The sequence below is a fragment of the Diabrotica undecimpunctata genome, unplaced genomic scaffold (assembly GCF_040954645.1).
Source record: "Diabrotica undecimpunctata isolate CICGRU unplaced genomic scaffold, icDiaUnde3 ctg00000621.1, whole genome shotgun sequence".
Lineage (NCBI taxonomy): Eukaryota > Metazoa > Arthropoda > Insecta > Coleoptera > Chrysomelidae > Diabrotica > Diabrotica undecimpunctata.
In genome coordinates this window covers 1-111946 of record NW_027311921.1, presented here as the reverse complement: position 1 = coordinate 111946, position 111946 = coordinate 1, and the positions used below count along the sequence as shown (strand labels likewise).

Sequence of the window (111946 nt, the reverse complement as noted above, 5' to 3'; positions counted from 1 at the left end):
CAACAGAATGTCGGAATGTTATATTTAGTATTATATTATGTTTATATTATGTTTATAGCCTACGGCACTATTTTCTCTATTTTTAGTCTATTCTACTTGTTCTTCGCATTGGTAATATGTTTAATATTAAACAATGGATTTATTGTACGTGTGGCATGAAATATATTTTTTTGTTATATTCTATTGATTTAAACTGTATCATATATTTGTTAAATGGTATTTTTAATAAGGCTTGACTAAGTAATTAATTTATAAAAGCACGTAAAATATAAGAAGGAGAGAGAGAGAGAAAGAGAAAGAGAGAGAGTCAAGCCACAGGTTTTAACGCTTCAAGGCATTATTTACTGGGTTCTTGTCAATAAAACGGTCAATTGGGTTTGGTGGTTACAATAGAATAATAATTCGTGCCTGATTCAAGAAAATTAAACACAAGAGCAATAAAATTCCTGTAGTTGGCTGTATACCATAAATATCTTGTATATAATCTAAGTCAAGATTGCCAGAAGAAATGATTTGACCGAACAAATCATTTCTATTATACTAAGTGACATAGAAATCAGAACACCCAGTTTAAATGATTTTATTTTAATAAAATTTTGTATAAGTACTTAAAAAAAGCATAATAAGTAAATGGTTATTGCAAAAATGATTGCATTGCTTTAAAGCCCTTTTACCTTTAATAATGTGTGGATGCACCCCGAAGTGTTACGCATTCTCCAACGCGCTTAGGCATGCTTCTGATCAGGTGGTCAATGTCTTCTTGTGGTATCTCATTCCAGGCAACCACCAACTCCTCTCGAAGTGCTTGTAGAGTCTGAGGAGGACGTTGTAAATTGAGTAATCTCCTACCCATCATATCCCACACGTGCTCAATTGGGGATAAGTCGGGAGATCTTGGTGGCCATGCTAACAATGTTGCATCATTATGTTGAAAGAAGTCTATTGTGACTCTTGCAACATGTGGTCGGGCATTATCTTGTTGGAAAGTTGGATTTGCCAGGGTGTCAAAAAAGGGTAAAAGGTGGGGTTCTAGAACTTCTTGGATATAACGCTGCGCGTTCATGTTACCTCTGATGAAGATTAAAGGTGACCTGGAACCATAAGCTATAGCACCCCAAACCATAACTCCAACAGTGTGATAAACATGTCTTTCAACAAAAAACTGTGGATTCCTCCGTTCACCACGTCGCCTTTTAACCCTCGCTCGACCATCGTGCATGCCTAAACAAAATCGAGACACGTCACCAAAGACAATACTGTTCCTGATTCCAGAGTGACCGTTCTCTGCACCACTGAAGGCGATTACGACGGTGTTCTGGAGTTAAAGGGAGGACCCAGTGTGGTCGGTATGAATGAAAACAGGCCAAAACTTCTCATTCGTCGGTAAACACTTCGCATACCAATAGGTCTCTCGTGTTCTGCAAACCATTCATTTGCAATGGAGCTGGTAGTGGAGAAACGATCTCTTAAGGCCAATAATCTTAGGCGACGATCTTCACGGTCTGTTGTTCTACGGCGGCGTCCAGTGCCCCTTGCTCTTTGCGTACGGCCTTCTTGAAGCCATGCCTGACAACACCTAACCACGGTGTCTACACTTCTTTGCACTCTAACTGCAACTTCCCGAAAAGAAAGTCCAGCTTCCCGAAGTCCCATTATACGGCCCCTATCAAACTCACTAAGTTGACGAAATCGTACAGGTCTCCGTACTCTAGGCATCGTAACCAATCGTAAAGAATGTTAAGAACCGCAATCCGCCAAATTTGGATTTTTACTGCGGCTGAAATATTCATTTTTAGATTGTTAGTGAATTTAAAAACAAAAAGTATAAAAACCGGAATCACCAACCTGATAATGCTAAAAACTTTATCACTTGTTTTTTTTCAGTAAGATAAATAAATTACACCAAATTTTATTGAAATAAAATCATTTAAACTGGGTGTTCGGATTTCTATGTCACTTAGTATATAAAACATTCGCTAATTTATTTTGTGCTGTCACAAATAAAGTTATTATTGCTAATATATAGCAATATGCAATATGAGCAATTTGAGCCAGCAATATTTCAAAACCTTCTTTATACATCCTCAGCCAATTTGTATATTCTGGTACGTCTTCGGCTGCTAATTCTTTTAATAAACTAGAGGAAGCACCATAATATCTCTTCGACTCAGCCATTTTCGCACCCAGCAACGTTTCTTTTTGTTTTTGTTCATTTTTTCTGCAAGTATTTCGGATAATTCGCCACATATTTTTATTATACAATTCCGCACTATTGCGGAATTCTTGTTTAACTACATGACACATGTAATTTCGCCTTTAACGTTCGACAGATTTATATGTTACAGGGAAGTTATTTGTTTCAGTACAAAAAATGTATGATTTAGCAATATGGCAACTTTTAATTAATCCTGTATAAATAATTCAACCAACGTACTTCTAGTTATTTATTAGTCTCCTCTTTAGTCGACTAATATACAAACCATCACATAATTCCTTAAATACATAGAGACCTATTGCCTTAGAACAACATAAAAAGCTCATTTAAATTCAGCTCCACACCACTCAGCAATAAACTTGAACTTCATATGCTTCCTCACCGACAGCACACATCAAGAAAATCACACAGAGTCCGCTTGCGTGAATTTCCCTTGACTCTGGTCGTGCACCCAGCAGCAACCTGTTGCTCTCGACACTTTTCCGCGCTTTCCCAACGTTTTCTCTCCGAGGCATTTCCTGTGAAAATCCCAGGACGAACGAGGTCGGGGAGAGAAGTTATTTAACGGGTTTAGAAGCTTTTTCTAGTACGAAAAAGTTATTTAAGGGTTGTGTAATTTTGTGGGGTGAAGATTAGTTGAAAGAGAACAGGGTTTTTGCGATCAACATGTATGGAATGTTGTTGGAGAGCGTCCAGCACTTCGTGCAGGTGAGTTTTTTAAAGTTTGCTTGAAAAATAATTTATCACGCGGAAGCAAAGAAAGTTATTTATAATCTACTGTTTTTTTTATTTTCACGACGAAACAATCTGTCAGTGCTTATAAAAATATATCAGATACTTATTTTTAAAATTTAGAATCGCTTTAATATGTTAATTTTTATATTATAGATAGTTATTTAAAAATATTCTCATATTTTTAGTTCTATTAAACTTGGCTTGACGAGAAACAAAAGCAATGGTGTTTTTTCTCTGGTAGCCTAACAGACCAATAAAGAAAAAAAGCGGAAAAAATCTTTTTGCTTCTTCTGATGTGTGAACCTTTTTTTATTTTTATTTTTTGTCGGTGCATTCTCGGTTTCATATTCGTATAAAATGCATGGTATACTGGAGGTATATAATCCAAAAGAGTTTGCAGATTTTTCCATTTTCAAGCTTAACTGGCGCTGAACTTATGTGAAGTTGCGTAAAAGTTGTCTTTTTTTGGATCATTTATAAGCTTATTAAGTCCTTCTAACGAAAAAATGTTTCCTTTGTCTTGTGAACTATAAATTTTTTGTAAGAACTTGCGATTACTTTTCTCCAGTGGTCGAGAATAAAAACTTCTTATTTTGTTTTTTTTTTCGATCAAGGCAAAATTCCTGTCATATTTTATATGAGTGTGACCTGGCTCAAGAAATTTGTGAGGTATCTCTTTAGCGTGGGTGAGTCTTTCACTAAATACGTAAATAACTTGCAAATATTTTTATTTTGGCCCCCACATGAATCACCGTTTGCCATTATTTTAGTAACAGTGAATGGTAGACATTTGAAAAAATGCACAAGGCACGAACCTATCTCCTGTTAACCTCTGCCATACGCAGTTTCATCCTATGTAGGAGAGCGTGGTCTATAGTCTTTGAATATTTAAAGCTGGGCATTCACGTTCCGACTTGCGGTCCCACTTGGTAACCAAATAGCGGTCCAACTTCAGTTCTAGTTTGTTTTCACGACGGTGTACATCGCTTAACCAAAAGATGTATCGAATAAACACTACGCAAAATATAATTAGGAGGATGAAAATGGCAGCATTGTGCTTGTTATCCTTATCATTTGAAAAAAAGAAAAAAAAAATTGTTGGATGAAGAAATTATTTGTTGATCGTATGAACTATTGTGACACGACATTACTCAATGTCATTGATGAAAATGATTACAAAAACTACCTCAGAATGGACCACTTTACTTTTTCGCTGTCGCTGGAAAAAGTTGGTCTACTCATTTCCAAAAAAGCTACCGCCATGCGTGAATGTGTCAGTACTGAACAACATCATCATCCAGCCTCAAGAGTCCACTGCTGAACATAGGCCTCTTCCTCATGTTTCCAACCCCGTCTCCCCGTCGACCGACGCTTCTCTTGTCTCCCCCTGGCCTCCATTTAAATAACCTCTTTGTCCATCGCCCATCTGTCATTCTGGCTATGTGTCCTGTCCATCTCCATTTTAGTCTGGCTATCTTCTCGATGATGTCAGTCACTCCGGTTCTTCTCCTGATGACTTCGTTGGTTATTCTGTCTCACAGAGTTATTCCTAACATGGACCGCTCCATTCTTCTCTGCGTGACTCTCAGTTTGGTAGCTGCTGCTTTTGTTAAGGTAAGTGTTTCTGCTTCGTACGTCAAGACTGGGAGGACGCACTGATCAAATACCTTTCTCTTTGGGCATGTGGGCAGCTCACTTTTAAAAGTTTCTCTCAGTTTTCCAAATGCTGCCCACCCAAGGCCGATTCTTCTCTTCAGTTCATGAGTCTGGTTATCCCTGCCAATCATAATTTCATGTCCCAGGTATTTATATCTATCTACGAGTTCTATTTCTTTCCCACCAATACTGATGTTCTGGTTGGGTACCAAATTGGTCATGATTTTTGTTTTCGAGATATTTATATTTAAACCTACACTTTCTGTAGCCACAACGAGTTCCTGTACCATCTCTCTTGCCATACCTAGATCTTCAGCTATTATAAGTATATCATCGGCGAAACGTAAGTTGTTTAGATATTCTCCATCTATTTTTATTCCCTTTGTCATCCAATCCAAATTCTTAAAAGCATGTTCTAGCACCGTATTAAAAAGTTTAGGTGACATTGAGTCTTCTTGTCTAACCCCCCGTTCTATTTTTATGCGATTACTGTTAATATGTAATCTGACAGTGGTTGTTGCCTGCAGGTATATTTTGTATAATAATTTAGTATATCTATAATCTAGCCTGCATTCTTTAAGCGCCTGTAATATTTTGCTTAGCTCAACTGTGTCAAAGGCTTTGTGAAAATCGATAAATATTAGAACTAGAGGTTTATTGTATTCCACTGCTTTCTCTATTAGGGTTTTTATACTTTGTAGATGGTCATTTGTTCCGTAACTTTTTCGGAATCTTGCCTGTTCTCTTGGTTGATAAGTCTCTAATTTTCTTTCCATTCTCTTAACTAGTATTCGCGTAAACAACTTATATATATGGCTGATGAGGCTAAGGAGTAGTACTGAACAACGCCCTGTAGCAACTTTACGCTTTCTGGCTACTGGAAGCTCATTTGAGGATCTGACGTTCAGCTGTAAAATGTCTCCAAAACTATTGGGAAAGGTGATACCAGAAACTTGAAAGTTATTTTCTATTATTTATTTGCGAACTAGGGATCTTTGCTCAGCAATGTAGAACAGACAGCACCAATTGAGATTTTGTTTAGAGCTGATGTTGTAAGCAAATTGTATACAGGAAAGAAATATCAGTTACGAAGTGATCTTGTAGTAAATTTACTATTTTAATTTTTAATAAGCCACAATATGAGTAAGAAATTAAATGTATTTGACGTTTGGACTTCCACTTCAAAAATCGTTATCAAAATATTCCGAAGTTAAAATCAAATCAATTTAATTTCTAAATAATATTCAGGCTTATTTCCAATAAAAATAGTAAATTTGCATAAGATGCCACAAGAAAATAACTTCAGAACAATATAAAGAAACAGTTACTTCTAATTTTAGTACAACTATGATTTAATTTTCGTTGTTTGTTAATAATTCTTCTGTAGCCAATCCGGAGTGTTGAAAATTGTACCTGTGTTGGATTGTCCGAAATAGATCTACAGAAAGGAAAATTATTTGCTCTAACAAAAAGTAGATGATGATGAAGAATGGTGTATTTTAATAGGGGTAATATTCGTGCAGTTGAAAGTTTATTTTCTATTAAATATTTGCGAACTAGGGATCTTTGCATAGAGTAATTCATAGAAATCTCATACGTAACAGGTGCCGAAGGTCAACTGACTGAGGAAATTTTCGATCCGACCTGTGATCCGACTTCCAACTTCACCATTCACGCTCCCACTTCGTCGCCAGTCGGAAGTTGGACCTTCAAGTCGTCCCTCTAGTCTAGATGTTCCGACTCGTACCATTAGTTGCCCAACTAAAGCAACCACTCCACTCACGGGCCGATTTCAGATCCAACTGCGGAACTAGTCGGACTAAAAATCGGAACGTGAATGGCCTGTTTTAGTCATTCAGGTGCATCTCTAATTTTTTTAAGGTTTGAACGTATAAAATCAATTCTTTGGGTATCCTTGATTATGTGTCAATTGAAGTTTTAGATAGAGTTAACAGAAAGGACTGCATAATCATTGACCCAGTAAGAACCATTTGTCCCAGTATGGACCAATATTGGTTCATAGTGGGACTCCTATTGGTTTATATCGGGACACATATGGTCCATACTGGCACTATTATAGTTGAAGCAGGAGATAAGTAGGTACTGATAAGGAATCAGTATTAAAAATATTAAAAAAAATTTTTGTAGCTATCAAAATTAACATTACAAAAAGCATTTAAAACATTTTATATGCAGAAATATCAAACTGGAACTGTAGCTGATTTGCTGAACGTTTCATTTAACCTATTGTGCTATGTTTTGGTAAAATTCTAACAATATTACCTTGTTTTATGGTGCTAATATCTTCTTTTTCGGGATATGAAAATGTATTACCCAATATTTTACGAAAGAAGGAGAGCACATTTTCACCGTTAATAACATCTTTAACACATCCAGTATATGACGAACAGTTTTCTTGGTAGAGTATTTCACAATAACAAAATCGCCAATATGAATATCTAGCTCTGGAATGATTTTTCCTCGTCATCACAATGTGCGTTTGATTCCATATCATCATCTGTTTCGGAATCTTCAGAGCTTGATTGTCCCATTTTATATCTTTTTTTAGGTAATAAATCGATACCATATATGTTCTTATTTTTTTTGTTTCTATTTTTTGCAATGCTCGAAATACTTGTTTTGTGACTTTCTGTTTCTTATTTTCTTTTAACTGTTTTTGAAGTTATACTTCCATACGCGCGTTTGACGTTTGTACGGAAATTTGTACGGGAGTGAATCGGCAAAATCATTACATATGTAAGATATAGGTAAGAGAGAGACAAAAGATATATTTTCTCTCTCTTTCTCTCTCGAGAAAAAAAATGTCCCTTTTGTAAATAAATATAATATTTATTAATATTATTATTATTTTATATTATTTTGGTAGATATATACATTTGGCCGAAGTCTTTTACAAATAAATATTTTTTTTTGGAAATTCTATGGTTTGTAATAACCTTTCCATTTTTGGAATACAATAAATAAATAAACACAAACACAAAATACAACCAAAAAACTGGCATCTTAATATTGTTCTTATCAAATAATGACATTGATTAGTCACCTTATTATTTAAGGTTACTGGTCGAATAAGTTGAAGCGCGGTATTTAGAACCAGAAGTCGCGAGTTCGATCCCAATGAGGGAATATATTTTTTTAATTATGTTCTGATTTTTATCACTTTGGTTTTAAAAATCAAAGAATGGAAAAATCATAATATCTTTTTTAATATTTTTTCGATAGTTTTATACATTATTTAATTTTCCAAACTATTTTATTTATCATTGAATATTTAGTACATATAGTAGTCATGGGCGTAGAGATGAAAGGGACAAATATAATGATTGTTATTTTAAATTTCTTTTATGTATATGTTTATATGTATGGAGATAAATCTCAAAAAAGGTCGATTTTAATTTTGAATTAACATTTTATGGCTTATATATGATACTAGTGACGTTATACACGTGTAAAGAAAGAGTTATTCTTTCACCGAGAGTTAATTTAATAAGATTTTCACAATTTAGTGGGGATTTTGAAACGGTGCCACAAACAATAAAAAAAATCCAGAGACCTAATGATTTATACAAGTGCTTTCAAATAATATTGTCATTTCTCCATGGTCCCATTTAAAAGTATCTTACAAAATGGCGCCAAGACGCTATTAATAAAACTGAGGTTTAGTTCAGTTACCCAAAAAATTTAGTAATTCAATTTTTAAGGTTCAGAAAAGAGTTGTTTGGATTATTTCGTTTTTTTTTTTGGAACGTTAGCATATTGAATAAATTCATTCATTTTCGCTAGAATATATTTTGAATATGTTGTAATTATCTCCACAATTTATGAGAACAAACTATATACTAAAATTTTTGACCCTTTTAATATTTATTATTAGGGACTGAATAGTTATTGTCTGTCTGTTCTTCTGCCTTTATGTGCCATAACTATAAAGGAAAAATCCTATAAACTTGATACTTGATACATAGCTTGGTCCAACGTCGAACCCTATTAAATTTCTTCTTCTTATTCTTATTCTTTATAAGCAATTCTGCTTGTTCAGTGGCGAATTAATACATCTATGGAAGGTTGCCAATCCGTCTTTTTCCCGGCCGTCCAATACTTCTGGTGACTTACCTCTTGCTATTTTGACGACACGGGTCTCCCCCATTCTGCTTATGGGGTTATTCCATTTTAATTTTTCGCTTATACACTGTACGGTACATTTTCTTCTAATGTCTTCGTTTCTCTTTCGATCTCTCAGCGTATTTCGTGTAACTCTTTTCAGTACTCTCACTCTCATCTCTGTCGTTTCCAGTAGCCTTTGTGTTGTGGCTGTGTCGGGTCTTGTTTCTGAGGCATATGTCGATATTGGTCTTACACTGACTTCATAAATTCTTGACTTCACCTCAGTGTTAATGTGTCTGTTTCGCCATATAGTGTTATTAATTCATCCTGTCAGTCTATTTGCTTTTTGTACTTGATTTCTCAATTCTTTGTACAAGACTCCATAGCTGCACAATGTAGCTTCACATTAATAGTAATGGTATTTTATTCCCATTACTTTTCATAAAAATATTGATTCAATACTTCATTTACTATACTCCTATTACAGCTCAAGTGTTTATATACAGCAAACGATGCACCATATACCTATATACCAAACTCTGTTTCTCTTTCTGCTCTCCCTTACCTATAGAATTACATATGTAATGATTGTGCAGATTGACTCCCATATAAATTTTTAACGGCGAACGCGTGTATAGAATTACAACTTCTACCGGCAGTATACTATTCTTCTATTTTATCTTTTATAGGAGTGTCTGTAAGTACTAGTGATTTCCTCTTCTTTCTTTTGATGGTATTTTTTGGAGCTGCTTTTAGATGAGGCCTAATGACTTTAAGTGTTATTAATATTGATGCTCCAGAATGAGAAGGTCCAGCTACTGTAAGTAAATCAGAAGGTTCAAAATAGGCAGTATTAATTTTATTTGAATCAACTGATATTTTTTCTAAGGGAAAAATATGAACTTTAGTGGACGACTTGGGCGGAGTGTTTTCTTCGCTTGTTACAGTATTTTCTTTGTCATCAGTTTTTGTTTTCTTTTTAGGAGCTGATTTAGGAGATGCAAAGGTTGTTGTGTTTGGTGTGTTATTAGAGTTTAAGTTTAGGGGGCTAGCGGTAACCAGTAATGAAGATGATTCAATACTTGTGTCAGTGGAATGAGTTCTTGTTATGCCAGTGTTAGAAGAGACAGATACTGGTGTTAGAGACTGTTCATTTGGGATTGTTATGTCAGTAGGTGGGTTATTTGAATAGATTTCTTCTTTTGCGGAGGATGAAAGAGGAGATATACTAGAAGGAAGATCAATTGGGATTTAGCTAGAAGTTGGATATGGAGAGGGGAGAGAGAGCAGGAGTCTGCAGTGTGTCCAGATTGCTAACATAAAAAGCATTCAAGTTTGTCCGAAGTAATAAAGATCCTATAATTTGTATTTTTATATGAGATTACAATTGAAGTATTTAACTCAAAGTATTCTTTATCTGGTATCACAAAGATAAAGCGTCGAAAACTGAAGATGTGAGCATATTCGTCTTCCAGTGAACTACAACGGATAAGCGAGATAGGGGAAGCAAGTTGTAATCCAAGTTCATTTTTAAGTGCTTGCTCTATGAGTGCATTCGGGATCGAAAGACACACGTTAGAAAGTGTTATTTCAGTGTTACACTATTTCTAACAGAAATAGTCGGATTATTTTTTAGAAGATTATCTACTACTGTTATAGAAGAAAGATAGATGCATATACGCTGGTTATAAATACGTGAAGCAAAGGGTATTTCTTTAGGGGTAACAATTTTGCCGATTGCCTTTATGTAATCAAATAGCACTACGTCTGGGATAGCGTTCATAACAATGGCTTGAGTTCTACTGAGACATGATGTTTCTGTTATAGATTTTTTCTGTGTGATTTTGGTTAGTGCAGCGAAGCTAGGTTGAGCTGTTTTTGATGATGATGCCATAATTTGATTTTAATATTTTGGATGCCAAAATATTAAATATGGCCAGAAACGACTGGCGTAATTTTATTTGTCGAAAGTATTTAAGTGATATCGACTTACCAATATTTACTTGATAAATAATCACATTAAACTAACAAGTTTTTATTAAAAATACTATAGATTTAAAATATTATTTACCACAATATTATTTAACAATTTATTTTAGTTGAATGTTAAATAATTTTCAATATCAAAAACAGCAATAAAATGCGATATTTCATTATACTTACAACCTGTGCGTAAATAGTTTCCTACAGGAAAACACGTGGAAAGCTAAAGGACAAATAGACAACATACATTACACACTTCTGGGCCTATGAAATTGCCCAGTCTCATAGAATTTTAAATACATTTATAAACATTAAGTACGATGGAAATACATATTGGGACGTATTAGTTCCAAGATTTAAATATCAAAATCGATTGATGAAAAACTTTTCAATCGATGTATAGATAAATTATAGTAAGACGTCTTTACTATTCTCACAGGAAATATATTTATCGAGTTAGACCCTAATTATTGAGTGGCAAACTTTCCTAATATCTCTGGCTAACTTTCCAAAAGGACATTTCTCCAAGTTTTAATTGTTTGTTCGAGTAAAAAATCGCTTTGACCTAAAAGTTCGACTCAAACTTTTATTCAACTAACAAGTGTAACTCTACTAACATTTCCAACGGTTATATATTTATGGATTTTTCATTTTATACGGATGATAAACTTTATTCATTAATTTTAAATCAAAAAAGGTGAAAAAGGGAAGAGATAAAGCAAGTGAAAAATGCTGAGTTTGATTAAGATATATTCAAGGGGATCTATTTGGAGCTCGAGCGTTTTTGACGATTTTTGATGCTAACGGTGGTTGATTAGGATAAAAAATCGACGACCCCGCTGGGAGACGTTGGAGGTAATCGGTAGCAAATCATTTAATCTAACAATTTTGCAATATGCATCAATTTGTGTGATACAAAAATTGTTCTATATCAATAACTGAATAAATGAAAAGAAACGAAAGGTCAGTGAAATTACACTAATGTTTGTATTTTGAGAACGACTTCCGAAGTGGAAATTAGAACGTCAATAAATTTATTTTAAATTTCAATTGTGAATTATTTTCATTAAAATAGTAATTGTTTTAAGATGCCACAAGAAAATAGCTCCAGAATAATATTAGTTACTTGATGTAACACGTTTACAGCTTTAACCCTTTATGGGCCGACTTTTTTTTGTTTATATTTAATGATAAATAATTTTTTTTAGGATATATTAGGACAAAAAATGGACAAATCAAAGGATTTTTATATTATATTTTTATAATTAGTACAAAAAAGGTGGTTCCATGTGGAACCACTAGGCCACAAACGAAAAACTTATTAGGTGTGAAATGGAATAAAACTATTTTTTTTTTCAGATAGACATAAACTTACTTGACTTGATGTAGTACTGTGCCATCTTGTACGACGGGGAGTTGCCTTGGTACTGCAGTGTGTACAATGTACTTTGGCTCCATGCTGAGGCATATGGGCTACTTTGTCAGTTCTTATTTCTAGAGGAACTTATTTTTTGAACCTGTAACTGGTGCTTGGTTTGTCCACGCTTCTTCTTCCAAATTTAGGCATTTGGGGGTCTGCTCCAATCAAACCTCTGGCCATAGCAATTTTAAATTCTTTTAAAGACATACTCTTACCAGTTGTTGACTGTTTGAAAATTATATATGAGTTTAGTAATGTTAGGTCAACAAAATGGAAAATAATTCTATGCCACCACTTTTTGGATTTTCTATCCAATTCGTAGCAACATACTAACATATCAGACTTATCTACATAGCCCATATATTTGGGGTAATCTTGTACTAATTGTTTGCAGTTAATTTCCAATGATGTCCCATCCTTTTCTTTCCTCTTCACAGTGACGTTTTCTTCAGATTTGTGAAAATTGCTTAGAAAATGAATGGGTTTTTGATCCATCCATTGCAAAGCTACCACGCCGTCTTCACTCATTCTCCAGTTTGAGTCACCCCTTTTCATTTTTTTATTTGTTTTAAGTTTAGTTGGAAAACCTTTTCTATCTTTTCGAGTTGTTCCACATGCGTAGATATTGCCTTTTACCAAGTCGCGTTGTAATGCAACAGAATTGAAATAGTTATCGAAATAAACTTCATAATTTTTTCCAACTAAAAATCTTGTAAGATCTTTTATTACTCGTGCCCCGAGCTGTTATTCCCTTACATCGTTTACTTTTTCGGTGTATATTTGGAATTGTAAAACATATCCTGACTGACCAGCACGTACCCATACCTTATATCCTCTTTTTATGGGCTTCATCGGCATATATTGGCGTAAACTACTTCGTCCCTTGAACCTTATCATCGATTCCGTCTATTGATTGTTGCCTGCTGGGATAAAATGAGCTTTTATAAGTGGTTGAAAGTTCCTCTAGCAATGGCCGCACTTTGTAGGTTTATCGTAGTTGCCATTAGCTTTCTTAGGTTGTAATGAGTTGTCATGTATATGAAGATGAGTAAGCAACCATCCAAATCTGTCACGCAACATACATGAAGAAATAAACTGATCCCTGATAACAAAATTTGTAGATCAAAAATCTCTATAACTGGGCAACTTTTTCACACCCATCAAAAGGTTTATTCCCAAAAAACACTTTATTTCTTCAAGTTTTGTGGGAGTATTGTTTTTTTTATTTTCTTGGACTACATATAAATTAGTTTGGGAAACCAGTGTATTTAACAGGTTCTCACTAAACAAATAAAGGAAGAAATCAAGAGGAGTCTCTATAGTATCAGGAACATTTGGTCCAACGTTTTCTGAGAAAGGAGTTGAGCGGCATTATTTGGGTCGGTGGTCCATTTTAACCCATCAAGAATAGCAACTGATACATCGTCTTCACCACAGTCACTGTCATGCGCAACATCTTCATTGTATGAAATATTGTTTTGTTCATCTAAAACAGCTGATTCCAAAGTCATGTCGAAATCTTCATCCTCGTTCTCATCAATATCGGATACATCAAATCCCTCCGATGGGATATCTGCTTTTCAAAAAAGACGTCTTTTCATTTTGGAATTCTGTAACAAAACATACCTATTAGTTACTGATCGGCCTAGTGGCACCTAATGGAACCACCAATCAAAATATCAAAATTCACTTAGTTATCTACGTAGTTCATAAAGAATCAATACCTTTTATAAGTAGAAAAATGTTTATTTACAACAACAAATAACCTCACTAACATTCACTTGTGAGCGAGCCAAATGTATTATGTACAATGTGCACAACTGTTCCTGGAATTTTGTTATCGCGTGGAAAGTGAAAGACACGACGTCTACATCGCATTCCGTCTGGTGGTCGCAGCGTACGATTACTTGGGCAGTAGGAAAAAATTTGTTTAAAGGTGGTTCCACCGTGGAGCCACTAAGCCTGAAAGGGTTAAAATCGTGATTTATGAAATTTCCTGTTTAGAAAGCTGTAAAACTCATAGCATATCAAATTTTTTTGTTAAGCTGCTAACAATATACAAGAACAGGTGTAATAACCTGCCTAATTTAATTTTAGTTGTTTAAAAACCATTTTGAAGACGATTTTGGGAGTGGAAGTCGAAACAATTCTGTGGCATTATCCCATATAAACTTTTTATTTATAAACTTTAGAACTATTTCGAAATAATATTTCTTTTAAAACCCTAACCTAATTGTTTAATTCACTAATTATCTCACGTTTCCTCTACTAAGTACCTAATTAAATTATTTTAACTTCTTTCATTATCTAGTGTGTGGTCACCCTTAATAGTTTAACTTTAAATCGAAAATAGGAATGGAATTTATCGTTGTCGTTTCGACAATGTGATTCGTTTATTTTGCGATTTTTTAGTGAAACGAATAGTTTTTAGAACCACTTTTTTTACCATCAATGACTACTTTCTAACATACACACTACACAGGCATCTATAATTTGAACTAAATGGATCCACACACACAAGGATATATAAACTATTTTTAAATTTAAAGTTGGAAGAATATTTAAGAGTTCGTGTAGTTTAAATGGAGTGTTTAAGACAGGAGAGTCAAATTTAAGAGATCGGGAAAGATATTGTACAGAAGGATTTGTTTTTTTGAGTACATTCTTGTTTTTAAATCGTTGATAGAAATTTTCGTCGATTACATTGACGATTTGTTGATCATCCGTTACTAAATTACTTTTATGTAAAAGAGCTGGAATTCTTGTGTGCGTATTTTTTCCCCGCATTTGAATAATTTTTTTCCAAACTTGAGAAGGGGCAGTATTATGAGTTAAGGTGGAAATGTAGATTTTCCATAAGTGTTTCTTACTTTGTTTTAAGATATACCTCGCCTTGGCTCCAAGTTTTTTAAAACAAATCAAGTTTTCGTCACTATTGCTTCGGCGGTACTTATGAAGAGCAGTTTTGTATTCTTTTACAGTTATTATACTTTTTCCTACGTAAATGTAAGTAGCGGATATAATACATTCATTAAAATTATCTACCTACATCATTATCTATGTTTCCAGAGAAGAAAATTTGTTCCATTTGCCGGTCTAATTCAGTTCTGAAACTTGCCCAGTCAGCATTAAAAATCTTTCACTTTATTACTGTTCCTGGTGATTTTTTTTATTATTTATTATGAGTATGGGAAAATGGTTACTATCATAGACCATCTAAAACATTCCATGTTAGAGAAGGATATATTTTGGAATCACATAGACTTGTCTGAGTGAGATTGTCACATCTCTGAGACTTGTCTCAGAGATGTGACTCGAATCACTAGTCAATCGCTGAGAAACTTTCTGTTGATATATTGAAATGAGTATTGGAACCATTATTAAGAAAACTTCTTCTTTGGGTTCCTTCTCCTATCGGAGGTTGGAAATCATCATCGCTATTTTAATTTTATTGGTCGCGCTTCTGAATAATTCTAATGAGCTGCAACCGAACCACTCTCTCAAATTTCTTAGCCAGGATATTTTGCGTCGTCCTGGGCTTCTCTTCCCTTGTATCTTACCCTAAGTAATAGGTACTTCTCGCCCCTCATTATATGACCCAGATATTGAATCTTTCTAATTTTAACAGTTTTTATGACTTCACATTCTTTCTTCATTCTTTGTAACACCTCTATATTAGTTACTTTTTCACTCCACGATATTCTGTTGATTCTCCTGTAGCAAAACATCTCAAAGGAGTTTAATTTTTTGATTTCAGACTGTTTTATTGTCCACGCTTCCATGCCGTATAGTAAAGTAGAAAAAACGTAACAACGTAGCATTCTTGTGCGGATCTCTAGATTAAGGTTACGGTTGCAAAGTAAGTTCTTCAATTTTATGAACGTGTTTCTTGCCATTTCTATTCTAGATCAGATTTCTTTTGTTTGATCTCCATCTTCGGTCAGCCACGTTCCTACATATTTATTTTATAAATAAACAAAAGAAAACAAGTGTCGGTAATGTTTCCTCTGCCGTACGTGGTTTGTGGACCCCATGTAATATTCTGGGCATTAAAGTCTCCGACAATTACAAATGGTGTTGGAAGTTAAAAAGTTAAGTCTACTAGTTCATCTTCAGTAGAATTGTAACTCGGCGGGAAATATATACTGCAAATAGTTATTCTTTTAGGGCACCATATTGTTAATGCGATTGCTTCTAGATTTGTAACTAAAGACAAATGTGTTGAATAGACGTATTTTTCGACAAAAATTGAGGTTCCTCCACTTGCTCTGAGGCATTCTGTTCTTACGTGATGATATTCTTTAAAACCTCTAGAATCAATATTATAATTTTGTTTGAAATTGGTTTGTTGTAGACATATTATAATTGGATTGGTGTCGCTGAAAAGTTGTTGGATTCTTTCTAAGCGACAAAAAAGTCAAAATTCCATTGAAAAAAAGTGAAAGTTATTAGTGTTTGGATTTTTCAGAATGTTGTGAATGTTCCGTTAGGTCATCATCGTCAGAAATATCAAGAGATGCTTGTAATACTAGGCTTTCTATGTCGTCTAATTCTGAAGGTAATTCCTTTTTGTGCTTCTTTAATATTCTTGTGAATTTATTTTTTAGTGATCTGGTGGTTAGATGTAGATAAATTGCATACGTGTCAGATAAAAGTGAATTAATGTCAGAAGTAATTTGATGGGCTTCTATTGTGAGGTAGAAAAGCTTTGGGGGTTGTTGGTATAAAGATCTTTGATTATTTGCTTTGATGCATCTGATATTTTGGATTTATCTGTGGGATCCGTTTTTGACTTCTTCTACGTGTGTTTTGTCTTTTTTTTCTATTAACTCTTAGGGAGGAGACATCAATGACGAGTTTTCAAGATAAGGATTAGATATTAGTCGGTCAGTAGAATGGGAGTCCAGTGTGCTGAGTGGGTTAGAAAGTACTCTTTTTGTCCTTGTATAGGTTCACCAGATAATTGTTCTAAAGTAGTAGCTGACGAGGTTTTTGTTACCGATGATTATTCACCGGCAGATTAAAGAACATGAGTGTTTTGACAATTTGTACAACTTGCAGCTGTATGGCCAGTTTGCTTATGAATAAAGCATTTCATTATATCAGGAGATAAAAATATTCGGTATGGTGTGGAATCGAATTCAATGACTAGTGAGATCTGAAGCTCATAATTTTCAGTAGGTAGAATTATCTATACTTGTCTTTGAAATGAGAGGATGTGGCTATATTCATCTTCTTGAATTCAAGCTTTTAAGAAAGAGACGGGAGAAACCAGTTTTAAATTAAGGTCGTTTAAAGCATTTTCTACGAGATCGTGATAAATGGGGGACTTCTTCTTCTTCTTCTTCTTCAGTGCCCTATCCGGTCCGGATGTTGGCGATAATCAAGGCTATCATGGTTTTGTTGACTGCTCTGCGAAACAGCTCCGCTGAGGTCATCCCAAACCATTGTCGGAGATTTTTCAACCACGAGATACGACGGCATCCCGGTCCTCTTCTGCCAAATACTTTACCCTGCATAACGAGTTGAAGAATTCGATATTTTTCTTCGTTCCGCATCACGTGGCACGTGGAATGGGGGACAGACATTCGAAATTATGATACGTTTTGCTGGATTAACTAATCTTATAATGGGTAGGTCTAGATTGTTTACTTTAATAATGGGATTGTGGGCAATAAGCTCATCAAGTTTAACTTTGCTTAAGTATATGCAGATCCGGTTGTTCGAAATTCTAGGTGCAAATATTATATTTTTAGGTCCAACAATATCACCAGAAATTTTTTTTTTGGTGAAAAATAATTGCTTGCTCCTTTTTAGGCTTGGATCTAGATTTCATAGCAGCAACGTAAAATGTAGGTGTTGAAGATTCGGTGTTACTGGATGTAGGCATTGCTGTGGTATTGACTGTAGATGTATTATTTATAATTTTACTGCTTTTGTAGTCAAAAGCAATGGAGCGATCAAGATTAATGTTTATATTTCTCTTGGAATGTCCGTAAATAACAAACTCCTATTGTAAAATGGGTTGCCTATATTGGTTTGCCAAAAGCCTAGAGCTCTTGGCATAATTAATGGCGTTATTAATAGTAGGTTGATATCAAAATATTAGACAATTGTTTATAAATATTGCAATACTTGCTTGTTGCTTGGAACACGTTGCATGCAGCAATGAAGAAAATATCACCAATCTGTACACAAATGTTTGTTTATTACTATTTACTGTAATTACATACTAATAAAACTGGTATTTGTGGTAACAAATTGCAAAAATCGACCCATTATAAAAATTGTTTACCCTTAAGATATGAAAAAGAATTTGCAAATTTGCTCAAGTTTAATCACTAATATAACACAAAGTCTTAGCTTAACAAAAGCCTACAAACTCCATTCTAAGTTCATTAGACTTAAAATTATCATGCCCTAATTCCGCTATCGAAAATTGGTTCATTGTCTGGAAGTACATTCGATTTAATTAACGGACTTTTGAAAATAATACAATTTTCATTAGTGCTCTCATTCAAGAATCCTTTTACGTGATTAACTAATGAAAATTTTCTGTGCGTTCAGCTTCTGAAACCTTTTTGGCGTTGCTTTTTTTCATTTGAATTTCTCCTGCGTTTATCTAAATTTGGCCTCAATTACGCTGGATTATATAGAAGTGAAAAAATTTATTTATATACATTACATATATATATATATATATATATATATATATATATTAATATATATATATATATATATATATATATATATTAATATATATATATATATATTAATATATATATATATATATATATATATATATATATATATATATATATATATATATATATATATATATATATATATATATATATATATATTTATATCAGTCCCTGCTCAATTTATTAAACTTCCTTAGCAAATTCTAGTTTTCTGTGTTTTATAATCAATTATAATTATAACTGTTACAGTCGGTTCACAATTTGTTGATAGCTCACTACAAGTTTAACCCTAATTAGAAAACTGAAATACAGAGAGGATAGGTAATACGATATAATAGTAAAAACCAACCTAAAACTGACGATTTAAATGAGAATAAGCCAAAACAATTAAAGGTTAAAATACGTTTATTGACGTTTCAATTTCCACTTCGGAAATCGTTCTCAAAATACAAACATTAGTAAATTAAACAAATTTTGTTTTTTGTTACTTAGTGAAAAATTCTTCTAATAATTTAATTTTATCTGACTCACCTATATTGACAATTCAGACATACATTATACATTTTAAAGTAGATGACTTTAAAATGATATTGCCAATATTGTTGAGTTGCGTTCCTGGGACGACTTTACTGATAAGATAGTTCATTCGATTACATTAAATCAACTTTAACTTGAGAATATCCGTCTGAAAAAATCATAACATGTAATTCGTCTTTAAAAAGACAAATACATGCCATGATGACAGTAAAATTCTCCTGTTAGTGATTCCATAGTAAATTATGAGGGAAAAACCAGGAAAAAACCTCATAATACTATCCCGACATAGTAAGTATTTGATCGTGCATTTAGTTTACCTTCAATAAACACCAAATTCCGATTTTATATGTTTGTTATTTAAAAAACATAAATGATGTATTCTCTATATGTTACTGACTTACCAATACTGGTATTTTCCTTTTAATAACTTCCTCTTTCAATATGGGTAACCAGATCCTACTACATTCTGCCGAGGAATTCGCGACACAATTGGTCTCATTTAGCATAATTAGAGCCGCTTCTTTGATTTTTATTTTATTTTTTATTAATTTTATTCCCATTTAAATAGTAATTAATTTAAAATGCCACAAGAAAATAACTTCAGAACAATACTAAAACTGACGGTTTAAGACGTTTTCGACTAACCCACATATCTGAAGGAATACAATACCTTATAATCCTATTACGGGAGTATTTTGAATGGTTAGAGATGAACGACCAGTGTCGTAGAGTATATGATTGAAACATTTATTTGAACTAAATAAATATATTTTTTAAATTGTACTTATGTAAATTGTATTTTTTAATAAAACTTATTTATTTTATTCAAAAATAAAAAGTTTCTTGCTATTTGTAAAAGATACATTTATTCAATTAAGGAAAAAGGCGCCAAATGTCGCCTGGCAAAATTTCCAATGTGTTTTAAATGTATCCATTATTTTCGAATCCGGAGAAAACTAATAAATATTTTTGAAAAATTTAAACGCAGAATGAAAGATTTCATTATTACTCAGGGCAGAAAGTCCCTGAAAACTTCTACAATGTTTATTTTAATATGTTATGTAACAGGGATGAAAATAAACGAGAAAATATAGTATAATTTTTAATTGAAAATATTGCATGCAAAAGAAACTTTTTATTTATTCTAAAAAATATTTCATTCTGCCTTTAAATTTTTCAAAAATGCTGTTTAGTTTTCTCAGGATTTGAAAAAAAAAATGGATACATTTAAAACACATTGAACATTTTGACAGGCGACATTTTGCGCCTTTCCCCTTTAATACCTTACGATTACAACTATTATTACTTACCTTATATAATTACGATTAGAAAACTATTCAAATTCAAAATAAATAGGATCAACTTCGGAATCCGAGTCATCTTGAGGGTTAATAATTAGCGGTTGTGTCTCTACGGTCGCATCAATTATGTTATCAAGATCCCACATTTTTTATTCTTCTTCTATTACATGCCTTACTGCATCTTTCCAGTTTTGTTCTGCAATATGTTGTAAAGACTCGTATAACAATTCACGTACAGCTTGTATTTTATATAACGTATTTTTTCTAGCCACATAACTTTTCATTTGTGCCCAAATGAGTTCAATTGGATTTATTTCGCAGTGGTAGGGTGGAAGTCTAAGGACTGTAATGCTTCGCCTTTCCGCCATTTTGTCAACTACGTATTCCTTGAACTTAGATTTGTGTTGCCGGACAATTTTTAGAAGTTCTGCTTTTACCATTCCATCTTCGTAAGGCAGATACTTATTCCGCAGCCAGTCAAGAATATCCTGTTTCTTCCACGCAGTCGTTGGAAGTCTTTCTACTAGTCGTGAATGATAAGGTGCATTATCTAATACTATAATTGAATTTGGTGGTATGTGTTCAATCATCTGCTCAAAATACTCTTCGAAAACATCAGCTGTCATCTCCTCGTGATAGTCTTTTGTGCTTTTGGACTGAAATTCCAACAAACCATGCTTAACAAATCCTTTTTCACTGCCAATGTGAGAAATTATTAATCTACTGCCTTTACCAGAAGGTGGGGAGATACCAGTAGACCAACCTTCCATAAAGGCTTGCCTGGAGCTTAATATATTTTTATCTAACCAAATTTCTTTTAGAGTATGACCTGAGTTTACCCACGTTTCATCCTGGTAGAAGATGGGCCTTCCTTCAGCCCGGAATTTTCGTATGGATCTTAGATAATTTCTTCTCCAACATATTATCTCCTCCCGGTCAATCAAAAGTGATTTTCGGTCTGATTTCTCCCACCGGAAATTTAATTCTTTTAAAACTTGCCACAATTTAGTTCGTCCGATATGAGGCAAATCCGGGTCGTCTCCAACTTCTTGTAAAATTTTGTTTAGGTTTGGTATTTCTTTTTTGAAAAAAAATCCATGAATTTTCCTTCGAATACCATTTTTGACAAATTCATCAATTTCAATAGGCTTTTTCCCTCTCTTTAAGTGTTCGTTTGTGTTTGGGTTAGCTATACCGTGTTTTTTTCTTTCTGATAGGAACCTATATAAAGTTGACTCTCCTACGCCAGTCATGTTGGCACAACTTTCGACTATGTTGCGAACAGTGTTTGTGGGATTCTGAGAAACCAGAGCATCGTGAACATTCAGGACAATAGTCTTCTCTCTTGGTGAATAGACAGACTTAATGACTGTACGCAACAGTACCGGTGTAAAACTTGATGATGTTGATGATGAAGCCATCACAAACAATCCAACAAAACGAGCACGAGCGAAAGGTACGTATATGTTCGTAGGTATATGGAATAAAAAATCACTCACGCACTGCATATAATTCGCAAAAGAAATATTCGAGACGCTAATTACTGCCGTAGACGCGGACACACCGACGAGCCGTAAATTACATGCGATCAAAAACGTACTAAACAAAAAAATTGTTTTCGTTCGTAATAATTTCACCCTTTTAAGTTAAGTTTCGAATATAAACTGAACAAACGAGGCACGTGGCCAAAGCATACCCATTATATTATTAAAAATCTGGTGAATTCCATCCTAATTATCTTGCAACGAATAGTACCTTCGGATATGTATTCCAGGTTTTCTAGTAAAGTGATTAAACGCGAAGATTAGTATTGAAATATCCAAAGAGATAAGGTATTCTTATTTACAAAATTGTTAATGGTTAAATTCTTATTTTTATTAATATAATATAATTACATAACATTAGCCGTGAAAGTTTTAATTGTTTTTTTGCTAAATATATTAGTATTAAAATATTATTAATGTTATATATATATATATATATATATATATATATATATATATAAGAGTATTAAAAAATATTATATTATTATTTAATGAATAAACACCTCAGGAACGCCTATGGTTTACGACCGTTTTATGAGTTTGAGGCACATTTCGTGCTCTCAACGATTTATGAACGGAGAATAGCTATAAATAAGAAACATAACAAATGATAATAGTATCCTTTTTGCAGATTTATTAAAAAAAACAACGTAAATTATTACAACATTTTACTATAACATTAATATTTTATTAAGCTACCGTTGGCTTTCAGCAGTGTATATTTTCCTGTGATTTCTTTTAAATTTTCGGTGTGATTCCATTGGAAAATGATTCTTTCTATTAACTGTACCTGTTGGCAATTATTTTCTTGGCTAACTTCTTTAGACCGTGGGATATTTAATTGTATTAATTACACATCCATTTTCATATTTTTCCCCTGGACGACTTCGGACAAACTAGGCTTTGTCATCCATAATTTGAAATGTTACTTCATCGCTGAAGCAAACCTGTGAATGTGAATAACAATTATAAAGTGCGAAAATAAAATGATTTGTAATAATTGACCTTACGCCAATGATCAATAGACCAAGCTAAGCGTTTTCTGAGCATTTGTGGTGTTAGTTTTGGCTTTTTAACAGGCCTGAGATATTTGAAGCCCATGTCATACAAATTTTGGCGTACGGTGACCACCGATACATAGTGGTGGTGGTAACTGAAGGTTTTTTGCCACACCCGCCCTTCCGAACTGACGTCACAAGTCGCTTCTCTTTGAGGGTTTTGTCTTAATCTTCCCACTGATGACTGGGATACACCACATTCTCGTGCTATCTTTCTCTGACTAAGTGCTATATTGTCTAATAGAGCAGTAATGGACGAGATTTTCTCAACACAAAGATCTTTAGATTTACCCATCAAAAAATTCCAATCTAAGATTAATCATCTTGTTTTATGATTAAGATTAAAAAAAATCAAAAGTAACAATATTATGTATTAATGTCAATGCTTACTAGTGCAAATTTTAAATAAACTGACCACAAATCTATGTTTTAATTAAAAAAACTCAAAATGTAAAACCATTAGTTACTCCACACTTTGACCACATTCTACTGTCATCTGTAAATTTTTGACAATTCTTGTCGCTGTACAACAAAAGCTTCATCAAATAAAGGAAAACGTATTACCTACAATAATCCATACAGGAAAAAAATGGCTTTATACCTAATGTTTTAGCCTTGTCATGCAAAAACATTAAGGATTCCCGTGTCGAATATCATGATGACACCACGTCAGAATTATTTGAAAACTGGTTTTCAACGAAGTTATTGCCAAATATAGCACCAAACAGTGTAATTTTGATGGACCATGCCAGCTACCACAGTCGTAGACCGAATAAAGTTCCATGTTCTAATGGCACCAAACTGAACTTCCTGGCATCCAGGAATATATGCTGGAAAATGATATATATTATAAAGATAATTATTCTAGAAAACAATTACTTGAAATTTTAAAATCATTTTCCATCAGAAAACAATATTATTGTGACAGTTTGGCGGAAGAAATGGGTCATACAGTATTAAGACTTCCTCCTTACTATTGTATGTTCAATCCTATTGAACACATATGGCATGAGCTAAAAGAATCAGTAAGGAGAAGTAATGTTTCGCTTACCCTAAATTCATCTGTGGTTCGTCTAATTGAATTAGAAATGGAGAAAATAACCAATGAAAGCTGAAAAAATACAGATAGGTGGCTCAAAGAAACAATTATTATAGATCTAGATAAAGATAGTGATAGTGAAACTGACTTGTCCATGTAATTTTTTTTAAATGTAAGTTTTTTTTGAATTGTATTTATAAATGATAAACTTTCTATATATACGTAATTTATATAAATATTTTTAAATTTAGTTGATAACGGTATCAAATCAGCTTTTAGACACACCTTAACTTTGAAAATAATTTTCTAAAATAGTTTTGCCTCTGTTCTTTTTGTACTCTATTTATAAATGATAAAGTTTTGTAAATATGTGAATGTCGTTTATGTAAATATTTTTGCAACTATTATAATTTTAGTAGACAATGATTAAAGACCGGCTTTTAAACGTACCTAACAATCGAATAAGTAATGCAAATCGAAAATAAAAGTACTACAAACCTGTCCAGAGGCGATTCCCCGCTCCTTTCTAACCAAGATATTTTGGTTAGAAAAAGGTTAACAGTAATTGTAGAGCCCATTCTTACATATGGAGCAGAATGTTGGCAAATGACAGTAAAAGGAAAGAAAAAAGTTGACACGGTTGAAATGGACTACCTAAGAAGAGCTTGCCGTATATCAAGAGTAGAACGTATACCTAATGCTGAAATTAGAAGAAAAACAGATAGAGTACATACAACTTCTGAAAGAATAGAAACTAGACAGTTAATATGGTATGGACACGTACAGAGGATGGACGACAACAGATGGCCAAAAAGAGCTATGGAATACAATCCAAGTAATAGAAGGAAACGAGGAAGACCAGCCAAGTCTTGGATACAAGGTGTTATGGAAACCATGAAAGATAGAGCCATTGATGAAGACACCTGGAGAGATAGAAAAAGATGGCGATCGAAATGCGGGAAGCGGCAGAAGCTGTAGGATCCCCGCTTATATATATATATATATATATATATATATATATATATATATATATATATATATATATATATATATATATATATATATATATATATAAAAGGTTAACAGAATATAAGGAATTTAAGGAGAATAATGAAGATTTGACGAAATTAATGGTCCAGAAATTAAAATTAAAATTGTCATATGTTGTGGTCATATTTTATGTTTGGTAAAAACGTATAAATTTTGAATCTTGTTTTATAATTTTAGCTAGAATACGGTGAAGATGTTTGGCAGAAGTTATTAATAGAAACAGACTATAAATTCACTGTATTTAATACACATCAAACCTATCCAGACAATATTATGTCTTCCTTGGCGACGGCTTTAGCAAAAGTCACTTCACTCTCTGTAGATGACACTATGATGTTTTTTGGACGATGTTTTGTACGATTTTTTAGCAATTACGGGTAATAGTTTAGCTTCAACATATTTTTTCAAGTGCAAAATAATTGTCGTTATATGTCATAATATTTCAAATTGAAACCTATTTTAAACCCAAATTGTGGTGACTTCCCAATAAATATTGAAAATAACATTAAAATATTTATTAATAGTAAAATACTAAGGAAGATATTTGGACCAATGCAATGCAGCGATGGTTCTTGGAGAATTAAAATGAACCACGAGCTGGATGAACTAATGCAGAGCGCAGATATTGTTAGATTTCTAAAGTCATAAAGACTAAACTGGCTTGGTCACCTAGAAACAATGCCAGATAATCGAGATGTAAAAGTAGTTCAGAGATGGAAGCCCCAAGGAAACAGAACAAGAGGAAGGTCCCGTAAAAGATGGATAGACGACGTAGAGAGGGATCTTAAAACCATGAACATCAGGCAGTGGCGAAGGAAAGTATCCGATAGGGCAGAATGGAAGAACATTGGTAAGCAGGCCAAGACTCACAAAGGGTTGTAGCGCCATAAGAAGAAGAAGAAGAACATTAAAATATTACAAGAAAGAAGCTTGAGGAGGATATTAAAGAGTTTTAACAATCCATGAAGGTCTGCTAATACATTCTGAATCAGTTCAGGTGCGCGCCAAGCTTACTGACTTCAATATTGGCTTTTTTCTTAAGTCGCTCAATGAAAATTCTTGTATTTTGTACTGTTATCTTTATTCTCTAAGTAATTTTTTAAAAGGTCGATGTCACTCATTGCCATTTTAGATCAGTACTATATCTCATTATGATTTATAAGCGGCCAAACTTCTGGAAATTTTATAAAAATTTTAGTTTTGTTATCAGCATTCCTCTTTTTCACATAACTTATCTATAATTTTATTGCATCGTTTTATGCTTCTACTTAACATTTAACATATATTTTAAGAGGAAAAACACTCTAAAAATTAAAAAATAAATAAATCAAAAGACGTTAGCTGTTAGTAGATATATTTAAAAAAATGGTACAATGATTATTATCAAGAAAATTATTATTTTGTGGGATAACCTTTGTTTTTTAGGGTAGACTCGATTCTGCGAGACATGGAGTTCACGAGACGAGCCAAATCTTCTGGAGTAATAACTCTGAACCATTTTTGAATAATGGCTTCTATCAGTTCTCTCTTGTTACTTGGGTTTCGCCTGATACTAACACTTTCAGCCTTGACCATAAATTTTCTATTGGATTTAGATCGGGCTATTTTCAGGCCAAGGCAGGACAGTAAAGTCATGGTTTCTTAATCATTCCATGGAAGTCTTAGCCGTATGACAAGGCACCCCATCCTGCTGGAAAATGCATTGTTGGGCATCCTATTCAAATCTCTGATAGTCGACAGCAGTTTGGCTTGCAGTATCTTTTCCTGATATTTTTTTTACACTATGATTGCCCTTTATTACTGCTAAACGTCCAACTCCATTAGTGGTCATACAAGCAAATACCATGACACTCAAAGCATGTTTTATAGTGCCCGTGGTACAGTGGGGCAAAAGGTCTTCCCCCGGTCACGTCGGCGGCGAACAAACTTCACTCCGTCACTCCCAATGATCGAGATTCTGGTTTCATCAATCCAAATTACCTTACTGTTTTTTTGTCCACACTCTGTGTGCCAAAGCCCAATCAATGCGTTTTTGCCTCTGTTTTTTGTTCAGGAACGGCTTCTTTCTTGGATTTCGTGCTTGCAATTAATTTTCACACAACTTTCTTCTGATAGTGCGGTCCGATATTTGTAAGCCAGTTGATTTGCCAATAGCATTAATTTCTTTTGCCGATCTGCGACGATCTTCTACAGAAAGTCGGCATATTCTATGCTCATCGCATTGACTAACTTTCGGTTTTCTGCCTGTTCTATTTGCTGATTTTGTCGTTTCAGTGTTATGATACCGTTTACAAACTTTCATTACACCTGATTTTGAGGCGCCACCACCACGTCTTTGACAAATCTCGAATTTTCGACGTTTCGCTTGAATCTGTTTCCATATTTTATTAAATAATTATGTTATTATATATAGAGTAAGAAATACATAAAATATTAAGCAGAAATATAAAACAATAAAAGAAAAATGTAATTTTACTGATAAACTATATAAATCACGATCATGAGACGAGTGGTACTGGAAAAACGATAATTTCTGCAAAGTTTCCAAAATTTTGGCCAATAGTGTAATTTTACGGGATGTAAACAGTTTACCCGTATGACGTAAAACGACGATTATTTTGCTTTTGCTATACTTGTGTTTACAATCTTCTCGTTTTAGAGATGACGTTACCATAAAGGCAACCGGAAGATATTTTACAGACTTTTTAAGCAGCATGGATAACATCCATGCTCAGTTTAGGGTGTCGTATCCGAAAATGAAGAGCTCCTCAATGTATTTGACTGATGTTGATAACGAAGGCTGTATTTTGGTATACCGTAGCACTAGAAAGGGATTTACGCAATATATACGAGGTAAAAAGACATTGTTCAAAACAAGAATATCGTTAGACAACCACAATTAAGTTTAATGTATATATATATATATATATATATATATATATATATATATATATATATATAAGTAAACGTTAAATATTGGGTTTGCAGCAATAAAAAATGAAACGTGTACTCTTGTAAATTTTTAATCCAAGCTTTCGGACATTGGTTATGTCGTTCATCAGGGAGCTACAAATGTGATGAATAGTTTGTTAACGTTGGTATAATTAATTAAAAAATTCACTACTTATAAACTTAATGAGGTTGTATCATCAATGATGTTATATAATGTTGATAAAATTTATCACAGTCTGTCATCTTTGTTCACAATAAAACTTATTTCTATATTTAAAATTAAAAAATTACTTTACATTCACAACACTTAATTATTATAAACTATAAACTATTTAAATCATTTCTGTAGGGCATACACAATTGTTATCTTATTTTATTATAAATTATTTTTTATTTTCAATAAGAGTATATTTTTTGTTTTATTTTATTAAAGAAATGAGCTTTTATTTTTATTTCAATAACAAAAAATTGTTCTTATTATTAAAAACCGATACAAATACACAGCTTTATAATGGTTAGTGTATTTTTATCGAGTTTATGTTATAAGAAATGAACCAAGTAAACGTAAGCAAAACAAAAATCGACAGACATAGATGCATATCCCATGCGTTGTTATGTGTTACTAAATAGTTTTCGTTTTCTCGTTTTGTGTCTAGGATTTTAAGTCTAAGGTGTCGGAGGGGATCGGAGAATTACAATTACTTCGTACGAGCCAATGTTGCCGATTTTAGCGCTTTATGTAGTTGTAATATCTAATCCAAAACTTAACTTACGCTATAATATATATATATATATATATATATATATATATATATATATATATATATATAATGGGCTGTTCATTTGTTCGATAAGTTTTGCTGTTGCTACTAGCCTAATATTTTTTGTTATGTTGGCACACCGTTTGGTTTTTTTATGATACGAAAGGAATTTTGTTTGTTGATTACTTACACACTGGTAAAACAATAAACTCTAAATATTATTGTAACCTTTAACACTAGCTGAATGAAAAAATCGTGAAAAAACATCTGGTTGCAGAAGAATAAAATCCTTTTTTATAAGGACAATGCATCGTGTCATATGAGCATTTTGGCAATGGCCAAAATCCATGAATTAAAGTTTGAATTGTGGAACATCCACCATATTCACCAGATTTGGTCCCAAGCGACTTCCATGTGTTTTAATACCTTAAAAAAATTTCACGCGTGCAGAAAGTTTTTCGTCAATTGATGCCCTTCCATAACGGCCGTGTAAGCGTATTTTGCAGCAATTTCTGAGCTGCATTCTAGTAACTATTTTAATAGCTTATGGTGTTATGTTTCCGCCGAGAACTTAATCTTGCACTTATAAAATAAAATTTGTTTTTTTATAATTACAGGTCAGCTATATCAAATAGCTACTGATTTTTTCAATTTAAGCCTAGAAACTCGGGTAATTGACACTGTGAATAAGGTAACATCAGATGGAAGGAATTTGACGATCGTTACGTTTCGTTTGGACTTCGACAATTCCCAGTATGTAAGTAAATAATTATATAGTAATTACATAATATATATGAGTTCAAGGCGCTGCCGGAAATCAGTGTTTATCTTTTATACTGAGTTGCCAGCTGAAGTCCGTTTGAAGAGGTTTACTCTCCGGACACTGGAACTCACTTAAGCATGGGTGTATGTTACCTGAAGTAAAATCTAATTAAAATATTAAACATCATATAATATTATCAACATCATGTACAATCTTTGGTAACACATTACATTTTAAAGGGTTTTTACCCAAATATTTTGGTGGCTCAGGCATGGTAACCTGTATTTTAACCTGATTAGCCTGAACAGTTGTTCCGAAAACGTTCGTGCTTTTAATGTTGCCATTTTAAGGGTTTTTATAAAATAAAATATACCCACATACAAAGACTAACCTCTTTTTGTTATACGTGGTATACAGCCAGCTACAGGAATTATTTTCCTTGTGGATTTTGTTTTGTATACGTATTTACGAAGTGTGACCAGTTCTTTAAGTATTTAATCACTGACAATGAAGCCAAATAAGTGGTGTTTTGTTCTTGGGTGTCTAAATACATCTAAAAACAATTCTGAGAAGATTTTTATTACAGTTCCAAACAATTTAACACCATATTTACTTAAAATTGTCAAACCACAGGTTTTTATATCTGTACCTCGGAGGGATACAACACTATGTCCATTTTTTCAATTTTGACACTTTTACAGATTAATAATTAACTTTTATAACTTTATTTAAAGGAATAGAGTACTAGGTCCTAAGCCATTTGCTGATAAAGAAAGTGACCTTTAAAAGAACACCAAGCCCATTTTTACTTAGAGGGATAAAACACCATATGGACTTAATGCTTTGTCCCTCTACGCATGTGAATTACCGTCGCGCATATCTCTATGATGAGAGGTAGACTGTTAGTGATCTAATAATAATACTTTTGCCATTTATGGTGTGTTTACAGTATTCTTATTACTAATAATAAGAACAATGAACCATAATTCTCGTAGGAGAAAGATTCTTGAAGTACCTACTAAAAAGTTCTGCGAATTCTTCTACTGCATTTACAGGTAAGCTACCTTTTTGCTCATTATTTTTAAATTATTAAAAAACATAACCTCAAAAGGGTAATGTAGTGATTTGATACCAACCTTAGACTAGCAATATTATTAAATCTTTTACAACCAATATTATACGCCTTGTTTAATTTCAGAATCAAATAATACACCAAGCAATGATGTTTTAAATGAAGAGCATATTATTAGAGATGCCTTGAGTGTTTGATAACGAAGATCAGTCTGATATAGACAAAAGTTCTGATAAACTATTCGTAGTGGAAATTAAATAAGATCTGCATTACTAAAATGGGCAGATACCGTCATTCCTGACAGTAACATAGAAGAAATCATACTATGGTCTTACAAATTTTACGGCCAGAATAAAAATGTTAGCATTAATACCTACTTGTTTAAAAAAGTAAAAATTATCATCCAGAAGTTTCTACTAAAGAGTAATACTCACATGGAGGCGGACACTGTCCATGCGCTGATAGAGCGAAAGAGAAAAAACTTAACATTTCTATTTACACGCCCTGGGACTGGCAGAAGTTAGTCAGACAAAACTCAATGAAATATACTGTACATAATATGGAACTAGAAGATTTGAAAAATTTAAGGTCTTTAATCCGCCTTTGATTAATAAAAAAGAGACATTAACAAACAACCAGTTCTTCTGTCAAACTGTGTTTAACTGCAAGTTAAACAAAACAGCATTGGAACTCTGTTTTTAAAAAGTAATTTTCATGACGAAAACCAGGAGATTGACCTTGTTAGATTTCGAAGGCGACACCTTACATTGTCAAAAGATTTGCAACTAGTATCACAAAGTCCAATACTTATATCACAACAAACGTATAACGATCTATTGGCATTACTGTCATATGTTCCTACAATAGTGACTATCCAGAAGGAGACTTATTTGAAAATGACTGAGTGGTTTGTACCTAAAATGCAATTGTGGTTAAATATATAGATATATTATTTGTATTTGTAAAGGTAAATAAAGCTTGAATATCTAGGCCACATATTGAGACACGATAAGTACCGTCTACTGCAATTGATTGTCCAGGGAAAAATAGACAGTAAGCGAGGGCCAGGCAGGAGAAGACACTCGTGGCTCCAAAATCTGAGGAAGTGGTTCGGGCTCACATCGGTCGAACTATTCAGAAGCGCCGCAAATAAGATCAGAATTGCCATGTTAATAGCCAACGTTCGCAACGGACAGGGCACTTGAAGAAGAAGAAAGGTAAATTGTATGGTTAAATAAATTTTGTCAGTAAAAGTCAAATAGGATTTTAGTTGTTATTGAATACCCCATACTAATTATTACAGTACAATAACTTTATTAGATGGATACAACAACATGTCAGTGGCGGCTTTTGGGGGTAGACAGGATAGGCCGAGCCTACCAAATAATTTTAAGAGCTTTAAAAATGAAAAACATATATTCAAAAATTATGTTAATGCATGTAAATAACTTTTAAATGAGACATATTGAGACATATTGAGACATAAATGAGACATATTGAGACACGATAAGTACCGTCTACTGCAATTGATTGTCCAGGGAAAAATAGACAGTAAGCGAGGGCCAGGCAGGAGAAGACACTCGTGGCTCCAAAATCTGAGGAAGTGGTTCGGGCTCACATCGGTCGAACTATTCAGAAGCGCCGCAAATAAGATCAGAATTGCCATGTTAATAGCCAACGTTCGCAACGGACAGGGCACTTGAAGAAGAAGAAAGGTAAATTGTATGGTTAAATAAATTTTGTCAGTAAAAGTCAAATAGGATTTTAGTTGTTATTGAATACCCCATACTAATTATTACAGTACAATAACTTTATTAGATGGATACAACAACATGTCAGTGGCGGCTTTTGGGGGTAGACAGGATAGGCCGAGCCTACCAAATAATTTTAAGAGCTTTAAAAATGAAAAACATATATTCAAAAATTATGTTAATGCATGTAAATAACTTTTAAATGTACTAAATCACTCAATACATTAGCGTCCGTTAAAACAACTATGTTAGTATATTACCACAGAAAGCATCGAATCGTATTCAAGCATTTTAAATATCATTAATAGGCCCGATCGGAACTGGCCGACACAGCTCACATAAGATCCCCGTACAAAAAGCGTTTGAAGTTAAGCAGCTTGCCGGACAATGATTTATATTGTCGTGTTTATGCTTGCTGTTTAGGCACCAGACGATCGGGCCTAGGCCGACCATCGTTGTCACTTGTAACGTAATTATCGAATTGTAATATAAATGTTCTTTTAAATTATGATAAAAAAATATGTAACATAATCTATAATTGTAACATATTTTTAAACAAACAACACAATTGCAAACAAGTGCACGGTTGTCCAAATAAATTTTAAAAAAATCGTAAAATTCGAAGAAAAAAAATCACATTTGCGTGATTTCTATATCGCCTGATTGTATGCAACTTATATATGTGAGATTGTTTTATAACTGATACATAAAAATGAGTTTTTATGACGCTTTACCAGGTTGCAGTAATAGTAATGTTGATAGTAAGTGTTTGGACATTGTTGTTTCAGTATTGGAATCGGTATTATCTAGAAGAACTGAAATTGCTAGAAAAAAAAATTATTATGCATGAAAGGCCTACTTTAACATTGCGTATTGACCAAAAAGATGGGAAAAAGGTGCGTACTTTTAATTGCTCTTGGTATGATGTCTACAAATGGTTGTCTGGAAGTATTCCGAAAAACAGATTATATTGTTGGCCGTGTTTGTTATTTTCTAATAAGAAATGTGTATAGAATTGTGAAGGATACTTTGATTTAAAAAATATGTCTGCCTCCTTAAAACAACATTCCAGTTACAAGGAACATTTAAGTAATTTCCTGTCCTTTAAGGATGTACAGAAGAGGGCGTTTTATGTTCTCGATTTGCTAGATGAAAAATCAAAAATCGCAAAAATTAAATACAACGCAGAAGTTAAAATGAACAGAGAAATCATTAAAAAATAGTTAGGGGGTGACCCCGTGACCCCCCTCTGAATCCGTCACTGATTACACATAGCTATATGTGATTTGCTGGCTTGGCCTACCCAAAATTTTACCACACCAGCCGCCACTGCAACATGTCCGTTAAAAAGTTTAAAAAACATAGGAACAAATTTGTTTTTAATTATAACAAATGTATTATGTAATAACAATAAACAGAATGTTCTATTAAAATATTGTTTCGATATCTCAATAAATAGCAGCAGCAATAACACTTTTTGGTGAAAAAAAGTTTAAAACTGCTCTACTTTAAAGTTTTAAAAATGAACATAGTGTTGATTCCTTCCGAGGTACAGATTTGCATTTATTTTTTTTTCTAACTTGCATAATAACTGCCTTTTCTAGTTTTTTCCTCTCTTTGTAGCAAACAACACTTATTTGGCCTTATTATCACTGTATAAATACTTAAAGAACTGGTCACACTTCGTAAATACGTATACAAAACAAGTTGTCGATACGACTGCTGACGTCACACACCGTAGCCTCGCTGCGAGGAGCCGTTTTTCTAGCCTCCATCAAAATTAAAATTAAGAATTGATTTATCTTAAAAACTATATATTTTTAAACAATTTCATGTTTACTATATTTTTATATATTTTATAATCTATTGAATTTAACTATATTTAAAAATTAGTGAACATCCCTATTAAATAAAAGTAGATTTGTAAACATTATTAAAGGATTGTCACGCCATCCAAAGTAACTATTATGCTATGAGCATAAATACAATAACAATAAAATCACACGCAATCAATGATTATTGCAGGATATGCCAATATACTCACCCTTTTAAGGCTCTAATTACCAAACAATGTGCCTCGACAGTGACCTTCAAACCAAACTAATGACTAGAACGTTGGAAACTGGCATTTGTCACTAATTAGCAAAGACACTGATGGATGGGTGTTGGTTTTTGTTTTGGGAGGGTTTTTCGGATAATCCTGAAGTATTGTGCTGGAATATGAACACTTTTATACAGTATACCTCGCATTAAACTTGGAGTGAAATATATGTATATAAAAACACGATGCAATAAAGAAAATATGATACTATATACTGTGATATTATCTCAAGGAAAAAAATGTACAGCTGGTTCCTAAAAAAACTGATACGACTCTCAATTTCTATTTGAACTGTCAAATAACTGTCAAAGTGTGTATACAAATTTTAAAGTTTCTCCACATTTTAAAGTTTAATTCCTACAGATATTAAGGTGATTGTGCTGAGGATTACAGATATTTATTTGGGAAGTACCTATACTTTGCTATTTACTATTTTGAGATACCAATATCAGACTTCGATTGAAGCGGTCTTATTTTGCTACACTCTGACAAATTAAAATTTAATCGATTTTAAAACCAAAGAAATAATTTATTGTGATTGTGTTTGTAGACATTCAAGTAAGTGATAACGATAAATTTGGTGTTTATTATCAATCAAATAATTACAATTCATATCTAAAACTAGCACAAAGTTAATTATGCCTAATACATCGTTTTGCGCTAATTGTTCAAAGCCAACTTCTACCTCGGATAGAAAGCTCCAGTGTGATGGCTGTAAGAAACCAATACACATTGCTTGTACGGATCTGTCGGTCGATGATCGAGTTCCGAGGCAAAAAGTACGTGGGATATGTATACTTTGCAATCCATGTACTTCAAACATTGGGAATATTACTGAAATCTAGAGTTTACTATTATAGTCGATTTTAAAGCGGACATTAAGAAGAAAATTGAAAACTTTGATATTAAATTATCTAAATTCAGCAATAAATTAAATCAACCTGATTCTATTACAACAACAGAATTTACCGACAGCATTGTCAATGAAGCAGCTGACCGCATATCTCGTTCCAAAAATTTTTTGGTTAGAGGCGTCCCTGAACCTACAGGGGACGCACAAAATAAAAAAGATCATGGTAAAAATAAAATAAATTTAGCCCTAGAAGTCATTGGATGTCAAGAAAGTCCTATTACATTTTATAGAGTCGGTAAACCAGATCAAAATAAACGTTATCCTCGCATGATAAAAGTGATAATGAATTCTGAACACCACACTCAAAAAATTCTTCGTAACAAAAATAAACTTTTGGAAAACAAATCTACTGAAACTTAGTCTGTTATTAATGACAAGACACCTATGCAGCAACTTCGTTTAAAGGAACTTCGCACTGAGCTTGAAACTTGTAAAAATAATGGAGAAAATGACCTTACGATTAAATATGTGAATGGCTGTCCAAAGATAATGAAATTTCGTTCATAATTCTTCTGCACCAAAATTTACGGATTGGCTTCTTATGTATACAAATCTAAACTCACTTATGTCCAAATTTAATGAATTTATAAGTACTGTTCAACTTTTAAAACCTCATATTATTCTCCTAACAGAAACGTGGCTTAATTCTTCTGTTTCCGACGCTCTTGTAAACATTGATAATTTCACTATATTTCGTAGAGATAGAGGTACTCGTCGTGGGGGAGGAGTATGCATCTATTTAGCAAATGAAATTACCAATACTTTTTCCATCAGTAATAAAACAATAGACGTACCCGGTATAGAAATTATCCACTTACTTATTACTAATAACTCTTTCATATTTAACCCCTTCGTGCCGGACCGTCATTCGGCAAGTCGGCTCCTATATACGGATTCGAGCGCTTACCGAATGGCTTCGCGCGCTGACCGTTATCGGTTAAAATACAGTATCACACTACAACTAATTATAGTTAATGTAAGGATAACATTAATTTTAGAAATAAAACTATTTTTATTAAATTATTATTTACTATTTTATTATTAAATGTTATCTATAAAATACCATTTTAAACAAAAATTATTAAAAATTATAGGGATTTGGGAAAAAAAAATAAACAACAAATTCTATTGAAATATTTCTATACCACGAGAACAATTTTATTTATCGTGGTACTGGTCAAAATGTTCTTTGGAACACAATGCTACATCACAGCCGGAACAAAAAAGAAACGTATATTTATTTTTATTTTTAACAATGTTATAACAAACAAAACACCTTCGCCTTTTTTGTTTATCTTTAGCAAGTCTAATCAAGTTATGTTCCACTTTCAATTTCTTCTGGGGTTTTGAAGTCTTCTTTCTATGCATATTATTGAAAGACTCGCGATATTCAGAATAATGTGGATTGTAATGAGACAATAATTCGTCGCACAATTTTTGTGTAAAATCCACAAAGGGAATTTGTTTATTTGAGGCGTTTTGGTAGATTACTCTAGCGTTCAACACCATTCTTTGAAGTAGGTGTACTCCTACTTTTTTGAACCAGGTGTAGTTCTTTCTGGCAGCATTATATGGCTCGATTTCTTGATCAATCATATCTACTGCACCCATGTTCATGTTATAATGCTCTATATGAGCAGGCTTTTTGTAAGACACTCTGCACTTTGTTGAAGTTTCATATCTTTGTTTTTCTTGGAAATCAACAGTAAGTTTTGTAGTCAAAACATAGACATCTCTTTTATCGCGAAATCTTACAACTAGCATATCCTTATTTCTTAAAAAACACGACTGATACTTATCTAGTGGAAGTCCTGAAATTTCTTGCGGCAGTCCTCGTCTTATATTTATAGTGCCTGTTACAAAAGTATTTTTTGATAATAAAAATTGAGCCAAGCGGACAGACAAATACCAGCTATCCAGGATTACTTCACGACCTTCTTCCAATAGATTTCGCATCAGGAAAACAACTATTCGCTCAGTCATTGATAATGATGCTGTGCCTGTTATATAAGATACATCATATATATCTTTCCCAATATACAGTCCGAAATTGAATGTATAACCTCTCATTTTTGGATCGCAGGGGCATAAGCAAAATAATTTTATTCCAAATCTGGACCTTTTTGTTTTAATATATTGCTTGAAATGCAACCGGCCTTTGTATAGCATGAGACATTCATCAATTGCGCATGTTTCACCTACGTCAATTAGAAGTGTGGTATTTTCACGTAACAGTGCGAAAAAAACAGCTAAACGCGTCAGTGGTCTTGATTTTTGTACAGAGCCTGGAGGACCGAATCTCAAAAACTTTAGAGTTGCGAAAAACCTACAAGAAACAAAAATAAACATCTATGGCATAAAAATAAAATCTACATTACTCACCTGTCTCTACTCATAATTTTTCCAGAAAACACCGGTGGTCCTCCTAATAGGAAGGATTTTCGCCAATAGTCATGCATTTTAGGTAAATGAGTTACCCCCATCAATAATAAAAAACAAATAAAAACATACATTTCTTCTACAGAAACATCCTTCCATATTAGACCATAAATTTTGCCAAACAAATTTTCATTTGCCTCAAAATATAGTTTAGCACGCTCGTTGGTCCAGTCACAAAGGCTTCTAACTATTTTAACTGAAACAAATGCTTCAAAACATTCTCTGGCGGATTTCTGAGAATCAATGTCTAAAGCAGGGTGAAAATCATCAGGCAGTTCAACACGATTCATTGGAGAATATCTTTGGTCGCAAAATGGATTTGAAATAACTTTCCACTCCCCGAATTGTACTGGTTCATCATCTTCCTCCTCGTCTGTAGTTGAATAATCACTTTCTGAACTTATATCATCTTCAGAACCTTCATAATCGAAATCTAGGTCGGATTGATCACTTTCAGAATCTCTGCTCTGAGACATTATAAACACCTACTTCGTTGACTACAAAAACTCAACTGATAACGTAAGTAGTACACAGCACATAACCTCACTTCCCAATAGTCAAACAGCCAGACAACCTGATCACCAATCAAACTAACTAAATCTAATCTCGTTCTAGACGTCACCCACTTTTGGGCGTGGTTTCCCCACCTCTAGATTTGAATAAAGTAATTCGGACAGAACAAAAATACCTTAAATATGATGCAGACGGTGGCATCGCCGTATATGCCGAACGCAAACTCATGATGCACCCGTGTGCATCACCGTACGGAGCGGACAGTCAAGCATGATGCACACGGGTGCATCACCGTATTGAAGGGGTTAATATAGTTTGCATATACCGACCTCCGGATACAGTACTTACTCAGGACAATATGCTTATTAACAAACTTGAGGAATTATCAACATAAACTGGCCCATTATTTCCAAAACTGATACTATCAATTCCCAAAATTTGTTTAAAAACTTTGTCATGAACTCAAATTTATTACAACTGATAACTGAACCTACAAGGTTTAAAGCGAACAATAATACTTCAATTTTAGACTTATTTTTCACAAATGACGATCAACTAATATCTACACTTGAAGTGTCCTCTCCTGTGGGTCTTTCTGACCACTTACTTATTACTGCTCACATTCAATTTAGTTTAATACCGCCTTGCAAAAATAATTTCGTAACGTATGCCACTACTGATTTCTTTAATGTAAATTCAGTTTTATCCCAGTTAAACTGGCAATCTATTTTTCTTAATCACTCTGATCCATCGTCAATGTGGGACTCTTTTCTTCATACTGCTATTACAACAATTTCTGATGATACAACCGAACGGCAGCTATACAGAAACCGACTAAAACCTTGGATTAACCCCTCAGCTACCCATTTAATTCAACATAAGCGAAAGCTTTGGCAAAGATATAAACTTACTGGATCCCTTGATGATTTTCTGTAATAGTAAAAAACTTTATCGGTACATTCGAACATCTTTATCTTCTAAAGTCTCCATACCGTTACTTCAAAAAGCTGACGGGTCTTTATGTTCTTCGAATAACGAATCTTCGGAATGTTTATCGTTATTCTTTTCTCAGGTTTTTACAAATGAACCTAACGATACCATTCCTCAAATAATGTGCCCACGTTTGTCTAAAACTCTTGACAATATATCTTTCACACCGGATGAAATTAAACATCATTTAAGGAAACTACGAAATAATTCATCACCTGGATTAGACGGACTCACCTCTTTTTTCCTCAAACAATTTGCAGAATCTGTAGCCATCCCTATATCTCTTATAATGAATGCTTCTTTTAATCAAGGTTCTCTCCCCTCGTCCTGGAAATTGGCTTCGGTTACTCCTATATTCAAGAAAGGAAATAAACTTGATTGCAATAATTATCATCCAATCAGCCTGGTTCCTATTGTCGGCAAGGTCATGGAATCGATTATTTCGGAAGCTATGTCTCAGTTTCTTCTTTAAGAGAATATCATCCCTCACCAACAGCATGGCTTTATCAAAGGTCATTCAACGATCACAAACTTACTTCATTGTGTAAATGATTGGTCATTATCTTTAAACAATCGGAATCCTGTCGATGTAGTCTACTTAGACTTCTCCAAAGCTTTTGACCGTGTTCCAAAACGTCGATTACTAGCTAAATTGGATCACTATGGTATCCGCGAAAAGTTGAACATTTGGATTGAAGATTTTCTATCCGACAGATACTTCAGGGTTCGTGTTGGGGAAGACCACTCACTAGATAAGCCAGTCAAGAGTGGAGTCCCACAAGGATCAGAACTTGGACCGCTACTATTTTGTGTCTACACTAGTGATCTTCCGCTCATCGTATCCAGTAAGGTTTCCATTTACGCTGATGACACGAAATTATATGTGAATCCAACTATTAACCAACATGTTTTTCAACAAGATCTTGACGCAATATTCAAATGGTCCTCAGAATGGTTACTTCCGCTTAACATTGAAAAATGCGTTGTTTTACATATCGGCAAAAATAACCCATCACTACCGTACTTTATTATTGGACATCCCTTAAACTCGGTAACCTCCCACAATGATCTCGGAGTGATAATTAATAGTGACTTAAATTGGTCTGATCACATAGTGTCGGTGTGTAAACGTGCAAACTCGAAACTGTTTTTGATCCGTAAATGTTTTACACGTATATCTCTAACTTCTGTTAGTAAACTTTACTCAATATACGTTAGACCTATTCTTGAGTTTGCCGGACCAGTGTGGAATCCAGATCTCATTCGCGATAAGATCCTACTTGAAAATGTTCAGCGTAAAGCCACAAGACTGGCATACGGTCGTGTAAGACCTAACTATGAAGATAGATTATCCATGGCTCATCTTACGACATTCGAGCAGCGACGTCTTCGAGGTGATCTAATTATGTCCTTCCGTATTTTAAAACATAATTTTGGGAACCTAAGCACCATACTCACTTTGAATCAAGATGAAAGATTAAAGAGGCCATCGATACAAATTAAAGAGGGAACAAACAACTGCAAGGTCCAGGGTGAACTTCTTGCCAAATAGAATCTTTAATATCTGGAACAATGTTAACATCTTTAAAAATAAATTTGATAGCGGTTTATTTTATTTATAGGATTGTGTTTTTTTTTTCGGATAGCATTATTTATTTATTTATTTATTGTCTCACAATTTAACTTTTGTATGATATACTTAATTGTTTATGTTTACTTAACTTTATAATTGGTATTAGTTTTATAAGGATGTTTTGTATATTACAAATAATAATAATAATAATAATAATAATAATAATAATAAATAAGAAATGCGCATAAACCATCTTACTAAGGACGAAAAAATGCGCACCTGGATGGGTAAACCTCTTCACGGGCGACATCCTAATGAGGTCAGTCAAGACCACGTCGACAATAAAGCGTCGAACTATTGGCTGACATCAGGAAAGTTGTTCCCTGAAACAGAAGGTTCATTACTCGCCATTCAGGATCAGGTTATACCAACAAAAAATTACCTGAAATATATCGTCAAAGACCCTCAGGTCCAAAATGACAAATGCCGATATGGATGTCAAGCTCAAGAAACCATCCAACACATTACCGGGGGTTGCCAGGCATTTGCTGCAACTGAATATAAGGAACGGCACGACTCAGTAGGAAAGATCCTTCATCAAGAGATAGCCATCAAACTGGGACTTCTCCAAACAAACCATCTCCCATATTATCAATACGTTCCTGAAAGTATACTTGAGAATGATAACTACAAGCTATACTGGGACCGCACTGTGCTCACAGACCAAACAGTGGCACATAATAGACCAGATCTCATACTAGTTAATAAACTAAAGAGACAAACAACACTAATTGATGTGGCGATACCCAACAACAATAATCTTCGTATTAAACAAAACGAAAAGATCGCCAAATACAGGGATCTGGAAATTCAAATACGAAGACAGTGGAGAATGGAAAGTACCCAGACAATACCTATTATTCTCTCTACTACTGGAGTTATTCCGAAGAACCTCCTAGAAAACATAAGAAAGCTAGGTCTGAATGAACACCTCTACAAGACCATGCAGAAAGCTGTACTTCTCTCAACATCCAGATGTGTACGAAAATTTTTGGGAGATACTCCAGCATACCAAGTCACCTAGGGCTCGATAACACGGAAAGAGTCCCACCAGAGCTCAATCCTTTTGATACAGTAGGTATCTGGGATGAGTGAATTTTCCCCTTAGAGGGAGTGAGAGCCGTATGGCTAAATCTGGATAATAATAATGGATGGATTGAACAAACGACGAACAACTGTCAACACTACAGTAATATTCCTTATGAACCTTTCACCACTGAAGAAGTCTCGAACATTATCAAAGAGCTTCATAACTGGAAATCTCCTGGACCAGACGGAGTTCAAAACTTCTGGCTAAAGAAGTTTTGGAGTGTTCATGAGCTTTTAACAGTATTTATTAATAATATTATTTCTAATTCACAGGAAATACCATCATTTCTTACTCAGGGAACCACTTATCTAATACCGAAGGATCAAAGTAATACCCAAGATCCAGCAAAGTACCGCCCAATTACTTGTCTTCCAACTTCGTACAAATTGGTCACATCCTGTGTGGCCCGGCGTATCTACCAACATTGTGCTCTGAACAATATCATAGAGCCTCAACAGAAAGGATGCGCTAAGGGCTCCATGGGCTGCAAAGAACAACTTATTATCGACTCAGTCATTTCTAACCAGGCATACACCAAAAAAAAGAAACCTTTTTACTGCCTTCATTGACTACAAGAAGGCTTTTGATTCAGTGCCGCATGAATGGCTTATAGATATATTGAAAATATAAAGTCGATGATAATCTCGTGACCTTTTTGAAGAATATAATGGCAGAGTGGAAGACTAAAATTCACCTTCAAATACCGGGTGAAATTAATATCGAAACTGAAAATATCCCTATTAACCGGGGGCTTTTCCAGGGGGACTCGTTGAGTCCACTTTGGTTCTGCCTAGCAATGAACCCACTATCTCAGCTGCTGAACTCTACTGACTCAGGTTTTAGCATCAAAAATAACAACACTGTTGTAGCGAAGCTTAATCATCTGTTGTATATGGATGATTTAAAATTAATGGCTTCCACTCGAAACCACCTAGATGAGATGCTAAAAACTGTAGAAAATTTCTCAAATGATATTAGTATGAATTTTGGACTAGACAAGTGCCGTATACTAAATATAGTCAGAGGAAAGATTCAGCCCGGAGGTTTCGATATGCAAGATGGCCAAAACATCGAGGCAATGGGTGAAAATGATATGTACAAATATCTCGAAGTAAAACAAGCGCGGAAAATTGACCATAAACAAATGAAAACTGAACTAACTTCAGAGTTCGTACGAAGAGTAAGACAACTAAATCGGTCATATCTTAATAGTAAAAATTTGTTTAAGGCATTAAATACGTACGCCTGTTCCGCGCTGAGCTACTCATTTGGTATTATAAAGTGGTCAAAAACAGATATAGAGGGTCTTCAGCGGAAAGTAAGAACACTTCTCACAAAGGCGCAAAAACATCACCCACGCAGTGCAGTAGAGAGAACAACATTACCGCGGTATCAAGGGGGAAGAGGACTTATGGATATAGGTGAGCAATTGGATAAACAAATTGCTAATTTAAGAACTTATTTTCAGGTACAGGCTGAGACATCTACTTTACATCGAGCAATTTGCGCAGTAGATGATACGACGCCGCTTAAACTGAGGGAACAAGAAATGCGCATAAACCACCTGACTAAACAAGACAAAATGCGCACCTGGATGAGTAAACCTCTGCATGGGCGACATCTCAATGAGATCAGCCAAGAATATGTCGACAATACAGCGTCGAACTATTGGTTGACATCAGGAAAGATGTTTCCCGAGACTGAGGGTTTCCTACTTGCCATTCAGGATCAGGTTATTCCAACTAAAAATTACCTGAAATATATTGTTAAAGATCCTCAAGTCCAAAATGACAAATGCCGATATGGATGCCAAGCCCAAGAAACCATCCAACATCTTACCGGTGGCTGCCAGGCATTTGTCGGTACTGATTATAAAGAACGCCATGACTCAGTAGGAAAGATTATCCACCAAGAACTAGCTGACAAACTGGGACTTCTCCAAACCGACCATCTTCCTTATTATCAATACGTCCCTGATAGAATGCTTGAAAATGACAACTACAAGCTATACTGGCACCGCACTGTGCTTACAGACCAACCAGTGGCCCATAATAGACCCGATCTCATACTAGTTAATAAAATTACTAGGCAAACAACACTTATTGATGTGGCGATACCCAACACCAATAATTTACGTGTTAAATACAACGAAAAGATCGCCAAGTACAGAGATCTAGAAATACAAATCAGGAGACAATGGAGAATGGAAAGTACCCAGACGATACCCATTATTCTTTCTACCACTGGAGTCATCCCGAAGAGCCTCCTAGAAAACATAAAAAAGCTGGGTCTAAACGAACATCTATATAAGATTATGCAGAAAGCTGTGTTACTTTCGACGTCCAGATGCGTACGAAAATTTTTGGGAGATACACCGACATACCAAGTCACCTAGGACTCGATAACATGGAAAGAGTCCCACCAGAGCTCAATCCTTTTGATACCGTAGGTATCTGGGATGAGTGAATTTTCCCCTTAGAGGGAGTGTGAGCCGTATGGCTAAATCTGGAATAATAATAACCTAACCTCTGGGAGTTTTTGTCAGTTCTTCTATCAGGCGCGGCCCCCTGCGAATGGGGGATGCTCTCTGGGTATTCTTAGAACCGATACCCAGAGGGTAGCAGGGATGCCTGCCGTGGAACAAAAACTGACACCTGGCAGTAGGTATAAAATGCACACCTCCTCAGGGTGTTGAGGAGGCGGGCCCCTGTCATACAATCAGCTACAGCCCAACAACAAGAAGAACCACAAATGAGCCAAACAACAACAAGAGCTCCACCCGCTGAAGGTGCTGCACTGGAACATCAGCCGGCGCTCACTCAAGCGGGACGACCGAGGCAGCGCATGAAATGGACTGTGTCCATAAACGAAAATATTTTGCGCTTTTATTATAAGGTGACAAACCTCGGTCAAGAAACGATCGGCTATCGACAACAACTGTATGCCGAATTTTGCAGGGAATACCCAGAAATTCAAGTATCTGAACAAAGAGTAGCAGACCAATACCGGGTAATTTTAAGAAACAATCTTATCCCAGAGACTAGACGAGACATTATCAGAAGCGAAATTGAACAGGAGATCCATAACCAAGAGCAAGATGCAGACCAAGTCCCTAATGAAGTCCCCAACGAGCAGATTCCTGAGCTTCTCGTACAAGAAACTCAACCTAATAATACACAGCAGGACAATAACGAGTTGCACGATAGTCTGGTAAACGAGATGGCACGCGCTGTACAAGAGTTTAGTGGAACAAACCCACTTAGCAGACCACCGCTACCAAAAATAAACTCTTCTAAGAAACTAGGAGCGCTGTTACAAATTGTGAATACTGAAGTCCTACCCAATTATATCACAGAGGCCCACACATTAGAATATTTGCATATGCTGATTTACTGTGCAGCAACAGCAATTGCTAATGTTATGGGCATTAAGATCAGAACACGACGGGGTACCAACATCGGAAGGACTGGTAACAGAATAGCACCCTGGGAAAAACGACTGCTGGGGAAGATTGAATTACTGCGTAGGGACATTGGACAAATCACAGAATACATAAGAGGAGTAAGAAGTAGAAAAATCATCAAAAGAGCTGAAGAAATATTGTTTAACACTCTAAGACACTCACGACATGATCCAGAAAACAACACACCTCAACAATGCCTGGACACATTAAAACAAAAACTATCTGTTTACTCAGGCCGCCTGAGGAGGTACAAGGTTAGTAACCACCGGAAATGCGACAACATACTTTTTGAGCAAGCAGAGAAGGCTTTCTATAGGAAACTTAATTCCACTGTAGAAAATGCAAATAATAAATCCTACCCAAGCCAAGAAGAAATTCATGAGTTTTGGGGAAACCAACTTTCGACGCCAGCTACTCATAATAACAATGCTGGATGGATTGAACAAACGACGAACAACTGTCAACACTACAGTAATATTCCTTATGAACCTTTCACCACTGAAGAAGTCTCGAACATTATCAAAGAGCTTCATAACTGGAAATCTCCTGGACCAGACGGAGTTCAAAACTTCTGGCTAAAGAAGTTTTGGAGTGTTCATGAGCTTTTAACAGTATTTATTAATAATATTATTTCTAATTCACAGGAAATACCATCATTTCTTACTCAGGGAACCACTTATCTAATACCGAAGGATCAAAGTAATACCCAAGATCCAGCAAAGTACCGCCCAATTACTTGTCTTCCAACTTTGTACAAATTGGTCACATCCTGTGTGGCCCGGCGTATCTACCAACATTGTGCTCTGAACAATATCATAGAGCCTCAACAGAAAGGATGCGCTAAGGGCTCCATGGGCTGCAAAGAACAACTTATTATCGACTCAGTCATTTCTAACCAGGCATACACCAAAAAAAGAAACCTGTTTACTGCCTTCATTGACTACAAGAAGGCTTTTGATTCAGTGCCGCATGAATGGCTGGTAGATATATTAAGAATATATAAAGTCGATGATAATCTCGTGACCTTTTTGAAGAATATAATGGCAGAGTGGAAGACTAAAATTCACCTTCAAATACCGGGTGAAATTAATATCGAAACTGAAAATATCCCTATTAACCGGGGGCTTTTCCAGGGGGACTCGTTGAGTCCACTTTGGTTCTGCCTAGCAATGAACCCACTATCTCAGCTGCTGAACTCTACTGACTCAGGTTTTAGCATCAAAAATAACAACACTGTTGTAGCGAAGCTTAATCATCTGTTGTATATGGATGATTTAAAATTAATGGCTTCCACTCGAAACCACCTAGATGAGATGCTAAAAACTGTAGAAAATTTCTCAAATGATATCAGTATGAATTTTGGACTAGACAAGTGCCGTATACTAAATATAGTCAGAGGAAAGATTCAGCCCGGAGGTTTCGATATGCAAGATGGCCAAAACATCGAGGCAATGGGTGAAAATGATATGTACAAATATCTCGGAGTAAAACAAGCGCGGAAAATTGACCATAAACAAATGAAAACTGAACTAACTTCGGAGTTCGTACGAAGAGTAAGACAACTAAATCGGTCATATCTTAATAGTAAAAATTTGTTTAAGGCATTAAATACGTACGCCTGTTCCGCGCTGAGCTACTCATTTGGTATTATAAAGTGGTCAAAAACAGATATAGAGGATCTTCAGCGGAAAGTAAGAACACTTCTCACAAAGGCGCAAAAACATCACCCACGCAGTGCAGTAGAGAGAACAACATTACCGCGGTATCAAGGGGGAAGAGGACTTATGGATATAGGTGAGCAATTGGATAAACAAATTGCTAATTTAAGAACTTATTTTCAGGTACAGGCTGAGACATCTACTTTACATCGAGCAATTTGCGCAGTAGATGATACGACGCCGCTTAAACTGAGGGAACAAGAAATGCGCATAAACCACCTGACTAAACAAGACAAAATGCGCACCTGGATGAGTAAACCTCTGCATGGGCGACATCTCAATGAGATCAGCCAAGAATATGTCGACAATACAGCGTCGAACTATTGGTTGACATCAGGAAAGATGTTTCCCGAGACTGAGGGTTTCCTACTTGCCATTCAGGATCAGGTTATTCCAACTAAAAATTACCTGAAATATATTGTTAAAGATCCCCAAGTCCAAAATGACAAATGCCGATATGGATGCCAAGCCCAAGAAACCATCCAACATCTTACCGGTGGCTGCCAGGCATTTGTCGGTACTGATTATAAAGAACGCCATGACTCAGTAGGAAAGATTATCCACCAAGAACTAGCTGACAAACTGGGACTTCTCCAAACCGACCATCTTCCTTATTATCAATACGTCCCTGATAGAATGCTTGAAAATGACAACTACAAGCTATACTGGGACCGCACTGTGCTTACAGACCAACCAGTGGCCCATAATAGACCCGATCTCATACTAGTTAATAAAATTACTAGGCAAACAACACTTATTGATGTGACGATACCCAACACCAATAATTTACGTGTTAAATACAACGAAAAGATCGCCAAGTACAGAGATCTAGAAATACAAATCAGGAGACAATGGAGAATGGAAAGTACCTAGACGATACCCATTATTCTTTCTACCACTGGAGTCATCCCGAAGAGCCTCCTAGAAAACATAAAAAAGCTGGGTCTAAACGAACATCTATATAAGATTATGCAGAAAGCTGTGTTACTTTCGACGTCCAGATGCGTACGAAAATTTTTGGGAGATACACCGACATACCAAGTCACCTAGGACTCGATAACATGGAAAGAGTCCCACCAGAGCTCAATCCTTTTGATACCGTAGGTATCTGGGATGAGTGAATTTTCCCCTTAGAGGGAGTGTGAGCCGTATGGCTAAATCTGGATAATAATAATAATAATAACATTTGATCATTTTGAGCAGTGTATTTAATTGGTCTGACATCATATTATATTTATTATGACAGATAAATAATAAAATAAACAAAAAAACAACAAAAAATTGATTACATAATAATATGTTAATTCATAAAGTTTAATAACTATTAAGCTCTAAATTTTGATATTATTTTGAGTTCCTGCATTTTTTTAAGAGCATATAAATGATAGTTTTTACATAAAATAGGGTTGTTGTTATTATTTTTATTATTATTAAGGAATAAAACAAACGACTTAACTCAACAATATATTAAAGCAAGAATTGTAACCAAATTAAAAGATAACTCGGCACTATCAGAGGCAGAAAAACATTTTAACAGTAGCAGAACCACAGCTTTTCTATTAATAAAAAAATTTGAAGGGACAAGAAACTCTCGAAAGAAAGCGAGGGTCTGGAAGACCAATACTATATTAAATTTGGGTATTTAAAAATAAAAATTATTATCTGGTAATATCTCCATCAGCATTGATAACAGCTTGTAGTCTTCGGTCCATCTGCGTGAAAGGAACTATAAAATTGTCTTCTTCGGAGAGCTCTTCCCAAACCTGTTATATATCGTACCACAGCCTTTCAGCATTTTGAGGTATAAAATTACGCTGATACAACCGTTTTATAATAACCCCCCCCCCCACACATTCTTGATTGCGTTTAAATCTGCAATGTAGCTGGGTCATGGTAAGGTTTCGATTTTGTTATTCTGGAAGCCACTCGCTTATTATATTTGCTGTGTGAACAGGACAATTATCTTGTTGGAGGATAAAATTATTTTCTGGATACAATTGTTCTATCCTGGGAAACATAATGTTTTCTAGAATATTCAGATAAGTTTGCCCAACAAACCTGCCATTAATACGCCATACCATTGCCATTCCTCTAGATGAAATCCATCCACATACAATGGCGCTAAAATGACCAGCTACTCAATATCTATCAACATATAGAGGATTAAATCTATTATTATCTGATCAATACACACCAAGTTTGCCCTTTTGAGAAAATTAAAAAATTTTGTCATCTGTAAATATTACCCCGTCTCAAAAATTTTGATTTTGTACCTGATGGTTTAAAGCAAGTATAAGTCTTGATTGCTTTTGTTCTGGTGTAAGAGCTTGTTTTTTTTGCTGCAGTTCGGTAGCTAAGACGCGATGCTTTAATTCTGCGCCAAGTTGTTGTCTTTCTTCCCGGAAACTGTGACATAATTCTTGCAGTTTTCGCATCTTTAAAGCTCTAATAAAGTTCTCATCTCTCCAAAAGCGTACGATTTTCATGAACAGTAGATATTTTAGGTTTTCCAGAACCTTGCTTTCCTTCGAGAGTTTCCTGTTCTCTTGATATTTTATTAATATTAAAAACTGTTGTTCTGCTTACGTTAAAATGGTTCGCTACGGCAGATAGTGACCAACCATCTTCTACTTTTGTTACAATTCCTGCTTTTAGTTCTTTACTACCATGTGGGGCCATTTTTTGAGGTTGAACAGAATGAGTTATCTGACAAATTTCAAGATTTGGCAGTGACAATGATAGTATGTAAATAATAAGTATTTATCCTTCAAAACACACAAAAAGCTTGGAAATATGCATGTAGAAAACATAGAACGTTTTGTTTTCGATAAAATTGTCTTCGAATAATATATAACTTTAAAATAAGCGACACTTTATGCTGAAAATATATTATTTTTTTAAAAATTTACAATTTACGGTAGATATTGAACAAACAAGCAGAAGAGGCGACCCAGATAAAATGCGACCTGCCCCCGTTTTCCTGTTGCGTTCTTCTCGAACTTTTTCCGTTTGCCGTACTATTAGATCCGACTCTAACGATAATTGGTGTTGGAGAAAAGTTGGTGGAAGTTGCGGGTGACAAAAACAAACTTCTTGGGAAGCCGTTGACGAAGTATTTTAAATTAAGGACACCAAAGGGAATATCTTTCACGTGGAAAAATGTAAGTATTTCATATTTTTTATTGGATTGTGCATACCTTGATTTTTAATTGATGCTATGTTGGTGCGTCTTTCCTCAGTTACTCATAGAATTCTTAACATTTTTATGTACCAAAAAATTCAATAAATTTAAATAACTTGATTGCTATGTTCGGACTGAGATCATAGATTAGATGCTAGATCTCTAATAAAATAAGCAAGATCAACAGATCAGTAGATCAAAATAAGAAATCTGTACTCTGTGTAACCAGTCACGCATCTTCAATTGACGTTTCTTTTACTGCTATTTTTTTATTGATATCCCAATTTATTACAATTTGCATTTTTTACAAAGTAAGCATTAAGTAATGTTTATGACGCTTAAACTATTGACATGTGACGAACATATTCATTAACCCCCTGAGATCAGACCTGATCTTTTTTGTTTTTTTTTTATTAAATAATAGAATTCGTATGATTTTTAGTGTAAAAGCACATGCTAAATGTGAAAAAATAGGATGCGATCAGGATCGCATCAATACTTTTGTTTTAGCCTTACAACCTGAAAGCTTATATCTAACAGAATTTTGTAACTCGGATGCTATTGCAGGAATGTGTTGTGTCTTTCTCTTAGTAGACGTTTGAAGTGATGTTTTAGATTTGTAACTGTTTCTAGTTGAAATTTTCCCAAAATCAGAATTTTCAGAAATGTTATTAACCTGTAACCTAGAGAGCGCGTCCCCAGGTGGAGGATAGGGGAATGCCCGACCCGGTTTACCGGTGGGTTGGAGGGAAATAAAATACCTCCCGTGGACCAACAGGTGATTCACCTGTTGAATGATTGCCGGTATAAGCGATCCCACCATTTACTGGCCAACGGCTTCGGGCGGGTGAGCTAGTATGTGGAAGGGCACTCTTTTGTCCTGAGATCGAGAAATCGGTCTCGAAGGCGGATGAGCCAAGGATGGTCAACGATAAGAGGATGCAGAAGGCAACGGGGAACCACTGCATTAAGGACTCATAGAGTACCCCTAGCTAAGTCATTATGGTGTACACCAAAAATACTGGAAACCCTACTGATCATGGGAACAGGATACCAAGATTCGGCAGAGTGAAAGAAACACAAGACTACAAGGCTCACTTGGTCGTGAACATGCGAAATCCTTGTACAAGAGCGCAGAAACCAACAACTTTAAGAGTTGCAACGTGGAATGTTAAAAGTTTGTTCTCTGCAGGAAAACTGGATAATGTTGAACAAGAAATGAATAGACTAAACATTGATGTTTTAGGAATCAGCGATACACAATAGCCAGGATCTGGGAAATGTTCAACACGAAATGATGGCATATTTTATTACTCCGGAATCGACAACAACACTCATCGTTACGGAGTTGGCATCATCATTTCAAAGAAATGAAAAAACTCTCTGATTACCTGTAGGTACTTTTTATTCAGAGCGCTTACTATTAATACAAATTAAAGAAAGACATAACTTAATAAATCTTATTCAATGAAATAGACAACTCTACAACGATTTAGAAGAACAAATACTGAGAAATCAAATAGACTACATTATGATAGCAAGGAGGTATCGTAATGCTGTTAAATGTACTAAGACGTACCCAAGAGTTGATATAGGCTCAGATCATAATCCGGTAGCTACTGTGATAGAGGCGACACCAAAAAAGATTAGAAGACTACACAGAAAGGCACTAGATTTAAATAAACTTAGAAACAAAAATATACGACAAAAAATAGGAGAAGAAATAAATGAAAACCTCCGTTCAGTGCAACAACAAATTAACGATACAAATAACGTTAACCAAAAGTTAAAGTACATAAATACAGCTATACAAACAGCAGGAAAAAAACATCTTACAAAAACAACAACAAAGAATAAGGGGTGGATGACACAAGATATACTAGATTTGATGTAACAAAGAAGAAAGATGAAGAATTACCTAGACAAATACAAAGAAATAAACAAACACATAAAAAAGAGAATAAAAGAAGCCAAAGAAGCGTGGATTAAAAAACAGTGTGAAGAAATGGAAACCTATGAGGAAAAGTACGATGCGTTCAATATGCACAAAAAAGTAAAAGATATAACAGGAAGCATAAAGAAATACCTAATAGGTAAACTTAAAGACAAAGATGGAAATCTTATTGTAGACCTAGAGAGTAAAATAAAAAGATGGACAGAATACCTGAATGAATTATTTGAAGACGATAGAAACAACTTAACTCAGAGAATCAATGCAACTGGGCCAGACATATTGAAAGAAGAAGTAGAATACGCAATAAGAAACGCTAAAAATGGAAAAGCAAATGGACCTGATGAAATTCCTACAGAACTGTTGAAGCTGTGAATAATAAATCCGTAACTATAATATTACATCTATTCAATACAATATACAGTACTGGTATAATACCTCAAGAATGGTCGCTGTCTACGTTTGTCACCATACCGAAGAAAACTAAAGCAACGCAATGTTCAGTTTATCGAACAATCTTTTTGATAAGTCATCTGTTAAAAATATTTCTTAGTCATCCACAACCGAATCTATCAAAAGTTAGAAATCGATATTAACGATACACAGATGGGATTCAGAAAAGGATTAGGTAAAAGAGAAGCTCTCTTTGCCTTAAACGTCCTGACACAGAAATGTCTAGATGTTAACCAAGAGGTACACGCCTGCTTTATAGACTTTGAAAAGGCCTTTGACAAAGTACGCCACAATAAACTCAAAGAAATCCTGGAGGGTAAAAACATCGACAACAGAGACATACAAATAATATTAAATCTGTACTGGAATCAGCGAGCTAATATAAAAATAAAAGATCAAACATCGGACGAAATAGAAATACGTAGAGGAGTACGACAGGGTTGTATATTGTCACCGCTCTTGTTTAATATCTACAGCGAACAATTATGCCAAGAATCTCTCTCACATGCAAACGAAGGGATAATAGTCAATGGAGAAGATATCAATAACATTCGATATGCTGACGATACTGTGATAATGGCAAGAACAGCAGAAGATCTACAACATCTAGTTGAAAGTATGAATGAGATATGTAATAACTACGGCATAAGTATGAACGTCAAAAAACCAAATATATGACCTTCAGTAAAAATCCAATATATGACACTAGTAATGCAATAAACGATACCCAACTCGAAAAAGTAAGCGAATACAATAATACAAATACTTGGGAACCCTCATCAATGAAACAGGTGAAGAAAATCACGAGATAAAAAGACGTATTGAAATTGCCAGATCTACCTTTATAAAAATGAAAAAATTATTTTGTAATCGTGATATTAGTATTCAGCTACGAACTAGAATGTTAAAATGCTATGTATTCAGTACTTTGCTGTACGGTGTTGAGGCATGGACTCTTAAACAGAGAAATGTTAAAAATCTTGAAAGATTTGAGATGTGGTGCTACCGCCGTATACTAAAAATAAGTTGGGTGGATAAAATTACAAATGAAGAGGTAATACGCAGAATAAATAACTATCCAGAAGTTATACCGAATATAAAAAAGAGAAAACTTGAATACTTAGGCCACCTGATGAGAGGACAAAAGTACACATTCCTACAAATTATAATGCAAGGAAAAATTCAAAGACGCAGAAATCTAGGCCGTAGAAAAATGTCCTGGATGAGAAATTTAAGAGAGTGATTTGGCTGTACTACTGACGAATTATTCAAAACAACAGTAAATAAAATTAGAATCGACCTAATGATATTCAATCTCCGATAGGAGAGGCACTCAAAGAAAAAGAAGATCTTTAAATAGCTATTTTAAACTCCAGGAACTTTATAACGGTTTTATTAGCCTTAACAAGTTGCTTATGGTCATCTTTATATAGGATCCAAGAATTGGCAATCGCATGGTCAAATATGTGAAAAATGGTTTTGACTGTCCATTTCTTACTTCTAGCTCCCATTCGATAATAACTGATCCTCCTGTCAATTAAATCTATTCCCCCTATGTATTCGTTGCACCTTTTAACAATGTTTGGTCTAGGTACCTCAACATATCGGAAGTCTTTTTTGACCATCGCTTACATTCATCTGAAGGTTCTATTTGCAATGCAGTTGACGCTAGCATAACTGATTTCATATCATACCATTGGACTATGTTAATTTTTCCATCAGATCTTACATTTTGCTTACAAGAACCACGACCTAATCGACTCATCACCTTATCCGATATTACATGAACTGCTTTGAGTATTCTGGATCTCATTATTGCACCAGTGAAAAAATATTTTTGTTTAACATGTACTTAAGTAAAGGTAAGGTGGTGAAATAGCTATTGATGAATGTGTTCCTTCTACTAATCTTGTAGATAACTTAATAACTGCTGATGGACCAATGCTCAAATTCTTAGCATCATCATCATTCTGCAAAAATGTGTTTTTCCCTTGATAAATATCCAAGTCTAATATTAATAATTTGAGAGTGACGCAGACACAATTTTTTAATCCGTCTGGATTAGGTTTATCTCGAACAAGTTGTTTCATGTTACACACGCCCGTAAAAGGCATCATTTGTTCGTCCACAGCTACCTCACTGTATCTTGGAAGTGTCAAGCACCTTCTTCGTATTCTTTCAACTAAAGGCCGGGTCTTAAATAATTTGTCAGTGTTTCTTTGATCTTAAGGCACTATCTCTCAGCGTTAATAACTACTTTTAAATTGCTTCTGATTTGAAAATATCTCTCACGTGTCATGGCTTGTGCAATACTGTTGACTTTTATTGTCTTAGTCCAAAACATTCTAATTTGTGCATACTTTAGACAGGACATTAGAATAGATATTCCAAAAATAAATTTCATCTCAGTTAGAGTATCGTTCAATAATATCAACGTTCCATCCTCTGGAATATCCTGTACGACGGGGTGTTGAGGCTACAGATGCCAAGGGGATGCACTCTTGTAGCTTATGCCGATGATCTCGCACTGGTTGCGAAGGCGAGTCAGAAAACGGACATGGGTACACAGCCCTGCGTCGCATTAGTAGGTGGATCAGAGAGAACGATCTACAGCTAGCGCCTCAGAAAACTGAGGTGTTAGTTCTCAAAAGGAGCCGAAAAAAATCTTCTCTTCGCTTTATAGTGGAAGGTGTGGCGGTTGCACCGGTTAAATCGATTAAGTATCTGGGAGTCTGGTTGTCGAAAGGAGTAAGGTTCGGAGTACACATATAAAAGACGGTAGAGAAGGCGAACCGAAATCTGGAGGCGTTGATACGGCTGATGCCAAACATTGGAGGCCCAGGTAGCACCAGAAGAAAGGTATTAAATGGAGTTTTTTAGTCGGTAGTAACCTACTCTGCCCCCGTGTGGTATAGCGTACTAAACACTGCGAAATACGCTAAGCTGATGGAGACTTCGCAAAGGCGAATGCTCCTCAGGGTATTTAGCGCATATAGGACAGTTTCAAATATCATTGGAGCGGTGATACCGTTCATTTTGTTGTGCAAAGAGCGAGCGGGGGTGTATGCGAGGAGGATGGATGTAAATATAGATGAAAATGAGAGAGAAAGAACGATAGTAGAGTGGCAGAGAAAATGGGCGAGTGGAAAGGCAAGGTGGACGAAAAAGCTTATTCCCGATCTGAGGCCGTGGTGGGAATGTAAGTTTAGGAAACTAGACTACTTCCTGACGCAATTTCTGACTGAACATGGTAGTTTTGGCACCTTCACAAATAGAATAGGCAAATCTGCCTCGGCAAACTGTACTGTTTGTAGGGTACCGGACGCTCCCGCCCACATTTTTAACTGCCAGAGATGGGCAAATGAGAGGGGGGATTTCGAGAGGCGAATGGGTTTCGGGCTGGATGAAAGAAACGTTGTAAACATAATGTTGAGAGGAGAGAAAGAATGACGAGAAGTACACTGTCTGATTTCTGGGGTGATGAAGAAAAAGAGCAGGAGGACAGAGGAGAAATTTGAGCCAGGTATCTGAAATTTAGGGTTATGAAATTTATGGTTAATATTATTTATTAGTTTATGGCCTAACGTCTGAAACATTTTCTGATTTACAGTAACAGGTATGGTTATTTATAAATTTTTAGTTTTTTATTTTAGTTCTTCATTGAGTGGCAAGACCTCCTCTCTGGAACGATGGTTAAGGTTTTAGCCGGAACACAGTTAATCCGGCACTAACCTGGGGTCCTCTGGCCTAGTATCCTACTCGACGGAAAGATACCAGGGTGTCTTGTACCGTGACGTAGATGTCCAAAAAAGTTTTCCCCCACCGTTGCCTGTCAGAATTCAACGGATACCTTCTTAGACTCTTACTAGAATCTGACAATACGGCAATTAAAAATAAAAGAGTAACGTTTAAAGGTTTTCCTTTTTCTTGCAAAAATTTAATATTTGTACAATTACAAAAATATTCTCAAAATGTGAAACATCAAAATGTGAAACATCAACACCGATAGTTTTCAACTTTCTAATTTTGCCTCTCGTGGACTATATCGACACATCTAGTAAAGTCTACATTCTAAGGAACAAAAACACCTATTTTGTTTCATATATTTCGATTTTCAAGCGTTTTTTTTTCGTCCATTAAGTAGCACGTTATCTAATTCATCTTTGGATGGTATTTTTGTATCTTGTTCATCACCTGTATACTGAGCCAAATCTGATTGCTGAAGCTAAAGCTTCATTTTGATCAAAGGAGTCTTCAGAGTTTTCAGAATCTGAAAGTCTATATCCAAATTTATCAGCCATCCACGAAATTTTTCATTGTCAACTTCGGGTCTTACATATTTTTTATTCCCAAAGACAACTAAAACAACAAAGGCTAATATAATATTTTATATAAATTACTAATTTATTTGGGAATTAAAGCTACAACTGTAGTTTTAAATTAATTTATTGACGTTTCATGCATAATACTACATAATATTTTATGTGTGCCTAAGGACCTGTCGTCCATAAAAATGGACATCCCTGTTTTAGATAAAAAACAAACTCAAAATGGTTTGCTGAGACAACTACAAACACACATAAATATATTTATAATATCATATGTTATTCAACTAAGCAATATCTAGGTTAATATTCTACTAAAATTAGCTACTTACCACAATTGTTTTTCTACAGCTGCCCTCCATGTTTGTCACATGCGATTAACAGGTTAACTAAAATTAACAGCATTAGCATGAAAACGTGCTCTCTGCAATACGGCGCGCTGTTGTCAGGTTCACTAGTATATAATTACGATAGACCGTGGGACTAGGCCGTTCTTGCCAACAAAATATATAATACGTAAATGTCTATTTAATTGGACATCAGGTCTCAGGAGGTTAAGTCTATTAAACTATTATTGGTTCTGGTAAGAAGATGATTAGCACTACACTTTTTATTTGCTCACACTAGATCACTAGGCACTGTACGTTTTAACCTATGCATTGTACGCATCTGCATCAAATTCCTTGCTAGGTGATTAGGGTGTTTCTGCAATCGGTCATTGTCTTTTTTTATTCGATATGTCATTTCTTCCTTTACATAAGTTATTTCTGCATCTCAATGTATGGCGCTGTTGGTGATATACCATGGTATATTTTAAATCATCCTTAGTATTTTGGATTAGTTCTCTTCCTAGGTTGCCTGTCCGTTCCGAACGTTGGCGATCATTTCGGCTATGATGACTTTGTTGGTTGCTATACGGAATAGAAGTGTTGATGTCTTTCTATACCATGCCCTCAGGTTAGCAAGCCAGGATATTCTTCTTCGTCCTGGGGCCCTTTTTCCTTCAATTTTACCTTGCAAAATGCATTGGAGTAGCTCGTATCTGCCTTCATTTCTCATTATATGTCCCAAGTACTGCAGCTAGCGGCTCTTCACGATGTTGACCAAATCCGCAGTTGTGTTCATCCTACGCAGTGACCATAGCTCAAAAGCCTGAAGTTTTGATAGAGTTTCCGCCTTCAATGTCCACGTTTCTACTCCGTATAGAAGCACTGAGTACACATAACAGTTAAGGAGCCTTATTTTTGTTTCTCTCATGGCTCTTGAACACAGAACTCATAGTCAAGAATGCACTTTATGCCTTTCCGATGCGACATTTAATCTCTTGGGTATTGTCCTACGACTTATTAATTATAGTTCCTAAGTAGTTGGATTAGTACGTTTGTATAATTTCTATATTAGAATTTGCAGCTGTTTCCCACAGTTCTATCACACAAGTCCATGCTAGCTTTTACACCGCTATGTATAGTGATACTGACGAGGCGAATGATGTAATAAAAGCAATTCTCACATCGTATCAGGATAACTACCCAATAAAAACTAAGACGAATAACAAGAATAACGTATTGGTTGAGCAGGAAACTAGAAAAACTAAGAAAAGAAGTAAAAAGGCTATCGAATAAAGCCAAAAAATAGCCGAACAGGGAAATATACAGAAAAACTCTTACAGAATAGATACCAGAAAGAAGGCAATATAAGTATTGCAAAGAGTGCAAAAATTTATTTGTGTAGAAATCAAAGACTTACATTTTTGCTTACTGATAAGCAAAATAGTGATTTCAACATTCTGATCGCGATGCAAAAGTAGTCTTAGCGTTATAGAAGTTTAAACTTTAAGAATTCAGAGGTGCTTTGTTGCTTTGAACTTTAGTTGATAGAATAACATGCACATTCTGCGAAATGTTAAGAGAAGTTAAAGCAACTTAAAGATTTACATTTGTTAAAGTAAAACATAGGTCTATTGGTTAGAGTTCTATCAGCTACTTTATATACCAACAGTTTATTTCACAAGGGTTATACATTTTTTTTAATTTCAATCCAAATTGTTTGATGTTGTTAAGGAATATTCTTCAGGTTTGTGTTTTGTTCAAGTATATCTACAAATACTTGGATTAAAGAAGATTTTACCAATATAGTGCAAAAAGTGATATTCTTTCTCTGTATTTTGTCAAAGTAGCCTGCACTGATTTCATTTTGTTAACTATAATTCTCCTTTTTGATGTTCAACTCATTCATTTTCTTACTCCTTCCATCCACGTTTTCTTCGGTTATCCTTTCTTCTGTCCTCCTGTAGGTGTCCATCTTCCTTCATTTTATCCTCTTTCTTCTAGAAATCCTTAGCTATCGCCTTATTCTATCTTTGTTTGGTTTCTTTCTGTTTATCGCCATGTTTCACACCCTTTTAATAGCATACTATTTATCATGTTTAGGTATTTCTGTGCTAATTCTGCAAGGAATTAAAAAACTATGTCAAGTACACCTTTTTGTGGTATAGTTTTTATTATAATGACTTCTTTTTTTACATATTCATACCTTATATTCATACCTTAACGTATTCGCTACCCCCTGCCCTTTCCATCGATACCTTGCACGTTGTTGTACGTTGAGCCGTTTAGACGTTACAAGCTTAGTGTCCTTTTGGCAATGCCGCTATCTTTGTTTTTGCTTCAACGTATTCGTTACCCCCTCCCCTTTCCGACGATACCTTGCACGTCACGATCGGACGAGCCGTTTTACCCCCACCACAAAATGAGCCAAAAATGACCAGAATGGACCTTAGCCATTTCTTAGGGGATTTAACATGGGAAAGTACGCCGAACTGTTGCTGCCCTTTTACTTAAAGTCGCTATGAAAGACACCTTAGCTTGAAAAGTACCCAGAGAAAGATAGCTGGGATGGCTGGGTCATCTGCAAATTTTGCTGTAAAGGTTAGAGATTTCTTAGGCAACAGCTTTAGAAAGAAATGGATGGTTTAAGGTGGATTCAAATTTTTGTACACAAGATCACTAGATCTATACTGTATATTATATACTCTGAACATGAATTTATGTGTAATATTTTCGTCGAAATTTAGACAGTTCTAATTAGGTCAGGAAATGAAGCACTAAAAAGCACTAAACTTACCAATTTTTTGCATTCGATTTATGTACGTGTCAGGAAAGTTCGTGAACAAAATTATATTCGTGTTCAGCAACCTCGTAAACCGTTAAGTAATAAAATTAAACTCATACCTGTCGATATTTACTTGTTGCTATCGTTGCAAATTTTTCATTTTCTATGTACTTTGGAAATGCATTTTCCTTATGCACAAAATGACATTTTCGTGTTACCACCATGAATTTAGTTTACAAACTTTCCTGTTACTTTCTCGATTCGAATGTAAAATGTTTAAACTGCGGAAAATTGGTAGGTTTAGTGCTTCGTCTCCTCGCCTAAATGAAGTCATCTTGTTGCTGAACATATTCAGTACCCTACACAATCTCTTTTTGTCAACCATTTTCCATCCACTCCTGAATGTAGGTCTCTCCCAATTGCTTCCACCTGTCTCTATCTTGCGCCAATCTAATCCACTGTTTGCCTGCCACTGTTCTTATATCATCTACCCATCTTTTTTGAGGTCTTCCCATGCTTCTTGTTGTCGTCCTTGGTCTCCATTCTAGAAATCTCCTTGTCCACCTGTTGTTATTATATCGGGCTACGTGACCTGCCCAGCGCCATTTCATTTTTGCAATTTCTTCCACAATATCCCTAATCTTCGTTCTACGTCTTATCTCGGTGTTTCTAATCTTGTCTCTTAGTGATATTCCAAGCATGATTCGTTCCATTGCTCTTTGCGTTGTTTCTAATTTTTTAGCAGATTTTTTGGTAAGGGCTACTGTCTCCAAGCCGTAAGTACAAACTGGTAGTATGCATGTGTTATACACCTTTTTCTTTAAGTTTACAGGAATGGAGGTGTTTTTCAAGATATATGCTAATTTGCCGAAAGCGCTCCATGCCAGTTGTGTTCTTCTTTTAATTTCAGCATCTTGGTTTGGTTTTCCTAGTTTGATAACATGACCTAGATATACATAATGTTCAACATTTTCTATGGTATGATTTTGTATTGTTATATTTGTCTGGTCTGGGCTCAGTATTTTTGTTTTGCTGTAGTTCATTTTTAAGCCTACCGCTCCTAAAACTGCATTTAATTGTTGTAACATATCATTTAGTTCTTGGATATTATCGGCTATTAAAACTATGTCATCTGCGAATCGCAAGTGGTTTAAGTATGATCAGTCGACGTCCCTACATAATACACCCTATCAAACAATTATTTTATTAAACACCTTATTATTATCTTCATAACTGTTTTATTTTAACTTCCTTCAATATCACTGATAGAACCGAATTTTAAATAACAAAAAAGGTTTTTTGTTTAATACATTTTCAACTACACATCCATAAAGACACATTTCAACGGGACATTAATATATAAGAGGAAATTTACATATATTTTCTAGATGTACCTACTATAACAATAAAGTCTTAATATCCTTCCCCTTTTAGCTTCAATATTTAAAATCAGTTACGTTCGAGATCGAAGTGCTCCGTACGGAGCTGATGAAATCCAGACTGAGTAGCATACAGTCGTCTCCGAACGATATGGACACCTTGGGGGACGGCTTGTGTAATAGAGAGATAGAAATCGACGGTAAGAGCATATCTCCGTATTCCATGAGACGAGACAGCCAGCCGGGATTAAGGAATATCCTGCTGAAGGGACAAATGAAATATCTCAGCGACATCAAAGCGATCATTTATCTCTGCAGTCCTGTGTAAGTTTTTCGTTTTTATTTTGATATCTTTTGTTGTGTAGGTGTTTAATATTATATTGTATTATATCTAAAACATTTTACGCTGTTAAACTGAAGATTTGGCAAAGGTTAGGTTGGCTACGAAGAGTGGGCAAAGAAAGAGAGGTGATGTATACCATTAAAAGGAGAAAGTTGGAATATCTCGGACATATAATGAGAAACAGCACTAAATACAGATTACTGAAGGTAATCCTACAGGGTACAGTATTCGGAAAGCGAGGAATTGGGAGAAGGAGAATATCATGGTTGAAGAACCTGAGGAAATGGTTCTCCACAACAACAACGAATCTATTTAAAGCATCAGTCAATAAAATAATTATAGCCAGAATGATTGCCAATATTCGGAACGAATAGGCACTGAAAGAAGAAGAAACTGAAGATTTAACAAAAAAACTAAACTAAAGGGTTCTGAATTCACTCCGGAAATCGTTTCAAAAAAAGAATATACCTATTAAAAAGTCCCGAAGAATTGTTGCTGATTTGAATGCCGTTTTTTCTAAACTGAGACTATTTCATTAACTTTATTGCTCTTGAAACAATAAATCGTAAATTAAAAATATTGATAATTCAAATATTGTTAGAGGTAATAGATTTTCTAAAGAGCTATGACGTTGTAAATAGTTGCGTAGATCTAACTGGTAACGACGCACTGGAAGGTTAAAGGGAAAACTGAAAAAGTCCGACACATTTATAATAGCCCAGGCAAAGTATGTTAAAAATAACATAATAACAAATAGCCAGAATTTAATTACAAAAGATAATTTAAAAGGAGATTAAAATTGTGATAAAATATAAAATTATAAATTTAATATACCTAAAACATATACAGTGTGTCAATTTTAAAACTTACAATGGACTATATCTCACGAACAAAAGCTGATATAGAAAAATGCTTGAAACCGTTTCTAGGATAATAACGGGGAACTAAAATGACATGAAATAAAACTCACCCCCATCAACCCCCTAGGCCCCAGCCACCACAACCAAAAAAGTTTAAATTGCAAAACTCTACTTGTGATATATAATTGTCAAGTCTATAAAAAATGCTATCCAATGATATAAATAATAATTATACAGGGTGAAGCAATACTTGTGAAACTTTGACTTAAATGGAAAATTTATTGAAGTAAATGTTCAAAGTGGGTTCCGTTGTTTTGTAAACAATAATACAGCCTATTTTTAAATTCTGCACGAACTTTGGCAAATTTTGTTTGTCAGGTTGAGTTTTATAAACAACTGACGTGAAGTATCCCCATAGAAAAAAGTCAGGTGGCTGTAAGTCTGGTGAGCTCGGTGGCCACTTAATAGGACCTCTCCTTCCAATCCATTTGTTCGGATAATTAGTATCCAACCAGTGACTAACTGGAGCTGCATAGTGAGGAGGTGCTCCATCTTTTTGGAAGTGTAGCAAATCTTCGTCTAGAGCTAGGTTGCCTTGATCGTCCCTTTGGTTCTGTAATTCATGTACGATTAAAGGTTCGATGGTGCTTTCAACACATCGAGATAAATGTCGCCACTTAAATCGCCTGGTATGAACAAGGGGCCAATTATAGCATCGCCCAATATTCCTGCCCAAACATTCAGTTTTTCAGGATATTGAGTGTGACCTACTCTGAATCTATGCGGATTCGCATCACTCCAGTACCGACAGTTTTGTTTATTTACATTCATCGCCTAGTTCTTGAAGAATTTGTGTTTTGTACGGGTGAAACTTATGTAATTTCAACATCTTTCTAACCGACTCATGTGAAAGTCCTGTCATTGCAGATACTTGACGTGTTGATGCAGTAGGCTTTATTGCAAAATTTCCAACAACCTCAATTTGGGATGCTTCATTCAGTAATCTTGGGGCATCCCTTTTTTTATTTTGCACTGATCCCACTTTTTAAACTTTTCAATTAAATCGCTGACGTACACGTGACTTACATTTTTGTCCGGATGCCTTTCATGAAATATTTGAGCTATTCGTAAATAACACTGGTTCTGGAAGAATTCGACAAAACCCAAAAAACAAATGTTTCAATTTTTTTGTAGCAAATGATCATTTCCCGTTTACGACTTGGACATACCCAGTTTTCCCATGAACATCTGAATATGTTTTTAAAAAAGAAGAACACCCAATTTGTGATCAGTGCGGTTCACCCCTTACAATAAAACGTGCTAGTGGAAAGTGCGAAAAGTTTAATATCCATAGAATTAAATACAATTTACCAAACAATCTTAAAGACATTTTAAATTCAAATAACAATATTGATAAACTACTTATGTTTTTAAAAGATTGTAATTTAATAAGTAAAGTGTAATTAATTGTTACCGTTCCGCTAATAACCTTATTAGGTTAAAGCGGGTTTTTTGTAAATAAAACAAAACTTGTTTTGTAAAAGCGGCAAATTAAGTTTTTATTTAACAAAAAAAAGTCTGACCGGCACTTATCATTAAATATAATAGTCCGGAAGATAGCATTACAAATACAAAAGTCATAGTAAGCCGGCTGATATTAATACCTTGTATAATTATTAAACAATAATTATACAGGGTTATCAACAGAATCAACAAAAACCTAATTAAATTTTTCATTTAAGCCAAAGTTTCACAATTATTGCTTCACCCTGTATAATTATTAGTTATATTATTGGATAGCATTTTTTATAGAATTTTCAGTAATGTATCACAAGTAGGGGTTTGCAATTCAAATTTTTTTGGTTGTGGTGGGTGGAGCCTAAGGGGTTGATGGGGGTGAGTTCTCTTTTATATCGTTTTAGTTCCCCCTTACTATCCTAGAAACGGTTTTAAGCAGTTTTCGATATGAGCTTTTAGATATAGCCCATTATAAGTTTTAAAATTGACACACTGTAGGTGTGTCACTTCTGGATAATTCTAAATCTCAATGTTTACTAATATTTAAGTCTAATGCCCCCATTATCAGCTAATTAGGTATTACAATATTCTAACAATATAAAATTAGCTCGAGACGCTTTTGTAGGTATCTGAGAAAAATAATTTGAGGCAGTTAAAGATTATTTAGGAATCTAGGACTTAATTAAATTAATATTACATCTGCTATAAACATTTATTAATTTTTATTATTAAGAGCTATCTAAATTTTTATATTCTGTATGAATATTTCGTTGTTCATCATCATCATCGTTGTTCATCGTCTATTATCATCATTCTCAGCATGTTTTTCCGATTATAGTACATCCTCCCTTACATAGTTATTCTTTATTTCTGCTCACGATTGTTTAAAATTCACTTTTCTGTGTCATGTTTTACCGGTTTGTTTCCTTATGTCATAGTCCCATCATAAATTTGGACGTCTTCTTAGTCTCTTGACGCCTCTTGGATACCACAGTGTAATTCTAGTGGACTACCTATTGTCAGTTTTTCTCGCTAAATGTCCCACCCACTGCCATTTTAAAGATTTAATTCTATGGATTACATCAGTGACCTTGGTTTTCTGTCTGATCAATTCTATTCTTTTTCGACCTCTCTTTGTTATACCTAGCATGCATCGCTCCATTGACCTTTGAGTGAGTTTCGATATTATCTCTTTCTTTAGTGTAAACGTTTCGCAGCCGTATATCATGATTGGTAGTATACACTGATCGAATGCTGTTATCTTGAGGGGATTGGCATCTTCGATTTGAATATAACTGCATTTCTGCCAACAGATGCCCAAACCAGTTTCATTCTTCTGTTGATTTCTGGAACTAGGAAGCCGGATTTCTGTATTAATTGTCCCAGCTATACATACTCGTCTACTGTCTCAAGTGCATATATATATATATATATATATATATATATATATATATATATATATATATATATATATATATATATATATATATACATAAAGGGTACAGGGAAAAAAGGAGGTATGTCATAAATAACACATTCTGAAATAATGCGATTTTAATACTTCAAAACGGCACAAAGATTATAGTCTTGTCATTTACATTGGTCAAGGTATTACCAGAGATTAAATATAAGGTTTCAGTTGAATTGCAAAAACATAAATTATTCTCCTTTCTTTATTTTGCCAAACATTTAGAAATTTTACACATTAATTTAAAATATTAAAGTAAAAAAGGAGGTATGTCAAGAAAAGAATTAACAACGTTGATACAAAAATGCATTTTATTTCAGAAAACAAACAACGATTATTATAAAAATAATTTATGTAAAAGAGATTAAAAATAGTTTTTTTTCAACAATTTTATAGCGTCTACACGAGATTTGGGTATATTGGATCTCTAAATTATTGATGCGGAAGTTCATCAAAATAACGTTGGGCATCTGAACCACAAATTTTTTTTAGATCTGCAGCATCTGCATATTTCGCTTGACTGATGGGCAGAAGTGCTAAAAAAGAACAAAAGTAAGCTTTATAAAACTAATTAATTGGGGGGTTTTACCTGTATAAGCATATGAAGGTAGCTCAAATTCCATTTCGGGCAATTTAGGGGTAGTTGCTGTGGTCTCCGAAGTTCCATTAAATGTTATTCTCTAGTACAAAAGATGAGGATGATACCTAACAGCTTTTACCTCGCGGATGGGTCGAGTTAGAAAATTGCATTTATTTTTATAATGCTTGCGTAAATATTTAGTCCATTTTCGAAAATAATCTTGAAGACATTTTTCAACATGAAACGGTGATGGTTTTCATCTAGCAGTTTTATATACTTCTGTCCAGTCCTGAAAAAGTTCGGCTTTTGATTTTTGATTGACAAGTCCAAAATCTTTGTCACATTTTAGGTAGGAATGTCCCCAAACAGGAAAAGTTATTTGGATAGAGTCCAGTCTGTTCTCATGATGAACTATGTTATGAACAAACCGAAGAACAGTGTAATTTTTATTCTGTCCTCCGCACGAGACGCAGAGAATATTCAAGTTTCGTACTTTTTGATCAAGATAGTTATAGATATAGTGATGAAGCAGTGAACAAACATCATCGCTACCTTTTTTGACAACAGTTTCGGGGTACATATAAAATGTCGACTCAGCTGTAAACAAGACGTGTATATTAAACGAGTATAAACCCAATTATCTCTTAAAGTAAATATCATATGTACTAATAATGGGTATTTGCAGATTTTTTGCAAAATCCATGCATCCAACCTCTGTGTGTACATTTTTTCTACTAGCTATTCTCGCAGTTTGTTTACTGTTATAAAATGCTTGGGCTTTAAGTTTATGTAGCTTATTTTCTGTATCTAGTAGCTTAATATCAGCATTTAATTTATTTGTTTCCTCTAAAATTTCGCTAATAGACACTGCTTCTCAAGACTTTTAATGTTTGCTAAATATTCATCACAAGAACTACACGTATTGGTCCTTGGAAAACTACATTGTATACATTTTGTAATATTTAAATCCTCAGATAAGTATAATTTCGACGAGTCTTTCAAACTATAATGTCTTTTTCCGCCCCTGAAAGACCCTATATGATGCATTATACAGTTTTTTGTTTCCATAGAAACTTGATGACGATGGTTTCCATGTCTTCTTCTTGTATCTTTTGGAGCGTGACCTGTTAATTTTAGTGACTTTTGTAGAAGTTCTAACTTTTTTTTTCCCAATTCCATGGAATGCCAAAAAGGCCTTCTGACATACTTTAACTTCTTGTGTTTCGTCATTTACATTATAACGAATTCTATAACTAAATTCGGCATCGTAAAGACGTGCAGAGTTCTCTGATACTTGTGGTATTCGTTGCTGTACAGTTTGTACAGTAATTAATCCGCATAAGTACATCTTTTAGGCATCTGTCTACTCCATGAGGTTGAACTTTCTAAGAATTTGAATTCTTGCTTGTTCGGGTATTTGTAGAAAACACTTAAACCTAACGCACTTACAATCCGATCCTATTATATGGCTTTGTCTATTTAATTTTTTATTTACTTCATGAATCCGTCCATATTTTCTACGTTTCTTTGCATTATTTTCCCGTGTGTCCATAACATCACATTTCATAAATTCGTCACTCTCACTAGACATATTTACAACTTGATAACTCTCCTTTCAGGATCAGTAAACAAACATACGTAACCTCTAAACACCTCTGAACCACCTAAAAATTAAATGTATTAACCGCTTCGTCGGCGTCGGTCACATTGACATCCCTCCTTTTTTCCCTGTAGCGCTCGGACATGCCTCCTTTTTTACTTTGTATAACAAATATAAGAATATGTGTTACATCCTGACGAACCTCTTTTATCCATGTGAATTTTTTACATGAAATAGTATCCAGTTTGTGCCACTATATGGTCTAATTATCTCATTTTCGCCCGTCATTTGACATACCTCCTTTTTTCCCTGTACATACGCTTCATATATATATATATATATATATATATATATATATATATATATATATATATATATATATATATACTCAGTGACATTAGAAGTGTTACACCCAGAAGGAATAATTTCTTGAACTTAATTTTTTGGCAACATGGTAGATTTACATCAAGAATGAAACGATAACGTTGTCAAGAATTTTTATTAACAAGTAATCAAAAAAAAATTAATAATGTGTTTGGCGACCCCCCGTAGCTGATTACACTCCTGTATACGTCTAGGCATTAACAAAATGGGATGATCGATGTCTGCTTGTGGCATCTCGTTCCAAGCAACTTGAACTTCATGTATTAACTGTGCCAGAGTCTGTGGAGGATGGTGCAAAGTGGACAGTCTCCTTCCCATCATATCCCATACATATTCGATAGGATTTAAATCCGGAGCACGGGGTGGCCACGGCAAAACATTAACGCCAGCTTCTTGGAAAAAGTCCATAGTTTGACGAGCAATATGGGGACGCGCGTTGTCTTGCTGAAAAAGGGCGTCTCGACGGCGGTCGAGATAAGGCAGTAAAGTGGTTTGTGGGATGTCATCAAGATAACGCGCAGCTGTCATATTGCCTCGAATAAACACAAGTGGTGATCGGCTACCATAGGCAATAGCCCCCCAAACCATTACTCCAACTGTCCTGTGTACATGTCTCTCAACAGCAAACCCGATATCTCGTCGCTCTCCACGGCGGCGTCTTACCATCCTACGACCATCATGCATTCCTAAACAGAATCTTGATTCATTGCTGAATGCTATATTACGCCATTCTGCCACCCCATGCTGCCGTTCTCTGCACCAATTCAAACGTTGACGATAGTGATCCACAGTCAAAGGAAGCACTAGTCGTGGGCGGAATGAAACCAGTCCAAAGGCTCGAATGCGACGATATAGTGTACGCATACTAACAGGTCTACCTACTACTCCAAACCATTGGTCAGCAATTTGACGCGTAGTAGCAAAACGGTCTCGCAGAGCAAGTAATCTAAAGCACCTATCTTGACGGTCTGTGGTACGCCTCGGTTGACCAGTAGGTCTTCTTCGTGTTCCTCTACCTTCGTTTGTCCACACACGACAGACACGCATAACCGTCATTGCCCTACAATTAACGCAACGGCATATTTCGCGATACGACAAACCCATATCTCTATACGCAATAATTCTGCCCCTGTCAAAATCGCTTACATGATGGTAATTTTGATGTCTTCGAACTCAAGGTATTTTCTTACACTGAATACAATTAGACTGAGGAATAATAACTAAAAATTTCTATACAAACCGGTTTTTACAAATCGGTATCTTCACAAAAAAATTTAAAGGTAAAACTTTATTTTTACAAAAAGTAGAAAAGATAAAATATTGATATTGTTATCATAGCATGTTTTAAATGTTGTCATTCTGTTGCCAAAAAATTAAGTTCAAGAATTTATTCCTTCTAGGTGTAATACTTCTAATGTCATTGAGTATATATATATATATATATATATATATATATATATATATTGTGGGGGATCCTCCCATTCTGTGTGTTTGGTTTTACAGTTTCTGGTATGACTTCGCTGTTTTTACCACTTTTCTCCATTCTTCTCTCTCTTTGATTGTCCTTTTTATATTTTTAATTAACATACTCCTTAACTCTTCTTCCACTTATTTTCTCCATCCTAGTTTAGGTCTGCCTCTGGTTCTTTTACCTGGTGGTATCCATTCCGCTATAACTCTTAACAAGTTGCTCTTCTCTCTTCGCATTATGTGTCCATACCGTCTAATTCTTTGTGTTTTTATTGCTCTAACTGTGTTCTCTTGACGCATTCATTCTTCTATTTCGTGATTAATTCATTGTCTTGCATTATCTTGGAGTTCCCTGTTTGGTCCCAGTATTTTTCTGATAACCTTCCTCTCAAACACTTTAAATTGCTGTTCTTCTCTTTGCTGTTAATGTAAATGTTTTTGCAGCATATACTACTATTGGTCTTATGGTCGTTTTGTAGATTTTCATTTTCTGTCTTTAATTTTACCGTTCAGTACTTTTTATGTTACATTCAGTAAATTAAATGCTCGGTAGTTTTTGCATATTCTATGGTTTCCTTGTTTTGGGATTATCACTATAATTCCCTTCTGCCATTTTTCGGGCATTATTTCTTTGCCCATATATGCTGTATTAGTTCATAAATCTTTCTATATAGTACCTTTTCACCGTATTTTATAAGTTCTGCACATATTCCGTCGTCTCCCGCTGTTTTCCCGTTTTTAAGTTTGCATATTTTCTCTTTTACTTCTGTGTAGGTCAATTATTTTTCTTCTTCATCTTAATCCGTGTTCGTTATTGTTTTTCTTTCTTCTTTTTTATCCGTTTCTTACCCCGTTTAGCTGTTTTAGCTTATATTAGCTGTCCGTTTTCAGTTAGCTTTTTTTAAGTACTAGTACAATGATTTTGAGTTGTGTCTTTTATTTTCTGTTTCTACCTAGTTTATAATTTTGTTTACTTTTTGGTTTTTTTTATTTAAATAATTTTTTTGACTTTTGCTTTTGATCTTTGTATTTTTCTCGTTCCTCTTCTTTGCTTGTGCTTAACCATTTCAATCTTGTTATATTCTTTTCTTTCACTGCTAATTTGCACTCATCGTCAAACTAATTATTTCTTCTTTCATTTTGCATTTTGCCAACCACTTTCTCTACTACATTGTTTATTCCTTGTTTGATTGTTTGCCACTGTTCCTCCATGTGTTGTTCTTTGAACTGCATCTCTGTATTGACTTCTTGTACAAATCTTCCTCTTACTTCTCTCTCTTTCAATTTATCTACGTCCCATTTTTTCTGTGCGTTTCGCATTTCATTCTTTGTTGTTTTTATTTTACATTTTGTAATCACTAGCATTCGTTCCGAATCGATGTTAGCCCCTGAGTGAGATCTAACGTCATTTATCGATTGTTTGTGTTTCTTTTTATCAGTACATTTGATTTCCCTCTAGACTTCCTGGTCTCATCCATGTTATTTTGTGTTTCTCTTTGTGTTTATATCTCGTGCTACTTAACTCCATGTTTAATGCCGATGCTAAATTACATAGTTTTTTTTTATTATTGTTTGTTGTGTTATGTATTGAGTTTCCACCTAAAACCTCTCTGAAGCAATTTTCTTTGCCTATTTGGGCATTGACATCTCCTATACTGACTAATATATATATATATATATATATATATATATATATATATATATATATATATATATATATATATATATACATTATATGGCGTTAAAAATGTACCTAGAAATCAAGAAATAATATCTCCGACTTTCATAAATCCGATAAAGACGGCAGCTTTGCCAACTTTCATAACGTTCCGTATTAAAACCCTAAAAGAAAGGGGCAAAGGAAAACCGCAGAAAAAATTATCTTTCTATCTATTATCAAAAAAGTCATTTTCATAATGTCTTTTCTTATAGAAAGATAAAATTGTCGCGTCCTTCTCTGAAACTTTCATCATAAAAGAATAAAGCCAGCAATCTGACGCTATGTGTTATTTTATCATTAAATTAAGGGATTATTTCTGATAAATGCTCATAAAATATTAAATAGGATTTTGTTTTATTGCAAACAAAAAGACGTGAAAAATGAACGGCACGTTTAGTGCTTAACTAAATACACCACCGAAGAAGATGCCCTCTTAGAGAAAAAAGACATTTATGTGGGGCAGAATATATATATATATATATATATATATATATATATATATATATATATATATATATATATATATATATTATGAATTGCAAATAGGTAATTCCAAAATGCTTAATTTGGAAAATAAATAAATTTCTCTTGATTAATTTTTAATCTCAGGGCTATTTTTTATCGTTAATTTTTCTACGTGGCTTCAAAGTAATATCTATACTATTGCCTTTGAGGGATGTAACGAATATTTTGCCTACCACATAGGGTAATATTATAGGGTTTGAAAATTTGGGACAGAAATTATTGGGGTGGAGATAGGACAAGCAAAATAAAACTAAACTGTTGCGAACGGCTACTCAGGGTTTATTTGGAGAGCTGGGGTCATGGATAAGTGAATAACAAGAGGGCTGGAATAGGGTAACTACTAAAATGAAAAAAAGGGGTACTTACATGAGTCTCCTGGATAAAAAAAAACACAAGAAGGTTCTCAAGTTATTTAAATAAGGACGCTTCTTAGAAGAATCTTCCTGCTGGATGAAAGAAAAGGCCCTTCCTTCCTAAAAACACAAAAAGGGGTTAGAAACTTTTTTAAAAGAAATAAACAAAATGGTTTAGGGAAAAAATTTATTATTTATTGTTATCTCGCCACAAACAGTTACATCTATAAATAGTACAAAAAATACTATATAAATAGTTACAAAAGTAAATACAAAATAACAAAAAACTTATTATGTTATATCCGTTTACAAACTCTAGAAGTTGGAGGTACTACAAAACCTACAATTGTTAATGGGCAACAATTTGTAACGAAAAAAATTAGAAATGAAAAATAGCTTTTAAATGGAACTATGCATAGTGGTTAACCTTTTTTAAAAAACAAAAACAAAAACAAAACAAAATCTGAATTATGATTAGGTTTATACCAAATGTCAAAAATAAATCTAGCTGTCAGATGTCAATATTGAATTTTAAAACTGAGAATAATTAATCTGACAGCTAAACCACACCCTAACATTTATAAATTTAATTATTACAATTTCTTGACCTGTGATGAAAGCAATTTTTAATAGAAAATGTCTATTTTACTTTAAAAGTTACCTGGATTTCAGTAAATGTTATTTTTTTTCTTTATAAATTTCTGGGGTTAGAACTGGATTTAGACTGCAAACACAAACAAACGCATCTCCAAACTACAAAGATAGTCTGAATTGGCTTAGGACATTAGGAGAAACAAAATGAGGCATTTATTTTCCCAGGAAACATATTTTGCTTTAGTTACTAGATTTTTGACTTCTCTGTTGATCTTGATGTATATAATATATATATATATATATATATATATATATATATATATATATATATATATATATATATATATATATATATATATATATATATATATATATATACCCCAGACGTTCATAATCGTCTCAAACCTTAACAGGGATTGAAATTGGTGACATATGGCCCTTCAATTTTCTGTATCGCGTTACGTCGTTTTACATTGATTGCATTAGGTTGCAATGGATTGCAATAAATCAGTGCTTTGTTTGTCTTCATTGGAGAACCATTTCTAATTGAAGCTAAATGCTTGAAATGTTTGAAAATTTTCGTATCTTCGTATTTTCGAATATGAGCATTATTATCTACAGAGTTTGTATGTTTTTTGTTAATTTATTTTTAAACGTTGAGAAAAGTTTACAATACATATTACAATAACATCGATAATATACTACATATTGAGTTGTAAGTTATGAACTATTAACACCTGTATTTCTTATAAACTCTATGTCATCTGTTGTATTTTAGAGAACTGATTCAACATTAGAAATATAAAGCGAAACGTTAAACTAATGAAGTAGTTGACTTCTTTTTTTTATTTGCCAACCTGAATGACCGAGTAAACCTCTGAATTCACTAGTTGAATACTTTTAAAATATAAATTGACGGTCGTAGTATTGTCACCATAGGAAGGTTAGGGCCTTCACAAAGAACAGCTCCATATGGGCTTCTTATTTGTTCTACAGAGAACTTCGGCCAGTCAATTCGAAGTTTCCTCTGCGTTTCCATCTCAGTTTGGTGGGTTGGTTTATTTCTCACAAATAAAACTTGGTTTGGTGTTGAAAGGGTTCTAGCAAAAGATTCTAAGGACAAGCAGGGAGCAGAGCTCCGTGAAGGAGGCTCTCAGGGTGTAGGAGACCCTACATGGAAGCCGGAGTGAATATGTGTTTTTCCAAGTCCATCGGCCAATCATAAATTAAATAGAAGGTATATATAGGAGGTTATAAATTACGTTTCTCGACTTTTGTTCGTAATAAAAAAATAACAACCATCGCCGATTAACTACAAACTGATTTTAAAGATGTTTAATGGCGCATTTAGACGTCATTTAAATTAGATAGCGTACTTCTGAAGAAGGACTGATAAAGGGGCAATGGAATGATATCATTCTTCTATTGAACTCGTAGATAAGTCTGAAATATTTGTTGACAAGCTCGCATTTCTTGTCTTTATCAGTATGTCTTTGTTTCTAGCAGTGGCTGACGAATTCTCAGCAAGGCTAAACATGTCATGTCTTAGTGTGAACGTAGTGTCTTGGTAAAGTTTGTTTATTAGTTTACTTTGAGCAACAGATATTCGCAATATTTAAGGATGGTTTTTATTCAAAACCGTACAAAAATACACTCAACTACCTATTTGTTCAACAATTCTATCATCAATCGTTAACGCCATTTCTAAATACACTTTGACCATAACATCCTTCACTTCATTTCGAAAGTGATTACAAAACTTATTGTCCACTGTATCATAAATTTTATCGAGATTACCGTACACATCAATGAGAAACAGTCGATCTAAAACCACTCTATTCGGGAACGTGGCTTCGAGTGAAGTTCAGGATTACCGAGCTGTATAAAGTCCTTGAGGGTATCACGACTGCCAGTGATGATGATGAATGGGAGGTGTGTATTCAGCTAAGACAGCCATTATGTTGTCTACGAACAGGGGATGCTAAAACCGCTTATTAAATAAGAAGTGCCTATGAATTTTCATGAACACCTCTTAAACGAAAGCAAGAGATTGATTGGTATATTAATATTTGTAGTACGTTTCAGAACAGTTTGTTACATTTATAGGCTTTAGAAGAACATAATGTTACAAATAAATATATAAGATTAAAAGATTACTAACATATTAAATATAATCAAAGTCGCAGAAATAAATGTTATTGTCATATACTCCATATATTTTATTATTCAATATGTTTAATAAGGGTGCAATATGAGTAAAGTTTGTTTAGCAATAAATGATTGACGTCAATTAGTACCGACTATAAACATCATGAATTAACCGCTAATACTATAAAAGGCCCGGTTTCAGGTAAAATTTAATTATGTTTCCTGGTAAAATTTGTCAATCTTCATTTCTTAATGTTGATTTAATTGCGTACAATTAAAACTCATTATAATTTCATTAATACAGATAAGGCTTATATTAAAGAAACTGTACTGGAGGGTTTTTCGAATTCGATGGTAGTGCGCTACGGGTTTGCTAATCACATTTTAAGTGGTTTTCAGGTATTTATATAATAAGTTTATGGAACTGAATACCAGCCAGGATTTAAATACGAGTTTTTGATAAAATTTGTTTGTCTTTATGTATCACGGGAAGTGTTAAGTAATATTACTTATTTTATTCACTACGTTTTCTATCGTTATGTGGCGTCCGTGGGATAATAATAATAAAGCAAATTGTAAAAATTATATACAGTACCTTACTTAAAAGAGGACTTGACACAACTTCCGCCATGAGTGAAATATGCGATTTGACGAAAATACCTCTGACCACAGTAAAAAGAATTACATGAAATCCTATAGAAACAAAAAAAAAACGTAAAGATTCCAGTTACACCAAATGGATGGACGAAGCCGATTAGGACTTGATACGTCGAAAAGTATATATCTTGTACGAAGAGCAACGCATACCTACATTAAGAGCTCTGAAGCAACGGCTCAATGTTGACGAAACCCAAATAAGCTGTAGCCTTACAAGCTTATGGAAAATTTTGAAAAGTATGGGCTTTCGTTTTCGTATAATTGACAAAAGACAAGTAATTATGGAATCTCATAGATTACAAAAATGGCGTTATGAGAATATAACTTCGATAAGAAAATTCCGTTCTAAAAATCGTCCGATAATTTACCTCGACGAGACATGGTTTGACACACATTCAACGTGACCTAAAGGATTTGCCGATTCCTCCGGTAAATGTAAGACAAAAGATCCGTCAAATAAAGGGAAAAATAACGATTTTACATCTTGTATCAGAAACTGGTTGGGTTCTAAATGCCCTGTGGCGTTCTGCAAAGAATATTAAAGACTCTTGGGTCAACTACCATGAAGATATAATGGCAGAACTTTATGAAGAATGGTTCAAAAATATTCTTATGCCAAACATTCCTCAGAATAGCGTGATAGTAATGGACAATGCAAGCTATCACAGTCGTCAACTAAGTAAGGCTCCAAACTCGAATAATACTAAATTGGAAATTCAAAATTACATGGAGACGAATGATATGTACTTTGAAGAATGTTACATCAAAACAAGAGCTTTTAGAAGTTTTAAAGGCATTTTCTATAAACAAAGTATATGTTTGTGATACATTGGAATTATTATTATTGTAGGTTTAATCCCGTAGAACATATGTGGCACGAATTGGAGTCTAACGTGAGGTAACAAAATATTTCTCCAACGTTAAGTAGCACTGTTGTAGAGTTAATAAGAAAATGTGTCAATGATATTCTTCCAAGTGGTTGGAGAAATTCAGTCCGACACGTAATAAGTAAAGAAAATTCATATGTTCATGTAGATCATAATATAATTGAACTGATCATAATTAGTTTAGATGAGGATAGCGATAGCGAAACAGAACTATGTGTGGAGTGATACTGTCATCAAATCTTAAAACAAATTTTTGGATTAAAAAAAAACGGTTTATTATTAAAATACATTTAATTTATTTTAAAACTCATTTTAAAACGTTAATTTTGGGTATATAAGGCAAAGCAATATATTTTATATCAGCTTTTTTGTTTTTGTCGTCGTAATTATTGTAAATTTTGTGGATCCTTTGTTTTATTATAGGAGTACCGTCTAGTCAGTGTTAATTGTCAAAAGACCAACTCTGTCTACCTCGTTTGCTTATCGCTCTGGACCGGTGTTAGCAATGGACCAAGTCAGATAAATTTAATAATATTTACAACCGCACTAATTGAAGTCAACCATTTTCTGCTAAACAAACTTTGCACTAAAAGATTTACAACATCTAGCGGAAATTACTTGACGTTAATATGATTTTTCGTAAATTCTGATATTTTTTATGGTATCATTATGGTACAGCTATCATTATCATCATCACTCAACCGTAATTTGTCTATCATTGAACACATACATCTTGTTTGCCCGTGGTCTCTACTGAAGTAATTTTTTTGTTCATCTCCATTTTTGCTTACAATCTAATCCAAATTATGATTAGATCGTAGGTTAAGTTGGTAAGCTTAGTATGTAGGTTTAGACCTAAATTAAATTAAGTAGATTGTAAGTAAGTCTAAAATTTGTTTCCACAAAAATGTTCAATTTAATAACATTTAAAGGGTTTTTACCCATATGTTTAGTGGCTTCACACATATCGACACCTGATATGAATAACATTGTAACTCTGCTTACAATGTTTTTTAACTATGGATTAATTTTTTAAATTACAATGTTTTTCATATCAGGTGTCGATGTATACTTAGTAGCAGCACTGATCGTGGAATAATTAATTTGAAAAGTTTCTGTGATGTAGCACGAAATGGTTCTTTTAAATATATATACCTTTTATAAATATTTTTTCACTAAAGGTTTTTATATATCACTTACTGTTGCAGTTTCGTAACTGTGTCTAAATGTTTGTAATAAACACTCGCGATCATAAAATCCGGGTCACCTTAAAAATCGCCGTTATTTCATTTTTAACGAGCTTTATCGTAAATAATAATAACACAAATACAAACTAATGCATGTTTCTGAGAATTGTTGTCAGCTTAGCGGTTTCCTTTGTAACAAAGAATTCCAATAGTGCCGATTTCGCAAAAAAAAAGCACACTTCTCAAAATGATCGGTATCTGTAACTGCCGCTTGTTTTAAATGTCTCATTTGTGCTTCGACTTTCTGTTCAAACGCAACAAACAAACGTTTATTATTGCCACCATTAGTGTTTATTATTGTTTATTTTTTGCCAAAAAATGCCTTGACTGTTGTTGAAACGACACGCATTGTTGCGCTTATGGAAGACGGTCACACTCAACGGCAAGTCGCAAGAACTGTTGGCGTAAGCCTTTCTACGGTTCAACGAGTGCTTCAACGCTTTCAGGAGACGAATTTGCTAATCAGAAATTGCCTACAGGAAGTACGAAATTGCAATGTTAGCGTTGCAACAGTCAGGAGAAGACTTCGTTCTTCTGGACTATCTTCTCCGGTAATGGCTACAGGACCGCCACTTGACCGGGCGCATCGAGTTGCACGACTAGCTTTTGCTCGACAATACGCGCATTGGGGAATTAATGATTGGAGCAAAGTGTTATTCTCAGATGAATCCCGTTTCTGTCTAACTGGATCCAACGGACGTGTAAGAGTTTGGAGGAGAACCGTTGAACGATTTTCACAAGCTTGCATTGCTCCAAGAATGCCATTTGGTGAAGGCTTGGTCATGGCTTGGGGAGGTGTATCTTCTGACTTCCGCACAGAATTACCCTTCATCGAAAATGGGTCCTTAACTGCCCGAAGAAACATTACGGAGATTCTGGAAGAACATGTTAGGCCCACCCTGGCAGGGTTTGGAGAAGACGCCGTTTTTATGCAGGACAACGCGCGACCGCACGTTGCCAGGATCAGTATGCAATACTTGGACGAGGTTAGAATTACGAGGTTACCCTGGCCAGCTAGGTCTCCGGACCTGAATCCCATCAAACATCTCTGGGACGATTTGAAAAAACGTATTCAAACCCATACACCTCCTCCTAACAACGCACAGGAGCTTAAGGATCTGTTAGTGAGAGAGTGGAATAACATACCTTAACATGTAATCCGGAGAAAAATTGAGAATATGCCCCGTCGTCTGCAAGAGGTTATTAGAGCAAGGGGAGGCAATACACGATATTAGTCATTGAAATTCCACTGATGTTTTACCACGTTCTGTATTTTTCATTTTTCCTTTCGTATGTCTGTTTCAACAATTTGGTTTGTTTTCTGATTTTTCAATAAAAACAATAAAAAAACCGGTTTTTTTTCTTTCAAAACAAACATTGATGACAAATAAAAAATACATTAGCTTAAGAAAAAGGTTATTATTGCACCAGATGCAAAAATATTCAAGAAACTTGAAATTTTCAAGGTGACCCGGATTTTATGATCGAGTGTGTATTAAAATTCTTTTTGTTAGTTTTGATTCTCCCTATAGTATATTTAAGCCAAGATTCCGTGTATAAAAACACAGCTATTAAAAACTAAACATTGCAAGACGAGCCATCTGCAAAATAGCACAGACGTGTATTTGAGATAAGAGACGAGTTCCATATGCCATATGAGATAGTCGAGTTTTAGCTTCCAACCAACACAGATTTGCATGGGTTAAGCTCAGCGCTTCCTAGGAGACTTCGCTTGAGTCTTGTGAAAAAGCTAGTTTTGATTCCTGAATTTGACCGAACCTAAGGGTTCGCAATCCATTCGTGTCTGAAGCCGTTTTACGGGGTAAATTACTACTTATATAAACCATTACATCCAATACACACGTACGTTTACTGTGTAGAATCGTTACATTAATATTCAATTATTTGGCAAGTTGAAATTGTTTGTGATAAACTATATTTTACATTATAATGGGTGTTGAATATTTTAACCGTTTGTGAACATTTTACGTTTGGTTAAACGTTATTGCCTTTATCGTAAATTTGTATATTTATTAGATTGTAATAATTTCATTATTCTTTTTTTTTATGTATATCACAGCGTTTACGTGATGAGTTTACTAATAAATTGTATTAATGTCATTATTAATTTAATGTGTATTTTAATACCGATTATAGTTTTGAATTGAGTTTATTAATATTTGTATTACGTCTGATTGCATTTTGTGTACCTTTTATCAACAGAGTTTGTTCATTTTACCACGGATTAATTATATTATTATATGTGCGCATATTTTTTACACTTCTAACGTCTAATATTAATTTATCAGCGAGTTCTAGATTGAACATAATATATTCTCTCCTCTTTCTGATGACCCCAATTGTTATATTGATCATGGATGAAATATATGTGCAGAACGCAACACTTACTCATCTTCTTTATTTCAGTGTTTACATTTTTGTAGCCTGTTCTGGCTTAAAATTTCTATTTATCTTCTCGAAAGGCATCCTACACGTTTTCTTGAGATATTCATTTCTTAACTTCATTTTTCGGGCGGGCATGTTTTCGACGCTGAAGTACCTGAGGGTCTTAAAAGTACCCTTGTTTTGGACGCTGCCGGAAGGATTATCGCAGGTACCAGATATTAGATATAATTAGGGTTTAATGATGGTCATTGAAATTTACTTAGTTACTAGTTATTAGTTTGTCAGAGAATAGTGAAAAGTGAACATGGAAATTTCAACGTTAGTAAGTAATCGTGGTAAAATTTTGCTCAAAGTGAACAGTTTTACTTTTTCTCAAGATAAAGTACTAAAATCGGGAGAAACGTATTAGAGGTGCGTAAAACGGTCGTGTAAAGCGAAGATATTCACGAAAGGGCCAGAAAAGTTAGTGATCCGAAGTAATCTAGAACATAATCACGAGTGTGATATCAAGACGCTTAATAGACAGATTCTGCGTAGCAGTGCCAAAAGGAAGGCTAAGGATAATTTGACCGAAAGGCCGTCCATAATCATACATAGTGCGTTGAAAGAAAATGTAGATTGCTTGAGCCACATGTCTGTTAAAGACGTTAATTTAATACGAAATCAAATATACAGTGAACGGCGAATGGCTCAACCGAAACTGCCCAAAAGTAAAGAAGAAACTATTGCTGCGGTAAATATTATGAATATCAAAACACTTAAAGACGAGAATTTTATATTTGCGGTTGAACTAAGTTCTAACATTATCATCTTCTCGTGTAACACTAACATGCGTTTTCTGTGCGGCAGTGAAACGATTTATATGGACGGTACATTTAGTTACTGTGCTCAATATTTCAAGCATTTTTTTACCATACATGTATTTATCAATGGACATTATATACCATTGTGTTATTGTTTACTTCCCGACAAATCGGAACAAACCTATATAAAACTATTTAATGTTTTGAAACGCAAATATGAAGTAATTGGTCTAAAATTCAATCCAAAAATCATTTTCTCCGATTTTGAAATTGCTATCCACAATGCTGCGCGTTTTGAATATCCAAATGTGTACATTAAAGGGTGCCGTTTTCATCTTATGCAAGCTTGGTATCGTAATATCGGTGGTTGTGGCTTAATTCGGGAATATAAATTGGCAGACAGTGAAATATCTAAATGGCTGAAATATATTTTTGGGCTGCCATTTTTACCTCCCTCAGAAGTCGAAGAATCTTTCATATATGATTTTATGGCTATTCAACCAAAGGATTCAAAAATTGAAAAGTTTTCCGACTACTTATTGGACAACTACATTGGCGACCACGCAACATTTCCGTCGGAGATGTGGGCTGCGATGAGTGAGAGTTTACAATTAACAACTAATGCTTGTGAATCGTTCCACTCGCGTTTTAATGATAATTTTTACCATGCTTATCCAAATATTTTCCATTTTATTGATGTTTTAAAAAATTTTTAAACTGAAACTTACATTAAAATTAATAGTGTCTGTAATAGTGAAAGTAATAGACTTAAAGATCCAAAGAGTAGAAAAAAAAATATGTTCGTTAGAAATAGGATACATGAGTATCAAACTAACTGTATCGATCGATTCCATTTCGTAAAATGTATGTCGTATTTATTTCAAAGTGACAAATAAACCTTATCAAGCTTAATCTCTAGAATTTTATTACCTGACTTTCCATTTACATTTCAATTACACCCAGCGTCCAAATCATGTATGCAGAAACAGGTAATTTTATTTTTCAGTGTCGAATTTTAAATTTAGCTTCCAAATCATGCACGCCCCATTTTTTTTCTATCAAGACTGTTCTCAACCACTCAGAAGAGAACGAAGAATACAATAAAATTTTTAACTAAATATGGTTTTGCCATTAAACACCTTGTATACAATAGGTTTTTTATAATTTACGTATAGAAAGTTATTATTTTCTAAAAGCATAAAACATTAAAATCTACAGCAAAACAATAAAAAACTTACGAACTTTCTTTTTCGATTCTTTTCATATATCACGTTTTTCTTCACTTGACATCTCGATCGATATTTTCGAGATGTTAGGTGCATATTTTAAGAATTAAACATTTTTATTGGATTTCGGAGTTCCCTTTGCGTTCGGATCCGAATTTTATTTCCATTTTTCTTTGCATGCAAAGTAGAAGGTTCAGGGATGAAATATATACTACTTTTTACAGCAGTTTTGTAGAAAGAAGTTTGTCAAATATACGACGTGTGGAAATAAGGCAGATTTTCTTACATTGTTTTCTTTTTTTTTTAATTGATCACAGATTCGTAATTTAATTTACCAAAAGTTACATTATGAAAAAAAAAAAATGGTACATTAGGCGGTACTGTAGATTAGCGCGAAGTTTTATACTACGTTTTCTGTGATTTTAATGACATTAAAAAGTTTACATGTTGTATAATAATCACCCCTCGTCACGTAAATGGACTCTTTCAATTATTTACCGTGACTACTATTTCGTAAAAAGCCTTATTTAATATGTGCTGATTTAAAAATGTCTTCCAAAGTATAAAGATAAAAGTTCAACTTAAAATGTTTTACTAATAACTCTTTGTGACACTTTTTAATACAATTTTTGAACTGAATATTGTAAAAATCTGACATTATATTTACATGAAATAATTTTAAAATGAGAAGTGCATGAATAAAAATTAAAGCCCGATTTTATAATGACAATCTAAACTAAACCTTAACTAATGTTCACTTTAGACTAACTACTAATGTTACACCCAGTTTCATAATACCTACAAGCTCTTTTTATTATTAAAAGTAAACTTAGGTGTTTAAAATAGTAGTTTGGTTATTGTGTTTTTATCAATTTTGCTTTATTTTTGTCGAAATAACCTTATTTTTCTTATATGTTAATTTGTGTGTGAAATTCTTAATTGTTATTGAATATGTCTTTGTGAAAGTATACAAATATAAATCAATTAAGTATAGAAACCAAGAAAAAATATTAACGAAAACTGTAAGTAAGTTTTAAATGAAGAGAATGATTGATAAGACGACAAAGAAGGTAGAGAAAGGCTAATTATAAAAGATATTAAGAAACAATAATTAAAGGTCAAATATTTTAATGGGGAAATCCCAGTAGTTGGCTGTATACCATAGTTAAAAAACTTATACAGAAGTAAAAAACTTCAAATCTGCCTAAATCGGCAGAGAACGAGAATTGCTGCCAATAATAAAAAGAAGAAAAACTGCTTATCTGGGTGATATATTTCGAAATTCCAAGTACCAGTTCTTAAAGCTTATTATGGTTTAAGCTTAAGCTCATGGCTTAAAAACATAAGGGATTGGACAAACCTCGATGCCCATGCACTCTTTAGAGCCACACAAGACCGAGAGAGTATGCCAGAATTGTCGCCAACATCCACTATTTGGATAGGGCACCATAAGAAGAAGAAAAAACTTCAAATTTGTATCTTGGTGTAAAAACATTTAATTTAAAACTTGTTAAAAGTGTCGTCCAAAATTAAGCACAGGTCATCCTCAGTACCTTCTTTTGGTACTTAAAGGTAACACTAAAATTGTAGCGGAGATATCAATATATGGTTTTACATATTTAGATTTAACTTAATGGATAGGATTTTAATACTTTTTTTATATGGCTTCGGCAGTTTGCCATACAGCCAGTTACATGATGTTTTAATCTTATTGGGCGCAGTAAAAAGTTTTTGATGTATATATATATATTTAGGGATTCTACAGTATTCACTGCCCTCCCTCGCTCAACCGTTTCCATCTCTCTCTGTTGTTCCATTCTCCATGGAGAAAGTTTTTGAATTATTTGCAATCGAATAGACTAAAATAGATAAATTTAAAATTGGGAAATCAGTACAACAATTAATGAAAAGAAGAGAAAAAATATATATACATATACTTCATCTAATTTACTTACCGTTGCACGTCATCCGCATCATAGCCCGTGAGGTCACATAATACTAGTGTTCTTTTTTAGAATCACTTTGCCGAGTACACTGGCATTACAGCCACTAGACATATTTTATTATATACGCGTAGAAATAATATATAAATATTTCTATTAATGTTTACTTAAAGAAATACACAATAATATATTTCATTTAATTTGTATAAATGCATTATAAAGCGGTTTTATGAAGAACATTTGTTTGGAACACACTGTAACTGTAATCGAACGAAGGTGATATTTTGGCATAAATTGGTAACACTTATTTGACAGTTGCGGTGTTGACACTTTTTAGTTTACATTTTTACATAAAATAAAATAAATATCTATGTATTCCATTTTACATCTTTATACGACGCATACAAGCGGCTCAAATTGTTTTAACAAGATTATTTTTTAACTTTTGTTTTGTCTCTATTAATTTACATTAAATATTAATTTTTGTTGTTGTATAATCCACTTTTGCAATAATTATGTGACCTATTTGATTTAAAATGGATTCAGGATTTTTTTATACTTTGGCAAATATGTCAACTTCGAACTCTGTCAATGATAATGACGTGCAACGGTAAGTAAATTAGATGGACTGTACACATATATATCCATAAACACATACAATTAACATGGATCACTCGCTTCACGTCCAGGGGCCCATCAGGATAATATAATATATAACATACACAGGAAAACTAGGCCACGGTAAACATTTTAATACTTAAAGAGCAACATGTTTCTTTGCTCGACTTGAACACGTGGTTCTTGTCAGTTAAAACGACACAGTCCAACCAAAGAGTTGGTCTGTGTCAACCAGGAACTGGTGAAGAAAAGAGTGGTCTTAGACGGTTCCCATAGTTGCTTGCCAACGGTCTGCTCAAAAAGGTCTTCTGCATATCAGCGGTTTCTATGGGAAGTGCATGAAAAATTCTGGAGTCGGTGAACGTTAAAGATCTAGCAGTGGTAGATCCAAGCAGGATCCAGCAGTTAACAAACTTTTCATATTTATTATGGTTTATGTAAAAATAAAGAAAAATTTGAATCCTGATCCAAAAACATTTGATCCAAAGAGACTGCACGAGAGCTAATGAAACAGTACCTAAGATTCAAATCTTATACCTTTCACTATCAAAGCTGATACATGATTGATCTAAATGACTTGTTTATAATAACTAAAATAGTTTCCTTTAAAACAAGTTATTTTAATTTTAATTTACTTTTTTGTTGTTCCAGTATCAATGATATAAGTGAGTTGCCAGATCAAGGACTTTATCTTAATGACTTAAATCCTCATGGACTTAGCAAAGAAATGGTTCTGGCTGGCTGGCAAAATAGTTCAAAGTAAGTAGTAATTTTGTTATGGCTAATACCTACGCTAGTATGTGCCTAGAAAAAATGTATAATACCTCAGCCTCAGTACATCATTAAACTGCTGCGTGGAAACTCCAAGCAGCCTGCTCATACAGACTGCCACTGCGTCCGGAGGCAACCGTGAAAAAACAAAGCCTAGAGGAGTAAAGCTCGATAAAAAATCCCCACTATCACGGTGAAAGGCATCGTGCCAAAGATATGAGAGATGCGAGGGTTAGAGCATCACAAACGATCCCTTCGGGATACCTGGCGACCTCCCGAAGTAACTTAGCCTTAGCGCGGTAAGGGCGCACTGCCGCGCCGGACATATAGCACGTCCCCACTCGTGGGAACTGCATGGACTTTACACACAAAAAGAAGGACGGAAAAGACAATGACGAACACAAGCAAACGAACAAGGAAGAAATGAAGATGAATGAAAACGAGAATGGGGTAGAACAGCCGCAAGACGGCAGATTGAGCGAAGCGGAAGAACAAAAGAAATTCGAAGAAGAGATGCTAAACTGGCATAAGAGTCAGCCGAAGATGAATAGGTCAGGTCCTCCAAAACATTCAACGTTGGTGGGAGAGGACATTTTAAGAGCAATGAACAAAAAAGACAAAGGGAAAGAAGAAAATTCAGGGGGGGAGGAATCATCAATAGAAATCACAGATGTGGTGGACATAGAGGAAGAAGAAAAAAATGAAGAGCAAGGAACCACAAACTGGCAGAACTTGGAGGAAAGTATCCTGACAGCCTCGTTGTTCGACGATGATGACCAAGAAGAGATAAAAGAAAAGAAAAAGAGGAAAAGAGACAGTTTTGAGATAAATAAAAAACTCAAGAAAGAAAAGAAAGAAGAAAGAGAAAACGAGAGATACCAAGAGGAGACAGAATGTGAAAGAATACAGAGGAAACTAAAAGAAGTAATGGATATCCTAAATGGAAAAGGACCCATTGAGGGGGAACAAAAAGCCAAAGCAAGCAAACTAATAGGAGAAATTAACACAATTCAGATTAAGACCAGCCAAAGTAAAATAAAAACGGCAAAAGGGGAGGACGAAGAAACTAAGTGTGAGCAATGTAAAATAAAACTATTGCAAGAAAGGCAAAGAAAAGAAACAGAAAAAATAATAAGCGCTTTAAAAAAAGGGGGAGATATAAATAACTTCAATCAAATACAAAAAAAGAAATGGGAAGAAAAAGTATTTGAAAAGACAAAATGGGAACAGATGAGCTTACAGGAGACGATAACTAAAAAAGAATGCCTTATAATAACTAAAAAGGATATAAAAGACGGGGGGGTAGAAGACGTGATACGTACTCTCAGGGAGGAAGTTCATGAACTAATAGAGGTCTGCGAAGAAGGAAATGTAGAATATATAAAAAACGGGAACGAAAGTTCCATAGCCAGCCAGAGAAGGGAATGGTACACATATGTGGCAAAACCAAAAAAACAAGGTATGTACGAAATGGCCGAGAAGGCCATCAAACGGATAAGGGAAAGGAAAGAGCCACCTGAAACAATAAGGGTGGTTATCAATAATGAGATAAATAAAGATGAGGTACGGAAAGCCCTGGAGTTTGTAGGCCGGGCAGAAAACATCGTATGGGAAATCCAAGTAAGAGGTAAAGAAATGGATAAAGGAGTAAAGAACGAGCAAGAGGAAGCCCTCCTAATCAAAACAGGGGGCAAATCGTACACGGAAGTACTGAAGGAAATGAACCAAAAAATTAACATCGGAAAGATAGGGGTTAAAGTAGATAGACTCAAAAAAACAGAAGGGGGGGATATCCTAGTAAAACTAAAGGGCAAAGGGGCCGCAGAGAAATTACGAAAAGAAATGGATACAAGGATGACAGGGTTAAATATGGCAATCCGACGCAAAGAATGTTTTTTTAACATAACAGGTTTGGACCCAGGGGTGACGGAGGAACGACTCCAAAGTGCCATAAAAATGTACACAGGAATACCAAAAAAAGAAATTGACATAAAGACGCTACGAACAAATAAACATGGGGAGCAGGTGGCGACCGTAGCCGTACGCCCCTCAACAGCTGAAGAATTGAGAAGATACAGCTCCATAATTATAGGCTGGGTATCATGTCCTATCATTGAAAGATATACCCCAACAAGGTGCTACAAGTGCCTTCACTATGGCCACAGCACATATGAGTGCAAAGGTGAGAGCAGGGCAGCGTGCTGCTACAACTGCTTAAAATCAGGGCACACAGCAGTGCAGTGCGACAGCACTTCATACTGCCTCACCTGTAACGAGGAAGGCCATAGAATGGATAGGATGCAGTGCCCAGCCTATAGAAGGTGGGTGTATGGCAGGGGAGGAGACAGGGAACCCCCAAAGGGTGGGTAAATGTAACAAGGAAAACGAAAAAGCGAGAGATGGCTCCCTGGAGAACGCGAGTGGGCCCCTATACAGCCCACCGGCGGGACAGGAAGCCATCTCTCTCAGCTTTTCATGGATAAAGGCATCCAAGTACTACAACATTATATCCACGTTATTTACTAAATGCCATCTATTATATTTACATATTTATATACTTTATTTATTTAAAAATTTTATATATACACACATTTCTTATTTTATTTATATATTTTATCTATCTTATTTTATTTATACATATTATATTCATAAACTTTTTATTTATACACTAATTTTATCTATACTTATTTATTTTTTTATCCTAGTCTATAAGAATTTTAATATAAGACGCGAATCCACTGCAGAAGCGACCTCAGGGAACTGAACCATAATGAACCCCAAAGATCAACCTGGTATAAGGATTTTGCAGGTGAACGTAGGCAGAGCGCGCCGAGCGCACGACCTCATCTACGCAAAAGCCTGCAAGCTAAATATAGATCTGCTCATCGTACCCGAACCTAACAAAAAGATAACGACAGGCGGTGGGTGGATACAAGACGAGGGGAAAAATGTAGCGGTGCTCATTAAAAATAGGGATGTCGGAGTGCAGAGCATTGTCAGGGGAGGAAATCATTTACTCATTAGGTTGAGGGATTTCAGCCTCCTGGCATGCTATGTATCTCCAAACATCCCTATGATGAGATACGAAACAATCGTTAATGAAATAATGGGTGCCGCTATAAACGAAAAAAAAATACTGATCGCCGGGGACATAAATGCGAAGTCCAGACAATGGGGTTCCCCCATAAACGACAAAAAGGGGGAACTCTGGAATGAATGGATAGCCCAGGCTGGCCTCCAAGTGCTGAACAACAATAAGCCAACCTTCGTACGGGGGGCCAGCCAATCACACATTGACATCACATTCGCGAGCGAAGGGCTATCCAGGAATGTGTACGGGTGGGATGTACTCGACGATCAGCTCTTCACCTACCACCGATATATACAATTTGAGGTAAAGGTTAAAGGGGGGATAAAGCGGTCGATAGGTACAGCAAAATCATATTTCAACAAAAACAAGTACCTATCGGAGGTCAGAAAAATAAATGAAGATGAGATTTCTGACCTCGGCCAACTTCGAACAGCTCTACAAAATGCGGCAAAATTGGCTACCGAGAGGAAGAAACATGGAAAAAAATCCCCCTATTGGTGGACAGATGAGATAGAAGATCTACGGGAGAGATGCCTCAGAGCTCGAAGGAATTATACGAGAAGCCAGGGCAACCTCGAGCTTAAAGATACATACAAGGATTTGAAGAAAAGATTAAATAATACAATAAAAAAAGAGAAAAAAGAAAAGTGGCAGACCCTGATAAAAGCACTCGACGAGGATATATGGGGTGATGCATACAAAATCACAATGAAGACCTTAAAGATAATGGCCCCATATAGACTCGACGAAGACCAGCGGATGAGATCAGCTGAACTCCTCTTTCCCACCAAGGACATGCCAGATTTCACCAAGGTTTTCCCAACCATGATAGAGGAGTTCACAGAAGAAGAGGTGAAAACCGCTGGTCAGGATACGAAGACAGGGAAAGCTCCCGGCCCTGACGGGCTGCCACCAGAGGCAATAAAGATAATAGCAACTGAGAAACCAGGTTTGATCAGAAGAATATTTAATGATCTACTGCAGAAACAAGAGTTTCCCAAGGACTTGAAGGAGGCAAACTTGGTTCTACTCCTAAAGCCCGGGAAACCCCCTGATTCACCGACCTCTTATCGTCCAATATGCCTTCTGGACTGCCTTGGTAAGTTTTACGAGAGACTTATCAAGAAGAGGCTGGAAGGCATGTTGGAAGATGAGAGAGTCTTATCCAACCAACAGTACGGATTTAGGAAAGGCAGATCGACAATCGACGCCGCGACCTGGATAAGGAACGCGGCCAAATCAAGCAAGAAAAGATGGGTAGTTCTTGTTCTGTTGGACATAAAAAATGCTTTTAATTCAGCAAACTGGGGCCTCATAGTAGACCGAATAGTCGAAAGCGGGGCTCCGGAATATATGTCCAATATAATAAAGGACTACCTTTCGGAACGATCCGTATGCATATCCAAGAAGAAAAAGAAACAAATGACCGCGGGAGTACCCCAGGGGTCAGTCCTGGGACCCTTACTCTGGAACATGTTATACAATGGGGTACTAGAAATTCACAAGCAGAGACAAGGAGTCAAAGCGATAGCATATGCAGACGATCTAGCCTTATTGGTTGAGGATGATAAGAATTGGGGCATAACAGAAAAGGTAAATAAAGCAATAAACACGACCGCGGCGTGGATCGAGAAGAACGACTTAAAATTAGCAGTAGACAAAACAGAGATAATAATTCTGAGAGGACCAAGGAAAAGGGATGACTTGGTTTTCAAATATCAAGGCTCCGAAATAAGACCCCAAAGGACAGTCAAGTATCTCGGTATTACTTTCGACGACCGACTTACCTTTGGGCAGCACATACAAGAAGCATGTCGAAAGGCGGAAGGGAGGACCTCAGCATTGAACAAATTATTGCCAAACATAGGGGGGCCCGGATCTCAGAAGAGATCAGTTATGTTACAATCAATATTATCGATCATCTTATACGGGGCCCCCGTGTGGCACGAGGTCCTCCAGATGAAGAAATATAAGGACATGCTCCTTAGGGCTCAAAGGAAACCTCTGATCAGGGTGTGCAGCGCGTACAGAACTGTATCTACCATTGCCTTACAGGTAGTGGCTGGTTCTGTACCCGTGCACATCCTGGCCAGGGAAAGAGCTCGAATGTATCAGAGGGGCAACGGGGCGGTTGGTTCAGGGCCACAAGAAAGAGCCAGAAGCTTGGAGATGTGGCAGAGGGAATGGGCAGCCGAAGTCGAAAAGGCGGCCTGGACGAGGTCCCTGGTCCCGGATGTAGTGAGATGGTACGGGTGTCGGCATCGGCGCGTCAACTACTACTTCACGCAGTTTCTGACGGGGCACGGATCGTTTCGGAAATACACCCACAGAATCGGTAGGTCCGGAGACGATCTATGTCCTGAGTGTGGAGTGGTGGACGATGCGCAGCATGTTGTTTTCGACTGCCCTGCATACCACACGGGGCGAAGCGAACTGCAGCTGAGCCTGGGATCTCCACTAGGCGAGCCTCACGAGCTGATCGATAAAGCCATCGACAGCAAGCACGATTTCGAACTGATCATTGCCTTTGTTACAAAAACCATAAAGCACAAGGAAGAGAAAGAGAGGCGGCTGCAGATGGAGTGACCGCTATATTTATTTACTGTTTTAAAAAATGTGTTATTTATTTACTTATTTTATTGCATTTTATTTATTCAAGTTACTTTCGTTTTTACTATATCTTATCTATACAAATTTTAGCTGTTGTTTTTATTTTTATTTTATCTACATTACTTTTAACTTATTTTTTATCTATTTTTATTTATTAATTTATTTATTTTATTTCATTGTCGGGGCCGCGGGACATGGGACGGGAAAAGACTTTTTACATCCAATTCCGTCGGATGTCCCGATACCCCGAAAATTAGTGAATGAGGGTATGAATGCGGAACTGAATTGATGAAAGTATGAATGAATGGTGTTACTGTTAATTACCAACTGGTTCTACTCGTTAGTTTCAATGTGGAAGGGGTGGCAACCAGGCTGTCTCGCCAGAATGAGGATTGAGCAGGACGGTAGCTTCACCGACCAGTCTCGCCCGAGCCTTGTGCTGGTGAGGGAGGCCGGGAGGCCGTCAAATCCATGTAATGCACGCGAAAAGTGCCAGAGGGAAGTTAAGAGTAAGGCTGATGGGCCAGATATGCTCGCTAAGAGCGGTTCCGGGCCCGTCGGTCGGAGAAAGAGGGGGTGGTTTAGTCGGTAGGCGGTCTCGTCACGCGGTGAAGCGTAAGAGATTGAATCCGACACACCTGGGTAAAGGGCTAACACCCGATCCCAGACGGTCTTTAGAAGATTCCACCTCCCAAAAAAAAAAAAAAAAAAAAAAAAAAAAAAAAAAAAAAGTACATCATTAATAATTTTTATTATGAAACAGTTGTAAATGTTAAAAAAGTTACATATTATATATGACTCACGATCTTCATATCCAGATACTTAAAAAATCTTTATATATTTCTACTTAATCTCAAGCACCAAATTTTCCCCTAGTATAATGACAAAATCCACTCCAGAAAAACAGGAAACTTGTTTCTTTTAATACCAAAGTATTCATTTATTTCTACAGAGAGATAGAACTTTGGAATGTTAATATAATGCCCAAGGACGTTATTTCCCCTTCAAGATAAACATAATATAATAGTTTCCTCGATGTTTTCCCGTATTTTTCTTGTTTTATTGCAACTCTCTTGCTAAAGAGATCCTCGAAAATAAGAAAACCTTGATAGAGATTTAATTTTGTAGTAAAAATACGGTAGTCTGCAGAGTATACACATACAGTAGGTAAATAAAAGTAACGTAACTCTATGATTATTTGCGTTATGATAAATATATAACAATGCACAGGGTGGTAATTTTAAAATATCTTCATTCCCGTGAATAATCCAAAAAGCAAACAAATAAGTTAATTTGCCTTTAAGGGAGAGCTCTTCAGTTTTAGCCTCCAGACTCAAATCTCTACCAAGGGTAAATTTCAACCTTTCAAGTTGATCATACAACAGATCACAGATCACCCACTGATGTTGGTCATACTTGATGTTTTTTAGCAACAGCGATATTGTTTTATATACTTCTTTCATTTTGGTAGAATGCCCAATTGGTATACTTCCATATTTGTCGCCATTATGAGGACACACTTTAAACATCGTCTATAACTGTCGATAAAAAGATGCCAGTGATCTGGTGTATACTCCGATACACCCATTTTTTCTAACAGTCCTTTAATATTGTTACAAAAAACCATATCATCTTGCTGAGAAAAAAAGGCAACAGATCTTTTTTTCTATAACGGTAGTATGTTATTTTGGTGTCTGGGTGCAGAAGATTCTTTTCCTTTAGCCTGGAGGCAAGAAACTCAGAAGAATCCTTTGGAAGGTTCAAATCTCTGAACGTTTAGCTCTTCCTAAGTAAGGCGCTCAGGACGTGTTGAATCCCCTTCAAAATCGCTGTTGTCTTCCTCAAACCTATTAGTCTGTAGTTCATCATATGGCGTTTCGACATTATTCTCTAGTTACGTAGGTAGACTGCTAAATATTGGAATAGGTATCTGCTCAGACTAATGTGGAAATGGTCTTATTGCTGAATCCAGGTGAGGATATGTCTACGTATGTTGATTGTTACGATTAATGCTCTTTATATTGACAAGATAGAAATAGCAATCTTCAAAATGATTTTTTGGTTCCCTTCATACCATTGGAACACCAAACTTTAAACATTTTCGTTGTCCTTTTGTCTTCCGTGCAAGTTTTCAAGACAAGTTTTGCACACTACTTGTGGAGCCTAGGATTTATCTTGATCTCCTAAATGAACACCAAAATAAGCTTGGTATGCCCTTTTTCTAAAATCACAAACTGGTTTTCTACTTTCCTTTACAATGCACTCGCCACATAAGTAGCAAAAAACGTCCGGGTTATTCACGCAACAACGCCTGCTTGTAGAAGCCATGATTTTCAGTTGCCAAAAACAAACTGTTGGCAATGAAACTTAAGTTCAAACTAAATTTTACAATGGAATGCAGTCGACTTTATAGGAAGTTATTAAGGCCATTTCAGAGAATATTTACTTATCGGACAATTGTTAAGTAAGTATTTTGAGCAACTCTTAAATACAGAAAAACCCACAACGACTGGGCAACAAAGACAGTACCAGTAAGCCGAACCTGAAATACCAGGGCCCACACTAGCTGAAGTAAAGTCCGCAATTTCATCCCTAAAAAACCATAAAGCCCCAGGCCCAGATGGCATACAGGCGGAACTACTAAAAAAAGGGGGAGAAAAGCTCCACCTTGAGATATATCATCTTATAAGAGAAGTCTGGGAAAGAGAAGAAATATCGAAACACTGGCATGAAAGCCATATAGTACCTATCCACAAGAAGGAGACAAACAAATATGTCGGAACGATAGAGGAATATCGTTAATCAATACAACGTACAAAATTATATCCATAATACCAGAGGAAATATTAGGCGACTACCAAAGCGAATTCAGACCGGGAAGATGGACCATAGACCAGACATTCGTCCTACGCCAGGTGTTGGAAAAAAACTGGGAATTCAACCGCGATGTCAACCAAATCTTCGTGGACTTTAAACAAGCTTACGATTCTGTTAGCAGAGAAGCATTGTGGAAGACCATGGTAGAAATGGGAATACCTGGAAAGCTGGTACGATTAGCACAGGTGAGCACAGAGAATGCTTCCGCATGGATCAGAATTGGCAGCACCACTTCGGAGGAATTTCTCATTGACACCGGGCTTAGACAAGGAGATCAAGGAAAGCTCAACCACAACTGATAAACAAATTTGCCGCCCAAGGAACAAAAATACTATTGGCGTTTGCGGATGGACGTGGACACAATTGCACAATCCAACAGAGATACAAAAGAAGTTTTCACCCTATTCAAAAACGGAGCCAAGAAAACGAAGAATCCAAGACCAAGGGCTAGACAAAACGTAACAATCAATGAATACAACTTTGAAGTCGTTAAAGAATTCAAGTACTTGGGAGCGGTCATAACATCTGAAAATAAATATGAAAAGGACGTGACAGCCAGGATCATTGCAGGAAAGAGGGCATATTACTCATTAACGACCGTGCTTAAATCAACAATATTCTCAATACAAGCAAAAATAAGAGTGTATAAGACAATAATTCGTCCCACAATAGCGTATGGAAGCGATACATGGACTCTGAACCAGCGGAAAACAACACAATTACTGGTACTGGTATGAAATATATTGGTTTCTATCTATGAGCCTTGCAGAGAAGAGACAACAGGAGAATGGAGAAGAAGACACAATGATGAACTCCAGACAGTATATGGAGATGAATACATAGTACGCTACATTAAAGCAAACCGAATAAGATTGGCGGGCCACGTACTAAGATCGAGTGACGAAAGACTCCTGAATGCCACATTCTGGGAAAGGCCCGATGGCAAAAAGTCAGTTGGTCGCCCAAGAAAGAGATGGAAGGACGCAGTAGCCAGTGATTTACGCAAAATGGGAATACAGCAATGTGAAATAGCTGCTCAGGACCGACAACAATGAAGGAAAATAGTAAACGCGGCCAATACTCACATAGAGTTGTAGAGCCAAATGATGATGATGAAGACAATTGTTAAGAAGCAATTAGCGCTAATTTCAAGTAGCAAGATGGGCATTTCCAATAAGTACACTTTAATTAGAAGTCATTAGCTCATTAGTATGCATTTGTCTTAGAATTTGTTAAGTTTTTTTATAAACATGCATTGCAATTATAGTGGTCGAATATACAGAAATGTTAGAATATTTAAGTATTTGATGATTATGCTATATCTCGAAAACTAAAGCTGATACAAAGAAAAGGTTTGTATTTTTGGAATCAGCACAGATAAATTAACCAAAATCAGATTATTTTTTTTTTTTTGGCAGAAAGACAAGTTTTTTATTGGGCTGTGAATCAAATGAAACAGACATAATAAAAAATCAGAATAAATGTAGACTTCTGTAGTTAAGATATGTTGGTACTCACCCTTATTATCTTAAGATCGGAAATAACCTCGAACATTATTTATTTTCTGGAAAATTATAATCAAAAAATAATAATAAGTTAGATTACCATTGGAAATGAGATTAAATATTTAGATAGGTAAAAGATATTTTTTATTAATTTGTTATATATTATGTTTTATATTTTTAATAGTTTCTTTTTAACTGTCTATTTATTGTCTATTTACTATCTAATATATATTATTTGCTTATATTAAACTTATATAATAGTCTCTTAATTTTTGTAGTTTTTTTGCAAGCAAATTATTTTATCGTGAAAACATATCTGGCGAACCCAACTCTGTAGGCTTTGCAAAAACGGAACTTCCATCAGTGCCGCAAAGCCTCAATTACGTTGCCTTTAGTTTTCAATCCGGCTTCCATTTGGTGTTCGGTAAACTAACAAGGAAAGCCTACTCACTAGGTTTAAACCACACGCTCGGATATACATTAATACTAAAATATTAAATAGGAACGAGTAGTGGAAGTTTTTCGTTTTAAATATTTAAGTTACAGTTTCATTCCGGATGCAATTTATGAGGACGGTAGTCGTTTATGGGAGGCTGTGATGAAAAGTTTTCTGATTAGTTAAATTTGCACAAATTAATATGAAACAAATAGGAGGTAAAAGGATTCATTGAGGAACTTATGATGATTTTTTTTCTTATCATTCTTTATTAAATAACATCCTTTATGAAAATAAAAGATTTTATATGGCCACATGCAAAAAAATCAATTTTTGACAATTCCAGTGATAGCGGTGGCCAAACAGGTGTTCATAATAGGCATGTTATTTTTAAAAGCAAATTCGATTATTTTTTTGCCATTTTGATTGCTGTCTCTAGGTTTTCTCTTTCTGGCGGTTATTTGTCTGTAAGCATACTCCCTACTATCCCTACTAACTTTTGCCTTAAAATCTCCTACAATTATGATTTTCATATCATTCGATTGTATTTCATGCAATAGCTTTTCTATCGCTCACACTCACAGGCGTAGAGAGTGTAGTCAGATCCCAGACGACTTTTCAAGACCCTTCCATTGTAAAAATGGACTAAGACAGGGAGATGGACAGTCGTGTCTCTTATTTAACCTTGCACTGAAAAAGTAATTCGATGGTGCTATATTAATACAAATGGAACCTTTAATAAATATGTACAAGTGGTACATCAACATATCATGCAAGGAAAAATAGCAAGCCAACGCAGTCCAGGTTGAAGAACTTGCGAGATTGGTATGGTGTTGATACAATATTTAGGGTGGCAATGAATAAAATTAAGATAGTTATGATGGTAACCAACGTTCTGGAAAGACATGATATATGAAGAAAAAGTACAAGTGGTTGGATATGCAGATGACATAGACATTATTGCTAGGTCCACGGAATCTCTGATCGAAGCATTTTGATCACTAAGAGCGTCTGCACTAAGAATGGTATTAAAAATAAATGCACAGAAAACCAAGTATATGTATTGTACTAGATCAGGCAACCAGATACCTAGACTATTAATTGATGATCTGGAACTGGAAGGTGTGGACACCTTCGTCTACCTGGACTCGCTGCTGACCAAAGATAACAATGTCAGCGAAGAAATTAAAAGAAGAATAATGCTTGCCAATAAGTGCTATTACGGCTTGAGGAAACAGATGGCCCCAAAACTACCCAGAAAAATTAAAGTTACCATATATAAAACACTAATAAGGCCAGTGTTAACATACGTGTTAGAAACGTGGTCACTTACACAGAATGACCAAGAATTGCTTAAACGTTTCGAGAGAAAAATTCTAAGGAAAATATATGGAGGAGTCCAAGAACAGGGTTTGTGGCGTAGGCGCCACAACTTTGAGTTATACAGAAGTTTTCGGGAACCTGACGTTTTAAAATGTATTAAATTAGCACGCCTTCGATGGATAGGACATTTAATTAGGCGAGATGAAGATGCAACGATCAGAAAAATGTTTGACCGAAGAGGACCAGTGGGAAGACGAGCCAGATGAAGACCAAAACTTAGGTATCAAGATAACATAGAGGATGGGTTAAAATCCATCGAAGTTAAAGCATGGCGAAGAGTTGCCAGAGACAGGGGCGAATGGAAGATTGTTCTGAAAAATGCTTTGGCTCATAATGGGCTTTAATGCCACTGATGATTCTGATGAGCTTTTCTATGTTGTCACAACACTTTGTGACAACTTAAGTCGATATTACTCAAATTTTCAAGCTAAATATAGCAGCCGATTTACATACGTCCATCTCGTTTGCAGGTTGATAGCGAAAAGCATTTATTGCATATTGTTTTGATTTATGTTGTGTATTAGGTATTTATTGAATAACAATAATTTTGTTATATTATTACACAAGTTATTTCTGCTTACAAAAACTAAAGGTATTCCCGAAATTTTAAAAAACCTATAAATATCTCGAAAAGTATTGAGTTTAGGCATAGGAAATGCTCCATAAAAATTAAAGGGTATCATAAACGCAATCTTTTGAAAAAATAAAATATAAATAAAATAAATAATAAAAAATATGAAAAAGTATACAAATATTTGTCAATGATTTCTGTTAAATTTATTTTGAAAACTAGAACATACTGTTGACCCCTTTTTGTGTAAAATGAATACTTATTTACTAATTTCAAGTGAATTCAGTTGAAGTTCAATAAATTTATAAAAAAAAACAAGACATTAATTGAATCAATTCTAATATATCCCAAAACTTTTCATTACAGACGCCAAATTTTTGATTTACTTGTTTAAATGTTATCTCAGGGTTTTCTCTGAGTTTTAAAATATCTGTATCTTAAAATAGGATTACAATATGCAATAGGGGTACAAGGAAAATAAAAGAAATCTTAAATAAAAAGTATTCTAATATATTGACTTTGCAAAAATTGCATTACACATATAAAAAAATAATACCAAATATGGATATCGCAATGCTCTACTCGTACAAATTTGAAAAAAGAAACGGCGCAGTCCAAATTTAATCCTCCTGCATTAATTTTCTATACTAACTTTTTGAGTTTATAAACAATTAAACAAACTTTATAAAATTTTATGCACACAATGGAATAATTTAAATAATATAAAACATCACATTTTCTTTCAACAAACAATAACATATACCTTACTCCTATATCATCTGTTAACATCCCTCCCCTCAAGAAACTTCTTCCTAAGTTGTCAGACAGTTACAACATTGACCGTAGATCACTCATTATCAGTCATACGGGATAGTTTGAACTATGTATCACCAATAACTATATAAAAACTCTTGTACCGAAATGTAAGTAGTATTTTGTTTATTTCTAATTTATTACAATTCAACAGATTTTTTTCTCTTACCAATTTGTGGGTTGTTACTTTGTCTGCTAAAGCAATTTTATGCATATTAATAAACACAGACATGTAATATTGGCATAACTACTAAAACCGTTTTTGATTTATAACTTGTTTGATCTATATCCTTATAAGACAGCACCGTAATATGGGCTTTTTATATTTTCAGCATTTAATTTACTTTGTACCACTGACCTGATGATGCTTTGCAAATTTTAGAAAGCGAAACCGGTCGTCTTGGGTAGTAAAATTAAATTGATTGTGAGTAAGTCTAATTTATTTCTTTTACCTCTTTTTAAAATGGACTCACACAAGCAACACATTCATGATTTCATTAAAGAGCTTTAAGAGGACATCTATGTACTTATTTTCCATTATTTTAAGGATATCAATAGGCAGTTGATTTGGCCCTGGGCTTTTTCCGTTTCTGATTTCTATACTATTTCTATATTTGTTTCTCTGTCCATGAAAGATATGTCTTGTATGTTTCCTCTTTCGTCGTTGAAGAGCTCTTTCATATATTCTTTCCATCGTTTTAGCTATTCGTCAGTTGTTATCATAGTATTTCCCACTGGCGAATATCATTGCCTAAAATTTTCTAAATAACTTTCTTGGATATTTTGTACCAAAATACAATTATCGATTAATGTCGCACTAAAAACTCACCCTGTATATATAATATATGCATACATGTAGTTTTAATATTTTACGTATACGTATTCATTGTGTCCCTTCAACGGACTGTATAAATTGTCCGTTGAATGCGGTCCATTCAATCGAGAATTTACTGCTCATTAAGCAATTATATAAATATATATAAAAAAAAACCTTATTATAATCGTTCTTGTGCAATTTCTCGTCCAGTAGTATATTTTAAGGCACATACAGCAAAACTCTTGTCTTTTTAGTCACTACCACTAAAATATTAAATGGAAACACGAAGCAGAAATTTCCCTCTTTAAATATTTAAGTTATAGTTTCAAGCGTGACTGAATTTATGTGGGTGGCGTTTATCTCTATGTTTACCAAAAGTTACGACGAAAACTTTGTTGATTTGTTTGAAGTTATTTCGAGTAATATGCCTAAGGGTTGAAATTAGGCATTATATTTACTGAAGTTAATAATCGAACTAGTTATACTTAAGGTGTAAAGTGCCGTATATTTTCTACCATTGCTTTAATATTTACTCGTTTGGTATAGAAAAGAGTAATATAAGCGAGTTTAAAGTTTTAAAAGCGTAATGAGGTTATTCAAAAACTGTTTTTACTACAACTATGGAAAAATCCACTCTACTCTACTCCATAAGAAACTTACATTCTATCCAACCAATAAATCAAGAAATCCAGAGTATATCTAATTGTCTTTAAACGAATGGAATTACAGTAATAATTTTGTGGGACCCCTCATAAATTGGTATTCCAGGTAATGAAAAAGCCGATCTAGCAGCACAACAAGCCTGTTCTCTAAAACAACAAAGATTCAAACATCATTAGATCTAAAAAGAACACTCAAACAAAAGTAATGGGCCTTTGGATTGATCGTTGGAAAAGAAGCAATACTAAGTTAAACGTTCTAATCGGACGATAAGGATCAAAGTAGCTGACCACCTATCCACCCCCTTTACTCCACAAGCTGGAGTACCGCAGGGCTCAATACTTGCACCAGTATTATTCACAGTTTACAAGAGTGACCTCCCCCGCCCATAGTATAGATCGGAGTCCCTTCTAGTTAACGCTGATGACACCTCTCCCCTCACGTCAGGATCACATAGAGAACATGGACGACTGTCTGTATTCGAAAGAGCGCAAAACTACCTTGATAGAGTCATTAGGTGGTGCAACAAATTGAGAGTGACGATAAATTCCTCCAAAACACAAGCAATTTTATTCAAAATCTCAAAGTGTCGCGATGCCCAAGGCCGAATAACCCTGTTAGGAGAGGACCTTATTCTCAGAAACTCGGTTTCCTATTTGGGAGTTCATTTAACTAGGACCCTCAACTGGAAAACTGACATTCAAGATACCCTAGATAGGGTAAGAAAGAGGTTTAAACTCCTGGCAGTGTTGTCCAGTAAACTGGGCAAGACGTCATCCAAAACTTTACTGCACACCTACAAAACATTCATCAGACCCATCATCGAATACAAGACATGCGTCTATGCTTATCTGAGACCTACGAAATCAATGGCATTACGGCAACGAAAAGAAAAATCCTTAGATACAGCATGAGGTAGAGCAGGTTATATCCATCAGAACACATACATATACTGGCAAATTTCACACCAATTAAGGACAGAACCCTATCCCTCAGCATTAGGTATGTCCTAAGAACCATTGCAGGCTCGAACAACAGAGCCAAACGAATACTAAAGACTCCTTGCAATCGCTAAGGGCAAATACTCACCAGGCTTCATAAAAGAAAAGTTCCGTTTCCTCCAGGTAAACTTCTGTACAACACTGGACATGAACTCAATGATGAGTATTTTAAAATTCTAGAATCATTCCCTATTAAATATCGTAGTTAACCACTGCAAGACAAAACGCTGATAAAGAGCAGTTAATTCTGTATGGCTGGTAACCCCTGAAGTACCTCGTGTGACATGCTTGGCAAATTTACCCAAATTCCTCTTGTGCGTTCCTTATACATCGTTCACACAAACACGCCATCTTCTGAACCCCAGCTCCTTAGTAGTCCACTACTTCTCCACCAATACAACAATCATCACGTTTATCTCACCGCCATTACTCCGAAAAAAAAAGGAGTACCCCTTCCTTGAAGAGGCGTTAAGCCTAAACAAGGTTAAAACTCTGGCTCCAACTTTCTCCAATCAAAAATTTTCTACCACTAGCTCCTACCGATAAAAAGAAAGGACAGATCTATTATGTAGTGATTAAGAATAGGACACAAACGCCTTACACATGGACACCTAATGAATTCCAGAAATCAGACTTTGTAACACTGACTGCAACACCACGTACTTCTTGACTGTCAACACTACCTAACGGCCAGGAGCAAATACAATCTTCGTAACAACCTAAAAGACATTCTTATCTCAAACAGCAGCAACTATAAAAATGTATTTTTTCAGCAACTATAAAAATGTATTAAACTTTTTAAGAAACACAAAGCTATACAATTTAATTAAAAAAAAAATGTATTCCAAAAAGTGTATTGTAGCTACTATTGTCCCCAATGTAAAAGTTTTAAAAATGTAAATTGTACCTCTGTCAATGACCACTCAAGTTTCTCTGCATCTTCTGACCATTAAAACCTCGAGGTCTTCTTCTATATGATCATTCTATCTTTACACTGTTAGTTTTGTCAATTTAACTAATTTAGGTAATTTCTGCAATACAATATCTGATATTTTTATCCATATATGGTTAACACCTTTTTATTCTTTTGCGTGTTCTATTCTTATTTTATCTTCTATTTCCGCTCTATATACATTTGATATATCCGAATCTTCATGTTTTTAAATATCTATTTTATTTGTTTTTTTGATCTCGTGCTTTACTAGTTTATTGAAAGAGATTTCAGAGTTTTCAGATTAACCAAATTATTCATAAGACATCATAATTTTGATGTCTAAAACTAAGAGAAATCCCAAAATCTATCCCAAAAGCACTTTTATTTCCCATTGGTATCTTGACATTTTTTTTTGTTTCTTTGGTGCCTAGATTCGAGATTTCGAAGGAATCAGGCAGAAGTTACAATTAAACATTTAAAATTTCACTAAAAGTTGCGAATTAATTTGTTTATAAGGGATGTAAACAAAGTTAAGCTAAAAACTTTGAAAATCTTTCTAATGAAAGTTATAGATCAACTTAAAATAAATATTTTAAGCTTTAGTAAATGTTTCTATGTTAATTTTTGACCAAGATGGAACTTTTAATAACGCGCTCTGAGGCGCACGGTCTGCTCGCAGCGAATAAAAACCAATTGTAAAATCCATGTAGATTCAGAGATGCTTATTTTTTTATTATTATAAGTGAAAAAAGTTAAAGCAATTTATAGTTAAAATTTTTGTTAAAAAGTGGCGAATTAATTTGTTTATACTAGTTTTAAACAAAATTGAGGCGTAAACGTTGGCAGTTTTTTTAATGGAAGTTATAGAACAATAATTTAAGGTACACATTTTAAGCTTTGGTACATGATACACACATGACCTGTTTTGGATTGGACATTTTCCATATGAGTCTACTTTTTTATTGAAAGCAGTTCAGGATGTACATTGTATCAATAATGACGATATGCGCCAGTCGTAAATCTTGTGCTTAATTTTTTATCTAACAAAATCTGAAAAAAATACAAATTTTCGCCTATAACTCAAGTATATTGCTCGTACAAAAAAAGAAACGTAAAAAGGTAAAAGTTGACCTTTTTGATTTTACATAATATTTGATTAGTTAGAAATTACAAAATTAACTGTTTACTGTTTTAAATATAGGAATAATTGTAAAAAATGCGCAAAAAATGGAGTTTTTCATTCGACTTCTTAGACATAACGTAGAGCCTTCATGTTCCGCCTAGACGAACTTTATAATACAATAAAAACGTTTACCAAATTTTATTACGATCGGTTTAACAGTTTTTGTTTAATAATTTTGCAATCCAAGTCTGCCAAAAAAAATTTAATTTGCAAAATTTTGCTTAAACCAAAATAAGCACTTTTACGAAAATAAATAGTCGAAATTTTCTTTACATATAGAGAAAGACAAAAACTTTCAAAGGCGCTTTGAAAAAAATTAAATCTGTTAAATAGACGAGCCTAGGGAATTTTTGAAACGTATAAACAATTTTTTTAAGTTAAGCGTCATTTTCAAATAAAATAGATTTTTGGATGGTGTCCCGCCTAATTATACGTCATTTTCAAATAAAAATACATGGATGTCTAGATGGTATTCTGCCTAAGCCGGTTATACTCTCGGCCGTTTGGAGCGAATGTGGCTACTGGAGCTCATGAATTCCCCTCTTGCATTGTAGTCGTTTTCGGATCCCTGAAAAGTCTCGTGCCTACTGCCTAAACTATAGGCAGGAAAATATCGCTTTATTTGTCTTCTTTCTTGCATCGGAAATTGTCTTCGAGACACTATGGTTTTTTCACACTATTCTCTTTCAAATGCTTGAATTTTGATTCAATTGATGAGCAAATTGAAATGCTTTCAATACATTGCAGTGAGGTCACGTTACAAGTTCTTTGGAAACAAGGAACTGTCTGAGGTATCTGAGGAACGTGGTCGCTGATTATCTTTCCAATAGTAAGATTGTGGTGTGATGGTAGATCAACGGCTAAGATCTCGTAGGTCTCTGTCCTGGGTCCGACTCTGTAGAACCTAAAATATGACAGGGTGTTAAACTGCAAATATGGGGAGTGTGTTACCCTCATTTGCGGACGACCTCACTATGCTAGTGGCGACACAGGACAAGGATGAACTCTTCGGATTATGCGTGCATGTATACTCGTTGAGGCGAAAGATGCGAAAGATCCAAGATGGAGGCTATAGTACTCAGAGTCTACAGCGAGAGTAACGCCCTTGAAGTACGACAAGTATCTGGGAGTTACTCTTTACTAGGGCAGAAGTTAAGGAAAACATTTGGGCAAGGTGACCCTCTGAGCTATTCAGAAAATGGCTACACTGGGAAGGATAATATCGGTGTACCTAAATCCGAAAGAAGAGCGCTTCATGGTATTGTAGGGTATGTCGTCCTCTACGACGTCCCAGTCTGGAGTGAGGCGGTATAAATACCAACTTATAAGAGGCTCGTGGTATGCGTTGACAGAACTACTCTGCTGCGGGTAGCATGTACAGGACTGTGTCAGCTGCCGCTCTGTAGGTAATCACCATGTACTCCATGTGTTCCTTTACATGTGCTGGCAGGTGAAAAAGCCAGGAATCATAGTCGTAGGGGTGGAACATTGGAGAACAAGAGGTGAGTAAAATGAGGCTGGTCGAGAGATTAGTTTCAATCGGCCAGTGGCAGGAAACGTGGAAGGGAAATCACTAATCCCGAACCTTTAAAGCTAGATGGACTGTTGCTAGTGGGAACTGCTCTCTTCAAAATATGAGAAGAGAGGGAGTTCGCAACAGAATTCTAAAACGAGTACAAGCAGGGCATTAGGAGAGATGTTTAGACTTAGCCAGCCCTTCTATCTTGGTGTCTGGAATGGCAGGGGAGAGGTTTTTAATTGGAACCTAACACTACTTGGGTGAGTCAAAGGTGTAAGTATGCAGAATTTTCTTCTTCTCTTTAAAGATGTAAAATGTTTTTTCCAGAATTCCTAAGCAAGTCCACCAATCACGGTCACCAATCAAATTCGTTTGCGATTTCGTCGTAGGTTAGACAGACTGATTTCTTTTTTTGTAGCTTCCATAGCATGTTTTTTTATAGAGTTAAATATTTAACCAAACGCCAAATCCTCATTTTGGAGGATTGTTTTAGCCGCTCTTGTCAGTTCGCTACTCAACTTTTCACCCGGGTTGAATACCGGATCTATACTTGAGCTGCTTAGTTTACAGAAGACAATAGTGTGAAGCTGAGAGTCGGATTTGAGTAGAAAAGGCTAAGTGGAGTAAACTGGAAACAACTCCAGTTAGATGCAGCTGTCGCTGTTTCTTGCTTCCTAGCTTCCAATGCTTTGATCGTTTCAGTCATCTACTTGTAGATCCCTTTCTTTCATTGCACCGTTTACTTCTTAGCTACACGATCTTCTTGGTCTTCCCTGTTTTCTGAGGTTGGTGTTGATCCACTGTAACACTTTCTTTGGATATAATTGATCATTCATTATAAGAAGCAACCTTTAAATATTCCAACCACACTACTAAAAGCGTTCGTTTCCAAATGAGAAATGACAAATATAACCTATTACGAATAATATTTAAAGGGGAGATAAAGAAGTGAAGATGGGTAGGCAGAAGAGCTATGTCACGGCTTTCCAATATCAGAACTTGGACAAGCATGAATATTCAACAAATACTTAGAGTTGCGCAGAATAGAGACCATTTTGATGTAGTGATCGCAAAAGAAAAAAAAATATCATTTATTTTTTCAATACGGTCATATCATTTCAGCATTTTGCATTCAATATTTTCTAGGATTTCAATTTTTATGATCACACACTCTCTGATTCTAATAAAGACATAAAGTATTCCTTACTCTATGTCTTCTAGTGATTCGGCTACATCTGTGTCAATAATTCATTTCCATTGCTTTTATTTTGGATGAATCTTTTTTATTTATTATCCAAAGCTCTGAACTATACATGGCAATACCTACTTTCCATAATAGTTCTGTATATCCTAATTTTTGAGATTCGAGTGATGTGGTTATTTCAGAGCATACTATTCAGTTGACGTATTGCTGAATTACCTTGACCAATTAAAGTAGCTATTTTTTTGTATTCCGTCCATCATTTGTAATGCTTAAACTGAGATATTCATGGCTATCAGTATTTTCATTTGTATGCCACTGAGTTCTAAATGCCTTTCTTCACTTTTCATTACTACATACTCTGTTTTTGATGAATCAATTTATAAACCTCACTTACATAGTATATTCTTTATCTATTTTTCGCAACATGTAGCGAAAAGTATTACTTACTGCTTACTATAATTATACTTCTTTATTATCTACTGATAAAATCTTAAACGGCTTAAACTAAACAAATTATTTATGAAAAAAGTAAAAGTACCAAAACTACAGTACAACTTGTATTAGAGCGTATAACTTGTGTTCAGTCTCATTATAATTTAGTTCATAATATTTTTCGATTTTATTTTATTTAGATTTATAGTTGTAACTTTTAAAGTTTTGGGTAGATTTTAGTTTCCAGAAATCTATTAAAAGCTTAAAATATTTATTAGTTTTACATATTTCTGGGGAAAACTTCTCTATTATAATCCCTCCCTTTAGAAAGTATGTACCTGGCAAATCCATTACTATTGTTGTCGCATCCGCTGCGTCTGTATATGATTCTGATAAGGACAATATGAATGATTTTGTAATTTACGTTTTTACCCCAAGGTAAAATTATATAGTTCTTAGTAACGTCCTTTCCTTTATTAGTGATTTCTGTTAGACATTTGCAATATATTTTTAGTAGTATTGAATGACTCAGTTCTGTAAACGTGTATAGTAAGCAATAAATAGTTCTATGAAAATTGTCGTCGTATATTATCTAAATTTAATAAAATAATATTTTATAGCAAATATATCTCACGGCAAACTAATCGCGGGTCAAGACAACTTGTTTCATGATGTTTTTTAATATAATATAAAATAAGTGACTTCCCTAAACGATTTTCAAAAAACCACATAAAATCTAGGAAAAAAATCTAAAAAGTAAGGAAAATCTTATCTGTATTTTAAAAATCTCTTCAACTCAATCATTGTATCGTTTATACGGATTTGTGCCAATCATTTTTTTCCCAGTTTTTATCGGCATAACCATACCCAAACAGTGAAAAGTAAAAGGTTTCAAGGCTAAAAGCTACAAAACGATTATTTGAGCTTGGTTTGAAGTCAATTATATTTGTTAAATCGTTTTGTGCTTTTGAGAATTCGAGTTGGGCCAGTATTAGGCCAGTCAGTGGCAGAAAGAGGTTTTCTTGGCTTCTGTTTTCTTTTCTAATAATTCTATAATTTGGATTTTGTCTTAGAATAGTTGTTTATCTTTGAAAGTAACACTGTACTGATTATTATATCTCCATTATTTGTTATGGAGTATTGAGGTCTCTTCTGGATGTAGAAAATATGAAATATTTTGTTTTAAACTACTATAATTGCACAAATAGTACAGTCCAGAGCTCTAGCCTTTGGCACAAATGTCCCAAAAAATATCTTAAAAATCATTATTAATCGACGAACTCAATCGACTATAATTTTATGCTGTCGTTCTCTGATAACAACTCCCTTAAAATATCCTTGTTGTTACTGGCTTCCTCCTTCCTTTAATCCCTTCGTAAACAAGCCATTCCGCTGTTTTTATTTCTCTCGAATATTTTCCAGATTGCGTCTAATGTTCGACAAGGCAGAACAAAGGGCCTCCGAGTTGGAGAACAATTACACCCTCCTTAACGTGTGGAAGCGACGTGGAGACGAACTGCTCTATTCCATGATCCCCAAGCCCGTGGCAGACTCCTTAAGATCGGGAAACAGCCCTTTGAGCACGTGCAAGGTAGGTCAAAAAATGCCGATGTAACGAAAAATCTGGGTTAACAGAACGAATTTCTTGAAAAGATACATTTTTTTACAGACAATGAAAATATTTCTTTTTACCAGTTCTGAAAAGTATAAATGCCATAATAATTATATATATATATATATATATATATATATATATATATATATATATATATATGATTTTAAAATCTACTAGAATATTAAATAAAATTTCTATTTTAATGAATTTCAATATAATTAACGAACAAACAAAAAGTTTTTATTTAATAAGTTTATAATTTACATATATCTTCTTATCGACCACAAATTTGTCGTCTTCCGATGCTTCTTCTCTTCTATCTATCTTTCCTTGCATTATGAGTCGCAGGATGGCATACTTCTCTCTCCGCATCACATGTCCGAGATACTGTAGCTTTCTTTCTTTAATTGTAAGTTCAACTTCCTTCTCTTTACCTATTCTTCTCAGTACTTCATAGTTCGTAACTCTATCTACCCAGGAAACCCTCATAATTCTTCTATAGGTCCACATTTCAAAGGCGTTAAGTCGTCTCATTGTGTCTAGATTTAACGTCCATGATTCCACTCCATAGTATAGTACACTGTATACGTAACATTTTGTTAGGCGTACTTTAAAAGCTAATGTTAAGTCTTTGCCACATAGGATCTTTTTCATTTTTATAAAATTAGAACGTGCTTTTTAGATTTTGAGTTTGATTTCTGCAGTGTAGTCATTATTTTCTGTTATAAGTCTTCCAAGGTAAGTGTACTTTCTTACTTTTTCGATCTGCTGGCCCTCTACTATCAAGATTTCGTTAGTATTATGGTTGTTTTTATAAATTTTCATAAAATTCGTCTTTTTGATATTGAGCGAGAGTCCGTACTTCCTACTACACATTACTATTTTACTTATGAGTCTTTCCAGGTCTTGTAAACTATCGGCTATTGTTACTGTATCATCTGCATATCTAATGTTGTTAACTAAGACTCCATTTACTCTTATGTTTTTCTGTTTTTTTTTATACTTTACTGTTTTATCTTCCAGAGTTTCTCGAATTACCTCTTCAGAATAAGCGTTAAATAATAGAGGTGATAGTAAGCAGCCTTGCCTGACTCCTCTCTTTATTTCCATTTCTTCAGATATCTCTTTTTCAATTCGTACTATTGCTCGCTGATTGTAATAAAGGTTTGTTATTACCCTTAAATCTCTTTCATCTAGGTTTGTATTTTTTAGAATTTCCATGAGTCGGTTATGTTTTACTTTATCAAACGCTTTATTGTAGTCTAGAAAACAGACGTAAAGAGGACGGTTAATATCCAAACATCTCTGCGTCACCACGTTGAAGGAGAATAGTGCCTCTCTGGTACCCATACCGTTGCGGAACCCATATTGTGTGTCACTAATATCCAGCTCCAGAATTTTCAAGGTATGCGACATTAAGCTTACGGTTCGATAGTCACTGCACTCTTTGGCATTCACTTTCTTTGGCAAACAAACAAATGCTGATGTCAACATTTCTCTAGGGATGATTCCTGTAGTATAGATAGCGTTAAACAGTTCTACTAATATGTCCAGGTTTTTCTCGTTGACCAACTTTAATAGCTCGCTTGGTAGTTCATCTGGACCAGCAGATTTATTGGTTTTCATTGACTTTAATGCCTGACTAACTTCTGATTTGGTTATCTCTAGGCCTGCATCTCCCGTTTGGCTATCTACAGATGTACTAGCTTCTCTCTGGTCATGAAATAATTCCTCGATGTACTCTTTCCATCGTCGTAATTTTTGTTCTGTCTCCAATATAATATTTCCATTTTTGTCGAGCAATATATTCGAGGTTATTCTACTTCCTACTCCGGCTAGTTCTTTGACTTTTTTTGTAGATTAAAGTTGTCATATCTGTTTTGCAGTTCTTCTATTTCTTTACATTTTTCAGAGAAGTAGGTCTCTTTAGCCTCCCTAATTTTTCTTCTTATTTGGTTTTGAAACTGTTTATAGCGGATCGTATTGATGGTTTTGTTTTTTCTCCTTTCATTCATCAACTCTAGAATTTCCTCGGTCATCCACTCTTTTTCTTACATTTAGTTGTTGTAAGTACTTTCTTACTTGACTCCAATATAGGTTTTGAAGAATTGCCACTGCTGGTCTACGTTGCAATTATTTCTTGGGTTTCTATTTAGATTTGTGTTGATTTCGTGTTCCAGATTTTCTTTTGTTTCTTCTGACTTTAGTTTCTGTAGGTTAAGTTTATTGTTGTTGCTACTTTTTTGCGTCTTTTTTAGTTGAAGTTGAAACCTAGGCAATAAGAAGACTGTGAGCAGAGGATACGTCTGCTCCTGAATATGCCTTTACTGCCTGAATTGAGTTTTGATATCTGTGTTTTATTAGGATGTAGTCAATTTGATTTCTGACGATTTTGTTGTCTTTGTCAGCTGGCGATTTTCATGTATAAATGCGGCGCTTAGGTAATTTAAAAAATGTATTTGCGGCTATAGCATTATGCTCCTGGCAAAATTCTATTAGGCGATCTCCTCTGTCGTTTCGTTCACCAAGCCCATATGGTCCTACATTAGGGTAGGACCAGGTACATATTATCTGGATAATTTTAATTGCCGACACCAAATTAATAATTAGATTTTATTATACAAAATACTTTTATTTTATTGTTCCCTTTTGAAACTTTATGCCTCTGCAATTTTGTTCTCGAAAAACCGCTAACTTTCCATTATTTCAGTTGTAAAATTTCTCTTTTGTCAAAATCTCTAGCTAAAACTCCTTCTTTTGTTCTGCTTACAGCAGGGGCGGATGCACGGGTGGAATAGGGAAATTCCCCTCACCCACCCGAGAAGGTCCAAAATTAAAAAAAAAACCTATTATTTATGTCTTTTGCGTAGTTTGAGTTTATCTTTTTTATAAACAATAAAAAGACTAATATGTTTTTCATCTTTTGATTGATATTTCGTTGGAAATTTACTACCCCCCTCCCCAAGTTGGAAGTTCCCTTATCAAGGCAAATGTTTAGATCCGCCACTGGCTTACACGAAATAAAATGTCATAACAATCAATTTTATCACTTTTTGACTGCCAGAATATCTTTGGCTACAGTTCTCCAGATGAATGATAAATGTATTTGTACTTACAAATACGGCAAAACTTAACTACTACAATCAGCAAATCAAGGTGTCTTTCGCTTTGGAAGAGACTTGTTTTTATAATTTTTTTTTGCCCAAAGCTTCTTTAGCTTTTACAATTGCAATAGCTTCTCCAGTAAA

At 34.8% G+C, this 111946-nt stretch overlaps 1 protein-coding gene across 1 annotated transcript; it reads left to right on the top strand.

The window, feature by feature from the left end:
- Positions 1-2563: 2563 nt before the first annotated feature.
- On the top strand, positions 2564-108674 carry LOC140431284 (soluble guanylate cyclase 89Da-like; the record flags this gene model as incomplete). The annotated part of the gene is made up of 8 exons (XM_072519218.1): positions 2564-2923; positions 25545-25744; positions 28027-28220; positions 29698-29837; positions 50448-50687; positions 61982-62250; positions 85928-86035; positions 108506-108674. Coding segments are annotated over exons 1-8 (1362 nt in total), but the record flags the coding sequence as incomplete, so codon positions are not given.
- Positions 108675-111946: the final 3272 nt, after the last annotated feature.